The 144179-nt window shown below is 47.3% G+C and overlaps 1 protein-coding gene across 5 annotated transcripts; it reads left to right on the top strand.

The window, feature by feature from the left end:
* The first annotated feature begins 34221 nt into the window (after positions 1-34221).
* On the top strand, positions 34222-121360 carry LOC141270514 (uncharacterized). Of its 5 annotated transcripts, XM_073680532.1 has the most exons (9): positions 34222-34393; positions 89004-89274; positions 99970-100133; positions 107068-107202; positions 107332-107511; positions 107595-107718; positions 107802-107899; positions 110966-111056; positions 118513-121360. In XM_073680532.1, the coding sequence occupies exons 3-9, from the start codon at positions 99993-99995 to the stop codon at positions 119769-119771; spliced, it is 2028 nt and encodes a 675-aa protein (XP_073536633.1). In that variant the 5' UTR covers positions 34222-34393; positions 89004-89274; positions 99970-99992; the 3' UTR covers positions 119772-121360. The 5 variants fall into 5 exon arrangements, with proteins under 5 accessions (XP_073536633.1, XP_073536634.1, XP_073536635.1 ...); XM_073680533.1 differs by lacking the exons at positions 34222-34393; positions 89004-89274 and adding an exon at positions 106831-106965 and having other exon boundaries at positions 100005-100133; positions 118513-121358; XM_073680534.1 differs by lacking the exons at positions 34222-34393; positions 89004-89274; positions 99970-100133 and adding exons at positions 103031-103112; positions 106831-106965 and having other exon boundaries at positions 118513-121358.
* The last annotated feature ends 22819 nt before the right edge of the window (positions 121361-144179 follow it).

Below are 144179 nucleotides of genomic sequence, written 5' to 3'. Positions count from 1 at the left end.
ATGGCTCTCCTTCCATTCCGAACCCTGCCGTGTGCCCAAACAGTGGTTTTCTCCCAGATATGGGGTATCGGCTTACTCAGGAGAAATTGCACAACAAATTGCATGGTGCAATATCTCCTGTTACCCTTATGAAAATGCAAAATTGGGGGCTGAAAAACATTTTTGTGGGAAAAATGTGAAAATGTTATTTTTAAGGCTCAATGTTATAAACTTCTGTGAAGCACCTGGGGGTTCAAGGTGCTCACCACACATCTAGATAAGTTCCCTGGGAGGTCTAGTTTCCAAAATGGTGTCACTTGTGGGGGGTTTTCACTGTTTAGGCACATCAGGGGCTCCCCAACCGCAACATGGTGTCCGCTAATTATTCAAGCAAATTTTACATTCAAAAAGTCAAATGGCGCTCCTTCCCTTCCGAGCCCGGCCGTGCGCCCAAACAGTGTTTTTTCCTCACATATGGGGTATCTGCGTGCTCAGGGCAAATTGCACAACAAATTTTGGGGTCCATTTTTCCTGTTACCCCTGTGAAATTAAAAAAAATTAGATCTAAAGTAACATTTTTGTGAAAAAAGTTACATGTTGATTTTATTCTTCCACATTCCAAAAATTCCTGTGAAGCACCTGAAGGGTTAATAAACTTGTTGAATGTGGTTTTGAGCACCTTGAGGGGTGCAGTTTTTAGAATGGTGTCACTTTTTGGTATTTTCTGTCATAAAGGCCCCTCAAAGTCACGCAAATGTGATGTGGTCTCTAAAAAATGGTTTTGTAAATTTTGTTGTAAAAATGAGAAATCACTGGTCAACTTTTAACCCTTATAACTCCCTACTAAAAAAAAATTTTGGTTCCAAAATTGTGCTGATGTAAAGTAGACATGTGGGAAATGGTATTTATTAATTAATTTGTGTAACATATCTCTCTGATTTAAGGGCATAAAAATTAAAATTTTGAAAATTGCAAAATTTTCGCCAAATTTCTGATTTTTTCACAAATAAACGCAAGTGATATCGAAGAAATTTTACCACTATCATGAAGTACAATATGTCACGAAAAAATAGTCTCAGAATCAGCGGAATCCGTTGAAGCGTTCCAGAGTAATTACCTCATAAGGTGACAGTGGTCAGAATTGTAAAAATTGGCCTGGTCATTAACGTGCAAACCACCCTCGAGGGTAAAGGGGTTAAAGAGCCCCTGTTATACCAACTATGTAAATTTATTAGCTCAAACAATGAGACCTGAGTGAGCCCTGCACCTTTACCTCTGACTAATGACCCTTGACCTGTGGAGGTGTGTACTTAAAAAGGACATATGGTTCTTTAGCAGGGAGATTGGCAACAGAGGATTGATAGAGACTTTACAATGAGAATAAAAGATCAGAGACTCTCTCAGACCATCAGCTTGGAAGGATGGCTTTACCCAAAGAGACACAGATTTGGATTCTACATGATTCTAGCGTAAGGGTATATAGCCCTGACTAGAAAGATCTGCTCCATTGACCATCAGAGAGCCCATGGATACATTTTTGGGGAGATCAGGTTGGGACGATGAAGTCACCTGGCTCCATGGATATGTTGTTTGGGGTTTCTAGGTTGGACCAACCGGTTACCTGGAACCCATGGAGACATTCGGAGAAGCCACATTGGAACCAGACGGTCATCTGGCCCCATGGAAACTCTCGGAGAGGCCCGGGTGGGACTCTGGGGTCTCCTGGCCTCGATGAACTGCTAGCTTTCTAAGCTTACCGCTACCTTCTCTCTGTGGGGGCCCACCAGAAGCGGAGGGCCAGTGGTTGAAGTAGTTGGCCCTGAAAGTCCCAAAGTCGCAGTTGTTCTATCCCAGGCGGGCGGAGCGGAAGGGTGAGACTGTGTAATGTTGTACTATCTTGGGTATTTGCTGGGACTGTTCTATGTGTTTATTGCCCTTTTTGTGGTTCAATAAATATTGCCACACTGTTTTACCCTCACCCTGTGTTGTCTGAGTCTTCACAGCCATATTTTCTTTTATTTCTGCCAAACAAGTCATGTGAGTGCTTGTTTTTGCAGGATGAATTGAGCTTAGGGTATGTGCACACGATGCAGAAATGAAGCAGAAAATTTCTGCATCATTTCTGCATCTCCCTGGCAGAAAAAAACGCATGCAGATTGTGCATGCGTTTTTCCTGCGGAATACATGCGGATTCACATGCGTTTCCGCATGTGGATTGACAAGCGCTTTCCAGGCGATTTTAGTATCATCTGGAAAGTGCTTGACAACTAGGTCACACTATATAAATCCATGCAAACAGCATGGATTTATATAGTGTGACCCGAGAGAGTGTATATACTTACCTACGGTAAGAGCAGTGAGAATATGGAATTCACTGAGTGAGGAGACGGTAATGTCAGATTTACTACACCAGTTCAAGCGGGGACTGGATGCATTTCTAGATACCAGGCAGATTTCAGCATATACTTAAAAATAAAATAAAATAGTAGGTTGATACAGGGATTTATTCTGACTGCTGGTTTCAGAGTCGGGAGGGAATTTTTCCTCAGGTGAAGATTGGCTAAATCATTTGGGGTTTTTGCCCTCCTCTGGATCAACTTTAGCAATTACAGAACTAACAGGTCGAACTTGATGGACGCAAGTCTTTATTCGGCTTTGCAAACTATGTTACTATGTTACCTCCGATGGCCCGCGCTGTCCTGCTCAATCCGTTCTCCCTCGCCGGCAACTTTGAATTGAAAGACCTGCCGACGTCAGCGTGACGTGACCCGTCACATGACTCTGACGTCAGCGCAGGTCCTTCAACTCACTGCAAAGTGCTGGGAACCAAGCAGGAGCGCTGCGCGGGCCGACAGAAGGTAAGTATACATTTATTTTTTATTTTATTCTTGTTTTACAGCTTTTTTAATGGTACCTGGGTGTGGAGGAGACTCTCCTCTCCTCTACACCCGGGTACCATCCGCACATTAGAACGCGCCAATAGCACAAGTACAAATGCAGTCTTGCGGAATTGGCGCGTTCTAATGCAAGTCAATGGCGGCGAAAACGCCGTGTTTGCGCAAAATTAATTGACATGCTGCGGATTTTTGAGCGCAGCGTTTACGCTGCGGAAAAATCCGCATCATGGGCACAGCACATGCGGATTTCAATTGGGGAACATTGCTGCCCTTCTACCATGCGTTTTTAATGCGTTTCCGCGGCGTTTACGCAACTGCAAAAACGCCGCGGAAACGCATTAAATACGCATCGTGTGAACTCAGCCTTAGTCTTCTGGTCAGCTTTTTGTTCTACTGTATGATGAAAAAGCACATTTTTTGGCTAGTATTTTAATTATTTTTTTTTACAGTGTTCACTGAAGGGGTTAACTAGTGGGACAGTTTTATAGGTCAAGTCGTTCTGGACACAGCAATACCAAATATGTGTACTGTACTGTTTTGTACTCACTCAGACGCGTTAGAAGTAAGTACATGAGACTGTCTCTTTAAATTGTCCAAGGCAAGTTTATTCAGGCTTCATAAATCGCACTTTCAAAGTAAACAAAACACAGCCTTGTCCGGCACAAAGTAACAAAATAGGAAAATAAACAGTCCATATAGTACTGCTGGTTCGCCTGCTCACAGTCAGTGTCTTTTAGCACAGACGCTGGAGGTCTGAACACCTCCAACCACAGACACTGAATGAGACACTCAGTCTCCATTTTATTTACAGGCCCTGGGGTGAGGATATGTGAGCAGCCAATCCCTCCCAACTCTTATGACTGCTCGTAAAACCAGCCCTGATACGCCCTATTAACTCTCTCAGCACCATGTGTGCTGGAGCATGCTTCCCGGTTTTATATCACCGAAGCTACTAACCTCGATGACACATATCTCCCCTCAAGAACCTGTCCGGCGGCCATCTTACGTATCCCCCCTCTGCCCAAAGCTGAAGGACTTGACACCCTTGACAATGCATCAGCATTGCCATGCAGCTTCCCAGGCCTATGCTCTACATGGAAACTAAAATACTGAAGGGCTAGGAACCACCTGGTCACTCGAGCATTGTTCCCCTTCTTCTCGCTCATGCTGCTTAGTGGGGTATTGTCTGATACCAGCCTGAACTTCCTGCTTAAGAGGTAGTATTTTAGAGTGTTCAACGCCCACTTGATGGCCAAACATTCCTTCTCCACTATGGAGCAATTTTTCTCACAGGATGTCCGCTTCCGGCTTAAATACATTATAGGGTGCTTTTCCCCATTCACCTATTATGATAGTACAGTACCCAGTCCAACGTCTGATGCGTCTGTCTGGACCACAAACTCCTTTGAGAAATCCAGTGCCACTAGCACTTGCTCTTTACACAGAGCCTGCTTTAGTTCCTGGAAAGCCGTCTTCTGGAGACCACTTAGCCATAGCCGACTTTGTCCCTTTAAGGAGGTCTGTCAAAGGGGTGGCTATCATGGCGAAGTTAGGGATGAACCGGCGGTAGTAGCCCACGATGCAGAGGAACGCGCTGATGTGCTTTTTTGAGAGAGGTTGTGGCTAACTCTGGATCGCGTCACTTTTATTTATTTGGGGCTTTATCACGCTTCTGCCTACGACATAGCTCAAAAATCTGGCTTCCTCCATGCCCATGACACATTTCTTCGGGTTGATGGAAAACACCGCCTTCGGTAGAGCATCGAATATCGCCTGGACTTTGCTCAGATGACTTCCCCAATCCTGGCTGTAGATCACAATATCATCCAGGTAGGCCTCTGTATACTTCTTGTGGGGAGCTAGGATCCGGTCCATGGCTCTCTGGAAGGTAGCTGGAGCTCCATGCAACCCAAACGGCATCCTTGTGTACTGGAAACACCCATCTGGCATTGCAAAGGCCGTCTTCTCCTTGGCATCTTGGGACAAAGGAATTTGCCAATACCCTTTTGTAAGGTCAAGGTTGGTAATGTACCTGGCCGGCCCTAGCCTTTCAATTAGTTCATCTACCCTGGGCATTGGGTACAAATCAAACTTAGAGACCTCATTTAGTTTCCTATAGTCATTGCAGAACCGCCATTCTTCATCTGGTTTCGGCAGCAATACTATGGAACTGGACCAGCCACTCCTGGACTCTTCAATGACCCTTAGACTCAGCGTGCGCTTCACCTCCTTCGAGATTACCTCTCGGCGGGCTTCAGGGATCCGATATGGCTTCATGTTCACATGGACATGAGGCTCCGTAAGTGCCTCATGTTCTATGATCTGATTACACCCCGGTAGATCCGAGAACAGGTCCTTGTTCCGCTGCAGCAACTCTCGGCATTGTTGCTTCTGGGCACGTGACAGCGATTCTGCCACCTTGACCTCTCCCACGTCGGCTAGCGACTTCGTCACCAAACACGGAGCTTCCACGGGCTCCCTATTTCGCCATGGCTTTATCAGGTTGACGTGGTACACCTGGAAGGACTTACTTTTCCCTGGTTGGTGGATTTTATAGTTGACCTGACACTTAGCCAGGAATTTGCTCTCCACCATAGGTACCAGCACCAGTACCCGATCCCCAGGGTTGAAGTGTCTCACCCTCGCCGACCTATTGCACACCCTCGACTGCGCCTCTTGTGCTTTGAGGAGGTGTTCTTTCACAATAGGCATCACCTCTGCAATCCTCTGTTGCATCTGGGCCACATGTTTCATTACACTCCTGTAGGGTGTAGATTCTGTCTCCCAGGTCTCCTTTGCCACATCCAGGAGTCCACCGGGGTGTCGGCCATACAACAGCTCAAAAGGGGAGTAAAGGGCTGTGGGACTTCTCTAATGGAGAATAGAAGGTATGGCAGTAGACAGTCCCAGTTCCGGCCGTCTTTCTCTACGACCTTCTTCAACATGGCCTTCAGGGTTTTAATAAACCTCTCCACCAAGCCATCTGTCTGTGGGTGGTAGACTGAGGCCCTGAGTTCTGTGATCTGCGGGATCCTGCACAACTCCCTCATTACCTTTGACATAAACTAAGTCCCTTGGTCAGTTAGGATCTCTTTAGGTAACCCCGTCCTGGAAAAGATATGGACCAACTCCCAGGCTATACACTTGGAGGATGAGTTTCGTATTGGTACGGCCTCTAGATACAGTGTAGCATAGTCCATTACCACCAAGATGTACTGATGTCTTCTGGCGGACTTGACCTGGGGTCCCACTAGATCCATGGCGATGTGATCGAACGGAACCTCAATGATAGGTAGAGGCACTAAAGGGCTACAGAAGTAAGCTACCGGGGAGGTCAGCTGACAGGTGGGACAGGACCTACAATAATTCACTATCTCTCAGTGACACCCGGTCCAGTACAACCTCTGGAGGATCCTTTCTTGGGTTTTTTCTACCCCCAGATGACCACCTAAGACATGTGCATGGACCATATCTAACACCCTGCATCTGTATGGCCCTGGTACTAGTAACTACTCGATTACCTCCCCTCTGAGCTTGGTGACCCGATATAATAACTCCCCATTTATGGCAAAGTGCGGATATAGGGTGTCAGCCCCTGGCTCTTGAGCAACACATATTAAGAACAGTTACATTATCAAATGCCCCTTTTAGAGTGAAGTCCCTGAGCTGGGCGGTTCCAAAGTTTCCCCTGGACACTTCCAGGTCAGGGATGTTGGTTTCGGGATGCCGCCTCATCCTCATCTCTAAAAAGCACACAAAAAGGAAACTCGGCGGCGGCCTGCGATGAGGTTTCTTTAGAAGCGACCTGGCTGTTGTGCAGACAACTTTGCTTCCTTCCTTTCTCCCATAAGTCTCAAAACAAGGCAGCGCCCCGCCCTATTATAACCGGGTGCAACAGGTCCTTGACTACGCTCACCTCATGGGATTCGGCGCCACAGTTTGTGTCTATGACCACTTGGGAAACAGGGTAGTCCTTAGGGTCTCAAATGGATACAACGGACGCAGACCTTTTTCCTCTTATGGAACCAGCCAATGAGGAATTGTGGCCCTCACTAGGGCCACCAATCTCCCAGAGTCTAATAGAGCAGTCACTTACACTCCATTCACTGACACGACGCACGCCTGCGGTCCTGGTTAAGGAACAGCACTGCAGGCAGAATATGTAAAATACGAGCAGCGCCGTCCTGTGCTGTAGTCCATTGGCTCGTTGGTCATAGAATCATAGAATCATAGAATGGTAGAGTTGGAAGGGACCTCCTGGGTCATCTGGTCCAACCCCCTGCTCAAAGCAGGATTCACTAGATCATCTCAGACAGATGTCTGTCCAGCCTCTGTTTGAAGACGTCCATTGAAGGGGAACTCACCACCTCTCGTGGCAGCCTGTTCCACTCATTAATCACCCTAACTGTCAAAAAGTTTTTTCTAATATCTAATCTGTGTCTCCTCCCATTTAGTTTCATCCCATTGCTTCTAGTCTTTCCTTGTGCAAATGAGAATAAAGATGATCCTTCTACAATGTGACAGCCCTTGACATATTTGTAGACAGCTATTAAGTCTCCTCTCAGTCTTCTTTTTTGCAAGCTAAACATTCCCAAATCCTGCAACCGTTCCTCATAGGACATGGTTTGCAGACCAGTCACCATTCTGGTCGCTCTTCTCTGAACTTGCTCCAGTTTGTCTATGTCTTTTTTAAAATGTGGTGCCCAAAACTGTACACAGTATTCCAGATGAGGTCTGACCAAAGAGGAGTAAAGACCGATAATGACTTCACGTGATCTAGACTGTATGCTTCTGTTAATCCCAGAATTGTATTTGCCTTTTTTGCTGCTGCATCACACTGTTGACTCATGTTCAGTCTATGATCTATTAGTATACCTAAGTCTTTTTCACATGTACTGTTGCTTAGCTCTATTCCTCCCATTCTGTATATGCTTTTTTCATTTTTATTGCCCAGATGTAGTACTTTGCATTTTTCCCTGTTAAAAACCATTCTGTTGGTTGCTGCCCACTGCTCCAGTTTATTTAGGTCTTTTTGAATCCTCTCTCTCTCTTCTCTAGTATTAGCTATCCCTCCTAGCTTTGTGTCATCAGCAAATTTAATCAGTTTACCCTCAATTCCTTCATCTAAATCATTGATAAAGATGTTGAACAATACAGGTCCCAGGACGGAGCCCTGTGGTACCCCACTTGAGACATTCATCCAGCTGGATGTGAAGCCATTTACAACCACCCTTTGAGTCCGATCACTAAGCCAGTTATGAATCCACCTAACAGTTGCCTGGTCCATTGCATACTTGGTCATTTTTTCAATAAGGATGGTGTGAGATACTTTGTCAAATGCTTTGCTGAAGTCATGGGGCAACAGGCGGCTATGTGACCTGGGGTGTGACACCTCCAACAAATTACGTTATTGGGCAGGACTTTTGGCAGCAACTTGGACCCCACCTAGGCTCTAGGATGTCCCCCAGACGTGGCTCTAGTGCCCCTCTTTTGGGTCTCCGTCCCCCTTTGGCAACCCCAGTATGGAGATGCTACACCTTGCTTTCCCAAGGAATTCTCTACCGCTTGGTACCTTTCCACCAAACCTACCAGGTCATATGCATTACGGGGATCTCCCTGGGCAACCCAGATTGCACCGACCTCGGAAAGGAGTGTATGAACCTGTCCATGACAACTTTCTCAACCATTTGTGCTGGGGAGGAAGATTCAGGTTGCAACCACTTTTGGACCAGGTGTAGGAGGTCGAAGATTTCGGACCGATGAAGTTTGTCACTGCAATAGGCCAAGTGGTGCACCCGTTGCGCCCTGACAGTCGGAGTCACTCCCAAGTGCACCAAGATCTCTGTTTTTAATTTGGTGTACTCTTTTGCGTCCTGCAAGGCCAGGTCAGAATAGGCCTCCTGTGGCTCCCCTGTTAAATATGGCGCCAGCACCTCCGCCCACTGCTCTGGGTGCAATTTCTTCCGTTCCGCCACCCTTTCGATTACAGTCAGGAACGTCTCAACATCATCACCCGAGGTCATCTTTTGTAACGCTCGTCTTACCATTTTCCTGCCGTGTGAGTCATCACCTGGACTTGGGGGAGGAGATGCCGGCCTCCAACGAATCGCCTCTGTGAGCAACTCAATCTGTTGCTGCTGCTGTTGGTACTGGTCCTGTTGGTGCTGCAGGTGCTGCTGCTGTTGTTGGTTTTGTTGCATCAATAATTTACTCATCTTCTGATGTGCCAGTTGTTGCTGCTGTTGGGCCTTCACAAGGTGCTTAAACAGGTCCTCCATGCTGTCTGACTCCGCCTCGTGGCTCACTACAGCCTTCACCCAGGACATATACGGTTTCCTGTAACAGTCACACTGCCCCTTGGGATTTGTGCCTGTGCTTCTAGCACCAATTGTAGTATTTTGAACTCACTCAGTCGCGTTAGGGGTAGGCACAGGATACTGTCTCTTTAAAATGTCCAAGGCAGGTTTAGTCAGGCTTAATAAACCACACTTTCAAAGTAAACAAAACACAGCCTTGTCCAGCACAAAGTAACAAAACAAGAAAATAAACAGTCCATAAAATACTGCTCGTTTACCTGCTTACAGTGTCTTTTAGCACAGACACGCTGGAAGTCTCCACACCTCCAACCACAGACACTGAATGAGACACTCAGTCTCCATTTTATTTACAGGCCCTGAGGTGGGGATATGTGAGCAGCCAATCCTTCCCAACTCTTATGACTGCTCGTAAAACCAGCCCTGATACGCCCTATTAACCCTCTCAGCACCATGTGTGCTAGAGCATGCTTCCTGGTTTTACGTCACCGAAGCTACTAATCTCGACGACACATATCTCCCCTCAAGGACCTGTCCAGCGGCCATCTTACAGTACTTTTTGTTTCATTTTCTTTAATAAAAATATTTATTCATTTAGGAGCATTGCTATGCTTTATAATTGTCAGTGCTGCACTAACACAAGTTAGTTAGTGTAGCGTCGGCGTCCCTGCCTCCTGCTAGGCAGGGACGCTGTTCCCCTCACCTCTCCACTCCGTGCCCGGCGTCCTCCTCCCGCTCTGCTGGCAGCGCGCGCTGCTTCCCGGCCACTGTACATAGGGCGCGCGCGCTCCCCCTCTCTTAAAGGGGCCGCGCGCGCCGTCCTAAGGAGTCCCCGGCCAATGGCCGGAGGACCTCACCATATATAAGGCACCTCCTCCAAAATGGAGGTGCCCGAGCAATGTTGTTGCAAAGCCTTCACTCTGCTTCAGCCCTCAGGTCCCGTTACCAGTTACCTGCCAGTCACCTGTCAGATTCCTGCTTGACCACCTGCCTGTCCAGAGACTCTTGCCTGCTCACCTGGGAGCGCTCACCTGCTACCTGCCTGCTAGCCTACCTGGAGGCTCCGCCGTCACTTGCCGTGACCACCTGCCTGTCCTGAGACTCTTGCCTGCTCACCTGGGAGCGCTCACCTGCTACCTGCCTGCTAGCCTACCTGGAGGCTCCGCCGTCACTTGCCGTGACCACCTGCCTGTCCAGAGACTCTTGCCTGCTCACCTGGGAGTACTCACCTGCTACCTGCCTGCTAGCCTACCTGGAGGCTCTGCCGTCACTTGCCGTGACCACCTGCCAGTCCAAAGACTCTCGCCCGCTCACCTGGGAGCGCTCACCAGCCACCTGCCTGCTGTCCTTCTACACAGAGACTGTCCCTGTCACTTGCCGTGAGTACCCGTCCTTCTACCCAGAGACTGTCCCTGTCACTTGCCGTGACTACCTGCCCTTCTACCCAGAGACTGTCCCTGTCACTTGCCGTGACTACCTGCCCTTCTACCCAGAGACTGTCCCTGTCACTTGCCGTGACTACCTGCCCGTCTTCCCTGGGAGCCACCCGCTTCCTTACAAGGACCGCCCCCTTGTATAGTTGCTCAGAGGTTCCGCCTCCCAGACCCGTTACAGTTAGTTAGGTCATGCACAGTGAATTATCTAACTTGCTAGCTCCGGTGAGCCAGATGTCGTCATGACGACATCGAGTTACCATGGCAACGATAGGCCTCTTACAGGACCACCGATCGGGGCAGAGAGATCAATATCGATCACAGCCTTTAGATGTTTTAACTGCCGGGAGCGGTGTGGTCACTGACCCTGGCAGTGAGAACCAGGGTTCAGCTGAGCACCTAGTGGTGAATGCGCGCACACAGCTTCTGTGTGCGCAAAATTGCCAGGACTTATCCATACCAAGGCTGTGGAGTCAGAAAGCCAAACCTCCTACTCTGACTCCTCAATTGCCCTGACTCCACGACTACGACTCTACAGCACTGCCTTAATACTGAGCATGTACTTAAAGAGAAGCACAGATTCATCACAACTAAAAGCCGACATCCTTAGATCAGGAATAGAACAGATATTTATAGGACATTTCATAACTTTTCCAAATTCTTATGAAAATATTTACAGCATAAACTGCATTGAACCCAATTTATTATATATTGTAGGAGTCTGAGTCGGTCCATTTTATACCGACTCCACCAAAATAGACTCCACAGCCCTTACAAATGTCCAAAGTTCAGAAGTCCTTCCCAACCTAGACATATGGATAAGGCTAAGGTCGTGAAGGGGTGAACGAGGGAAAAGCCTATGCATCCAATGAAAGAGCTTATGAGATAATTGTCTAATTACTTTTGGTCCCTTGAAATGAGGCAGCTCCATATTAAAGAGCTGTAATTCCTAAAAACCTTACTTCAATTAGGATGTGAATACCCTCAAATTAAAGCCGAGAGTCGGCACTTTTAACAGCTAAAATGCCAAAACTTGTGTTAATGTCCAAATATTTTCTGGACCTAACTATCTAAAGGTGCTATTGACATGAAATTCTTATCAGATGTTGGTAACAACCCATCGAATCCACGCAGGCAAAGAGATCAAACCACAGATGGCCATAAATTAATGCCACAAGGAAAAAGTATTGAACATACAAATACTTAAAAGGAAGCCAGCTCACCTGTTGCGATTCAGAGTGCCGGAGCATGGAGGATTCGTCTTGACCATATGTAAAGTAACCAGGAAATAGGTGGGTATCAAGCTCCAGTTAAAAAAATTGTTTATATGGTAACTTGGATTAAAATATTTTTTCCATGACAGAGAGGATCATGTATATGACAGACATGAAGTGACGCGTTTCAGATGCACTCCGGCGTCCTTTGTCAGAACTGCTAAGATAAAACTAGCACCGGTCTAACTACACAGTTGTAATAAATGCAAGTGACAGTAAGAATCACGTGACGTATAACAAGTGCAGAATAATTGTGTCATGGAGGTTAGAATAATTCACGCATTTCCTTCAACAAAGACAGCGATGAACAGTCGCACACATATATATGGGTTATAAACATCAGAAAAAAAGATCACAAATGACAAATAGTAATTAGAACAAGCAAAAAAAGTCCTGTCATGAGTTAATAATGGAACATAATTTCCCAACGCACGATGAGACCATCTAGGACACGTGCACCTAAATTATAGATCCAGAAGGCTTCCCTGGTAAGTAATCGTCTCCTCCCCTATTAGATCTCCTGACTCTCTCAATTCCATACACTTGCAGAGATGAGATTTGCCTTTGATGCTGGACAATAAAATGATTTGATGCATGTGATACTGTGCGATTGGCACTGATTGGACTCACGCAAACTTTAAGTTTGCGTGAAGTGCAACCCACATACATCTTGTGACAAAGAGAGCAACAAATGACATCAATAACATCCTGAGTGTTGAAGTTGATGTAATCTTCGATATTATAATTACGGTATATGTATTATCATGGTTGTGAAATGTTTTGGCGACAAATGCATGGGAACTAGTTCTGCAGCGATTTCTACCGCATTTGTAAGATCCCTTGCATGATAACCATGTTTCAGATTTTTTAAAAGATGAAAAGTAACTTGGAGACACAATATTTCCAATTGTAGTCACTCTCTTTGCCACAATAGAGCATCCATATTCCAAAATGGGATCTTCATACAATATGGGAAATGAATTTCAAATGACACTTTTTATATGGGTAAATTGAGAGCTATATTGAATAGATAAACCTGGCTTTGTGGTTGTGTTCATATTTTTGACTTTCCTCCCTATCAGTCCATGTATATTTTTAGTTTGGATAATATTAATTGGCCTATTCATAATCCATGGAGGATAACCTCTTTGAATCTGAGGCGAGTTTCTCCAATCTCTTTGGCCAAACTCTCAACAGGTGAGCTGGCTTCCTTCTAAATACTTGTATCTCCAAAGAACTGACTTTTTGCCATGCTTACCTTTATGAATTGGAAATTGTTTTGGTGGATTTTGCTAATCCCCTCCTAATTTACTTGCAGTGTGCTATTCATGGTTCCCTATCCACAATTTTTATAATATCATGTCGGACATTAATAAAGACAGAGCACGCAAAGCTCAGATCTTCTCTAAACCGTCTGAATCGCATCAGACCCCAAATTCCATGTTTGACAACTTAAGGAAACTTCATAAAAACTTCATAAATCATGATTTATGAAATGAAAACATGGTGGGACAAAACAACATTACAGAATTATATTGATAAGATATGGTCCCAAGAGGACTACGCATCAAAAAACTTCGACAACTATTCCCAGCAATTTGTGGAGAAATGGAATCATATACTTACTACATGTTCTCTAAATCTCATGTGTCTTATTGTTAAGAATGAGGAGCAAAAATTACTATTCAATCAGAAATGAATAATATTAAACTAATATTGAAACCATATAAATCTAATACAGAATATGGAGCATTTATTAGTAAAAGGCAACAAACGATCACCAAATTAGAAGACAGAATTATGTCTATGAAGAAAAATGAATTCCAACGTGATAATAATGACTATACACTTAACCAGGTGTATGAATGGGGTAGATGGAGTGGAACACTATGCACCCCCAAATCGATATTAATACACCAACATTCATATCGCAAATCTACCTCCAGATCCCCTGTTAGTTCCAGCTCCTCCGAATTTGATTCCTCTGACAATACTTTCCAGGACTCTGACTCCAATAACTCCTATCATAACCCTTTTTAGGCCGGAGTCACACTTGTGTTTTTAAAATTGGTCCGATTTTAATACAGGAGAGTCGGACAAGTGTCATGCTATTCTGATTCCTCTGCGAGTGTAGTGTGATTATGCTTTTTTTTCCACATATGAGCATATGTGATGCGAATACCATGCCATTTTCATTATGTGTTTTCACTAAAATGCCTAAGAAATCCTTGTGTAGAACCCTATAAAAAGCCTTGTTTTCCATGTCCCACACTGTCACTACACTGGTTGAGATATTCCCCCATAATACCCCTGTAAGCTGGTTTTGGTGGGTTTTTTTTGCAACAACATGACATTCAATCTGACCTTTAAAACTACAGAGAGTATCCTTTTCCACTGGGTCTTATCTCAACGCTGTGGCGAGCCCCAACCCATTGTTGCTGATCCATCCACTACTGACAAAAAGGGCCACAAAAGGTCACTTTAATAGACTGTACAATGAGCTATGTTTGCATCCTCCAAAGTTTTATGACTACTGTCGGATGAGCGTGTCTACATTTGACCATCCTTTGGAGGTGCTGAGGCCGGGAATATTATATCAGAATACCACCATGTGGAGAAGTATTTCTTATGCCACTAAGGTATTTTTGTTGTAATTGTTTTTTAAATATTAATTTGACCTTCAGGCCTATTACATGTCCACTGCTAATTTTTTTAACCCCATTGTGATGCAGGGCATAATAATACGTACCTGCTCCCTAGGCAATAATGACCAGGTACCGATTATTACACCGTGGCGATCGCGCCAGCACAGAAGCAATCACAGCATTTCCAGGGCAGGCTGAGGTAAGAACGCCCCTCTTACCTTGGATCGGAGACCCTGCATTGTGTGCGCGGGGACCCAATCGTTGCCATAGTGACCCGATGTCGTCCGACATCCAGGTCACCTGGCATCAGGAAGTTAGATAGATCGTGCGCAGTGCACAATCTATCTAACTTGTGTCTGCAGGGCTGACAGCCAGCATAGCATAGGGGATGCTGCTGCATCTCTATGCTATACAAGCCATCAGCCTGCAAAAAATGAAAGTCCCATAGTGGGACAAAGTGTAAAAGTGAAAAACAGTGTCAGAAAATGAAAAAAAAAAAGATAAAAATATAAAAAAATGAATAAATAATCCAAATAAAAATATTCTGTACTCATAAATAAATATTCTGAAAAAAAAATAAATAAATAATAAAAGTACACATAGCTGCTTGACCTTTAAAACTGTCCCACTAGTTAACCTCTGTAGGGTACATGGTAAAAAATAAAAAAACGAAGCAAAAACGATGCTTTATCATCATACCGCCAAACAAAAAATGGAATAAAACGCGATCAAAAAGACTAACTCAAATAAAAATGGTACCGCTGAAAACGTCACCTTGTCCAACAAAAAAGAAGCCACCATACAGCTTCATCAGCCGAAAAATAAAAAAGTTATAGCTCTCAAAATAAAGCAATGCAAAAAAAAATTTTTGTTTCTATAAAATAGTTTTTATTGTGTAAAAGCGCCAAAACATAAAAAAAATATGAATGTAATTTTTCTGTAAACATACTGACCTGAAGAATAAAGCTGCCTTATCAATTTTACCACACGGCATAAAAAAAAAAGCCCTTACATGACTCTGTCGGCCGAAATATGGAAAAATGATTGCAAAAACTAGTCTTTGCAAAAGAAAGCATCTTTTAGTGTGTTACAGCTGCCAAACATAAAAACCCAATATGAATCTGGTATCGCTGTAATCAAAGGCGGATTATAATGAGGGCAATCTGGGCTACTGCCCGGGGCCTCGGGCCTCCAGGGGGCCCGGGGCTCCGGGGTGTCTATGGCCAGATTGCCCTCATTATATGTGCAGCGAGGCGGCACATACTGGCCGACAGTGGTGGGGGGGCCCCCGGACCGCTCCCCCAGCAGTGGCGCATGGACGTTGCCTCTTCTCCGGCCGGGCCAGCACTGCAGCTCTTAACTTCCCTGTGCTGGCCCGGCCGCGTCACTGCTAGGAGACATGGCCCTGTGCGCGGCCGTGTCTCCTAACTGTGACGTCACTCAGTGCGCGCCAGGCCTGCAGTGCTGCACCGGAAAGGAGCAGGAGGACTGGAGCTGAGCCGGGGGATGGTGAGTATGTGTGTGTCTGTGTGTGTCTGTGTGAGAGAGTGTGTATGTGAGCGAGTGTGTATGTGAGAGAGTGTGTATGTGAGAGTGAGTGTGTGTGTGTGTGCAGGCAGATATCATTGTGTGATGTCTGTTAATATGTATTTTTGTGTTTCCAATGTGTTTATGCGTGTATGTACAGTACAGACCAAAAGTTTGGACACACCTTCTCATTTAAAGATTTTTCTGTATTTTCATGACTATGAAAATTGTACATTCACATTGAAGGCATCAAAACTATGAATTAACACATGTGGAATTATATACTTAACAAAAAAGTGTGAAACAACTGAAAATATGTCTTATATTCTAGGTTCTTCAAAGTAGCCACTTTTTGCTTTGATGACTGCTTTGCACACTTTTGGCATTCTCTTGATGAGCTTCAAGAGGTAGTCACCGGAAATGGTTTTCACTTCACAGGTGTGCCCTGTCAAGTTTAATAAGTGGGATTTCTTGCCTTATAAATGGGGTTGGGACCATCAGTTGTGTTGTGCAGAAGTCTGGTGGATACACAGCTGATAGTCCTACCGAATAGACTGTTAGAATTTGTATTATGGCAAGAAAAAAGCAGCTAAGTAAAGAAAAACGAGTGGCCATCATTACTTAAAGAAATGAAGGTCAGTCAGTGCGAAAAATTGGGAAAACTTTGAAAGTGTCCCCAAGTGCAGTTGCAAAAACCATCAAGCGCTACAAAGAAACTGGCTCACATGAGGACCGCCCCAGGAAAGGAAGACCAAGAGTCACCTCTGCTTCTGAGGATAAGTTTATCTGAGTCACCAGCCTCAGAAATCGCAGGTTAACAGCAGATCAGATTAGAGACCAGGTCAATGCCACACAGAGTTCTAGCAGCAGACACATCTCTACAACAACTGTTAAGAGGAGACTTTGGGCAGCTGGCCTTCATGGTAAAATAGCTGCTAGGAAACCACTGCTAAGGACAGGCAACAAGCAGAGGAGGCTTGTTTGGGCTAAAGAACACAAGGAATGGACATTAGACCAGTGGAAATCTGGGCTTTGGTCTGATGAGTCCAAATTTGAGATCTTTGGTTCCAACCACCGTGTCTTTGTGCGACGCAGAAAAGGTGAACGGATGGACTCTACATGCCTGGTTCCCACCGTGAAGCATGGAGGAGGAGGTGTGATGGTGTGGGGGTGCTTTGCTGGTGACACTGTTGGGGATTTATTCAAAATTGAAGGCATAGTGAACCAGCATGGCTATCACAGCATCTTGCAGCGGCATGCTATTCCATCCGGATTGCGTTTAGTTGGACCATCATTTATTTTTCAACAGGACAATGACCCCAAACACACCTCCAGGCTGTGTAAGGGCTATTTGACCAAGAAGGAGAGTGATGGGGTGCTACGTCAGATGACCTGGCCTCCACAGTCACCAGACCTGAACCCAATCGAGATGGTTTTGGGTGAGCTGAACCGCAGAGTGAAGGCAAAAGGGCCAACAAGTGCTAAGCATCTCTGGGAACTCCTTCAAGATTGTTGGAAGACCATTTCCGGTGACTAACTCTTGAAGCCCATCAAGAGAATGCCAAGAGTGTGCAAAGCAGTCATCAAAGCAAAAGGTGGCTACTTTGAAGGACCTAGAATATAAGACATATTTTCAGTTTTTTTCACACTTTTTTTTAAGTATATAATTCCACATGTGTTAATTCATAGTTTTGATGCCTTCAGTGTGAATGTACAATTTTCATAGTCATGAAAATACAGAAAAATCTTTAAATGAGAAGGTGTGTCCAAACTTTTGGTCTGTACTGTATATGTCTGTATATGTTTGTGTGTGCGTGACTGTGTGCGCTGTGTATAGATGGCACCGTGCGGCCTCCTGCTGTGTATAGCTGGCTATGTGCGCCCTCCTGCTGTGTATAGATGGCTATGTGCGGCCTCCCGCTGTGTACAGATGGCTACGTGCAGCCTCCCGCTGTGTATAGATGGCTACGTGCGGCCTCCCGCCTTGTATAGATGGCACCGTGCAGCCTCCTGCTGTGTATAGCTGGCTACGTGCGGCCCCCTGCTGTGTATAGATGGCTACGTGCGGCCTTCTGCTGTGTATAGATGGCTACGTGCGGCCTCCCGCTGTGTATAGATGGCTATGTGCGGCCTCCTGCTGTGTATAGATGGCTATGTGCGGCCTCCCGCTGTGTATAGATGGCTACATGCGGCCTCCCGCTGTGTATAGATGGCTACGTGCGGCCTCACGCTGTGTATAGATGGCTACGTGCGGCCTCCCGCTGCGTATAGATGGCTACGTGCGGCCTCCCACTGTGTATAGATGGCGCCGTGCGGCCTCCCGCTGTGTATAGATGGCTACGTGCGGCCTCCTGCTGTGTATAGCTGGCTATGTGCGCCCTCCTGCTGTGTATAGATGGCTATGTGCGGCCTCCTGCTGTGTACAGATGGCTACGTGCGGCCTCCCGCTGTGTATAGATGGCTACGTGCGGCCTCCCACTGTGTATAGATGGCACCGTGCAGCCTCCTGCTGTGTATAGCTGGCTACGTGCGGCCCCCTGCTGTGTATAGATGGCTACGTGCGGCCTTCTGCTGTGTATAGATGGCTACGTGCAGCCTCCTGCTGTGTATAGATGGCTACGTGCGGCCTCCCGCTGTGTATAGATGACTATGTGCGGCCTCCTGCTGTGTATAGATGGCTATGTGCGGCCTCCCGCTGTGTATAGATGGCTACGTGCGGCCTCCCGCTGTGTATAGACGGCTACGTGCGGCCTCCCGCTGTGTATAGATGGCTACGTGCGGCCTCCCACTGTGTATAGATGGCGCTGTGCGGCCTCCCGCTGTGTATAGATGGCTACGTGCGGCCTCCTGCTGTGTATAGATGGCTACGTGTGCTCCATATTGAGTTATACAATTAATGTAAGGCTATGTGCCCACGATGCAGAAATGCTCCGGATATTTTTTGAGCGTTTCTGCATCTCCCTGGCAGAAAAAACGCATGCGGATTGTACATGAGTTTTTCCTGCCAGGGACATGCGGATGTGAAGCGTTCTTCACATGCATTTCTGCATGCGGGTTGACAAGCGCTTTCCAAGCGATTTTAGCATCACTTGGAAAGTGCTTGACAACTTGGTCACACTATATAAATCCATGCAACCAGCATGGATTTATATAGTGTGACCGTAAAAGAATGGTAAAAAATAAAAAATATATACTTACCTTCTGATGGCCTGCCGACGTCAACTGTCGCGTGACCTGTCACATGACTAAATGACGTCATGGCAGGTCCTTTTCAGACAATCGCGAGCTGCCGGCAAGCCAGGACGCATCGGATAAAGACACCGGGGGCCATCAGAAGGTAAGTATAATATTTATTTTTTATTTTATTCTTTTTTTACAGGTTCTATGGTACCCGGGTCCAGAGGAGAGTCTCCTGTCCTCCACAACCGGGTACCATCCGCACATTGAGATGCATGGATTCTGCATGTACAGATGCAGTGATGCGTAATCCATGCATTCCAATGCAAGTCAATGGCGGCCAAAAAATAATTGGTAATGCAGCGGATTTTTCCGCAATGATAATCCGGAGCGGAAATTTCCGCAGCATGTGCACAGCACATGCGGATTATCATTGGGGAACATGGCAGACCTTCTACCAAGCATTTTTTAAGTGTCTCTGCAGCGGAATTGCCGCTTCGGAAACGCTTAAAAAATGCATAGTGGGCACACAGCCTAAAAAAAAATATTATAATTAATATTGTGCCAAATTAATTTCACGTGAACGATCACATGATCTATCACAGGGGATCATGTGACATGTGATACATCAGGTGTGTGTGTGTGTGGGGGGGGCGTGCCTTCTAAACTGCTCGGGGCCCTTGCTACTCTTAATCCACCCCTGGCTGTAATCTCACCGAAGCATAAAGTCATCTAATCACTTATACCACACGAGGAATGGCTTAAAAAATAAACTCTAGGATTAGGGTTGTGCTAGGGTTAGGTTTGGGCTAGGGTTAGGGTTGTGCTAGGGTTGGGTTAGGGTTGTGCTAGGGTTAGGGTTGAACTAGGGTTAGGGTTGAGCTAGGGTTAGGGTTGTGCTAGGGTTAGGGTTGGGTTACGGTTGTGCTGTGATTTTTTTTAAAAGTTAAGAAAAAAAATGATGATATGGTGAATAGTGTTAAGCGCAAGTGCTCGCTACTTCAGTTTGCATTCGGTGCTCGGGTATGCACCGAGCATCGTGGGTGCTCAAGTGACATTCTCGAGTCTCTGCCCCTTATGTTTTACAGCCAATATAACCTTGCAGGGATTGCCTGCCATGCACGAGCGATCCCCGCATGTTTTTTTTTGGGTGTCTAACAACCGTAAAACATGTGGGGCTGAGACTCGAGCATGTCACTCGAGCACCCGCGATACATGGTGCATATCCGAGTACCTGATGCAAATTCAAGTAGTGAGTTGTGCTCAAGATTAATGACAACTTATTCAATATGATGACCTAATGTTATCAAATTCTGTGTCGTACCTCTGGGTTCAAAATGTTCACTAAACCCCTTGATAAAATAATTGAGAGGTCTAGTTTCCAAAATGGGGTCACTTGTGGGAGGTTTCCACTGTTTAGGTGCATCAGGGGCTCTCAAATCGCAACATGGCGTCCGCTCATGATTCCAGCCAATTTTGCGTTCAAAAAGTCACACAGTGCTCCTTCCTTTCTGAACCCTACCGTGCACCCAAACAGTGTATTTTCCCCAGATATGAGGGATCGGCGTACTCAGGAGAAATTGCACAACAGTTTATGGGGTCCATTTTCTCCACTTAACCCTTGTGAAAATAAAAAAATTGGGGCTAAAAGATAATTTTTGTGGAAAAAGTTTATTTTTTTTTATTTTCATGGCTCTACATTATAAACTCCTGTGAAGCACTTACAGCTTCCGGGTGCTCACCACTCATCTAGAGAAGTTCCTTGAGGGGTCTAGTTTCCAAAATTTGGGTGAGGTCAGTAGTGGGCGGTTTCCACTGTTTAGGCACAGCAGGGGCTCTCTAAACGCGACATGGCGTCCGCTAATTATTCAAGCAAATTTTACATTCAAAAAGTCAAATGGCTCTCCTTCCATTCCGAACCCTGCCGTGTGCCCAAACAGTGGTTTTCTCCCAGATATGGGGTATCGGTTTACTCAGAAGAAATTGCACAACAAATTGCATGGTGCAATATCTCCTGTTACCCTTATGAAAATGCAAAATTGGGGGCTGAAAAACATTTTTGTGGGAAAAATGTGAAAATGTTATTTTTAAGGCTCAATGTTATAAACTTCTGTGAAGCACCTGGGGGTTCAAGGTAATCACCACACATCTAAATAAATTCCCTGAGTGGTATAGTTTCCAAAATGGTGTCACTTGTGGGGGGTTTCCACTGTTTAGGCACATCAGGGGCTCCCCAAACGCGACATTTCGTCCACTAATTATTCAAGAAAATTTTACATTCAAAAAGTCAAATGGCGCTCCTTCCCTTCCGAACCCTGCAGTGTGCCCAAACAGTGGTTTTCTCCAACATATGGGGTATCGGTGTGCTCAGAACAAATTGCACAACAAATTTTGGGGTCCCTTTTTTCCTGTTACCCTTGCAAATATAAAAAAATTTGGGCTTAAAGTTACATGTTTGTGAAAAAATGTTAAATGTTCAATGTTTTCTTCCACATTCCAAAAATTCCTGTGAAGCACCTGAAGGGTTAATAAACTTGTTGAATGTGGTTTTGAGCAACTTAAGGGGTAAAGTTTTTAGAATGGTGTCACTTTTGGGTATATTCTGTCATAAAGGCCCCTCAAATTCACTTCACATTTTGTTGGAAAAATGAGAAATTGGTACTCAACTTTTAACACTTTTAACTTCCTAACCAAAAAAAAATGTTGGTTCCAAAATTGTGCTGATTTAAAGTAGACATATGGGAAATGTTATTTATTAACTATTTTGTGTGACATACCGTATCTCTCTGATTTAAGGGCGTGAAAATAAAAATTTTGAAAATTGCTAAATTTTCTAAATTTCTGCCAAATTATCAAGTCATATCGAAGAAATTTTATTACTATTATGAAGTACAATATGTCACGAAAAAACAATCTTAGAATCAGGGGGATCCGTTAAAGCGTTCCAGAGTTATTTCCTCATAAAGTGACAGTGGTCAAAATTGTAAAAATTGGCCTGGTCAATAACGTGCAAACCACCTTCGGGGGTAAAAGAGTTAATAAGAAGACAAGGGAAAGGTGACAGCTCTGAGCTGGTGTTAATATTCTGAGAAGGGGCCAATATCCATGGCCGTTACTAACCTATTAATATCATCCCCCATCTGTTTGCTATGCTTTTGTTGGTTATTAAAAATGTAGGGACCCTAAAAAAATTATGTGGGGTCCCTCCTATTTTTAGTAACCAGCTAAGGCAAACCAGACAGCTAGGAGCTGATATTAATAGGCCGAGAAGGGACATGGATATTGGCCCTTCCCAGACTAATAAGACCAGCCCTCAGTTGCCCCAGAAATGGCGCATCCATTAGATGAAGTTGGGCACCTCCTAGCAGAAATTGTAGCAGTAAAAGACAAACACACAACAAAGAACATAAAGGTCCGAAGACCAAGCTAAACAGACTGAGAAAGGTAACTAAGCACCAGGCTAACTTAAGAGTAGAAATTACAATGAAGTCCAGCAAGGCCAGGAGGGCGGAGCAGGATTAAATAGGCAAACAAGGTCATGTGACCAGCAAGATAGAAAAAACCTAACAGGAGAGTTCTAACAGTACCCCCTCTTCTATGAGGATCCTCCGGATCCCCTAGGCCCAGGCTTATCAGGAAACCTCTTGTGAAACGCTCTGACAAGTCTGGAAGCAGAAACATCATCCGCCCTCACCCATGAGTTATCCTCGGGTCCGAAACCTTTCCAAGCGACGAGATACTGCAAACTCCCTCTATACCGTCTAGAATTTAGGATGCGGGAAATTTCGTATTCCCCGTCCTCCACCACCGGAGGAACAGTGGCAGAGACGTCTCCATCCGACACACAAGCTCTTTTCAACAGAGAAACATGAAACACCGGATTAATCTTCCAGGAGGTAGGAACCTCCAACCTAACAGCAGATTGGTTAACTACCTGAAGCACCTTAAAGGGCCCTACAAACTTGGGACACAACTTTTTAGAAGGAATCCTCAACCGCAGATTCTTAGAGGACAACCAAACCATGTCACCAATAGCAAACAAAACCTCTTGCCGTTTCCTATCAAAGTACCTCTTAGATTTTTTGTTAGCCTCCTGAAGATTACCACGCACATCCGTCCAAACTCTCTCCAAGTCACCGGAAAAACTTTCCTCCTCAGGCACAGCCGATACCAATTTGGAGAATGACCCAAAAGACGGATGTCTCCCAGAACAACAAAAAAAAGGCGAACAACCAGCAGAAGAGGATGTATGGTTGTTAAGAGCAAACTCAGCAAGTGGCAGAAACTCAGACCACCCCTCCTGATTGTCTGCCACAAAACAACGCAAGAACTGCTCAACATCCTGATTCTTCCTTTCTGTCTGGCCATTAGACTCAGGATGATATCCGGATGAAAACGACAAATGAACTCCCAACCAGTAGGCAGAGTAGTACCCATCAGATGGGAGGTCACCTTGCAGCGGTTGATGAGCACACATGAATTGGCCAATTTATGGGCTAAGAACCTCCATTTTTTGTAAGTAAACCTTACAGAGTAATAACAGTTTATATCAAATGTTTTTATTGTCTTTATGTATCTTGGCCATAATGGAGTGCTGCTGCGCTTTCTTTTTACATATATTGTGCAGTTTCTGCAGCTAGCACCTGTTCACACCAGGATGTGCTGGTCAGTTTTCTTATTACACTATTACATATATATATATATATCTACTATATAATTGTCTTATCCCGTCTGTCTGTCTTTCTGTCTGTCTGTCCTGGAAATCCCGGGTCGCTGATTGGTCCGGCCGCGGCCAATCAGCAATGCAGCATTTCTGAAAAACATGGCGGCCGTTAGCAGCTCATGTGTGGCATGGAGGTCAGTGGCGATGCAGCCGGGAGATGCAGCCGGCTACTCGCAGCATAAGTCCCCCGACCGCAGGCGCCGCTGACCTACATGCGGCTATCGTCGGTAGATCAGCGGCTACGGCCGCTTATCTCCCGAGGACAAGTGTGACGCCCCTCCCCTCCCCTCCTCTCCTCTCCCCTCCCCTCTCCTCCCGTCCCTCCCCCCGCTCGATCAGGACCCCGGCACCCGGCGTCATACTTACCCCTCCTCTCCCCTCGCCTCTCCTCTCCTCCCGTCCCTCCCATCTCCCGTCCCTCACCCCCCCTCGATCAGGACCCCGGCACCGGCGTCATACTTACCCCTCCCCGTGCCTCCGCAGCAGCTCCTGTGTCTTCCGCTGATGCTCTGTGACGTCTTAGGTCAGAGGGCGCGGTGACGTCTTTACACCGCGCTCTCTCCTGACTGGTCACAGCGCACAGCGTCAACATGCGAGCTACGCTGGAGTCCAGAGAAGCAGCTGAGAAGGGAGGTGAGTATTGGATTTTTTTTTTTGTATGGGGCCATAGGGGACCTGCATGGGGATGGATATACAGGGGATATGACTTCCTGCATGGGGCATTATATGGGGGGGAGAGGTGACATCCTACATGGGGCATTATATGGGGGAGAGGTGACATCCTGCATGGGGCATTATATGGGGGGAGAGGTCACATCCTGCATGGGGCATTATATGGGGGGAGAGGTCACATCCTGCATGGGGCATTATATGGGGGGAGAGGTCACATCCTGCATGGGGCATTATATGGGGGGAAAGGTCACATCCTACATGGGGCATTATATGGGGGGAGAGGTCACATCCTACATGGGGCATTATATGGGGGGAGAGGTCACATCCTGCATGGGGCATTATATGGGGGGAGAGGTGACATCCTGCATGGGGCATTATATGGGGGGGAGAGGTGACATCCTACATGGGGCATTATATGGGGGGGAGAGGTGACATCCTACATGGAGCATTATATGGGGGAGAGGTAACATCCTGCATGGGGCATTATATGGGGGGAGAGGTCACATCCTGCATGGGGCATTATATGGGGGGAGAGGTCACATCCTACATGGGGCATTATATGGGGGAGAGGTCACATCCTGCATGGGGCATTATATACGGGGGATGTGACTTCCTGCATGGGGTATTATATATGGGGGATGTGACTTCCTGCATTGGGCATTATATGCGGGGGATGTGACATCCCGCATGGGGTATTATATACGGGGGATGTGACTTCCTGCATGGGGCATTATAAAGGAGGGTCGGGAGACATATGCTAGAATACCCGATGCGTTAGAATCGGGCCACCATCTAGTATATACATATATATATATATATATATATATATATATATATATATATATATATATATATATATATAAAACAACCAACATCTTAACATAGTTTAAGTCTGCTTACAATAAAACATGATTGACAAGTTTTTTTTTAAAAAAGAAACATTATAAATAGAACAAAATATAAATGTGCTTAAAATGTATTTAAAAAATATATGCACACTCTCTCATTAACCTGGATTCAAACTGACTACCACAGCAAGAACGTCTTAATGATATATAGTGTCAACTCTCTGAAGTGCCACTCTAGATTTTGATCTCCTGCCAGGAAAAAATTGGCACTGAGTGTAAAGGAAGGCAGGGGCGATGATATAATGAAATACAGCTATTAAATTTGAAGTATCGGGAAATTACATCCCAATACTACTTGCTTCTAAAATGATCAGAAAAAATGTGGGCTGAAATGAGCAAGGAAAAAAGGACATTGACAGGTGTCACATTCATCCATGAGGCCGTGAAATAGGTTCCAAGATACACATCCATTTGTATCATTATGCCAATTACTAGCTCCTACTTTCAAGCCAATAGAATGAGCCACAAAACACAGAAAAACAGAGCAGACATCGGGATGGAGACGGAAAAAATGCCCCACATTCAAGATGGAAAAGATGATGAAAAAAAAAAGGGAGGGGGGGGTGATGCAGGAAAAAAACAAGTTCAAAGGTGTACATTTTCTGGATTTGATTTATCAGAATATTCTCCAACCATATATTATAGATACCACTGTCAAAATGGATGCAGCTATTAACATCCACCTTTTTAAAAAAAGGTTTTAGTGGTTATTGATAACAAAAATAGATAAATCCAAAAACTGGATTTTCTCACTATTATAATTGGGAGTGAAAAAAATACCCCAATTATTAGAATTCAGGTCGGACACAAAAGTTTCTCTATTTTCCCTTGAACTATCCCAAATAATGAAAATCTCATTGATAAAACATTTGTATAAAATTATGTTATTTTTGTAGGACCCTCTGTAGATAAATAATTCTTCAAAAATTCCGATGAATAAATTAGCATACATTGGTGCGACTTTTGAGCCTATCGCAGTCCCTTTGATCTGCTGGTATCTCCCGAGAAAGTGAAATAATTATTCATTTATATGAAAGACCCTTATAGATGAAATCTTTTTGAGTAGTAGATAACCTATCATCTATTGTTAGATGCTCCTTGAAACATAAAAGACCTATTGCATGAGCAATTTTTGAATATGAGGATGTGACATCAAGTGTTAAAAAAGAACAAGAGCAGTTCCAGGTCACATATTGAAGAAGACTGATTGAATGTCACGCAAGGTGTGGGAAAGACTTAGTGCAACACAAAGGGAAGAGGGAAAGGGAGCCCAGACTCTAGGGAAAGGGGGAAAGTGGAGATCTCTTAGTTTGATCTAGCGTCACCCTGTCTCCCCTAATGTCCCTGTATTGGCTCTTCACCAATCACCGCACGCGTGCCTCGCCCTGTCTTTCCGTGGCGTCTGACTAAGACTAGGGAAGGGAGGAGATGAGCGCTAGTCGATCTCCACTAAACACTATAGACAACAGGGGTGTACAAACAGGGGGAAATTGCTTAGCGTTAGATGAACTCTAGACAAATGCGCACACTTGTCTGTAATGCCAAACATAGAGATCTCCTGCAACCAACTGTAGGGCGACTGTCTGTCACGTCTGACACACCCGTGACATTAAAAGGGTGGAAACTCTGATATAACTGGGCAAGTTCAATACATGAAGTTGCATGATTTTATCGATGTACCCTGCAAGATTACTCATAAGTGATCCAATGCCGGATATAATAGGCCTGCCGGTTGGATTATTTACATATTTATGAATTTTAGGCAAATGGTACATAAAAGGAATAGCAAGACATTTTACTAGAAGATACTTTTTTTTCTTATGCATTTAAAACACCATCTTCAATTGCTTATTTGACACCGAGATTATATATTGGGGTGATATCTGGGATGGGATTAACTTCCAACTTTTCATAATACACTGTATCAAACAAAATCCGCAAGGCTTCATTATAATAATCCGTAAAATTCTGTATAACAATTCAACCTCACTTATCTGCAGATTTAATAACTATATCCAGGGGCGGACATGCCGCCCGTGCAGCCGATGCAGCTGCACCGGGGTCTGGAGGTGGAGGGGGGCCGTTGCAGGGCGGCTAATACTGAGGGCAATCTGGCTGTTTCTCATAGCCCGAGGCTCCAGCGGGCCCATGGCCAGATTGCCCTCTTCATATGCATCAGGCAGGAAGCTATCCCGCCAGCTCCGCTGCTGACAGGCAGCGGAGCTCAGAAATCCGTCCTCTGCTTCCTGCCCGGCGCTTTCTCCCTGACACAGGCTCGCGTGGCTTGATTATGTCAGCATGCAGCGCAGGCCTGTGTCAGGGAGAAAGTTGCCGGGATGCTGCGGGGGAATGGGCAGAGAGATAAGTGTTTTTTTTTGTTTTTTTTTTACTACTACACTGGGGAGAGGTCCAGGACAATGAGGGATGGTGGGGGAGAGCAATGATGGTGATGGGGAGAGCAATAATGGAGGTTGGGGAGAGCAATGATCAGGGTGGGGGAGAGCAATGATGGAAGTGGGGGAGAGCAATGATGAGGGTGGGGGAGAGCAATGATGGAAGTGGGGGAGATGACAATGATGGAAGTGGGGGCGATGACAATAATGGAGGTGAGGGAGATGACTATGATGGGTGTGGAAGAAAGGACAATGATGGAGGTGGGGGAGATGACAATGATGAAGGTGGGGAAGATGACTATGATGGAGAAGAAGGATATGACTATGATGGAGAAGGGGGAGATGACTATGATGGAGAAGGGGGAGATGACTATGATGGAGGTGAGGGAGATGACAATGATCAGTGTGGAAGAAAGGACAATGATGGAGGTGGGGGAGATGACTATGATGAAGGTGGAGGATATGGCAATGATGGAGGTGGGGGATATGGCAATGATGGAGGTGGGGAGATGACAATGATGGATGTGAGAGAAAGGACAATGATTGAGATGGGGAGATGGCAATGATGGAGGTGGGGGAGATGACAATGATGGATGTGGGAGAAAGGACAATGATGGATGTGGGAGAAAGGACAATGATGGAGGTGGGGGATATATTTTGATTGGTGTGTGGCTAATAGTATATTAATGGTGGGGTACAGATCTGTAATCAGGGCCGCAGTGCGGGAGAGACACGTGTGTAAACAATTTATGTGACCTTGTTATTTTAAGGGCTGCGGCGATCATCGTGACAAGATGAGTCGTGGCTGGGAGATGTCGACATGAAGGTCTGAGAAGAACCAGCAGAAACCGAGTCTGATCAGATGAGACATCAGCGGTAAGTGCCTGGATGTAAATATTATTCTGTATCTGCACTGTGTGACTTGGATTGATAATGTTATCTGTAAAATCTCTTAGGCTGCATTCTCACATTTGCGTGAAATGTCCGTGTGCTGCCTGATTTTTTTATGGGATGGCACACGGACTCGTACAGTTTTCTAGGTGCATTCATGCATCCGTGAAAATCATAAGAAAAGCTAAAAAACTGCATAAGGATTCATGAAGATTACAATATCAAAGACAATGTTAATATTTCTTTGCCTGTTGATAAAACACAAATAAAGTAATCTAGTGCGAGCACAGTGTCACCATCCAGGTTTAATAAAAAGTTTTTCAACAATACTAATAAGAAATATAAAAGTAATACTTGGATTCCTATCAGTAGCGTAGCTACCGGGGGGGGCAGAGGGGGCGGTCGCCCCGGGCCCAGGGCTCTGAGGGGCTCACCCGGAGCTACTGCCACTGTTAAGTATATCTCTGTGGTAGTGCAGGGAGACACGATCTCCCTGCACTACCACTGTCTGTTCTGTAGATCATAGAGCAGATGAGCATATGACTCCCTCCCCCTCCTCCGGGAAGCTGATTGCAGCCACTGTACCTGAGTGGGCATGCAGGCAGGAGAGACTTCAGGACAACGCACCATGCTGCTTCTTCCTGCCAATGCCAGAGAGGATAGTGATGGGCAGTCCAGCTCTTTTTGGTGATCTGGCTCTTCTAGCTCCGCTCACCAAAAAGAGCCGGCTCTTTTGGATCCTGAATGGATCCCTATTAAATATGTGTTCACTATGGGTGAACACATTTTTAAGATGGCTATCATGCAGCCAAAACTCCGCCCACTCGCAATTAGCCAATTAAATTGGATAGTGGGTGGAGTTTGGTTTGGATGGGCGAAGTTACGTCCGATAAACCCCGGAATTTTACGCCCAGTGAGAGCCATTAAGAGAAGTTATGGGTCTCACTGGGGTGCTGGCTCCCATCAGTCACCAGCGATGTCGCTATGTGTGACACTTTGCAGCGATCAGGCCCCTGCTGTGAGGTCGCTGATCACTGCAAAGTGTCCTGGACCATTTTTTGGTCGTTGCCCTCCCGCTGGTCAGCACACATCGCTGTGTGTGACCAGCGGGAGCAGCGATCAGGCTGGTAACCATGATAAACATCGGGTTACTAGGGGCACACGCGCACCTAGTAACCCGTTGTTTATCATGGTTATGAGCCTGCTAAAGTGAGCGGTAACCTCCCGCTCACTGTAGCAGAGTGGTAACCATGATAAACAACGGGTTACTAGGTGCGTGTGTGCCCCTAGTAACCCGATGTTTACCATGGTTACCAGCCTGCTCCTGCTTCAGCAGGCTAGCAACCAGGAGCAGGACATCGTGGAAAGATTCTTTCCACGATGTCGCTGCTCCCCTGAACGTTGGTGAGCCTGCCCGTTTGACAGCTCACCAGCGACCACATAGCTACGCAGCAACGATCCCTGACAGGTCATATCGTTGTCGGGATCGTTGCAGCATTGCTAAGTGTGACGGGGCCTTAAGAGAGGAGCAGGAGACTAGAGGAGACAGGACAGTGCTGTAACAGCTCAGACTGCCGCCTGCACCCCAGCAGGAGGTGTCTGTGCATTGAAGGGGTGGCAGGATGCTGGCAAGTGCTGGCTGCTGGATTCTTATCTCATTTTCGTGGTTTTGCTATCTGAGGCACAGTAAATTTAAGTGGGCTGCTTGAACTTTTACACAGATCGGTGACTCTGTCAGTGCAGATCGCCCGAGCATCACCCGATCTGTAAAAGACTTCAAACAGCTGCCATAAATTTAATGGTGTCTCAGATAGAGGGACAGACATGAGTTTCAGTATCGTGCACTGCACTGATAGACGTGACCCCGGCTGCAGGACACCAGAGATTGGAATATGTCCCCTTCCCTCTTCCTATATACATATATACCATGGGATGTAGTCCTACAGCCAGGGTCAGGGTCCTATCAGTGTAGTGTTTATATCATCTCATATTGTAAATCCAGGATGACAAACATACAAAACCCCATTATAAAACCTTTTATTAAAAAAAAAAAGAAACCTCCACAAAGTCGGGGATGAATATATATGTTAAAGAGCCAAAGAGAAAAAAATAGAAACAGCCAATAGGTGCGTATAGACAATCACATATAAGTGCAGGCCCCTGAACGTATACTCAATCTGGAGAACAAGACCCCCAAAGGGAGAGAAGGGATAAAGAGAGGAGAAGACATATCAGGGGGGTGCACGTAATTCTATACATGTGTAATATTCTACCTCCCACTCTTTTGAATCCCTCTTTCTTTCCATTCACCTCTTGTCCAGACAAGAGTATTCCTTTTAGGGTCACCTAGATACCATTCAGGGGCCTGCACCCATATGGTGGCCTCTATACGCACCTGCTAGCTGTTTCTATTATCTTCTATTTAGTTCTTTGTCATATATCAGAGCTGTTTAAGTTGCAGGCCACAGACAGGGACATACAGAGACCAGAACGCGTGGGAGCTTATGTGGGGGCCACTATACTGCATGGGACCTAATGTGTGGGCCATTATACAGTGTGGGAGCCCCTATACAGCATGGGACCTAATGTGTGGGCCATTATACAGTGTGGGAGCCCCTATACAGCATGGGAGCTAATGAGGAGGCCATTATACAGCGTGGGACCTAATGCAGGGGCCATTATACGGCATGGGGCCTAATGCGGGAACCATTATACACTGTGGGAGCTAATGCAGGGGCCATTATACTGTGTTGGAGCTAATGCGGGGGCCATTATACAGTTTGAAAGCTACTGTGGGGACAATTATACAGTGTGGGAGCTACTGTGGGGGATGTCATAAACTGTGGGGGCTTATATACAGTGTGGGGGACTATATACAGTGTGGGAGCTACTGTGGGGACCATTAAAGAGTGTGGGGGCTACTATGAGGGCAGAAAAGAGACATTATACTATGTAAGGGGCACAGTGGTGGCATTATTATGTGGGGCAGTAAGCAGATCCCTGCTTTTGTACCACACAGCAGGGGCAGTAATAGGGACACATATGGCAACAATTGGGGTATCATCAGAATGAAGAATTTATGCAGGTTGGGGATAGATAGGGACAGGGCTGAAATGTGTGGAAGTCAAATGTGTCTTTTTTGTAATCTCTGCAGATGAGTCCTTCCTAGAGAAGTTGTCATGTAGGTCTGGGCCAGATGGAAAAGACGGGAAAAGTGAATGACTCCATCAGAAAGAACGTCACCTGTAAGTCATTATCTGTAATTGTACTGTAATCTCTTTAGTGTTCTGCAGGACTGGTATCTACCACTATATGTCACCGTATGGCGGTAATATCAGTGTTGGTCTTTGTGGAGATTTTTTTTCAGTTACAGCAGGGTCATTTGCTGAGGTTCCTCATTACCCACTATTAGGGTGCGCCACCTTATTTGTAATCAGAGGTTAGGGGCCCACTCAGATATTTTGCCCCCGATATAAGGCAGCAAAGGCTAAATCTAATAAATATTTGACTATTGCTGATGGTTTTATACCAAAAGATGGGACAGTGGTGAGACGCTCATGCATTCCACTTATACCTACAGTGGTTGACCATTCACACATGAACGCATCTCCATCTCTAATTGAATTTACAGACCCACTGGTATTGCTTACTGGTATCCACCCACGATAGTACAATGCCAGATAGTATTTCACAATTGATAGATACAAACAAAGATATTATAACTGTGGACAACACTAATGCAGGTGTGTCAGCATCTGTTCCTTTTTTGTCCCGGGTTTTTTCTCCCAGAAAAAAACTGATAAACCAATATTTTTCCCCCAAACCTATTAAAAGGAAAAATCCTATAGAGGGACAAGAGCAGGTAGGAAACAACAAAAAAGGAAAGATAGGTCATCTCATAATTTAACCACACTAGAACCTAAAAACATTTTCAATTTATGCAATCGTTGTCTCACTGAAGTAGAAAAAATACTTCTTAGTAAGAGCGTCTCTTTTTGTTCCACTCATAAGCCGAAAGATTTTGACCTGTTCCTTGATCTTCAGATTTTCGTAAGAAAAATTACTTTAACTCCTTTACCCCCGAAGGTGGTTTGCACGTTAATGACTAGGCCAATTTTTACAATTCTGACCACTGTCACTTTATGAGGTAATTACCCTGGAACGCTTCAATGGATCCCAGTGACTCTGAGATCGTTTATTTATGACATATTGTACTTCATGATAATGGCAAAATATATTTGATATGACTTGTGTTTATTTGTGAAAAAATTGGAAATTTGGCAAAAAATGTTGAAAATTTCGCAATTTTCAAAATTTTAATTTTAATGCCCTTTAATCACCCAGCACACTGTGTACCCCTCCACTTTGGAAACTTTGCTTGCATCATGTGTTTATATGTATAACGCAAGCAAAATTTCCAAGGTGGATGGACCCACAGCGTGCTGGGGCATTTGATATTATGCAAGTAAAATTTCCAAGGCACATAGTGTGCAGGGGCACTTGCCCCATGTAGTTTCAGTCTACTCCCATCCCCCACATTTTATACACAACAATAAAAGGCCACTTGCCCTTAGATACAGAGCACCACCGCAAATTCTGCTTCTACTCAAATATACTACTGTCACTATTTCATGGTCTGCAGTTACATAGAATGACTACAGACTAATGTTAGGAAACAAGAGAAGCCCTTTAAAAGGAAACTGTCTAGTAAAATATACGTTATTAGCCTGCAGATACAGGGTTAATCTGCAGGCTAATAGCGTTCTGAAGACGTGCGGCCACAACACTTAGGCCACAGATAAATTAACGTATGGCATCCAAGATGGGATATGCTAATGATGCTCGGCTCCTGCTCTACTGCGAGTGTCTGTGCTCTGTGCTCCGATCTTCTCGCATGAGAGAATTGGAGCATAGGTGAGGAGGAGGTAATTTCTCCATTTCATCCATTGCCGGTGCCCGGAGGAATTTCACAGCACTCGGTTGCAATCGCAGCATGGTGCGTTATTTTTCAGTCCGATATTGATCTGATTGGAGTTGAAAAAAAACCACACATATGAGAACAGCATCATAGATTAACATTGGACTGAATGCAATCCGATTTTTTTTTTTTATCGGCTTGCATTTATCCGATTTTAATTGCAAGTGAGAGCGAGCCCTCAGAGTTCCGCTGCCAGGAGGAAATTAAACTTCATCATCCTGGCTGACTCAGGCTTTCAGTCACAGAGGTGCTGCTGGGCGGCTTCAGTAACCGCTGTAATGCAGCGGCTTGTTACATTGCTAAAATGTCCAGGGGGTGTGTTCTGGCTGACCATGTACCTCCCCTCAGGTGACTGAACACATGACTGTGACATCATCACAGGTCCTGTGTGCACAGAAAGATATATAAATCTGGGTGGTTTTGAAACAGTTGAAGAGGCCTGGTGAGGCAAGAGGCTAGATCCCTGTGTTTGGGACGCCAGTAGCCCTGGAAGGCACGTGGCTTGGAGACCACGTCTGGGGAGCCTTAAAGCCACAGCTGTGGCAGAACAGAGCTGAAAGAAGCAGCTAAGACCCGGCAAAGGTAAAAATGGTTCTTTATATGGACATTGATGCTGTACCTTGCTGAAGTCTGTATCTGAAGCCAAGCGGGCATAGCTGCCACTGAAAGGCTCTAGGACATTACATGTGTAACATTCCTGCGAGCCACTGAGATGGACTATATTATAAGCAGTTTATGACGTGTAATAAACTGCTGGACTTTAGTTTACTGGAAAACGTTGCATGTGTGCTTTAATTGACCCGGTGAAGTGAGTGCCCCCCAACATGATCAATACCCCTACCTTACAATTGGTTAGAGAACTGCAGCCTGGTTGCTAGGGGTAACGGCACAGGATGACGAACGTGGATGCAAGCATCTTGCTGTGGCTCGGTGGGGTCACGAAGATTAAAGCATCTGGCTGTAACTTGGCGGGGTTAAGAAAATTGTCGTCGGACTCAAACCTGGTTTGCTGTGGCTCGGCGGGGCCACGAAGATTAAAGCATCTGGCTGTAACTTGGCGGGGTTACGAAAATTGTTGTCGCACTCAAACCTGGTTTGCTGTGGCTTGGTGGGGCCACGAAAATTTTTCCTGGGAGAGCGGTGTGAGCAGTACCCCCAGACGGAATGGAGAAGGGGTTAGATGACCGGCTGGAAATGCTCTTCAACAAAATAGAGTATCCTGAAGAAATGCAGAAGTTGATAAAGATGGCTGTGAAAGGAGCAGCAAATGAGACTGAAGCTGTTGAGCGATTAAAGTGCCTGCAGCAGGTATTTGAAAAACAACAGCAGGTATTTGAGAAACGACAACAGGACTTGCAGCAGGTATTTGAGAAACAACAGCAGGTATTTGAGAAACGACAACAGGACTTGGTGCAGGAACGGTAGGAGCTGTTGGCACCTTACAGAATGGTGGCAGTGGACCATTCCTTGAGTTCTCCTGTGGCGCCGGTACTATCCCAGAGTGCCCAGGGAGGTAGTAATAGATGTTGTGAACTGGGTCCTAAGACTATTGCAGGTTTCTTTGTTAAAGTACCCCCTACAGATGTGGCTGTCCAAAAGGGGGTGGAGTCTCAAAAGGGGGTGGAGCATAGAATACCAAAGTTGGTTACTGGTCGTGTGTTGGTGCCGCCTAAAAATGACAATTCGACCGTTGATAACTGGGTAGCTCCAGTAGAAGGGGTTGACGTCAAAGTGGGAGGTGACTTGTTAGTCCACAACACCAGGGGGAGTGACACAGACCACACAGCTGATGGTGACGCTACGAAAGTAGAAAGAGAGTTCAGTCAGGAGGAGTTAAACGAGGTGAGAAAGTCCCCCTCTCGTCGTCGAAGGTGCAAGGGCCACAAAAAGTTGCTCCTGTAGCCTTTGCTGAAAGGGCAGATAAAGAAAATGCAATGCTGTGCGCCTTTATTCCGAGTGTGGATCCTCCTTTAGAAGCAGAGGAGATCAGGAGGGAAGAGGAGGTGAAGTTGCCAGTAGCAACCTCCGGTGCAGTATCAGACAACAATGAAGATAAGGTGGAAGAGTTGGATGCAGTTTTGCAGATTCGTTACAAGAAGGATAATCTACTGAGACAAAAGGATCAGGATCCGACAGCCCTGAAAGAGGAAGTAGCCAATCATGACCAAGAACTGGAGGAAAGCAGTGAGGAAATCAACCAATGGAAGGAAATGTTCCAGGAAAATAAGGAGGACCTCCGCAAAACCAAGGAGGAGGTTTTGCAGTTGAAGCTTGAGAAGCAGGCGCTGAAGGATGAAGTTTCTGGACGTGATCAAGACCTAAAACAACTGCAGGAAAAATTCAATAGAGAACAAAAACAAACTAAGAGAGACTATGAGGATCTCCTCAAGGTTAAGGAAAAACTAGAGGATGATAAGGCGGATGCAGAGCACAGGCGCCAAGTGATTGAGAAGACTCTACAGGACACCCGTGATGAGAATGATGATCTCCGTAGAAAGATCTCGGGTCTGGAAGCTCAGGTGAAGGAACTGCAGACGTTCTGTGATGATCTCCAGAGGGCAGAGACGTGCCTTAAGGATAGAATCGGCAGGATGGAAGCTGAGCGGGAAAAGATGGAGGAGTCTATCGAAGAAGGGAGGTATGAAGCAAATGCCTCCTTGAATAATGCGAGCTTGGATGATTCGGTGGATGTAAGAGCCGAGATCAAGGAGCTCAAGGAGGCATTACAAGCCCATTTGAAGCAAGAGGAGCTTAAGAGACTGGCTGTCGAGAGCCGAGTGGGCGCATTGGAGACAGAGGGATCTGAGAGATTTCTGCTGATAAAAGAGCAGTTGAAGCAGGAAGAGCTTCAGAGATGGGTTGCTGAGAGGCGAGTAGCTGAGTTAGAGGAAGAAGTTGTTGAGCTCAAAGGTTTCCTGGCAAAGTACCAATCAGTGAACAAGGCCCACTTGGAGAAGGAAAAGGGCAAACAAATTACGCTTAGTCCTTTAAACCATGAGAAGGTGGACCTGAGGAGGGCTGAGAGAGTGTTAAAAGAAGATAACTGTAACGGGTCTGGGAGGCGGAACCTCTGAGCTACTATACAAGGGGGCGGTCCTTGTAAGGGAGCGGGTGGCGACCAGGCAGGCAGTCACAGCAGGTGACCGGGACAGTCTCTGGAAGAACGGGCAGGAGATCACGACAAGTGACTGGGGCAGTCTCTGGGTGAACGGGCAGATGGTCACGGCAAGTGACCGGGACAGTCTCTGGAAGAACGGGCAGGAGATCACGGCAAGTGACTGGGGCAGTCTCTGGGTGAACGGGCAGATGGTCACGGCAAGTGACCGGGACAGTCTCTGGAAGAACGGGCAGATGGTCACGGCAAGTGACCGGGGCAGTCTCAGGGTAAAGGGTTGGTACGACCTGTGGCGGCTGATGGTAGACTTGAGCTCCCAGGTGAGCAGGCGAGAGTCTCTGGATAAACGGGTGGTCACGGCATGTGACGGCGGAGCCTCCAGGAAGACCAACAGACAGGCGGCAGATGAGCGCTCCCAGGTGAGCGGGCAGAAGTCTCTGGACAGGCGGGTGGTCACAACACGTGACGGCAGAGCCTCCAGGTAGGCTAGCAGACAGGCAGCAGATGAGCGCTCCCAGGTGAGCGAGCAGGAGTCACTGGACAGGCAGGTGGTCACAGCATGTGACGGCGGAGCCTCCAGGTAGACTAGCAGGCAGGTAGCAGGTGTGTGCTCCCAGGTGAGCGGGCAAGCTGGTCCATAGACAGACTGACGGGAGTAGGAAGGCAGACCGTCGGACCTCAGGCACGCAGGCAGGTGGCTGGTGTGCGCTCCCAGGTGAGCGGGCAGGCTGGTCCTTAGACAGACTGACAGGAGTAGTAAGGCAGACCGTCGGACCTCAGACTAGCAGGCAGGTAGCGGATAATCAGGCAGGAATCTGGCAGGTAACTGGCAGGTAACTGGCAGGTAACTGGCAACGGGACCTGAGGGCTGAAGCAGAGTAGTGAACAGTGCAACAACATTGCTCGGGCACCTCCATTTTGGAGGAGGTGCCTTATATATGGTGAAGTCCTCCGGCCATTGGCCGGGGACTCCTTAGGACGGCGCGCGCGGCCCCTTTAAGAGGGAGGGAGAGCGCGCGCGCGCGCCCTAAGCACAGTGGCCGGGAAGGAGCGCGCGCTGCCAGCAGAGCGGGAGGAGGACGCCGGGCACGGAGCAGGGAGGTGAGGGGAACAGCGTCCCTGCCTAGCAGAGGGCAGGGACGCCGGCGCTACAGTACCCCCCCCTTTAGGCCCCCCCTTTTTTTAGGCCAGACAGAAATTTAGCAAGGATAAGAGGGGCATGGATGTTCTCCCGGGGCTCCCACGTTCTCTCCTCAGGACCAAACCCCTTCCAATCTACTAGAAAAAAGGTCTTTCCTCTTACCCTTTTGGTGGCAAGAATGTTCTCTACCTCAAACTCGTCCTCAGCAGAAACCGGAGCAGGAGGCGTACCTGTAGACTTGGAAAAAGAGTTAAGTACCACAGGTTTGAGGAGAGATACATGGAAGGAGTTAGGGATCCGTAAGTTGGCCGGGAGTTTCAATTTATAGGCCACCGGGTTGATCTGACTGATGACCTCCAGAGGACCGATGAACCGAGGCCCTAACTTGTAAGAAGGTATCTTGAGCCGGACATATTTAGATGAGAGCCAGACTTTATCTCCGGGACGAAATTGTGGAGGATCCAGGCGTTTTTTGTCAGCGTGTCTTTTCATCCGTTCGGACGACTGAAGGAGTGCGGATCGGGTACTCTCCCAAATGGAGGAAAATTTGCTAACTAGAGATTCCGCAGCCGGGTTGTCCACAGAGGTGGAGACAGGAAAAGGAATCCGAGGATGCTGACCGAAGACTACAAAAAACGGGGATTTGGAGGAGGATTCGCTCTCGTGATTGTTATAAGAGAACTCGGCCCATGGTAGGAGATCCACCCAGTCAGAATGATGGGCATTAACGAAGTGCCGGAGGTAACTGGTCAGGTTCTGATTGATCCGCTCCACTTGACCATTGGACTGTGGGTGGTAAGCGGAAGAGAAGTCCAGGGTGACATCTAGCAGTTTACAAGTGGCTCTCCAGAAGCGTGAGGTGAACTGTACCCCACGATCCGACACGATGTGGAGGGGCAGGCCATGAAGACGAAAGATGTGATGAATAAAGTCTTTAGCTAGCTCGGGTGCAGACGGGAGGCCTGGCAGGGGAACGAAATGAGCCATCTTGGAGAAGCGGTCAGCGACCACCCAAATGACCGTACAACCGGCAGAGACTGGGAGGTCTGTTATAAAGTCCATTGCTATATGCTGCCAGGGGGCAGCAGGTACTGGGAGCGGAAGGAGGCGACCGGCTGGCAGATGTCTCGGAACCTTGTTGCGGGCGCAGGACACACAGGCAGAAACAAAGTCTATTACGTCCTTGTGCAGGGTAGGCCACCAGTAGTGCCGGGTAATAAGCTGGAGGGTCTTTTCTGACCGGCATGGCCAGCTAGTTTAGACGAGTGACCCCAGTGAAGGATCTTCTCCCGATCAGGTACTGATACGAACGTCTTTCCGGGAGGGAGACGATTTAGACTCACGGGAGCCACCTGCATTACTCTGGCGGGATCGATGATGTGTTTCGGATCTTCCTCGAGATCAGACACCAGAAAGGATCGAGACAAGGCGTCCGCCTTGACGTTTTTGTCAGCCGGGCGAAAATGAAGAACAAAATCAAAGCGAGCAAAAAACAAGGACCACCGGGCTTGGCGCGGGTTAAGTCTCTGGGCATGCTGGAGGTAAGCCAAGTTCTTGTGGTCAGTGTAAATTATTACCGGGTGAAGAGCCCCCTCGAGCAGGTAACGCCACTCCTCCAATGCCAGCTTGATGGCCAATAACTCTCGGTCTCCTATGGAATAATTGCGCTCAGAGGAGGAGAAGAGTTTAGAGAAGAAGCCGCAAGTTACCATCCTCCCGGAAGATGATTTTTGAGTAAGTACCGCTCCGGCTCCAGAGGAGGAGGCGTCAACTTCCAGGAAGAACTGCTTGTTGCCGTCCGGGCGATGCAGCACCGGGGCGGAAGAGAAGGCCTGTTTTAAGGAAAGAAAGGCCTCCTCTGCTTCGGGCGGCCACTCTTTGGGATTAGTACCCTTACGGGTGAGCGCGGAAATTGGGGCAGTCCGGGAAGAGAAGTGTGGTATGAAGAGGCGGTAGTAGTTGGCGAAGCCCAGGAACCGCTGAATGGCCTTCAACCCCTCCGGTCGGGGCCATTTCTCGATGGCAGACAGTTTCTCTGGATCCATTCGTAGGCCGGTCTGAGAAATAATGTAGCCCAAAAACGGAAGCGAGGTCTGCTCAAAGAGGCACTTCTCGTATTTAGCGAAGAGGTGATTCTGCCTGAGCCTGAGCAGGACCTGACGAACGTCCCTCCGGTGAGTCTGGAGATCCGGAGAGAAGACCAAGATGTCGTCCAGATACACCACTACGCAGGAGTAGAGAAGGTCCCGGAAGATGTCATTGACCAACTCTTGAAAGACGGCAGGAGCGTTACAGAGACCAAAGGGCATTACCAGATATTCATAGTGGCCGTCCCGGGTGTTGAATGCCGTCTTCCATTCATCCCCCTGACGGATACGAACCAGGTTGTAAGCCCCACGGAGGTCCAGTTTGGTGAAGATTCTAGCCCCTCTCAGACGATCAAATAACTCCGGAATGAGCGGAAGGGGGTACTTATTTTTCACCGTGATCTGGTTAAGGCCTCTATAGTCTATACAGGGACGGAGAGAGCCGTCCTTCTTTTTTACGAAGAAGAAGCCTGCTCCCGCCGGGGAGGTAGACTTCCGGATGAATCCCCTGGCCAGATTCTCCTCAATATATTCGGACATCGACCGGGTCTCAGCAGCGGATAATGGATAAATACGCCCACGGGGAGGAGTAGTACCGGGTAACAAGTCGATAGGGCAGTCGTATGGTCTATGAGGGGGTAGTGTCTCTGCTTCCTTTTTATTAAAGACATCAGCATAAGACCAATAAGGAATCAGAAGTCCAGGTAGATTAGCTGGGGTAGGAGAAGGACGGACGGGATGGACGGGAACCAGACAGGTCTTATGGCAGTCCTGTCCCCAGCGAAGGACTTCTCCGGTCTGCCAGTCAAGCACGGGTGCATGTCTCTGGAGCCAAGGTAGACCTAGCAGGAGGGCATGAGAGAGTCCAGGCAGAACATGAAAGGAGATACTCTCAGAATGCAGCATTCCCACCTGCAGAGTAATGGATTCGGTGATGAGTTGGATGGGGCGTGGTAAGAGACCCCCATCCACGGCAGCAACAGACAAGGGTACAGCCAGAGGTTTGGTGGGGATGCGGTACTTCTCTACCAGGGACTGTGAAATAAGATTCCCGGCTGCTCCAGAGTCCAGTTGGGCTAGTTCGAAATAACGGTTCTCCCCGCAGACGATTGAAACTGACAGCAGCAGAGATGGAGAGGATTTATTCTTGTCTAGGTCGACCTCTCTGAGCGAACCTAGACACAGGCGTTTCCCGACCTCTCTGGGCAGGCACGGATCCGGTGCTCCTTACTGCCACAGTAGAAGCAGCTCCCCTCGGCACGGCGTAAGTCCTGACGGGTTTTGACCATCTTGGTCTGGTCGACCTGCATAGGCTCAGGAGAGTGTACCTGGGGAGAGACGGAGGGAGTGACGGGTTTCTGAAAAGTAGGAGCTAGACGTGGAAACCTCCTCTCACGGGTGACCTCTTGGGCACGCTCCTGGAACCGTAGGTCAATCCGGGTGGCAAGAGTTATTAGGTCATCGAGAGTGGTAGGAACGTCCCGACCGGCAAGTTCATCTTTAATACGGCCGGACAGACCCTCCCAGAAGACGGATACCAAAGCGTCGTTATCCCAGGCCAGCTCCGAGGCAAGGGTACGGAACCGTATGGCATATTGGCCCACGGTGAGACTTCCCTGACGGAGGCGTAGCAGAGACGATGCGGATGAGGTCTTCCGTCCGGGTTCGTCGAAGACTTTCCGGAAAGCCGTGAGGAAGGCAGGCAAGTCGGACACCAGGGGGTCTCCTCTCTCCCATAGAGGATTTAGCCAGGCCAGGGCCTCCCCGGTGAGATGGGACATGATGAAGGCAATTTTGGCCCGGTCGGAGTTAAACTGGTGGGACAATAGTTCAAAGTGCAGGGTGCACTGATTAATGAAGCCCCGAGCCTGGGCGGAGTCGCCTCCGAAGCGAGGAGGTGCAGAAAGCCGGGGTCCGGGGTAGGATACCATGGTATTGGTGGGCAGCGGAGCTGCCGGGTTGTGAGTCATGGCACTGGCGGAGGTTGCTGGCGGAGCAGTCAGAGTGTCCAGGCGAGAATTGACATTCCGCAGGTGACCCAGGATGGACTCCTGTTGGGACCTCTGACGGGACAGTTCATGACAGAGGTCCGAGACCGAGGGAGCTTGGGTGCCACCGGGTTCCATGGCCCGAGCAAACTGTAACGGGTCTGGGAGGCGGAACCTCTGAGCTACTATACAAGGGGGCGGTCCTTGTAAGGGAGCGGGTGGCGACCAGGCAGGCAGTCACAGCAGGTGACCGGGACAGTCTCTGGAAGAACGGGCAGGAGATCACGACAAGTGACTGGGGCAGTCTCTGGGTGAACGGGCAGATGGTCACGGCAAGTGACCGGGACAGTCTCTGGAAGAACGGGCAGGAGATCACGGCAAGTGACTGGGGCAGTCTCTGGGTGAACGGGCAGATGGTCACGGCAAGTGACCGGGACAGTCTCTGGAAGAACGGGCAGATGGTCACGGCAAGTGACCGGGGCAATCTCAGGGTAAAGGGTTGGTACGACCTGTGGCGGCTGATGGTAGACTTGAGCTCCCAGGTGAGCAGGCGAGAGTCTCTGGATAAACGGGTGGTCACGGCATGTGACGGCGGAGCCTCCAGGAAGACCAACAGACAGGCGGCAGATGAGCGCTCCCAGGTGAGCGGGCAGAAGTCTCTGGATAGGCGGGTGGTCACAACACGTGACGGCAGAGCCTCCAGGTAGGCTAGCAGACAGGCAGCAGATGAGCGCTCCCAGGTGAGCGAGCAGGAGTCACTGGACAGGCAGGTGGTCACAGCATGTGACGGCGGAGCCTCCAGGTAGACTAGCAGGCAGGTAGCAGGTGTGTGCTCCCAGGTGAGCGGGCAAGCTGGTCCATAGACAGACTGACGGGAGTAGGAAGGCAGACCGTCGGACCTCAGGCACGCAGGCAGGTGGCTGGTGTGCGCTCCCAGGTGAGCGGGCAGGCTGGTCCTTAGACAGACTGACAGGAGTAGTAAGGCAGACCGTCGGACCTCAGACTAGCAGGCAGGTAGCGGATAATCAGGCAGGAATCTGGCAGGTAACTGGCAGGTAACTGGCAACGGGACCTGAGGGCTGAAGCAGAGTAGTGAACAGTGCAACAACATTGCTCGGGCACCTCCATTTTGGAGGAGGTGCCTTATATATGGTGAAGTCCTCCGGCCATTGGCCGGGGACTCCTTAGGACGGCGCGCGCGGCCCCTTTAAGAGGGAGGGAGAGCGCGCGCGCGCCCTAAGCACAGTGGCCGGGAAGGAGCGCGCGCTGCCAGCAGAGCGGGAGGAGGACGCCGGGCACGGAGCAGGGAGGTGAGGGGAACAGCGTCCCTGCCTAGCAGAGGGCAGGGACGCCGGCGCTACAATAACTATGGAATGGAAGTTGTCAAGATGAGAATTTTTGAGTTCATAGCTGTGAGGCAGCTCAGAGGAAGCATACAGGGTGAAGAAGCTGAAAGTCAGTTGTCCCTGAAACCTGAGCCGGATAATTGTCTGGAAACCACTGGTGAGACAGAAACGTCTCGGTACAAGTGCCTCATAGATGTACCCGAAGATTTGAGAGAAGACTGCACCAGAGAGTCAATGCATGAAGAGTTTAAGAAGGCCGTGGGAGCCTATAAGGTGTACTCGACCTCAGAAGCTAAACAGCTGGTGGTCCTGTCCACAAACTAAGTCACAGTGAAGAGGGTGGCTATCCTAAGTGACATGAACTGGCGATGTGTTCGCACGAAGTGGTTTGTCCGGTTGAAGACGGAACAAGCCATTAGACAACTGGAACTCATGAGAAAAGCTCAAAGACCGCTGGAAGAGTTATCCGGGTGCCTCATGCTCTGGTAAGAAAGCTCATTGGGAGAAATGGTCGAACCATGCAAATGATGGTAAAGAAGTCTGGTGTGATGAAAGTAAGCAGTCCACGTGATCGTCAGGACTGGATACCAGATGAAGACGGCATGGTGTCATTCTCCGCTGTAGGAACGGAAGAAAATCTTGCATATATACGCATGCTGATGGAGTACCGAGTGACCTACCTGCGGGAGTTAGAACAGTTGAATCTCGCCAGACTGCGAGTGGAAAGACAGCATCGCCTGAGCAGCAGAAGATGGCAGCCATCTAGAAATTGTGAGACCAGAAAGAGAAAGGGCCCTTCAAATAATAGAACGGCTACAGTAGAAGTTAGAGACCTTCCAAGATGTCCTGAAGATAGTGGGCGTGGATTTAGAGGTAGTGAGAGGTAACTCAGGTCTGAGAGGCCCATACAAACGACCCAATAGAGTACGGGACAGTACGGAGTCGGACCGGACCTTAGATACAAGGGCATGTGAGTCACACTGCTGTATTGACCGCTGGGAGCGGAGGAGGTCTGACAAGGTTACGACTGACCGCTGGGAGCGGGGGAGGTCTGACAGGGTTACGACCCGGAAATGTGACTTGACGAAGTCAGTGACAATGACTGATGGTAGGTCCCTAAGGAATGGGCTACTGTTGATGACTAATGTTCCAGGGGCTGAGCAGTGCAATTGTCAAGTACATGGTCTCTGTGTGAACTGTAGGTTATAATGTGATTGTGTATATTATGTGTTCAACCCCACAAGTTTGAACAAGGGGGGGGGGATATGTAATGCAGCAGCTTGTTACATTGCTAAAATGTCCAGGGGGTGTGTTCTGGCTGACCGTGCACCTCCCCTCAGGTGACTGATCACATGACTGTGACATCAGCACAGGTCCCGTGTGCACAGAAGGATATATAAATCCGGGTGGTTTTGAAACAGTTGGAGAGGCCTGGTGAGGCAAAAGGCTGGATCCCTGTGTTTGGGACGCCAGTAGCCCTGGAAGGCACGTGGCTTGGAGACCACGGCTGGGGAGCCTTAAAGCCACAGCTGTGGCAGAACAGAGCTGAGAGAAGCAGCTAAGACCCGGCAAAGGTAAAAATGGTTCTTTATATGGACATTGATGCTGTACCTTGCTGAAGTCTGTATCTGAAGCCAAGCGGGCATAGCTGCCACTGAAAGGCTCTAGGACATTACATGTGTAACATTCCTGCGAGCCACTGAGATGGACTATGTTATAAGCAGTTTATGACGTGTAATAAATTGCTAGACTTTAGTTTACTGGAAAACGTTGCATGTGTGCTTTAATTGACCCGGTGAAGTGAGTGCCCCCCAACATGATCAATACTGCTACCTTACACCGCTCAGTGCATAGTGAGCGGCAGCTGTAATTGCGCCCCTGCACAGACTGACAGCCGGCTCTAATGCTGAGCGGGCTGTCAGTACCGGGGCACGGCTACATCCAGGATTTGTCTCTCGCAGCCATGCTGCTGTTAACTAGACAACCCCATCTCAATCCGTATGTTTTCCCCTTGTAAAATAGCAACACTTATACTCACCACCGATGGCATACCAATGTACAACATCGGCAGGGATTATAAGTGTTTTTATTTTACAGGAGGGAAACCTAAAGACTGAGGTGTGGTTGTCTGCGTAGTGGAAACCCCTTTAAAGGGAACCTGTCATGTCGAATAATACTACTAACCTGCAGATGTAGGGTTAATCTGCAGAGTAATAGTGTTAGAAAGGTGCTCGACCGCTGTACTGACAGTGCAGCTCATGGAAAAAAAATTGACTTTATTCATCCCAGGAATGTTTGGCTTTCATTCATACAGCTGGCTGTGCAATGATGCACTGCATCGGGAACTATCAGTCAAAGTGCCAGGGCATGCTTACAGGCTGTAAGCTATGTGGGGGCTCATACTGTATCAAGGGAGTTGTGTGGGGGGCTCATACTATATATAGGGGCTATATGGGGGATAGTGCCTGGTCCTGTGAGCTGTTCTCCTCATTGCAGTCCGACTTATGGTCTCCAATTCTTGTCCTGATTGAAGGATTTCCCTGATCAATCCCTGAATGACCAAAAGAGGGAAGAAGGGATGTATGTATGTATGTATATACATACAGATAAAGTGAGGGGTCGCTTCACTGTCAAAATATTAGGGTGCTCTGAAGCAATGTGTTACTAAAATATCAAAAGAACTCCGGCACTCCAATGTAGATGCAAAAGAATTTATTCTTTATTTGAAAAAAAACCCATAGGAGATGCATAGGCCAACGTTTCGACCTTACATGGTCTTTTTCAGGGCCTTTTCTTAAACATAAACAAAATGATAAACATTAGAAATACAGTTATAAATCCAAAACATAAGCAAATAGACGATCATGGTCCATATATGTCAAGAGAGTAAATAAACGTATTAGCTTTATAATTAAGCATAAAATATAATTAATTGGTGTGGTATCCAAGGGTAAAAATAACATACATGATGTATATATAGGGTTTTATTCAATAGTATTTAGGAACTAGCATGAGAAATTGATATACATAATATATTAACCGGTTCAGGACCGCCCACTGTACATAAACGTCGGCGCTGCCTGGGCTCTGTGCCGCGCCGACGTTTAAAAACGGTGGGTGGTCCCGCAGCGCTCAGGACCCCCAGGGTCCTGCTAGCGCTGCGGTACCAGTTCAGAGCGATAGCTCTGACATGTGGCATCATGGGGACCTGATTGGATCAGGTCCCCATGATGTTAACCTGTTCCTATCTTCTAGATGCCGCGATCCATAGCGATCGCGGCATTTAAAAGATAGGGACAGCCGGTGGTCGGCGATCGGGACCCCCCACATACCTGTCAGCGGCGGGGATCCCGGTGCTGTGACCTCTGACATCATCGAGACCTGATTGGCTCAGGTCTCGATGATGTCAGCGTCACAACAGCCAATCAGAGAGATCACCAGGGAAGTTTGTTTTAGCAACAAACTTTCCCGGGCGATCTGCCTGATAAATGCAGTTTCTCCTCCGATCTCAGTGAGAGAGCAGAGGAGAAACAGTGTGACAAGAGCTGTCAGCCTTGCCACTGTGAAAGTAAAAAAAAAAAAATAAATAAAAAAGAAAGTAAGAGTTAGGGTTAGTGAGTCTGTCAGATCAGTCAGTCCTGTCAGATCAGTCCAGTCAGATCTGTCAGTCAGTCAGTCCTGTCAGATCAGTCCTGTCAGATCTGTCAGTCAGATCTGTCAGATCTGTCAGTCAGTCAGTCCTGTCAGATCTGTCAGTCAGTCCTGTCAGTCCTGTCAGATCTGTCAGTCAGTCAGTCCTGTCAGATCTGTCAGTCAGTCCTGTCAGATCTGTCAGTCCTGTCAGATCTGTCAGTCAGTCAGTCCTGTCAGATCTGTCAGTCAGTCAGTCCTGTCAGATCTGTCAGTCAGTCAGTCCTGTCAGATCTGTCAGTCCTGTCAGATCTGTCAGTCAGTCAGATCTGTCAGTCAGTCAGTCCCGTCAGATCTGTCAGTCCTGTCAGATCTGTCAGTCAGTCAGTCCTGTCAGATCTGTCAGTCAGTCAGATCTGTCAGTCAGTCAGTCCTGTCAGATCTGTCAGTAAGTCAGTCCTGTCAGATCAGTCAGTCAGTCCTGTCACATCAGTCAGTCAGTCCTGTCAGATCAGTCCGGTCAGTCCAGTCCGGTCCCGTCCTTTCAGTCCGGTCCGTTCAGTCCAGTCAAAAAATATAAAAATAAAATGGCCCGTCAGACTTATACCGCAGAGGAGGTGTATGCCCTGCTGTGTTCTGACACTGATGACAGCGCAATCTCAGATGGAGATATGGATTTTGAGGGCTTTAGTAGCGGCGACACTGAGAGCCCAGAAATGAGCAGTGATTCTGTTCCATCCTCAAGCCCAAGGACCAGTACAGCAATAGGGGCAAATAGCGCTACTGGAGAAACGTCTCCAAATCAGGGAACACTGCCCAGTACAAGCGCTGTCCCTGCTACTAGTGAATTGGCGCACGCCAGTGTACAAGGGGCGTTGCCACATGATCTAGCATTTCCCAGATGGGAGGCTTCAGATTCGGCTGCTCCATTCAGCCCTGATTTCAACGCCATTCCTGGTATAAATGTGGAGGTGGAAGATTTTGGACCAATTCATTTTTTTAATTTGTTTTTTACAGACAGCTTGCTAGAGCATATTGTCGTGCAAACAAATTTATACGCGTCCCAATTCATAAGCCAGAATCCCCGATCTTACTATGCTAGGGCAAATTTATGGACACCAACTAATGTCCCGGAAATAAAAAAAATTTTAGGACTTACATTTGCCATGGGGCTTGTTAAAAAACCGAGCATTCGATCCTACTGGTCCAACCACCCTGTTCAAGCCACCCCTATGTTTTCAGTCATTCTGCCTAGGACCCGTTATGAAATGCTCATGCGGTTTTGGCATTTTAACGACAATAGTCAATGCCTGCCCAGAAATGCCCCAGAACATGACAGGTTATATAAAATTAGACCCATCATTGAAAATTTGTCAGAAAAATTCTTAAGCCTCTACACCCCAACACAAAATATTTCTATAGACGAGTCCCTTGTAAAATTCAAAGGAAGACTGCACCTCAAGCAATTTATCCCATCTAAAAGGGCAAGGTTTGGAATAAAGCTCTATAAAATGTGCGAAAGTTCAACCGGATACACATCCGCTTTTCGCATATATGAGGTGAAAGATAGCCAACTAAACCCACCAGGATGCCCTACTTATCTGGGGACATCTGGAAAAATTGTTTGGGAGCTGATAAGTCAATTTTTTCAAAAAGGCTACAATCTATATGTGGACAATTATTACACCAGCATACCCCTATTTAAAAGTCTGGTTGAACACAACATCGGGGCTTGTGGGACCATCCGTAAAAACCGTCAGGGGTTTCCACAACCATTGGTCAACCAAAAGTTTCAAAAGGGGCAGTCAGGGGCTGTACGCAACGGAGAGCTGCTTGCCCTGAAATATAGGGATAAGAGGGATATTTTTGTCCTCAGCTGGATCCACACAGATGCCACAAGGGCCACTGTAGAACTAGGATCCACCACTCCGAAGCAAAAACCTGTGTCAGTCATTGACTACAACAAACACATGGGGGGTGTGGACCTTGCAGACCAGGTTCTACAGCCATACCAGGTATCAAGAAAGTCCTATACCTGGTATAAAAAGTTGGTTATTTATTTGTTTCAGGTGGCCACATACAATTCTTTTGTGTTGTACAAAAAAGCAGGAAATTCAGATCCTTTTCTTGATTATCAAGAAAAGGTAATTGAAAATCTTGTCTTTCAAAGTGTTAGCCCCGCTCATCCATTAGAATCTGAGGATGTGAAAAGACTCACTGAGCGACATTTTATTGCACTTATTCCAGCAACGGAAACAAGAAGGAACCCCCAGAAAAGATGTCGTGTATGTACTAAGAGAGGAATGAGGCGTGATACCCGCTACTATTGCCCACAATGCCCATCATTGCCAGCCTTATGCGTCACTGACTGCTTTAAAATCTTCCACACAGAACCACGTTTTTAAACTGTAAAAATGTATCCCAATTTGTCATTCAAACATTTGGTTCATTTAGTGAATGACACATTCGAGTAGAGCTCACTTAATTTCCAGGGGGGGTTCTCCGGAATCTAAACCTTCCATTGCGTGCTTGTTTCTGGAAATCATCCATTGAGTTAAAATGGTCACTAAACCCATAGATGAATTCCCAGAGGGGTTTCATTTCCAAAATGGGGTCACTTCAGGGGGGATTCTTTAGCTCTGGTACTCTGAAAAGTGCCAGAACAGCATAATCCCCCCTGAAGTGACCCCATTATAGAAATGACACCTCTGTGGGAATTCATCTATGGGTTTAGTGACCATTTACCTATCTACTTATTTTCCCACCACTAGATTAATTTATACAGAGGAGTAGATTGTAAAATTCGGTCACTTGTTGTGGGTTTCCTCTGTTTAGGCACCTCAGGGGCTCTCCAAATGCAACATGGCGTCCGCTATCCATTCCAGTCAAATTTCCATTCCAAAAGTCAAATGGCGCTCCTTACCTTCCAAGCCATGCCGTGCGCCCAAACAGTGGCTTTGCACCACATATGGGGTATCAGCGTGCTCAGGAGAAATTGCACAACACATTTTGGGGTCCATTTTTTCTGGCTGCCCTTGTGAAAATTAAAAATTTGAGGCTAAATTAGCAGTTTTGTGTTAAAAATGTGTTTTTTTATTTTCACACTTCAACATTATAAAATTCTGTGAAGCCCCTGGGGGTTCAAGGTGCTCACCACACATCTAGATAAGTTCCTTGAGGGGTCTAGTTTCCAAAATGGGGTCACTTGTTGGGGGTTTCCTCTGTTTAGCCACCTCAGGGGCTCTCCAAATGCAACATGGCGTCCGCTATCCATTCCAGTCAAATTTCCATTCCAAAAGTCAAATGGCGCTCCTTACCTTCCAAGCCATGCCGTGCGCCCAAACAGTGGCTTTGCACCACATATGGGGTATCAGTGTGCTCAGGAGAAATTGCACAACACATTTTGGGGTCCATTTTTTCTGGCTGCCCTTGTGAAAATTAAAAATTTGAGGTTAAAGTAGCAGTTTTGTGAAAAAAAGTTAAATGTTCATTGTTTTCTTCCACATTCCAAAAATTCCTGTGAAGCACCTGAAGGGTTAATAAACTTCTTGAATGTGGTTTTGAGCACCTTGAGGGGTGCAGTTTTTAGAATGGTATCACTTTTGGGTATTTTCTGTCATAAATGCTCCTCAAAGTCACTTCAAATAAGATGTGGTCCCTAAAAAAAATGTTTTTGTAAATTTTGTTGTAAAAATGAGAAATCGCTGGTCAACTTTTAACCCTTATAGCTTCCTAACAAAAAAAATTTTGGTTCCAAAATTGTGCTGATGTAAAGTAGACATGTGGGAAATGTTATTCATTAACTATTTTGTGTGACATATCTCTCTGATTAAAGGGCATGAAAATTCAAAGTTGAAAATTGCAAAATTTTCAAAATTTTCGCCAAATTTCCGATTTTTTCACAATCAAACGCAAGTGATATCAAAGAAATTTTACCACTATCATGAAGTACAATATGTCACAAAAAAACAATCTCAGAATCAGGGGGATCCGTTGAAGCGTTCCAGAGTAATTACCTCATAAAGTGACAGTGGTCAGAATTGAAAAAATTGGCCCGGTCACGAAGGCAAAAACAGGCTCTGGTGCGAAGTGGTTAAGGGCTTTGCTCAGTAATATTTAGGGACTGATATGAAGTCACTGGTAGCCCAGTATTTTCATGCTGCGTTTTTGAAAAAAAAGGAGGGGGGGGGGTTCCAAGTAGGGAGAGAGGAGAGAAGGAGTCTTAATTGTACACAAAGGAGGCCTTATAAATGACAGGCACATGTGAAAACAGAATTGGACAAAGGCAAACATACATAGGCAATGAAAAAAACAGTGAGAACACACTATTTATAAACATACCTGGTAGATGGGGATAAATGCTTGGCATGTGTAGCGGTGGGATGCCGTGCGGTGTAGCAGGAGTGAAACCCCATCCTTCTTATACCCGGTGCAATGATTAATGTCGTGTGCGCGGTGATACCGCTAATGCATATCCGGTCATGCGCAGTGCGAACATGTGGACTTCCGGTGCGCGTGCTGGAACGCAGAAGAGAGCAGTAAGACGCAAGGAAGTTCCTGATATGCGCAGTAAATGCGCTGCGCTGAGAAACGCTAGTGGACATTATTATACAGTATTACAGAAAAGAATCCAAATAATGTACTAGAGGTATTGCAGTCCAAATGTGCCACATCTAAAGGGAAATAAATGATTTGGAGGATATAGATATTGTGTCCACTGTAGAGGAAAGGACGTTAGCAAAGAGGTTTTCCTATATGCGGATTAGGGAATCCTGAAAAATTGTATATTGTAATTCAATTCTGAGGTAACAGAGTACTTTAGTTAGAGACCTAAAAAAACAAAAAGGAGACAATCAGTGGCATCCAATTTCACTGTCATATTAAACCACCTTGCAACGTTGTAGAGGATCGATTTAGTTATTCAAATTGTACTTCATATTCCCTATTGAGTCCTTTTGGAGTAAGGGTCTGCAAGGTATGTATCCAATATAGCTCACGTTTCTTGAGTTGTTGGATCCGATGTATATACATACATATATATATATATATATATATATATATATATATATATATATATTATAGGGTAGTCCATAGTAATGTGACTGAGGTATATGGATATTTTGTGGTATTATTTGCACTGTCATTGACCATCCATTTATGATCTAGAGCAGTGGTCCCCAACCTTTTTTGCACCAGGGACCGGCTTGAAGCAAGATCATTTTTCCATGGCCCAGCAAGGAGGGGGTGGGGTGGGCGGGGCTTTGGTCATATGGGGGCGGGGTAATGGAGGGATTTGGAGTTTAGTGCATACTTATCATATAGTGTAGACCAGGTCCCCGCCAGGAGCTATGCCAGGAGCCCCACATAATGTGCTGTGCCAGGAGCCGCATCACTGAGGCCCCATCACGCCCTGCAGCAGGACAGGGCAGCTGCATTTACTTCATCCCAGGGGCGGACACAGACTGTAGTGGGCCCCTGTGCAAGAAATTTTTTGGGGCCCCCCCCGCCCTTCATAAGGCAACAAAGTTATGTAAACATAACCCCCCCCATGTGCATCTCTCACCCCCCCATGTGCAGCTCACCCCCCGTGCATCTCTCATCCCCCTCTGTGCATCTCTCACCCCCCCGTGCATCTCTCATCCACCCCCCGTGCATCTCTCATCCCCCTCCGTGCATCTCTCATCCCCCTCCGTGCATCTCTCATCCCCCTCCGTGCATCTCTCACCCCCCCCGTGCATCTCTCATCCACCCCCCGTGCATCTCTCACCCCCCCGTGCATCTCTCATCCCCCCCGTGCATCTCTCATCCCCCCGTGCATCTCTCATCTCTCCCCTCCCCCCCATGTGCATTTCTCATCTCTCCCCTCCCCCCATGTGCATCTCTCATCTCTCCCCTCCCCCCATGTGCATCTCTCATATCTCCCCTCCCCCCATGTGCATCTCTCCCCTGCCCCCCATGTGCATCTCTCATCTCTCCCCCCCCCCCCATGTGGATCTCTCATCTCTCCCCTCCCCCATGTGCATCTCTCATCTCTCCCCTCCCCCCATGTGCATCTCCCATTCCCCCCACTCCTAGTTAATTGTATTTAAAAAAAAATAAAACTTGTTATACTTACCCCCATGCGATCCCTGCAGAATCCTGGCGCTCGTCCAAATCGCTGACACCAGGTTCTCCTGCCTTCCGGTCATGTGACGGCGCCGTCACATGACCGGAAGTCAGAGGAATTATGAGATATCCTGGACCCGGCGCTTTGCATGGGGCCGGGGGCCCCATGAGGAGAGAGACGCACAAGAGGGGGGCTCCGAGGGGGCTCCTACCGGCCGGGCCCCATACTGGAGTCAGACAAGTCATGCCCTGATGGCGGCCCTGCTGGAGGCTGGAGGGGCCCCCTCTCCCTCGGGGCCCCCGTTCAATGAACCGGCTGCACGGGCGGTAGTTCCGCCCCTGCTTCATCCTGCTTCAGGACCTGTGGTGACATCACAGTTATGTACCTTGATGTCATCACAGGTCCTCTACAGGTCTACCCTGCGGGAGTCTAGAACAGCGGGCAGCATCCACCCCACACAGTGTGCTCTGAGCCACCGCAGACCAGAGCACACTGTCAATGTTTAGTGATTGTCTGTGGCGGTGCCGCGGACCGGCTGAAAAACCCCAACGGCCCGGTCCTGGTCCGCGGACCGGCGGTTGGGGACCTCTGATCTAGAGGGTTAGTCTTTGTTTGATTGTTAGACAAGCTCATCATATATGCTTCTTTTAGACTTTGTTAGGCTTTTTTTTTCTGGTCAGATTGTTGAATAATATTGATGATATACTGTATATACCCCTCAGCCAACTAGTATCTATATTGTATATAGTACAGACCAAAAGTTTGGACACACCTTCTCATTTAAAGATTTTTCTGTATTTTCTTGACTATGAAAATTATACATTCACACTGAAGGCATCAAAACTATGAATTAACACATGTGGAATTATATACTTAACAAAAAAGTGTGAAACAACTGAAAATATGTCTTATATTCTAGGTTCTTCAAAGTAGCCACCTTTTGCTTTGATGACTGCTTTGTACACACTGTGTAAACTCCGCTGTTAGGAAGGGAATTGTAAAGGGCAAAACTCATCCCCATCTCCCCTAATTTCTGCTCTTATTTTTTAAATCACTGTTTTCCTGTGCAAATTTGGGTGCATTTATGTCTTTATATATTGGGTTTTCAAACTAAATAACGATAATTTTTTAAGATTTTTTTTGTTATGGTTCACATGTATAAGGGCCCCATAGGTTGATTGCCTAGGTTGTTGATTGTGGGCGCTATGAGGGAGCTCATCTATAACATAATCGGCTAAGCGTCCCTCTGTCTGAAGCCTTTATAGTCTGCGCATGCGCGACGCACAGTCTGGCTCCAGACAGAAGAACGCTTGAAGCCGTTACAGGTAAAAGGAGTGTATGGCGCCAGAGATAGCGGTATGCATAGACACTGAACGCATACCACGATCTCCGGTGCCATAATTACATACTTACCTGACCGGGAGGAGCGTTGCCGCGGCGCCTCTCTTCGCCAGAGACCGGGGCAGGAGTGAGGTGTCGGATCGGTGCATGCGCATAGCGCTATCCAGCACCATTTTACTGAAGACACATTTGCAGTGTGTCTTCAGCAAAATGGCGCCGGACAACACGGTGCTCCGGCGCCGCACTCCTCCCCCGGCCTCCAGCAGAACAAGACACAGCAGCGCTGGAGCACAGGGAAGAAAGGTGAGTATAACTGTTTATTTTTTTGCATGTGTGTACAGCGTGAAAGGGATGAGGGGGCAACACATACCAGGATTGTGGGGTGAGGGGACCATGCATACCAGGATTGGGGGGTGAGGGGTGCCATGCATACCAGAATAGGGATGAAGGGTACCATACATACCAGGATAGGAATGCGGGGTACCATGCATACCAGGATGAGGGATTGGGTGCCATGCATTCCAGGATGAGGGGTACCATACATACTAGAATAGGGATGAGAGGTACCATACATACCAGGATAGGGATGAAGGGTACCATGTATTCCAGGATTAGGGTTGAGGGGTACCATGTATACCAGGATTGGGGATGAGGAGCCCATGCATACCAGGATAGGAATGAGAAGTGCCATGCATACCAGGATAGGAATGCGGGGTACCATGCATACCAGGATGAGGGATTGGGTGCCATGCATTCCAGGATGAGGGGTACCATACATACTAGAATAGGGATGAGGGGTACCATACATACCAGGATAGGGATGAAGGGTACCATGTATTCCAGGATTAGGGATGAGGGGTACCATGTATTCCAGGATTAGGGATGAGGGGTACCATGTATTCCAGGATTAGGGATGAGGGGCTCATGCATACCAGGATAGGGATGAGAAGTGCCATGCATACCAGGATAGGAATGCGGCGTACAATGCATACCAGGATGAGGGATTGGGTGCCATGCATTCCAGGATGAGGGGTACCATACATACTAGAATAGGGATGAGGGGTACCATAAATACCAGGATAGGGATGAAGGGTACCATGTATTCCAGGATTAGGGATGAGGGGTACCATGTATTCCAGGATTAGGGATGAGGGGTACCATGTATACCAGGATTGGGATGAGGGGCCCATGCATACCAGGATAGGGATGAGAAGTGCCATGCATACCAGGATGGGGGTGAGGGAGCCATGCATATCAGGATTGGGGATGAGAGGTACCATGTTTACCAGGATTGGGGATGAGGGGTACCATGTATAACAGGATTGGGGATGAGGGGCCCATGCATACCAGGATAGGAATGAGGAGTGCCATGCATACCAGGACGGGGGTGAGAGAGCCATGCATATCAGGATTGGGGATGAGGGAGCTATGCATACCAGTATAGGGATGAGGAGTGCCATGCATACCAGGATGGGGATGAGGGGTGCCATGCATATCAGAATTTGGGATGAGGGAGCCATGCATACCAGGATTGGGGATGAGGGGTGCCATGCATATCAGGATTGAGGATGAGGGAGCCATGCATACCAGGATTGGGGATGAGGGAGCCATGCATACCAGGATTGGGGATGAGGGGTGCCATGCATATCAGGATTGGGGATGAGGGGTGCCATGCATACCGGGATTGGGGATGAGGGGTGCCATGCATACCAGGATTGGGGATGAGGGGTGTCATGCATACCAGGATTGGGGATGAGGAGTGCCATGCATACCGGGATTGGGGATGAGGGGTGCCATGCATACCGGGATTGGGGATGAGGGGTGCCATGCATACCGGGATTGGGGATGAGGGATGCCATGCATATCAGGATTGGGGATGAGGGGTGCAATGCATACCGGGATTGGGGATGAGGGGTGACATGCATACCAGGATTGGGGATGAGGGGTGCCATGCACACCGGGATTGGGGATGAGGGGTGCCATGCATACCAAGATTGGGGATGAGGGGTACCATGCAAACCGGGATTGGGGATGAGGGGTGCCATGCATCCTGGGATTGGGGATGAGCGGTGCCATGCATACCGGGATTGGGGATGAGTGGTGCCATGCATACCAGGATTCGGATGAGGGGCCATGCATACCAGAATAGGGATGAGGGGTACCATGCATACCAGGATTGGGGATGAGGGAGCCATGCATACCAGGATTGGGGATGAGGGAGCCATGCATACCAGGATTGGGGATGAGGGGTGCCATGCATACCAGGATTGGGGATGAGGGAGCCATGCATACCAGTACAGGGATGAGAAGTGCCATGCATACCAGGATGGGGATGAGGGGTGCCATGCATATCAGGATTTGGGTTGAGGGAGCCATGCATACCAGGATTGGGGATGAGGGGTGCAATGTATATCAGGATTGGTCATGAGGGAGCCATGCATACCAGGATTGGGGATGAGGAAGCCATGCATACCAGGATTGGGGATGAGGGGTGCCATGCATATCAGGATTGGGGATGAGGGGTGCTATGCATACTAGGATTGGGGATGAGGGGTGCCATGCATACCAAAATTGCGGATGAGGGGTGCCATGCATACCGGAATTGGGGATGAGGGGTGCCATGCATACCGGGATTGGGGATGAGGGGTGCCATGCATACCGGGATTGGGGATGAGGGGTGCCATGCATCCCGGGATTGGGGATGAGGGGTGCCATGCATACCAGGATTCGGATGAGGGGCCATGCATACCAGAATAGGGATGAGGGGTACCATACATACCAAGATAGGAATGCGGGGTACCATGCATACCAGGATGAGGGATGGGGTGCCATGCATACCAGGATGAGGGATTGGGTGCCATGCATTCGAGGATGAAGGGTATCATACATACTAGAATAGGGATGAGGGGTACCATACATATCAGGATAGGGATGAGGGGTACCATGCATGCCAGGATAGGGATGAGGGGTACCATGGGTACCAGGATTGGGGATAAGGGATACCATGTATACCAGGATTGGGGATGAGGGGCCCATGCATACCAGGATAGGGATGAGGAGTGCCATGCATACCAGGATGGGGGTTAGGGAGCCATGCATACCAGGATTGGGGATGAGGGGTACCATGTATACCTGGATTGGGGATGAGGGGCCCATGCATACCAGGATAGGGATGAGGAGTGCCATGCATACTAGGATGGGGGTGAGGGAGCCATGCATATCAGGATTGGGGATGACGGAGCCATGCACACCAGGATTGGGTATGAGGGGTACCATGCATACCAGGATTGGGGATGAGGGAGCCATGCATGCCATGATTGGGAATGAGGGAACCATGCATACCAGGATTGGGGATGAGGGGTGTCATGCATACCAGGATTGTGGATGAGGGGCCCATGCATACCAGTATAGGGATGAGGAGTGCCACGCATACCAGAATGGGGATGAGGGGTGCCAATCATATCAGGATTGGGGATGAGGGAGCCATGCATACCAGGATTGGAGATGAGGAGTGCCATGCATATCAGGATTGGGGATGAGGGAGCCATGCATACTAGGATTGGGGATGTGGGCGCCATGCATACCTGGATTGGGGATGAGGAGTGCCATGCATACCGGGATTGGGGATGAGGGGTGCCATGCATACCGGGATTGGGGATGAGGAGTGCCATGCATACCGGGATTGGGGATGAGGGGTGCCATGCATACCAGGATTCGGATGAGGGGCCATGCATACCAGGATATGGATGAGAAGTGCCATGCATACCAAGATAGGGATGAGGAGTGCCATGCATACCAGGATAGGGGTGAGGGGTGCCATGCATACCAGGATGTGGGTGAGGGGCCCATGCATACAAGGATGAGGGATACCATGCATACCAGGATTGGGGATGAGTGGTGCCACGCATACTAGGATTGGGGGTGAGGGGTGCCATGCATACCAGGATTGGGGATGAGGGGTGCCATGCCTTCCAGGATTGGGGTTGAGGGTTGCCATGCATACCAGGATTGGGGGTGAGGGGTGCCATGAATATCAGGATTGGGGGTGAGGGGTGCCATGCATACAAGGATTGGGGGTGAGGGGTGCCATGCATACCAGGATTGGGGATGAGGGGTGCCATGCATACTAGGATTGGGGTGAGGGGTACCATGCATACCAGGATTGGGGGTGAGAGGTGCCATGCATACCAGGATAGGGGATGAGGGGAGCCATGCATACCGGGATTGCGGATGAAGGGTGCCATGCATACCGGGATTGCGGATGAGGAGTGCCATGCATACCAGGATTGGGGGTGAGGGGTGCTATGCATACCAGGATTGGGGATGAGGGGTGCCATACCTTCCAGGATTGGGGTTGAGGGGTGCCATGCATACCAGCATTGGGGGTGAGAGGTGCCATGCATACCAGGATTGGGGGTGAGGGGTGCTATGCATACTAGGATTGGGGGTGAGGGGTACCATGCATACCAGGATTGGGGGTGAGAGGTGCCATGCATACCAGGATAGGGATGAGGGGTGCCATGCATACCAGGATGAGGATGAGGAGTGCCATGCATACCAGGACGGAGGTGAGAGAGCCATGCATATCAGGATTGGGGATGACGGAGCCATGCATACCAGGATTGGGGATGAGGGGTATCATGCATACCAGGATTGGGGATGAGGGAGCCATGCATACCAGGATTGGGGATGAGGGAGCCATGCAAACCAGGATTGGGGATGAGGGGTGCCATGCATACCAGGATTGGGGATGAGGGAGCCATGCATACCAGTATAGGGATGAGGAGTGCCATGCATACCAGGATGGGGATGAGGGGTGCCATGTGTTAGAACTCTCCTGTTAGGTTTTTTCTAGTTTGCTGGTCACTTGACCATTTTTGCCTATTTAATCCGGCTCCGCCCTCCTGGCCTTGCTGGACTTCATTGTATTTACTACTCTTGAGCTAGCTTGGTGCTCTGTTACCGTTCTCTGTTAGTTGTGCTAGGTCTTCGGACCTCTATGTTCTTTGTTGTGTGTTTGTCTTTGACTGCTACAATTTCTGCTAGGAGGTGTCTAACGTTATCCCAGTCCCTAGTTCTTGTAGGGATTCCTCCCTTGCATCTATAGGTCTTCGTACAGACTAGCCGAGGACTTTAGCGGGTCTGATCGCAGGATCAGGTTCCCCGTTACTTCGTAGGGATCCAGTTTAGTTCTATTGTAGGGACAGATCTCCTGTCTTTCCTTAGTGCTTGTAGCAGATCATAACAGTAAGTCCAGCCCAAAAAATTTCTCTAAGGAAAGACCTCCAGTTTCCATCATGGTCTCGGTTCAAGATTTGGCTCAACGCTTGCAGGGACTCTCTCTGGAGGTGGCCGAGCTCCAACTACACGTGAGTAGCTGTTCTGGAGCACATTTGGTAGAGCCAAAGGTACGTCTGCCTGATCTATTTTTTGGTGAACAACAAGATTTTTTTTCTTTTAAAAATGCTTGTTTATTGTATTTTCGTTTAAGACCCGGATCCTCTGGTGATGAATCACAGCGCATAGGGTTCATAATGTCACTTTTGCGCAAGGATCCTCAGGGATGGGCTTTTTCTCTCCAACCTAGTGATCCGTGCTTTAGATCAGTGGATAGTTTTTTTTCTGCTTTGGGTTTGTTGTACGATGATCCTGATCGTGTCTCATCTGCTGAGTCTGAATTGAGACGTTTGAGGCAGGGATCAGGTAATGTGAAAAAGTATTGTACTCACTTCCGTCGGTGGTCTGCCCAGGTGGGGTGGAACGATTCAGCTTTGAAAAGTTTTTTTCTTGCGGGGCTAGGTGAAAGGGTTAAAGATTTGCTGATTGCTTATCCCACACCTGGAAACTTGCAGGAGGCTATGCAATTAGCTATACGGGTGGACAGGAGACTGCGTGCAAGGGTTAATGAGAGCAAATCCTCTGCTATGTCAGCTCCGAGTCTTGAGAGGGTCTGTGCTGACAAAGTAGAGCCGATGGAGATTGGGGCGATGACACCCCGCTCTCAGGAAAAAGACCGCAGGCTTTCTGAAGGTTTGTGCTTCTATTGCGGAAATTCTGGTCATTTTATTAAGAACTGTGTGCTTCGTATGAACAAAGAAAAAAAAATGGTCAGTTATGCACGTATTGCCTGTTTAAATACAAAGGGAGTATTCCTATCTGCTACTACCGCTGCTCAGGAAGAATTAATTGAATTTCGGGTATTTGTGGATTGTGGTTCTACTCTGAATGTGATTGATGGGGGATTCTTGGAAAAACTTACATTAAAACCTAAACCTTTGTCATCCCCTATTGCTGTGGTTTCTGTTGATGGCTCTCCCTTGAAGAGTGTTACTCACAAGGTCTGTGAGTTTCCCCTCACTATTAATGGTGTTCATCAAGAGAATTTGGATTTGGTAGTATTAAATAATTTGCCTTCTCCAGTAATATTGGCGTTGCCCTGGTTAAAATTGCATAATCCTGTACTGGATTGGTCTACCAATGAAATTAAGTCCTGGAGCCCTAAATGTTATGACAAGTGTTGTAACGGACGTATTGCTGCGGTGGAAAAAGGGGAATTACCTGTACCTATTCAGGATTTTTGGAGAGTTTTTTCTGAGGAGGAGTCACAAGTTTTGCCTCCCCATAGAGACTATGATTGTACCATTGAATTTGTCCCTGAAGCGACTCTTCCTAAAAGTCGTTTATTTAATCTTACTATTCCTGAGAGAAAGGCTTTGGAGGAATACATACAGACAAGCTTGGCCACCGGTCACATTAGGCCTTCCAAGTCTCCTGTGGCTGTTGGATTTTTTTTTGTTAAAAAAAAAGATGGCGGTTTACGTCCTTGTCTGGACTTTCGTGAGATTAATAAAATTACTGTACGCAATCCTTACCCACTGCCATTGATTCCTGATTTGTTTAACCAGTTAGTGGGGGCCAAGTGGTTCTCTAAAATTGATCTCCGGGGGGCATACAATTTGTTGCGCATGAAGGAGGGTGATGAATGGAAGACTGCTTTTAACACTCCTGTGGGTCATTTTGAGAATCTGGTTATGCCTTTTGGTCTTACCAATGCTCCAGCATTTTTTCAGAATCTTATTAATGACATCCTTAGACCTTTGATCGGCAAAAATGTGGTTGTGTATTTGGATGACATTCTGATTTATTCGCCTGATCTGGAGTCTCATTGGCGGAGCGTACGTGAGGTTTTACAGTTATTAATGGACAATTCGCTTTTTGCTAAGCTAGAGAAATGTGAGTTCGCTGTACAGAGAATTCGTTTTTTGGGTTACATTATCTCCAGCGAAGGCTTTGAGATGGACCCGGTTAAAGTTCAAGCTGTGCAGGAATGGCCTAGGCCTATTGGTTTGAAATCGATACAGAGGTTTTTGGGTTTCGCCAATTATTACAAAAAATTCATAAAAAATTTTTCTAGTATTGTCAAACCGCTGACCGATCTCACTAGGAAAGGTGCTAATGCGGTTCAGTGGACTTCTGAGGCCATTGAAGCTTTTGTGTTTCTAAAGGAGAGGTTCACCTCTGCTCCCATCCTTATGCAGCCTGATGTGACTAAGCCGTTTTTGGTTGAGGTTGATGCTTCTTCTGTGGGGGTTGGTGCGGTGTTGTCTCAGGAAAGCAAGGATGGCGTACATCCCTGTGCCTTTTTTTCAAAAAATTTTTCTGAGACTGAACTTAATTACGATATTGGTAATCGGGAATTGCTGGCTATTAAACTCGCATTTGAACACTGGCGTCATCTCTTGGAAGGTGCTGAATTTCCCATTCAGGTTTTCACTGATCATAAAAATCTGATCTATCTTGATGCTGCCAAGCGCTTGAATGCCCGTCAGGCTAGATGGGCACTTTTTTTCTCGTGGTTTAATTTTTCCGTTACTTACATCCCGGGTACCAAGAATGTTAAAGCGGATGCTTTGTCTCGCAGCTTTTCTCCCATGGTCAGTGCTGAGGAGAAGGAGGAGGAGAGCATTTTACAAGAAGGTGTTGTGATTGCTGCATTGGACTCCGTTTTGGAGGACGAGATTCTTAAAGCTCAGGAGAATGCCCCATCTAACACTCCCCATGGGAGGTTGTTTATGCCTAGGACCTTTGGAGAGATTTATTTGTTGAGTGTCATGAGTCTCGGTTGGCAGGTCATCCAGGAATTTCTGAGACCAAGAGACTTGTGGGTCGCAGTTTTTGGTGGCCTGGATGGCAGAAGGAAGTCATTAAGTGGGTGCGTCAATGTACTGTGTGTGCTAGATCTAAGTTTTCGCATGCTCCTGCTGCGGGGTTGCTTTGCCCTCTGGAGGTTCCTAGTGCACCTTGGACACATCTGGCTATGGACTTTATTACTGACCTTCCCACCTCTGAAGGTTTCACGGTCATCTGTGTGTTCGTGGACCGTTTTAGCAAGATGTGTCACTTGGTTCCCTTCATCAAACTGCCTTGCGCTAAGACACTCGCTAAGGCCTTTGTCAAGGAAATTGTCAGACTACATGGCGTTCCTACTGACATTGTTTCTGATAGGGGACCTCAGTTCGTGGCTCGTTTTTGGCGTGCCTTTTGCGACAGGTTGGGAGTTCATTTGTCGTTTTCATCCGGATATCATCCTGAGTCTAATGGCCAGACAGAAAGAAAAAACCAGGATGTTGAGCAGTTCTTGCGTAGCTTTGTGGCAGACAATCAAGAGGGGTGGTCTGAGTTTCTGCCACTTGCTGAATTTGCTCTTAACAACCATACATCCTCTTCTGCTGGGTGTTCGCCTTTTTTTTGCTGTACTGGGAGACATCCGTCTTTTGGGTCTTTCTCCAAATTGGTATCGGCTGTGCCTGAGGAGGAGAGTTTTTCCGGTGATTTGGAGAGAGTTTGGACGGATGTGCGTGATAATCTTCAGGAGGCTAACAAAAAATCTAAGAAGTACTTTGACAGGAAACGGCAAGAGGTTTCGTTTGCTATTGGTGACATGGTTTGGTTGTCCTCTAAGAATCTGCGATTGAGGATTCCTTCGAAAAAATTGGGTCCCAAGTTTGTAGGGCCCTTTAAGGTGCTTCAGATAGTTAACCAATCTGCTGTTAGGTTGGAGGTTCTTACCTCCTGGAAGATTAATCCGGTGTTTCATGTTTCTCTGTTGAAAAAAGCTGATGTGTCGGTTGGTGACGCCTCTGCCACTGTTCCTCCGGTGGTGGAGGACGGGGAATATGAAATTTCCCGCATCCTAAATTCTAGACGGTATAGAGGGAGTTTGCAGTATCTCGTCGCTTGGAAGAGTTTCGGACCCGAGGATAACTCATGGGTGAGGGCGGATGATGTTTCTGCTTCCAGACTTGTCAGAGCGTTTCACAGGAGGTTTCCTGATAAGCCCGGTCCCAGGGGATCCGGAGGATCCTCTTAGAAGAGGGGGTACTGTTAGAACTCTCCTGTTAGGTTTTTTCTAGTTTGCTGGTCACTTGACCATTTTTGCCTATTTAATCCGGCTCCGCCCTCCTGGCCTTGCTGGACTTCATTGTATTTACTACTCTTGAGCTAGCTTGGTGCTCTGTTACCGTTCTCTGTTAGTTGTGCTAGGTCTTCGGACCTCTATGTTCTTTGTTGTGTGTTTGTCTTTGACTGCTACAATTTCTGCTAGGAGGTGTCTAACGTTATCCCAGTCCCTAGTTCTTGTAGGGATCCCTCCCTTGCATCTATAGGTCTTCGTACAGACTAGCCGAGGACTTTAGCGGGTCTGATCGCAGGATCAGGTTCCCCGTTACTTCGTAGGGATCCAGTTTAGTTCTATTGTAGGGACAGATCTCCTGTCTTTCCTTAGTGCTTGTAGCAGATCATAACACCATGCATGTCAGGATTTGGGATGAGGGAGCCATGCATACCAGGATTGGGGATGAGGGGTGCCATGCATTTCAGGATTGGGGATGAGGGGGCCATGCATACCAGGATTGGGGATGAGGTAGCCATGCATACCAGGATTGGGGATGAGGGGTGCCATGCATATCAGGATTGGGGATGAGGGGTGCCATGCATACCAGGATTGGAGATGAGGAGTGCCATGCATATCAGGATTGGGGATGAGGGAGCCATGCATACCAGGATTGGGGATGTGGGACGCCATGCATACCGGAATTGGGGATGAGGAGTGCCATGCATACCGGGATTGGGGATGAGGGGTGCCATGCATCCCGGGATTGGGGATGAGGAGTGCCAAGCATACCGGGATTGGGGATGAGGGGTGCCATGCATACCAGGATTCGGATGAGGGGCCATGCATACCAGGATATGGATGAGGAGTGCCATGCATACCAAGATAGGGATGAGGAGTGCCATGCATACCAGGATAGGGGTGAGGGGTGCCATGCATACCAGGATGTGGGTGAGGGGCCCATGCATACCAGGATGAGGGATACCATGCATACCAGGATTGGGGATGAGTGGTGCCACGCATACCAGGATTGGGGGTGAGGGGTGCCATGCATACCAGGATTGGGGATGAGGGGTGCCATGCCTTCCAGGATTGGGGTTGAGGGTTGCCATGCATACCAGGATTGGGGGTGAGGGGTGCCATGCATATCAGGATTGGGGGTGAGGGGTGCCATGCATACAAGGATTGGGGGTGAGGGGTGCCATGCATACCAGGATTGGGGATGAGGAGTGCCATGCATACTAGGATTGGGGTGAGGGGTACCATGCATACCAGGATTGGGGGTGAGAGGTGCCATGCATACCAGGATAGGGGATGAGGGGAGCCATGCATACTGGGATTGCGGATGAGGGGTGCCATGCATACCAGGATGAGGATGAGGAGTGCCATGCATACCAGGACGGAGGTGAGAGAGCCATGCATATCAGGATTGGGGATGACGGAGCCATGCATACCAGGATTGGGGATGAGGGGTACCATGCATACCAGGATTGGGGATGAGGGAGCCATGCATACCAGGATTGGGGATGAGGGAGCCATGCATACCAGGATTGGGAATGAGGGGTGCCATGCATACCAGGATTGGGGATGAGGGAGCCATGCATACCAGTATAGGGATGAGGAGTGCCATGCATACCAGGATGGGGATGAGGGGTGCCATGCATGTCAGGATTTGGGATGAGGGAGCCATGCATACCAGGATTGGGGATGAGGGGTGCCATGCATTTCAGGATTGGGGATGAGGGAGCCATGCATACCAGGATTGGGGATGAGGGAGCCATGCATACCAGGATTGGGGATGAGGGGTGCCATGCATATCAGGATTGGGGGTGAGCGGTGCTATGCATACCAGGATTGGGGATGAGGGGTGCCATGCCTTCCAGGATTGGGGTTGTGGGGTGCCATGCATACCAGCATTGGGGGTGAGAGGTGCCATGCATACCAGGATTGGGGGTGAGGGGTGCTATGCATACTAGGATTGGGGGTGAGGGTACCATGCATACCAGGATTGGGGGTGAGAGGTGCCATGCATACCAGGATAGGGAAGAGGGGTGCCATGCATACCAGGATGAGGATGAGGAGTGCCATGCATACCAGGACAGAGGTGAGAGAGCCATGCATACCAGGATTGGGGATGAGGGAGCCATGCATACCAGGATTGGGGATGAGGGAGCTATGCATACCAGGATTGGGGATGAGGGGTGCCATGCATACCAGGATTGGGGATGAGGGAGCCATGCATACCAGTATAGGGATGAGGAGTGCCATGCATACCAGGATGGGGATGAGGGGTGCCATGCATATCTGGATTTGGGATGAGGGAGCCATGCATACCAGGATTGGGGATGAGGGGTGCCATGCATATCAGGATTGGTCATGAGGGAGCCATGCATACCAGGATTGGGGATGAGGGAGCCATGCAAACCAGGATTGGGGATGAGAGGTGCCATGCATATCAGGATTGGGGATGAGGGGTGCTATGCATACTGGGATTGGGGATGAGGGGTGCCATGCATACCGGAATTGGGGATGAGGGGTGCCATGCATACCGGGATTGGGAATGAGGGGTGCCATGCATATCGGGATTGGGGATGAGGGGTGCCATGCATACCGGGATTGGGGATGAGGGGTGCCATGCATCCCGGGATTGGGGATGAGGAGTGCCATGCATACCGGGATTGGGGATGAGGGGTGCCATGCATACCAGGATTCGGATGAGGGGCCATGCATACCAGAATAGGTATTCGCACATTTCACGACTGCTTGCGTTGGAAATGCTGCCTTTTAGACTGGTGGAGACGGAATCCTTCCGCAACCTTATGGCAGTGGCCGTCCCTCGATACTCGGTCCCCAGCTGACACTATTTTGCCCGGTGTGCCATCCCCGCACTACACAAGCACATGTCCCAAAGCATCTGCCGTACCCTCAACAACGCAGTTACTGGGAGAGTCCACCTGACAACGGACACGTGGACAAGTGCTTGTGGCCAGGGACGGTACATCTCCCTGACGGCACACCGGGTAAACATAGTGGAAGCCGGGACCCAGTCGGACCTTGGGACGGAACACATCCTCCCCACACCGAGGATTGCGGGCCCTATGTCAGTCAGAGTTGCCCCCACAGTGTACAGCTCCTGCACATCATCCTCCTCCTGCTCCTCATGTTCAGCCTCCATCTCAGATATCACCACATCAGTTACAAGCTGGAAGCACTGCAGTACTGCCTCCGCCAAGCGGCAACAGGCTGTGCTGAAACTCATAAGCTTAGGTGAGAAGCCTCACACTGCTTGTGAGTTGTGGACAGCTGTGAAAGAGCAGGCAGATCTGTGGATGAGACCGCTGAACCTACATCCAGGCATGGTCGTGTGTGACAATGGCCGTAACCTGGTGGCGGCTCTGAGGCGAGGCGAGATCACACACGTACCATGCCTGGCTCATGTGCTTAACCTCGTGGTTCAGCGGTTTCTTAAATCGTACCCCGAGTTGCCAGATCTGCTCATCAAAGTACGCCGCCTCATTTTTGCAAGTCGGCTACAGCTTCCGCCGCCCTTGCTGTGTTGCAGCAGCGTTTGCAGCTTCAGTCACACCGACTGGTGTGTGATGTCCCCACACGTTGGAACTCTACCCTCCACATATCGCAAAGGATTTGTGAGCAGAAGACAGCAGTTGTGGAGTACCAGCTGCAACAAGGCCATCGATATTCAGGTCAGACTCCACACATAAGACCTCAGGAGTGGACCTGGATGTCTGACATATGTACCATCTTGACAAACTTTGAGGAGTCCACCGAGATGGTGAGTGGCGATGACGCCATCATTAGCGTCAGCATTCCACTTGTCTGTCTTTTGCAACGCTCTCTGCAGAGAATTAAAGAGGAGGCATTGCAGCCAGAGTATGATGAGATGGATCAAGAAGCCGTAGCGGTTGATTACACACAGCCCAGCCTCATCTTATCCCAACGTGCATTGGGGGACAATGAGGGAGAGGAGGAGGAGGAAGAACAGGAGCTTGTATCATGCGCTTTAGACGGTAGTACCTGTACAACTGTCATACCCTCGGTTCAGCGTGGGTGGCCTGAGGACAGGAGGGAGGAGGAGGAGGAGAGCATGGTCAGTCGTCATCTTGGTGAGGACACGGAAGTCTTGCCCGTTACCATTCTGGCACGCATGGCTGGCTTTATGTTACGCTGCCTTAACCGTGACCCTCGCGTTGTCAAAATGTTGGGTGACAGTCATTACTGGTTGGTGACACTTTTAGACCCCCGCTACAAGGAGAACTTTCACTCTCTTATTCCTGAGGTGGAGAGGTCTACAAAAATGGGGCAGTACCAGAAGGCCCTTGCTGCAGAACTGTTAAAAACATTCCCATCTGAACACGCTAGCGGCAGAGGTCACAGTTCGTTGCCCAACCACGGCGTATATGCGAGAGAGACACAACTCCAATCCAGCAGAGGCAGGGGAACACTGTCAACGTTCTGGGACAGTTTTCTCAGACCCTCCCTTCGGACAGACCCTCAGGCGCGGAGTAATCTCACAAGGAGTGGAAAGTTTCAAAAGATGGTGAGGGAGTACCTTGCCGACCGTACCAGCATCCTCCGTGATTCCTCTGTGCCTTTTAATTATTGGGCATCCAAGCTGGACACTTGGAATGAACTCGCTCTGTACGCCTTGGAGGTCCTGGCCTGCCCTGCCGCTAGCGTGTTATCGGAGCATGTTTTTAGTGCCACTGAGGGAATTATAACTGATAAGCGCATGTCAACTGACAATGCTGACAAGCTGACCCTTATAAAAATGAACAAGGGCAGCATTGGGCCAGACTTCTCATCACCACCAAAAGACAGCAGAGTAACATAAAGTCAAATCCACTGTGTTATTTCGGGAGGTGTATTCACATGCACCGCTTCACACACACACATGGGTATACGCGTCCTCATTTCGGCTGTTTTATGTTCTTCTCCTTATCCTCAGCCTCCACCACCACTATACCACCAGGGTGACCGTGGTCCATGTTGCCATTATTGAAAGTTCCTCCGTCCTTATTTTTGTCAATAATGGGAATAATATTTTTAAGATGCTGTACTGTATGGCTCTTGTAAGGGGCATTAAAACCGTCTTGTTAAGCTACTGTGACCTCCACCACTTTTCCATGGGGCATTTAAACCGTCTTGTTAAGCTACGGGGACCTCCACGTCTCTTCTAAGGGGCATTCAAACCGTCTTGTTAAGCTACTGAGACCTCCACGTCTCTTCCAAAGGGCATTCAAAACGTCTTGTTAAGCTACTGCGACCTCCACCACTTTTCCAAGGGGCATTCAAACCGTCTTGTTAAGCTATTGTGACCTCCACCACTTTTCCAAGGGGCATTCAAACCATCTTGTTAATCTACTGGGACCTCCACGTCTCTTCTGAGGGGCATTAAAAGCGTCTTGTTAAGCTATTGCGACCTCCACGTTTCTTCTGAGAGGCATTAAAAGCGTCTTGTTAAGCTACTGCGACCTCCACCACTTTTCCGAGGGGCATTAAAACCATCTTGTTAAGCTACTGTGACCTCCACGTCTCTTCTGAGGGGCATTAAAAGCGTCTTGTTAAGCTACTGCGACCTCCACCACTTTTCCAAGGGGCATTCAAACCGTCTTGTTAAGTTACTGGGACCTCCACCACTTTTCCAAAGGGCATTCAAACCGTCTTGTTAAACTACTGTGACCTCCACCACTTTTCCAAGGTGCATTCAAACCGTCTTGTTAAGCTACTGGGACCTCCACGTCTCTTCCAAGGGGCATTAAAAGCGTCTTGTTAAGCGATTGCGACCTCCACGTCTCTACTGAGGGGCATTAAAAGCGTCTTGTTAAGCTACTGCGACCTCCACCACTTTTCCGAGGGGCATTAAAAACGTCATGTTAAGCTACTGGGACCTCCACGTCTCTTCTGAGGGGCATTAAAAGCGTCTTGTTAAGCTACTGCGACCTCCACCACTTTTCCAAGGGGCGTTCAAACCGTCTTGTTAAGCTATTGTGACCTCCACCACTTTTCCAAGGGGCATTAAAACCGTCTTGTTAAGCTAATGGGACCTCCACGTCTCTTCCGAAGGGCATTAAAAGCGTCTTGTTAAGCTACTGCGACCTCCATGTCTCTTCTGAGGGGCATTAAAAGCGTCTTGTTAAGCTACTGCGACCTCCACCACTTTTCCGAGGGGCATTAAAACCGTCTTGTTAAGCTACTGGGACCTCTGCGTCTCTTCTGATGGGAATTAAAAGCGGCTTGTTAAGCTACTGCGACCTCCACCACTTTTCCGAGGGGCATTAAAACCGTCTTGTTAAGCTACTGGGACCTCCACGTCTCTTGTGAGGTGCATTAAAAGCGTCTTGTTAAGCTACTGCGACCTCCACGTCTCTTCAGAGGGCATTAAAAGCGTCTTGTTAAGCTACTGCGACCTCCACCACTTTTCCGAGGGGCATTAAAACCGTCTTGTTAAGCTACTGGGGCCTCCACGTCTCTTCTGAGGGGCATTAAAAGCGTCTTGTTAAGCTACTGCGACCTCCACCACTCTTCCGAGGGGCATTAAAACCGTCTTGTTAAGCTGCTGGGACCTCCACGTCTCTTGTGAGGTGCATTAAAAGCATCTTGTTAAGCTACTGCGACCTCCACGTCTCTTCTGAGGGCATTAAAAGCGTCTTGTTAAGCTACTGCAACCTCCACCACTTTTCCGAGGGGCATTAAAACCGTCTTGTTAAGCTACTGGGGCCTCCACGTCTCTTCTGAGGGGCATTAAAAGCGTCTTGTTAAGCTACTGCGACCTCCACCACTCTTCCGAGGGGCATTAAAACCGTCTTGTTAAGCTGCTGGGACCTCCACGTCTCTTCTGAGGGGCATTAAAAGCGTCTTGTTAAGCTACTGCGACCTCCACGTCTTTTCTGAGGGGCATTAAAAGCGTCTTGTTAAGCTACTGCGACCTCCACCACTTTTCCGAGGGGCATTAAAACCGTCTTGTTAAGCTACTGGGATCTCCATGTCTCTTCTGAGGGGCATTCAAAAGCGTCTTGTTAAGCTACTGGGACCTCCACGTCTCTTGTGAGGTGCATTAAAAGCGTCTTGTTAAGCTACTGGGACCTCCACGTCTCTTCTGAGGGGCATTAAAAGCGTCTTGTTAAGCTACTGCGACTTTCACGTCTCTTCTGAGGGGCATTAAAAGCGTCTTGTTAAGCTACTGCGACCTCCACGTCTCTTCTTAGGGGCATTAAAACCGTCTTGTTAAGCTACTGGGACCTCCACGTCTCTTCTGAGGGGCATTAAAAGCGTCTTGTTAAGCTACTGCGACCTCCACGTCTCTTCTTAGGGGCATTAAAACCGTCTTGTTAAGCTACTGGGACCTCCACGTCTCTTCTGAGGGGCATTAAAAGCGTCTTGTTAAGCTACTGCGACCTCCACCACTTTTCCGAGGGGGCATTAAAACCATCTTGTTAAGGTACTGGGACCTCCACGTCTCTTCTGAGGGGCATTAAAAGCATCTTGTTAAGCTACTGTGACCTCCACCACTTTTCCAAGAGGCATTGAACTGTTGTTTTTAATTAACTCTAACCTCCACGACTCTTTGAACGGGCATTGCATTTCCTCCTAATTTTTTTCAGCTTTTGCTTGGAAGGCATAAGCAAAGACTATGGGAGACCCACTCCCCAATAATGGGAATAATGTTTGTAATATGCTGTACTGCTGTAATGCACACGCCCGGGCTGAGCGGCGTGTGCGTGTGATTCCACTGGACCGTGCCGGAGAGTGAATGCCTGGAGGGGCGTAACTAGGTATTCACCCGATCCGACCAGGGTCGCACGACGGCATATGACGCCAGTGCACCAAGGAGGAACCGAGCAGAGGGACCAGGTGCTACTCCAGGACAGACCCCGGACACGGCTGTTGACCCACACAGGGGAATACAGGAACAGACAGGTTAGGCTGGCACACAGACTGGTGGGTATAGGCAGGCACGACTGGTATGCAGGCAGGTGGGTATGCAGGCAGGGGGGTACAGGCAAGCACGGCTAGAGTGCAGACAGGGAGGCACTAGCAGGTTGGAACACAGGCGGGATAGGACCCAGTACACACTGGGACTCAGGAACAGAACCACAGATGTGGCGGACAAACACAGCAGAGTGAGGCCGCCCAGAGAGGTGAGCAAGAGCAGGGCAAGACGAGACCGCCTAGAACGTTGAGCGAGAGTAGAGCAGGACGAGGCCGTCTGGAGCGGTGAGCAAGAGTAGAGCAGGACGAGGCCGCCTGGAGCGGTGAGCAAGAGTAGAGCAGGACAAGGCCGCCTGGAGCGGTGAGCAAAGGGTCAGAGCTGAGCGAGACTGCCGGAGCAGTGAGCAAGGAGTCAGAGCAGAGCGAGACTGCCGGGGCAGTGAGCAAAGGAGTCAGAGCAGAGCGAGACTGCCAGAGCAGTGAGCAAAGGGTCAGAGCAGAGCGAGACTGCCAGAGCAGTGAGCAAAGGGTCAGAGCGGAGCGAGACTGCCGGAGCAGTGAGCAAAGGGTCAGAGCGGAGCAAGACTGCCGGAGCAGTGAGCAAAGGGTCAGAGCGGAGCGAGACTGCCGGAGCAGTGAGCAAAGGGTCAGAGCGGAGCGAGACTGCCGGAGCAGTGAGCAAAGGGTCAGAGCGGAGCGAGACTGCCGGAGCAGTGAGCAAAGGGTCAGAGCGGAGCGAGACTGCCGGAGCAGTGAGCAAAGGGTCAGAGCGGAGCGAGACTGCCGGAGCAGTGAGCAAAGGGTCAGAGCGGAGCAAGACTGCCGGAGCAGTGAGCAAAGGGTCAGAGCAGGCCAGAACCGCCGGAGCGGTGAGCAAAGGCAGAGCAGGCTAGAACCGCCGGAGCGGTGAGCAAGGCAAAGCAGGCTAGAACCTCTGGAGCGGTGAGCAAGGCAGAGCAGGCTAGAACCGCCGGAGCGGTGAGCAAGGCAGAGCAGGCTAGAACCGCCGGAGCAGTGAGCAAGGCAGAGCAGGGGGGACAGGGCTCTGTACACACGGAACAGGCAGGAAGGGAAGGCAGAACCAGATACCCACAGGGTACTTGCAGTGAAGTAGCGAGTGGACCACAAACTCACAAACGGAAGTACAGTGACAACGAGCAGGAGCTAGGTACGAGTTCAGACTCTGCAGAAAAAGGAAAGGTACGGACATAGAGAAACACAGGAAACAGGCTAGAAGAGTATACAGACAAGAACAGACACAGTAGCAAGATACAGGAGCGGGTCTAGGTATGCAGCCCCTAGAAGGCGGGAGGAACAGGCTAGGAGCGTGTTCAGACAGGACAGACAAGATACAGGAGCGGGTCTAGGTATGCGGCTCCTAGAAGGCGGAACGAACAGGCTAGGAGCGTGTTCAGACAGGCCTGGAAATACAGCCTCCAGGAAAGGCAGACAAGCAAACACAGAAAGGGACCTGGCACATTCAGAGTGAAAGAGCACACTGAATGAAACACAATGCTCAGGCAGGGATTCATTTGAGCAGCTGGGTTAAATACCAGGTGACAGACAGCAATAGGCTGAGGACGCACAAAGGGTGTGCCCGCAGCAGGTACAAGAAACAGGAAGTGATCGGGCGCCGCCCTTAAGCAGCAGAAGCAGAGGCAAGCAGACAGCATGGAGGGAAGCCAGGCTAGCAGACTGGACTGGAGATCAAGTGTGCGCTCTTGCACAGTGGGAGATGGACCACTATGCAAGGATGCCGCCAAGTATGTTACAACTGCATGGCTCTTGTAAGGGGCATTGCAAGTTCCTCCGTCCTATTGCTTATGGAACTCATAAGCAAAGACTATGGGAGACCCACTCCCCAATAATGGGAATAATGTTTGTAATATGCCGTACTGCATGGCTCTTGTAAAGGGCATTGCAAGTTGCTCCGTCCTAATTTTTGGCAGCTTTTGCTTGGAAGGCATAAGCAAAGACTATGGGAGACCCACTCCCCAATAATGGGAATAATATTTTTAAGATGCTGTACTGTATGGCTCTTGTAAGGGGCATTTAAACCATCTTGTTGTAGCATCGGCGTCTCTGCCCCCTGCCAGGCAGAGACGCCGTCCCTCTCACCTCCCTGCTCCCCGCGCGGCGTCCTCCTGCGCTCCTCTTCCTGCTGCTGCCGGCGCGCGCAGCTTCCCGGGCACTGTGCTTAGGGCGCGCGCGCGCTCCCTCTCTCTTAAAGGGGCCGCGCGCATCGTCCTAAGGAGTCCCCGGGCAATAGTCGAGGGTCCTCCCATATATAAGGCACCTCCTCCAAAATGGAGGTGCCCGAGCAAAAGTTGATGCACAGCATACTTACATCTGCTTCAGCCCTCAGGTTCAGTTGCCAGCCTGACTACTCTCCAGCCCGACAGTCTGCCTTCCGTTCTACCCGCCAGTCTGTCTATGGGCAAGTCCGCCTGCTTACCAGGAAGCACCTTCCAGTTACCCGCCTGCTACCTGCCGTGCCTGCTAGCCCGCTCACCTGGGAGCACTCGCCTGTTACCTGCCTGTTACCTGATAGCCTACCTGGAGGCTCCTGCTGTCACTTGCCGTGACCACCTCTCTGTTACATAGAGACTTCTTCCTGCTCTGTCGTCACGTGCCGTGACCACCTGTCAACTATCCAGAGACTTCTGCCTGCCTGTTGTGTCCATCCGCTATACCGGTCAGTCCCAGTCTGCTGACCCGTGGGAGCCACGTGCTCTCTTACAAGGTCGTCCCCAGAGTAGCACCTGGTCCCTCTGCTCAGTCCCTCCTTGGTCACGGAGTCATTAGCCGCCGTACGACCAGGGTCGGTCTGAGTTACATAGTTACATAGTTTATAAGGCCGAAAAAAGACAAGCGTCCATCCAGTTCAGCCTATTTCTTGTGCACTGCAGCTATTCCGCAGCGTTGATCCAGGGGAAGGCAACAAAAAAACATGCGGTATAGGCCAATTTACATCATTGAGGAAAAATTCACTTCCCGACTCCAATCTGGCAGTCAGATTAAATCCCTGGATTAATTAACTAAGCATAAAATGTAATTTTATTGTTCTCAAGAAAGGCGTCCAGGCCTCTCTTGAACTCTTTAAGTGAGTTGGACATCACCACTTCCTCTCCCAGAGAGTTCCAGAGTCTCACGGCTCTGACCGTAAAGAATCCCCTTCTATGCTGGTGCAGGAACCTCCTTTCCTCCAGACGCATAGTGTGCCCCCTCGTCTTTGTCACCATCCTTGGTATAAACAGGTCATGGGAGAGATCTCTGTACTGCCCCCTGATGTATTTATACATGTTTATGAGGTCTCCCCTAAGCCTTCTCTTTTCCAATGTAAATAGGCCTAATTTTGACAACCTCTCTGGGTATTCTAGTCCCTCCATTCCCTTTATTACCTTAGTCGCCCTCCTTTGTACCCTCTCTAGCTCCAATATGTCTTTCCTGAGCACCGGAGCCCAGAACTGTGCACAATATTCTAAGTGCGGCCTTACCAGCGCTTTATACAGAGGAAGAACAATGTTCTCATCATATGCCCCTATTCCTCTTCTGATGCATGCCATGACTCTATTTGCCTTCGCAGCTGCTGCCTGACACTGGGCACTCCAATTTAATTTGCTATTAACCAAGACACCCAGGTCCTTCTCCATGTCAGATTTCCCCAACGGTTTCCCATTTAATTTGTATAGGTGACTGCTGTTTTTCTTTCCCATGTGCATGACCTTACATTTATCGGCATTGAACCCCATTTGCCATTTTTTGGCCCAACTCCCCAATTTATCTAAATCCTCCTGTAGCTGTGCCCTATCCTCATCTGTATTAACTACTTTACAAAGTTTAGTATCATCTGCAAATATTGCTATTTTACTATGCAACCCTTCCACTAGATCATTAATAAATATATTAAATAATATAGGGCCCAAGACAGACCCTTGAGGCACCCCGCTAGTAACCCTGACACCCCCTGAGCTTACTCCATTGATAACCACCCTCTGCTTTCTATCACTCAGCCAGCTATTTACCCACTTGCACACATTATCCCCCAGACAAAGCATTCTCATTTTATATACCAACCTTTTGTGTGGCACGGTATCAAACGCTTTGGAGAAGTCAAGGTATACAACATCCACTGACTCTCCCCGGTCCAGCTGTGAGCTCACCTCCTCGTAGAAGGCGATCAGGTTTGTTTGGCAGGAGCGATCCCTCATGAATCCATGTTGATATGGAGTTAGACAGTTATTATCATTAAGATATTCTACAATAGCATCTCTAAGAAATCCTTCAAACAATTTACCCACAACAGACATTAAGCTGACTGGTCTATAGTTCCTAGGGTCACTTTTAGACCCCTTTTTGAGTTGATACTTAGTCACGCCCCTCTGGGTCCCTCCTTGCACCGCGGCACAGAGGTTCCACCACACGGATCCGTAACAGTTTGCTCGGGGCCATGGAACCCGGTGGCACCCAAGCTCCCTCACTCTCTGACCTATACCAGGAGGTGTCCCATCAGAGATCCAAACAGGAAACCATCCTGAACTTCCTGCGGAGTGTCAACTCCCGCCTGGACACACTGCCTGTTCCTCCTGCGTCCACCTTGAGTCGTACGACTCCGGCTCTGGCAGCGCCGCTGCCCACCAATACCATGGCATCCAGCCCCGGTCCCCGGCTTTCTGCACCTCCTCGTTTTGGTGGCGACCGCGCCTTAGCTCGAGGTTTCATTAACCAGTGCACCCTGCACTTTGAACTTTTGGCACATCAGTTCATCTCCGACCGGGCCAAAGTGGCATTCATCATGTCCCATCTCACTGGGGAAGCACTGGCATGGCTAAATCCCCTGTGGGAGAGAGGGGATCCCCTGGTGTCCGACCTGTCATCTTTCCTCGCTGCTTTCCGGAAAGTCTTCGATGAACCAGGGCAAAAATCGTCTTCTGCCTCCTCTCTGCTACGTCTCCGCCAAGGGAGTCTTACCGTGGGCCAATATGCCATACGGTTCCGTAGCCTCACTTCTGAGCTTGCCTGGGATAACGAGGCTCTGGTGTCCGTCTTCTGGGAGGGTCTTTCCGGTCGGATTAAGGATGAGCTAGCCGGTCGGGACATTCCTACCACCCTGGATGACCTGGTGTCACTCGCTACCCGGATTGACATCCGGTTCCAAGAACGCACCAAAGAGACCACTTGGGAGAGAGAGTTCCCCCGCCTTGCTCACACTTTCCAGAGACCTGCCTCTCAACCAGTCACTCCCCGGGCGCACTCGCCCGAACCCATGCAAATCTCGCCAAGAGGCACGTCGATCCGAGGGGAGCTGTTTCTATTGTGGCAGTAAAGAGCGCCTGATCCGTTCCTGCCCAGAGAGGCCGGGAAACTTCAGTGTCTAGGACCGCTCGGAGAGGTCGTCCTAGGCAAAAGTAAGCCCTCTCCATCCCTGACTTTGTCTGTCTCTATCTCCTGGGGAGAGAACCGTCTCCTTGAAATTGCTCATCTGGATTCTGGAGCAGCTGCAAACTTCATTTCCCAGTCCCTGGTAGAGAGATACCGTATTCCCACCAAACCTCTGGCTGAACCATTGTCCGTCGCCTCCGTGGATGGAAGACTCCTTCCGGTGACCATCCTGCTCGTCACTGAGCCCCTAACCATGCAGGTGGGAATGCTGCAGTCAGAGAAAATCTCCTTCCATGTGCTGTCTGGACTCTCTCACTCCCTATTGCTAGGTCTACCCTGGCTCCAGACACATGAACCCGTGCTGAACTGGCAATCCGGTGAAGTACTCCGGTGGGGGCAGGACTGCCATAGGACCTGCCTGATTCCAGTTCACCCTACTCGTCCACCACCTACCCCAGCTAATTTACCCAGTCTACCGGCTCCTTACTGGTCCTACGTGGATGTCTTCGGTAAAAAGGAAGCAGAGACACTGCCACCTCATAGGCCATATGATTGCCTGATCGACCTGATACCTGGCGCCACTCCACCCCGTGGGCGTATTTACCCGTTGTCGGCGGCCGAAACCCGAGCCATGTCTGAGTACATTGAGGAGAATCTGGCTAGGGGATTCATCCGGAAATCTACCTCCCCGGCTGGAGCCGGGTTCTTCTTTGTCAAGAAGAAGGATGGTTCGCTATGCCCCTGTATTGATTATAGAGGACTCAATCAGATCACGGTAAAAAACAAATATCCCCTGCCGCTCATCTCCGAGTTGTTTGATCGCCTTACGGGCACCAGGATCTTTTCCAAGCTGGATCTTCGTGGAGCGTATAACCTGGACCGAATCCGTCAAGGAGATGAGTGGAAGACAGCATTCAATACCCGGGATGGTCACTATGAGTACCGTGTGATGCCCTTCGGTATCTGCAATGCTCCCGCTGTCTTCCAAGAATTGGTCAACGACATCTTCCGTGATCTTCTTAACTCCTGCGTGGTGGTATACCTGGACGATATATTGGTCTTCTCTCCGGATCTTCCCACACACCGGAGGGATGTTCGTCAGGTCCTGCTTAGGCTCAGGCAGAACCACCTCTATGCAAAATACGAGAAGTGCCTCTTCGAGCAGACCTCTCTTCCATTCCTGGGCTATGTTATCTCCCAGACAGGCCTACGAATGGATCCTGAGAAGCTCTCTGCTGTCCTAAAGTGGCCCCATCCTGAGGGGTTGAAGGCGATTCAGCGATTCCTGGGCTTCGCCAACTACTATCGTCTGTTCATCCCGCACTTCCCTTCTCGGACTGCTCCCATATCTGCGCTCACCCGTAAGGGAGCAAATCCCAAGGAATGGTCGTCCGAAGTTGAGGAGGCCTTCCTTTCCTTAAAGCAAGCCCTCTCCTCTGCCCCAGTGCTGCACCGTCCGGATAGCAACAAACAGTTCTACCTGGAGGTTGATGCTTCCTCCTCCGGAGCCGGAGCGGTGCTCACCCAAAAGTCTTCTTCCGGGAGAATGGTAACCTGCGGCTTCTTCTCCAAACTCTTCTCCTCCTCTGAGCGCAAATACTCTATAGGAGACCGAGAAGTGTTAGTCGTTAAATTGGCGCTGGAGGAGTGGCGTTACCTGCTTGAAGGGGCTCTATACCCGGTGATCATCTATACGGATCACAAAAACCTGGCATATCTCCAGAATGCCCAAAGACTCAACCCGCGCCAGGCCCAGTGGTCTTTGTTCTTCACCCTCTTCGACTTCGTCCTACACTTCCGCCCGGCGGACAAGAATGTCAAAGCCGACGCCTTGTCCCGATCCTTCCTGGCCTCCGATCAAGAGAAGGAGCCTATGGACATCATCGACCCCTCCAAAGTGATGAATGTGGCCCCCTTGGATCTGACTCGTCTTCCACCCGGTAAGACGTTTGTAGCAGTACCGGATCGTGAGAAGGTTCTTCGCTGGGGTCATTCATCTAAACTAGCCGGCCATGCTGGCCAAAAGAAGACCTTCCTGCTCATTGCCCGGCATTACTGGTGTCCTACCCTGCGCAAGGATGTGGTAGTCTTCGTCTCAGCCTGTTCGTCCTGTGCTCGCAACAAAGTTCCCAGACATCTACCAGCTGGTCATCTCCTGCCTCTTCCCATACCTGATGCTCCGTGGCAACACATTGCTATGGACTTTATTACAGATCTTCCTGTCTCTGCTGGTTGTACAGTCATTTGGGTAGTCGCTGACGGCTTTTCTAAAATGGCCCACTTCATCCCTCTGCCATGTCTCCCGTCTGCAACAGTGCTAGCTAAGGACTTCTTCCTCCACATCTTCCGTCTCCATGGCCTACCCCTCCACATCATGTCGGATCGAGGGGTTCAGTTCACCTCACGTTTCTGGCGAGCTACGTGTAAGCTGCTGGATGTCACCCTGGATTTCTCCTCCGCTTATCATCCACAGTCCAATGGTCAAGTGGAGCGGATCAACCAGATCCTTACCAGCTACCTCCGGCACTTTGTTAACGCTCACCATACTGATTGGGTGGATCTCCTGCCATGGGCCGAATTCTCCTACAACAACCATGAGAGTGAATCATCTTCCAAGTCTCCGTTCTGTATAGTCTATGGTCAACATCCCCGGATTCCGTTTCCCGTCTCCATTTCTGTGGACAACCCTGCCGTGGAGTCTCTGGTCAGCGAATTTTCCACCAATTGGGAGAATACTATGTCCGCACTTCTTCAGTCTTCCGAGCGGATGAAGAGACATGCTGACAAGAGACGTCTGGATCCGCCTCAATTCCGTCCCGGAGACAAGGTTTGGCTCTCCTCCAAACATGTTCGGCTCAAAATACCCTCCTACATGTTGGGTCCTCGGTTCATCGGTCCATTTGAAGTCCTTAAACAAATCAATCCTGTGGCCTACAAGTTAAAACGCCCAGCCACCATACGGATTCCCAACTCCTTCCGTGCATCTCTCCTCAAACCAGTTGTCTTTAATTATTTCTCCAACAATCCAGGATCTTCCCCTGCTCCGGTTTCTGCTGAGGACGTTTTTGAGGTAGAGAATATTCTGGCTACCAAAAGGGTAAGAAGAAAAACCTTTTTTCTGGTGGATTGGAAGGGGTTTGGCCCAGAGGAGAGAACTTGGGAACCCAGGGAGAACATCCATGCCTCACTTCTCCTTGAAAAATTTCTTTCTGGCCTAAAAAAGAGGGGGCGTAAAGGGGGGGAGTACTGTAGCATCGGCGTTTCTGCCCCCTGCCAGGCAGAGACGCCGTCCCTCTCACCTCCCCACGCGGCGTCCTCCGGCGCTCCTCTTCCTGCTGCTGCCGACGCGCGCAGCTTCCCGGGCACTGTGCTTAGGGCGCGCGCTGCCTCTCTCTTAAAGGGGCCGCGCTTCGTCCTAAGGAGTCCCCGGCCAATAGCCGAGGGTCCTCCCATATATAAGGCACCTCCTCCAAAATGGAGGTGCACAAGCAAAAGTTGATGCACAGCATACTTACCTCTGCTTCAGCCCTCATGTCCAGTTGCCAGCCTGACTACTGTTCCAGTCCGCCAGCCTGACTACTCTCCAGCCCGACAGTCTGCCTTCCGTTCTACCCGCCAGTCTGTCTATGGGCAAGCACCTTCCAGTTACCCGCTTGCTACCTGCCGTGCCTGCTAGCCCGCTCACCTGGGAGCACTCGCCTGTTACCTGCCTGTTACCTGATAGCCTACCTGGAGGCTCCTGCTGTCACTTGCCGTGACCACCTCTCTGTTACCTAGAGACTTCTACCTGTTCTGCCGTCACGTGCCGTGACCATCTGTCAACTATCCAGAGACTTCTGCCTGCCTGTTGTGTCCATCCGTTATACCGGTCAGTCCCAGTCTGCTGACCCGTGGGAGCCACCAGCTCTCTTACAAGGTCGTCCCCAGAGTAGCACCTGGTCCCTCTGCTCGGTCCCTCCCTGGTCACGAAGTCGTTAGCCGCCATACGACCAGGGTCGGTCTGAGTTGATACTTAGTCACGACCCTCTGGGTCCCTCCTTGCACCGCGGCACAGAGGTTCCACCACCCGGATCCGTAACACTTGTTAAGCTACTGTGACCTCCAACACTTTTCCAAGGGGCATTCAAACCGTCTTGTTAAGCTACTGGGACCTCCACGTCTCTTCTGAGGGGCATTAAAAGCGTCTTGTTAAGCTACTGCAACCTCCATGTCTTTTCTGAGGGGCATTAAAAGCATCTTGTTAAGCTACTGCGACCTCCACCAGTTTTCCGAGGGGCATTAAAACCGGCTTGTTAAGCTACTGGGACCTCCACGTCTCTTCTGAGGGGCATTAAAATGGTCTTGTTAAGCTACTGCGACCTCCACCACTTTTCCGAGGGGCATTAAAACCGTCTTGTTAAGCTACTGGGACCTCCACATCTCTTCTGAGGGGCATTAAAAGCATCTTGTTAAGCTACTGCGACCTCCACCACTTTTCCGAGGGGCATTAAAACCATCTTGTTAAGCTACTGGAACCTCCACGTCTCTTCTGAGGGGCATTAAAAGCATCTTGTTAAGCTACTGGGACCTCCACGTCTCTTCTGAGGGGCATTAAAAGCGTCTTGTTAAACTACTGCGACCTCCACCACTTTTCCGAGGGGCATTAAAACCGTCTTGTTAAGCTACTGGGACCTCCACGTCTCTTCTGAGGGGCATTAAAAGTGTCTTGTTAAGCTACTGCGACCTCCACCACTTTTCCGAGGGACATTAAAAGCGTCTTGTTAAGCTACTGCGACCTCCACGTCTCTTCTGAGGGGCATTAAAAGCGTCTTGTTAAGCTACTGCGACCTCCACCACTTTTCCAAGGGGCATTAAAACCGTCTTGTTAAGCTACTGGGATCTCCACGTCTCTTCTGAGGGGCATTAAACTCGTCTTGTTAAGCTACTGCGACCTCCACCACTTTTCCGAGGGGCATTAAAACCGTCTTGTTAAGCTACTGGGACCTCCATGTCTCTTCTGAGGGGCATTAAAAGCATCTTGTTAAGCTATTGCGACCTCCACGTCTTTTCTGAGGGGCATTAAAAGCGTCTTGTTAAGCTACTGCGACCTCCACCACTTTTCCGAGGGGCATTAAAACCGTCTTGTTAAGCTACTGGGACCTCCACGTCTCTTCTGAGGGGCATTAAAAGCGTCTTGTTAAGCTACTGCGACCTCCACCACTTTTCCGAGGGGCATTAAAACCGTCTTGTTAAGCTACTGGGACCTCCACGTCTCTTCTGAGGGGCATTAAAAGCGTCTTGTTAAGCTACTGCGACCTCCACGTCTCTTCTGAGGGGCATTAAAAGCGTCTTGTTAAGCTACTGCGACCTCCACCACTTTTCCGAGGGGCATTAAAACCGTCTTGTTAAGCTACTGGGACCTCCACGTCTCTTCTGAGGGGCATTAAAAGCGTCTTGTTAAGCTACTGCGACCTCCACCACTTTTCTGAGGAGAATTAAAAGCGTCTTGTTAAGCTACTGGGACCTCCACGTCTCTTCTGAGGGGCATTAAAAGCGTCTTGTTAAGCTACTGCGACCTCCACGTCTTTTCTGAGGGGCATTAAAAGCGTCTTGTTAAGCTACTGCGACCGCCACCACTTTTCCGAGGAGCATTAAAACCGTCTTGTTAAGCTACTGGGACCTCCACGTCTCTTCTGAGGGGCTTTAAAAGTGTCTTGTTAAGCTACTGCGACCTCCACCACTTTTCCGAGGGGCATTAAAAGCGTCTTGTTAAGCTACTGCGACCTCCACGTCTCTTCTGAGGGGCATTAAAAGCGTCTTGTTAAGCTACTGCGACCTCCACCACTTTTCCGAGGGGCATTAAAATCGTCTTGTTAAGCTACTGGGACCTCCACGTCTCTTCTGAGGGGCATTAAAAGCGTCTTGTTAAGCTACTGCGACCTCCACCACTTTTCCGAGGGGCATTAAAACCGTCTTGTTAAGCTACTGGGACCTCCACATCTCTTCCAAGGGGCATTAAAAGCGTCTTTTTAAGCTACTGCGACCTCCACGTCTCTTCTGAGGGGCATTAAAACCGTCTTGTTAAGCTACTGCGACCTCCACCACTTTTCCGAGGGGCATTAAAATCGTCTTGTTAAGCTACTGGGACCTCCACGTCTCTTCTGAGGGGCATTAAAAGCGCCTTGTTAAGCTACTGTGACCTCCACCACTTTTCCAAGGGGCATTGAAATGTTGTTTTTAATTAACTCTAACCTCCATGACTCTTCGAACGGGCATTGCATTTCCTCCTAATTTTTGTCAGCTTTTCCTTGGAAGGCATAAGCAAAGACTATGGGAGACCCACTCCCCAATAATGGGAATAATGCTTGTAATATGCTGTACTTCATGGCTCTTGTAAGGGGCATTGCAAGTTCCTCTGTCCTAATTTTTGTCAGCTTTTGCTTGGAAGGCATAAGCAAAGACTATGGGAGACCCACTCCCCAACAATGGGAATAATGTTTGTAATATGCTGTACTGTATGGCTCTTGTAAGGGGCATTGTAAGTTCCTCCGTTCTAATTTTTGGCAGCTTTTGCTTGGAAGGCATAAGCAAAGACTATGGGAGACCCACTCCCCAATAATGGGAATAATGTTTGTAATATGCTGTACTGCATGGCTCTTGTAAGGGGCATTGCAAGTTCCTCCGTCCTAATTTTTGGCAGCTTTTGCTTGGAAGGCGTAAGCAAAAACTGTGGGAGACCCACTCCCCAATAATGGGAATAATATTTTTAAGATGCTGTACTGTATGGCTCTTGTAAGGGGCATTAAAACCGTCTTGTGAAGCTACTGTGACCTCCACGTCTCTTCCAAGGGGCATTCAAACCATCTTGTTAAGCTACTGCGACCTCCACCACTTTGCCAAGGGGCATTAAAACCGTCTTGTTAAGCTACTGGGACCTCCACGTCTCTTCTGAGGGGCATTAAAAGCGTCTTGTTAAGCTACTGTGACCTCCACGTCTCTTCCGAGGGGCATTAAAACCGTCTTGTTAAGCTACAGAGGAGTCTGGTTCTTTGGTGGGCTCGTCCAATGCTGCCCCAAAGCAGGCCGGGCTAAGAAAAGTGTGTGGGGGGAAGTTGACAGGAGAAATAGGGGCGGCTGGGGACTGTTTATGGACACCCGGCCGCCCCTTGGCGGCTGGGGACCGAGTGTGGACACCCGGCCGCTGGGCGGCTGGGGACTGAGTATGGATACCAGGCCGCCAACGCAGTCATGACGTGGTGGCCAGATTCCGCCTCCATATGCCTAAAAGGCCCAATTTCAAGTGCAAGCAAGCAGTATGGTATTGCAGCCTGGGGGTGGGTGGTTGGCAGGCTGCATACTTGCTCTTGCATTGCAAGGAATAGGGGGGGTACATTTGAACACTGCTCTGGGAGAAGGACTTGCACGGGGATAGTTGCAAGTCAACATCTTCTGATGGACACAATTTTAGGCAGTGACCTGGGTGTCAGAGATGCTTCCAGGGGTCTTCCCCATGCTGTTCCCATGTCTTTTCAGCACTGTGTGCATGTGTCACACAGCACATGGCCAGATAAGGTTGTAAAATGTTAAAATGACATTTCCCGGTGAATGCATTTGTCACGGTTGAAAGCAATACAAAAGTGTAAAAGTGTAAAAATGCATAAAAAATGCTACTTGTGAACATAGCCCAAGGTGTGGAGGAGTATTTTTTTTTTGTTATTTATTTTACCTTATACACAAGTCTTTACCCTGGAAAGGAACTTCCTTAACATATTTCACAGGAAAGCAGTTTCAGTTTCGTTTTTAAACGTTTTATTGTGAGCCCTTAAAAGTGGCTTAATACCTCTGACCACGTTGTTGACAGCAGTGACCCGGGGGTCAGAAATGCTTCCTGGGGTGATCCCCATGCTGTCCCCATGTTATTTGTGCACTGTCACTATCGTTTTGGGCACTTGTTAGGCTTTTAAAAGACAGCCAGGGGTGCCGCCGCAAAAATGCTCGTGTCTCCCATAGACTAACATTGGGCTCGTTGCTCGGGTCGAGCACCCGAATATCACGGCAAGCTCGGCCCGAGATTCGAGCACCCGAGCATTTTAGTGCTCGCTCAACACTAACAATGAACCGACCCCACCCTCAGTTTTACATTTTGTACAATCTGAGTAAATGCTTTCTGTGCAAGTGGCGTCGAAGCAATGGCGAAGATGGAAATAGGTTTAGCTAAAGTACAGCAAGCAAGACCATGAGTTTTCACAAACTCAGCATCAACCATGTTGACTCCGGCTCCACTGTCAACAAACACAGAAATTTTCTCGGTTTTACTCTCTAGCACCACCTCTGCTGTTAGGACAAAGCGGGAACTGCAGGTTGGCAACAAATGCACCCCTTACTTATTCAACTCCAGACTACCAAGAGTTAATCGAGTTTCCTTTTGTTTAGGAATTGAAGGACAGGTCCCAACAAAATGTCCCTTTTTCCCACAAAAAAACATACCCCTTTATTTTGGTGAATCTTTGAGAAAATGTATGATGTAAAGGCCCCCCTAATTGCATGGGTTCCTCCACTCCCCCCTGTACTGGTTCACAGCCAGACCGCTCCCCCAGCAGGGGTACATAACCCCGACAAGAAGGCCCGGAGAAGGTGGTCTCACCCGTCTATCCCAAAGGCGTCTATCAAGACATATGGCCAATGACATGGCAGCCTCCAAGGACTGAGGGGTTTCATAAACTGCCAAGGCATCTTTCAACCTTTCCGTAAGACCCTCACAAAATTGGCTTCTAATGGCTGAGTCATTTCATTTAGAATCCGTTGCCCATCTACGGAATTCAGAACTGTACGTCTCCACTGACTGATTCCCCTGCTGAAGGCGATGTAGCCTAGACTTAGCCAAGGCGACTCAGTCAGGGTCATCATAGATGAGGGCCAGAGCCCCGAAAACCCCTCCACAGACTGAAGACAAACCGAATCCTGCGGTAAAGGAAACGCCTACGACTGAGGATCTCCCTGCAGTAGAGCGATCACAATTCCAACCCGTTGGGTCTCATTTCCGGAGGAGTAAAGACGAAGTTTAAAATACAATTTGCACGCCTCCTTGAATACAAAAAACTTGTCCCTACCTCCTGAAAACCTGTCCAGGAGGGCAACCTTGGGTTCAGGCTGGACAGGCCTACCTGCAGAGACCCCCACATTAGCGACCTGTAACCGCTGATACTGTTGCAGAACCTCACAGCGGAGGTCATTCACCTCCAGAGACAGACTGCGCAGCCGCTCAGCGAGCACTGCAACTGAAACCATACCAAGGGAGAAAAGAAAAAAAGATCCAAGCCCAAACTACACACACACAAAAAAAATAACCAAAGTGTCAGGTTTTTTTTTTTTGCTTTTCAAAATGTGCACGGCCGGCGATAATGTCACGCAAGGTGTAGGAAAGTCTAAGTGCAACACGAATGGGAGAAAAGGGGGCCCAGACTCTTGAGAGACCTCCTAAGCAGACCTATATCACCCTGTCTCCCCTAACATCCCTATATTGGTTCCGCACCAATCGTCACATAGGAACCTCACCCTATCTTTCCCTTGCGTTTGGCCCTGGCTAGGGAAGGGAGGGGATACGTGCTAGTCAATCTCCACTGACATCTAAAGGGGAACAAACAAGGGAAGATAGCTTAGCTTTAGTCTATTTCAGAGACGAACACATGTCCTCTAAGCACCAGAGAGGAAGAAGTACTGCACCCAGGCCAGGGTGTTAATTAGCAAGAGGAAGGTAGCCGCCGGGTCCTAGAGCGACAGCTTCTAAGAAGGTGTCTGTAATGCCAAAAGAAGAGATCTCATGCAACCAACTGTAGGACGACTGTCTGTCATTTCTGACACACCTGTGACAATGATATGATTATAAATGTAATATATTCAGAACATTTATAATATTTTTAGAACATTTAGATACTTTTTCAACATGATATAATGACATGTATTCCTATAATTTCATTTGCACTTTATCAAGATAGATATATTCTTAAAATGTTATGGATAATATTTAATATGATATAATGAATTTTATAGCCTTTTGTACTGATTCATTCTTTGCAAAAAAAAAAATAGCAATTGGAAATGTTTTCTCCTACCTTTTGGTAGTTTTTCCTGCAATATATTCTTTGATGTACAAATGCGGGCTGTTTCATCTTGATCCCACCGGCGTAGGGTTTCTCTGTGTGTTGTCGCTCAATCTTTTTTCTCGCAAATATGAGCTAGTAATTATCGAGATTTTAAAAGGGATGTACACCTTTAAACTTTTTCCTGCATCACCCTCCCTTTTCCTGCATCCTTTCCATCTTGAATGTGGGGCATTTTTTCCATCTCGATCCTGCTGTTTGCGGGGCTTTTCTGTGTTTTGTGGCTCATTCTATTGGCTTGAAAGTAGGAGCTAGTAATTGGCATAATGATACAAATGGATGTGTATCTTGGAACCTATTTCACGGCCTCGTGGATGAATGTGACACCTGTCAATGTCCTTTTTTCCTTGCTCATTTCAGCCCACATGTTTTCTGCTCATTTTAGAACCAAGTAGTATTGGGATGTAATTTCCCGATACTGCAAATTTAATAGCTGTATTTCATTAAATCATCGCCCCTGCCTTCCTTTACACTCAGCGTCAATTTTTTCCTGGCAGGAGATCGAAATCTAGAGTGGCACTTCAGAGATTTGACACTATATATCATTAAGACGTTCTTGCTGTGGTAGTCAGTTTGAATCCAGGTTAATGAGAGAGTGTGCATATATTTTTTAAATACATTTTAAACACATTTATATTTTGTTCTATTTATGTTTTTTTTTTTAACTTGGTAATCATGTTGTAAACAGACTTAAAATATGTTGGTTGCTTTATATATATATATATATATATATATATATATATATATATTTTTTTTTTTTTCTTTGATTTGTCTTATATGCCGACGCGCTTTCTTTGTGAACTTTAACACTTTGTCATGTGTTTCCATTTTCTGCATTTTTTTACATTTGTGAGGTATAAAACCGATGGCTTGTAATATTTCTCCAGTTTGGTTATGTCTTGTCCTGATGAAGAAGTTAGATGAACTTCAAAACGTGTTGACTTGTAACCTTTGATAAAATCCTTTATTGGAATCTCCACATCTCAAGCACGTTTCTTCACGTGGACTTACCAGCAATGCAAAAAGAAAAACCACTCTGTATCCACATATTCTTCAGCTGTGTAATGTCGGCTAACATCAAGCCCAGGCGTCATTAATGGGGAGGCGTCTAGGACACCACCATTACTAACCCCGTAGTCAAAAGTGAAAAAGACACACAGAGAAAAGTCCTTTAAGGCTATTGTGACGACACAGCTTTTCATCTTAATTATGCCAGTCAAATTCAGTAAGCCAGGAGCTATATGATTTTATCTTCATGTTGACTTTTGCATGGGTGTTCTACTTTGGTTGATTAACACAGACTATTTTTTGAATAATCCTGAATGTTGACACTTGAGTTGAGATGTATTGTAACATATTATCTGAAAATTTTGCAAGATAGAGAAATGGAGCAATACTGTGATAATATGCTGATTACATATTATACCAAACCATGCAAGTTGATTAAATGCTCAAACAATGAGTAATGAGCCCCTTACACCTTGAGCCCTGACCCTTGACCTGTGAATGATAGCTGCAAGGACAGCTGTGATCTATAAATCTGTGATCTCTGCCTCTATTATGTGTCATTCTACAGCATGTCAGCTTAGGTGACTTCGGCCCCAGCTGGAGGAATACAGATCGGATCCATTGACCCTTGCTGAACCCTCAGAGACGTCTTGAAGAATCCAGGTTGGGACAATCAGGTCACCTGGCCCCAGACTTCATTGCTTTTGGCTAGTTTCCTAAGCTTGTCGTTACCTTCTCTCTTTGGGGGCCCTCCAAAAGCGGGGTGCCACTAGTGGGGGTAGTTGGCCCTGGAAACCCCGAAATCGCAGCTACTCTATTCTCGGCGGGCCAGCGGAAGGGTAAGGACTGTCTAATGTTGTACCATCTTGGGTATTTGCTGGGACTGTTCTATGTGTTTATTGTCCGCTTTGTGGTTCCATAAAGTATTGCCGCACTGTTTTACCTGCACCCTGTGTGCTCTGAGTAGTGTTATGCCCATGGAAGACCCCGTATCTTCATAGCAATGTTCACACATCATGTTTTTTTCGGCGTTCATTTTCCACAGCAAAACCTGATCTCTTGCCAGAAGGTTGTTCAGGATTTTTGTTGCTGTTTTCATGCTTTTTTACTTTTTTTGGTGCGTCTTTGGTACGTTTTTTCAGAGTTTTTTTCACTGTTCTTTTGTCACTTATATGCATGTACATAAAGTTCAGTGAAAAAAAAATCATTCTGATTAATGCCCCAAAAAATGCTGAAGAAACGCTGAAAACTTGACACCTGCTTTTTTTTAGCATTTTTTTCACCACCCATTACTTCCAATGGGTGAAAAAAAGCTGAGAAAACGCTGAAAGAAGTGACATGCTCTATCTTTCAAAAAACCATGCAAAGAACAAAATTCTGAACTACAAAAAAAACACGATGTGTGTATGAGATTTCTGGAATCTCATAGACTTTGCTGGTACTGCAAAATGCAGCTGAAAATTTGCATAAAAAACACTGAAAAACCATGATGTGTGAACAGAGCCTAAGGCTGTGTGCCCACTACGCATTTTTTAAGCGTTTCCGCAGCGGCAATTCCGTTGCAGAAACGCTTAAAAAACGCTTGGTAGAAGGTCTGCCATGTTCCCCAATGATAATCCGCATGTGCTGTGCACATGCTGCGGAAATTTCCGCTGCGGATTATCATTGCGGAAAAATACGCAGCATTACCAATTATTTTGCGGAAGCGCATCGTTTTCGGCGCCATTGAATTGCATTGGAACGCATGGAATCTGCATCAATGCATCTGAACATGCGGATTCCATGCGTTTCAATGTGCGGATGGTACCTGGGTCTGGAGAAGAGGAGACTCTCCTCCGGACCCGGGTACCATAGCACCTGTAAAAAAAGAATAATAAAATAAAAAATAAATATTATACTTACCTTCTGATGGCCCCCGGTGTCTTTATCCGATGCGTCCTGGCTTACCAGCAGCTCGCGGTGGACTCAAGGACCTGCCGTGATGTCATTTAGTCATGTGATGGGTCACGCGACCGCTGACGTCGGCAGGTCCTTTAGTCTACCACGAGCTGCCGGCAATCCAGGACGCATCGGATAAAAAACACCGGGGGCCATCAGAAGGTAAGTATAATATTTATTCTTTTATTTTTTACCATTCTTTCGGTCACACTATATAAATCCATGCTGGTTGCATGGATTTATATAGTGTGACCAAGTAGTCAAGCACTTTCCAAGTGACGCTAAAATCGCTTGGAAAGCGCTTGTCAACCCGCATGCAGAATTGCATGTGAAGAACGCTTCACTTCCGCTTGTCCCTGGCAGGAAAAACGTATGTAAAATCCGCATGTACAATCTGCATGCGTTTTTTCTGCCAGGGAGATACAGAAACACTCAGGAAAAAATCCGGAGCATTTCTGCATCATGGGCACATAGCCTAACTGAACAAAACACGCCCTGACAAATCCCCTCATTTACCCATTTCTTAACACCAAAATAAAAGTATAAAATCAAAGTAATCCTCATCCATAATGATGATGCCCCATGACGAACACCAACTCTGCTACTTCTGGTTGCATTGCTGATCGGTGACATGAGTAATGTGACCGCACAGCAAGAAAGCCAGATGACACTGAGCTGAGCAAGAGAACGAGGCTTAAAGACATCACCGCTGGTCACACAGAGCCGCATTCTCATCCTCAGCTCAGTGTGATCTGGCTGCTGGGCTGAGCGGTAACAATACTGATGTCACTGCTCAGCAGTGCAACCAGATGTAGCAGAGTTGGGGATCGTCGTGGGACATTAGCATTATGGATTATCGGCCCCTTCCTAGCCTATTAAAGGGAATCTGTTAACCCCCCTGGGCGATATCAGCCCTCTACTATGGGCATGCAGGTTATAGAAAAGTAAATCTATACTTACCTGTATGGCCCATAGCAGAGGTCTGATTGCAGAGAAATCTGGTTTTATAAATTCTGTTTTCCAGAGGCTTGGTGTCCGGGGGACTCCAAGCAAACCCCTCCTATCTGCTTACTATTCACCTAAATCGCAGCCTCTGTGCAAAATTACCATATTCCCCCACTCCCCTGCACGTCACAGGGCCCTGTGACAGGCCCTGTGACGTGCCCTGCTCTGCCCCCCCCCCCCGTGCATGGGCAAAGGGCCGCTCCCATGGAGCACGCTTTGTTTCTCTCTGGCCCCTTTTGGCTGCATACTGCCAGCAGAACAGAAGTCTCAGTGACTTACTGTCGCTTGCCCAATACAAGGCTGCGGCGCAGTACGCAGCCAAATGGGGCCGGAGGGAAACAAAGCACGCTCCATGGGAGCGTTGCTTTGCGTATGCGTGGGAGGGGAGGCAGAGCAGGGCACGTCACAGGGCCCGTCATAGGGCCCTGTGACGTGCAGGGGAGTGGGGGAATATGGTAATTTCGCACAGAGGCGGCGATTTAGGTGAATAGTAAGCAGATAGGAGGGGTTTGCTTGGAGTCCCCGGGATGCCAAGCCTCTGAAAAACAAACTTAATAAAACCAGATTTCTCTGCAATCAGACCTCTGCTATGGGCCATACAGGTAAGTATAGATTTACTTTTCTATCACCTGTATGGCCATAGTAGAGGTCTGATATCGCCCAGGGGGGTGACACATTCCCTTTAATATCAGTCGCCCTGTCTGCTTAGCTTTTATTGGTCATTAAAATAAGGGGGAAACCCACATCATTTTATCCATGTTTATTGCACCCTTCCCAGAATAATAACACCAGCCCCCAGCTGTCTGCTTTCTCTTAGCTGAGTAAGTATTAAAAATAAGAGGTACCCCAAGTAATTTTTTTCTTTTATTAGCTAAATACATGTACAGTAAACTACAGATGCACTGCACTAATTATATATCACACATTGACATCTTTATTACTGTGCACAGGATCCAGATGATGAATACTTTCATCAGCGTCGCCTGCTCTCTCTGCTATCAGCAAGACCAGGTGTACCTGATGAGAGTAGTACTCATCAGCCGACGCCTGACCGGTGGTTACCTTTTCATTGCAGGTCACAGCTGCTGGCTCACACGCTTTTCTCTGTTTGACAGAGTATGAATTGCAGTGCTGTGATCGGCGGTAACGTTTGTAATGTTACTGCCGATCAGATCCGGTGTTTCCCGCGCTGTCCCACAGATAGCAGAGTTGGAAAAGTCGGACGTTTGGGACCCCCATTCAACCGAACCTGACGGACTTGAACATGCACGGGTCTGCCCATCCCTATCCACAAGCCATAACTTTTTTATTTTTCCGTTAATATAGCCATATGAGGGCTTATTTTTTTATGGGACGAGTTCTACTTTAGAATGACAGCATTAATTTTACCATATCGTGTACTAGAAAATGGGGCAAAAATTCCAAGTGTGGTGAAATTGCAAAAAATGCAATTCTACAATTTTGTTTTTTTATTTACAATGCTCACTATATGGTAAAACTGACATGGCAATCTGATTCCCCAGGTCAGTATGAGTTTGCCGATACCAAACATGTATAAGTTCTTTTTTATTTTTTAAGTGGTGAAAATAAATTCTGAAAGTTATATGAACAAAAGTTTTTGCATTTGTCACCATTTTTGGAAACCCATAATGTTTCCATTTTTTGGCTTCTGAGGCAGGGAGATGGCTTATTTTTAGCGCATTGAGCTGATGTTTTTATTGATACCATTATGGGGTAGATACGATATTTCGATCGTGTTTTATTGCATTTTATTGCAATGTTGCAGCTACCAAAAAAACTTAAGTCGGGTTCTTTGATTTTTTTTCTTGCTACGCCGTTTACCGATCAGATTAATTTATTTTATAATTTGATACATCAAACGCGGTGATACCAAATATGTGGTTTTTTTTTGTTTTTTTTAATGGGGCAAAAGGTTTTTTTTTTTAAACATTTTTTTTTTTTTTTTACTTTTTACTTTATTTAAAAGCCTAAAAAGGCACTATAAGTTAAATGGGAGTTTAAATAAATGTAATAAATAATAAATGTAGAAAAATTCAAAAGATAAACTTTATTGAAAATTTTTCAAATGATCAAACATAATCATAAAAGCAAGATTAAAAAGAGAATCCACTGCAAAGTTATGTCACTGATAAGTAATTTATGTTTTAAGAAGCGCTCACTAGATGTCACCTCAGATACGTTAAATAAAGTGATTCATTAACTGAAGTAGATAAATAAATATAAAGTGCAGAATGCATAGGATCAAATCCTCATTAAGAATAAAGACACCATCAGTTATTGAAAAGTAAGAGGGTACCATAGACGCTTCAAAAGATAAATGTAGAAATTATAATTACCAGGACTTGAACCCCCTAACGCAAGTTTCGCTTTGTTGATTCTTCAGAAAGTAAAAAAATACAGATTACTTACGTACTTACCAGTGATATAACTTTGCAGTAGACTCTCTTTTTAGTCTTGCTTTTATGATTGTGTTTGATCATGTGTAAATTTTCAACAAAGTTTATCTTTTGAATTTTTCTACATGGGTTTTTACTATATTTAATAGTTCCCTTTGGAGACTTGAAGCTGCGATCGTCAGATCTCCTGTGCTAAACATAGCAGTGCTATACATAGCGAGGGCTTCAGCACTCCTATGTGTAGCAAACATTACGATCTCCATAGGCCGGTGTTCATAGGAGAATCGTGAAGACAGGCTCGGAGGTCTTCAGCAGACCCCCGGCTGTCATGACAACCCGTCGATGTCCCGCAATCACGTGACAGGGGTGCCGATGGGCGGGATCAATAATGCGCTACCTGTCTGCGTGTGTTAAATGCCACTGTCAGTGATTAACAGCCACGGGTGTATTTCTGATCCACTTGAGGCTTTTAGCGCCACTTGATGGCTGATTAAATCAGCTATCAAATGTGGGCAAACCCTTCCCTTCCCTTCTGCCGTTAGAGAAATTTAATTTGGACAGGAATATGAACGACGATAATAAAAAAGAGGACAAAAAGAAACGGAGGTGGCGATTAATCCCACAAACCTTCTCGAATTGGTTGCAGGCTTTCTCCATCCTAGCAAGTGTCATAGGCGAGAGAGCACCGGAAAACTGCTCGGCTCTGTTTTGCTACCAAGACGCTATTGGGGAGGTGTATAGAGTGTATGGGGGCCAAACATGGCTGAGATACGACGAACAATTTCGTCAAAGAAAAGCAGTTCGACCAGCAATAAGCTGCGACCAAAATGATATAGGGTTGTGGTTGAGGGTAATGGCCCCAGCGAGGTTCGGGCACCCTTTTCCAGGCGGGGGCGGGTCATCCGACCACCACGGAAGCAGGGGAAGAGATAAGGGACAGGGGGGACATGCTAGCAGACAGAGGTCAGGATTATGCTGGCAGTTCAATGAGAGCCAGTGCAAAAACGCAGCGGACTGTAAATACAGGCATGCCTGCTCCTTCGGTAACGGGTCGTCACACTGGGCAGATAAATGTTTTAAAAAAGGAAGAGGGGGGCCGCTCCTGGCAATTCCCAAAGGAGCGATGCTGGTGAAACTAGCAAAAAATGCTTCTCTTCCTAAATAGGTTCCCAGACAAGGAAACAACAGAGCTGCTGGCGGCAGGCTTTGATATGGGCTTCCAGATTCCTTCCGTCGCAGTCGAGGTTCCCGTTACCAATAGAAACCTAAAATCAGCCTACCAGTACCCAGCAGTAGTTACGAAAAAGTTTAAAAAGGAGGTGGCGTTAGGCAGAATGGCAGGACCATTCAAGGAATTACCATTAAAAAATGTAGCGGTGTCCCCACTCGGGGTTGTTCCTAAAAAAGAACACAATAAATTTAGATTGATCCACCATCTTTCGTATCCAAGAGGTAATTCAGTGAACGACGGTGTGAAGACCCAGGGTCTTCCGTGGGCGTAACGCTACTCAGACAATGCAGGGTGAGGGTAAAATAGCATGGCAATACTTTATTGAACCACAAAGCGGACAATAAATACACAGAACAGTCCCAGCACATACCCAAGGTGGTACAACATTACACAGTCTCACCCTTCCTTCTCCGCCTGCCTGGGATACAACAGTTGCGACTTTGGAAACTTCCAGGGCCGACTACCTCAACCAATGGCCCCCCGCTTATGGCGGGTCCCTACAGAGAGGAGGTAGCGGCAATCTTAGGAAGCTAGCAGTCCATTGAGGTACAAGACCAGGAGACCCGAGGGTCCAAATCTGGCCTCTCCTAGAGTTTCTTTGGGGCCAGGCTAACGGTGGGTCCCTCCTGGCAACTCCAAATGTCTCCATAGGTTCTAGGCGACCGGTGGGTCCCTCCTAGCAACCCCAAAACAACATATCCATGGGGCCAGGTGACTTCTTTGTCCTCTCCTGGACTCCCCAAAATGTATCCATGTCTCTCTGATGGTTACTGGAGCAGATCGAATCTTTCCAGTCAGGGCCGGTACCCTTAGACTAGAATCATGTAGAATACAAATCTGTGTCTCTTTAGATGCCATGCAATCCATCTACTTTCCTGGAGAATGTCTCCCATTCTTCTTCTAAAGTCCTTCTGACTCTGCTTGACTCTATCTCAAGTCTGTCTCGTACAGAAGAACATCTCCTTTTTAAATACACATACACAGGTCAAGGGATTTTTGGAGGGCAGCCTCAAATGGCTCAGCTATCATTGTTTTAGATAATCTATTTACATAGTTGGTATCACAGGGGAAATTGCAAATAGACCTCCAGCTGACTTAGTACAATTTGTCATTAGCATAGTAAACATGATTGTTTCCAAACTAATAGAATTCAGCATTCAGGGTTACACAAATACTGGTCTGACCTTTAGAAATACGCAAACATATACAAGTCAACTTAAATACAATAGTGTATTTCTCTTGGATTGACAAATCTAATCGTCTGGCTAATTAATATTTTACGCTGTATGGTCACATTGCTCCACCAATCTTAATTAGCCAGACATGATTGGATCCCAATCATCCTTCTCCACTTATTTGAGACAGTCCATCAGCATGTCCTTAAGCACAGACACGAATGTAAGAGGTCTCACCTCTACCAGAACAAAACTTTGCATCATCCAGTTTCCTCAGAGCATATTCCATGTCTTCCTTGCAAATAAACTACAAACATAATTGAAGAAAACAGACTGGTATCCATTGTGTCCACACATGCCTTCCTCAGCATCCTGTGGTTCCTGAATTAAATCCAATGAGTGTCGGTGGCCCGGCATTCAATCCGTTGAAGCTGGCATAGCTCCTGTAATTGCCGTTTCTTGCTGCTGCTGTATATCCTCTCCGGTCTTCCTCTCAAGGCCGGGCTGGTGGGGTAGGACAAGGTAGCATCCGAAACCCGCTGTGTATGCTTCACCTATGGTCTTCCGGTCTGTCTACATGCCTCCCTGGTTGTGGAGCCCTTTGGACGGTGTGTGCTAACACCAGTCCCCTGCAGTTCCCCCTAGCAGAGGGCTGAGTAGAATCCCACCGCTGCCACCAAAATGTGAAGACCTGGGTTCTTCCGTGGGCGTAACGGTACTCGGACAATTCAGGGTGAGGGTAAAACAGCGTGGCAATACTTTATTGAACTACAAAGCGGACAATAAACACACAGAACAGTCCCAACAAATGCCCAAGATGGTACAACATTACACAGTCTCACGCTTCCTTCTCTGCCCGCCTGGGATTGAACAGCTGTGACTCTGAAGACTTTCAGGGCCAAGTACCTCAACCAGTGGCCCCCGGCTTCTGGCGGGCCCCCACAGAGGTGGTAGCGGCAAGCCTAGGAAGCTAGCAGTCAATCGAGGTACAAGACCAGGAGACCCGAGGGTCCTCACTTGGCATCTCCGAGAGTTTCCATGGGGCCATGCAACCGGTGGGTCTCTCCTGGCAACTTCAAATGTCTCCATGGGTTCTAGGCGACCGGTGGGTCCCTCCTAGCAACCCCAAAACAATATATCTATGGGGCCAGGTGACTTTTTCGTCTTCTCCTGGTCTCCCCAAAAGTATCTATGTCTCTCTGATGATCAATGGAGCAGATCTGAATCTTTCCAGTCAGGGCCGGTACCCTTAGACTAGAATCATGTAGAATACAAATCTGTGTCTCTTTAGATGCCATGCAATCAATCTACTTTCCTGAAGAATGTCTCCCATTTTCCTTCCAAAGTCCTTCTGACTCTGCATGACTCTGTCTCACATCTGCCACCTCCAGAAGCACATCGCCTTTTTAAATACACATACACAGGTCAAGGAGTTTTTGGAGGGCAGCCTCACATGGCTCAGCTATCATTGTTTTAGATAATCTATTTACATAGTTGGTATCAAAGGAGCTATTGCAAATAGACCTTCAGCTGACTTAGTACAATTTGTCATTAGCATAGTAAACATGATTGTTTCCAAACAAATAGAATTCAGCATTCAGGGTTACACAAATACTGAATTTAGTGTATTTCTCTTGGATTAACAAATCTAATCGTCTGGCTAATTAAGATTTTATGCTGTATCATCACAGACGGCATCTCCACTGAACTAAGTTCGGTGGTCTATACCTCCTTTGACGAAGCGGTCAGGTGAGTCAAAAAATTAGGGAGGGGTACGCTGATGGCCAAGACAGATATTGAAGGGGCGTTCAGATTTCTGCCGTTACACCCGGATAGTGTTCGACTGCTGGGTTGTTTTTGGGAAGGAGCATACTAAGTAGATCGCTACTTGCCCATGGGTTGTTCCATTTCCTGCTCCCTATTCGAAGCGTTCAGCTGCTTCCTTGAATGGGTCGTAAAAAAACGTGTCTGGGGGGGCACCACTTATTCATTACCTCGACGATTTTTTGTGCTTTGGACCTAAAGACTCACCACGATGTAAATCCACATTAAACACCATGGAGTGGGTAGAGGAGTTATTCGGGGTCCCCTTAGCACCCAGAAAAACTGAAGGACCGACCGCGCAAATGTGCTTCCTGGGGATCGTCATCGACTCCGAGAAGTGGGAACTTCGGTTACCAGAGGAAAAGGAGGTGGCACTAAGGGCTGAAGTGGCAAGGGCTAGGCATCTTAAAAAGTTGACGTTGAGGGAGACACAATCGTTATTAGGCAAGGGCGATCGCAGGGGTGAGGGCTCCGCATCACTACATCAGACTGACAAAAGAACATAAAGAGGACTTGACAGTGTGGGCCACATTCCTAGAAGGGCATAACGGGTGTTCATTGATAATGGAGGAGATGACAATGTCGATTTGGAACTGTTCAAGGGCGCGGCAGGTAGCACAGGGTACGGCGCGTATTTCAGGGGCCAATGGTGTTCAGGGGGGTGTCCCGACGATTGGAAGGAGACAGGGCTAGTAAAAAACATAGTGTTGCTCTAAATTTTCCCTATCATGGTAGCGGTAACATAGTGGGGCCGGCAGCTGCGCAACAAACATATTCCTTTCTGCTGCTATAACATGGGGGTAATAATTTGTCAACCTCTTCCCCGCCAGTAATAAGGGTTTTAAGGCAACTAGTATTGGAGTGTTTATTGATAAACGCCTGTGTAACGGCCACACACATACAAGGAGAGAAAAATTTGATTGCTGAAGCCCTTTCTCAGTTTCAGTGGGGTCGCTTTTGGTCGATGGCACCGGAAGCGGAGAAGGTGCTCGAATGCCCGCAACACTCATGGAAATTGGCATTCGTGCAGCCCAACCTTTAATTAAATCGTCCTCATCCCTTAACACGTGGAAGGCATATCAGACAGCCTGGGGGCTGTGGGAGGGTCAAAAAAAGGGTATCGGTAATGCTTTGTCTGAAGACGCTCAGGTAGGCTTGTCGCCAAGGTAAATCGGGTAATCGCAGGCATGGGATTTGGTTTTAGGTCCAGGGGACTTAGAGACTTGACGAAGAATACCTTAGTAAAACAAGCGGTAAAAGGGTTTCATCGGGGGGGGGCGGGCGCAAAGGGATGGTCGGCGCCCGGTGTCGTTCAAACTTCTGGAAAGTTTGGGGAAAGAACTGCTAGAAATCTGCAGCTCAAAGTATGACTTAACGCTCTTCTGTCTAGCTTTCTCCTGGGCCTTTTTCGGGGCTCTACAAGTTAGCGAGCTTGTAGCCCCATCTAGGAAGGAAGGTGTGTGTGTGTGTGGGGGGGGTACTAGCAAGGGACGTGTTGACAACAAAGGAAGGAGTGGAATTTTGGTTAAGGCAATCTAAAACGGACCAGCTGGGAAGAGGGAAGAAAGTATGTTTGAGAGCAGTGTGAGGGTCAGAAATGTGTCCTTTAAAAGCCTTTGAGCATTTCAAGAAGCTTGGAGGGAATTCAAGCGGTTTCCTGCTATGTCACGAGGATAGGACTTTTCTATCAAGGTACCAATTCACCAGCATTTCTAGGAAATGTCTGAGGAAGGTGGGACTGGATCCGCTCAGTTTTGCTCCCCACTCCTTCAGGATAGGGGATGCTACAGAGGCGGCAGTGTGCGGTCTAAGCGCGGAAACTGTCAAACGCAGAGGAAGGTGGGAATCAAAATGTTTTTTATCATACGAGAGACCAGAGGCAGTAGTTAACTTGCAATAAATCTGTATGCTTGTGTTCTAATATCAATATTGTCTTCCGCTTAGGTTCCCCTTTACTGGTCTGGGTAATGGACCACTCCTACATCCACTGGGGCGCGTTACGAGCGGACGTGAGGCGAGACAGAAGGCAATTCGGCATCCCAAGGGACACGGCCACTTTACACTGGTTGGGGTTTAGAGGGATGAGTTGGAGCAGGGTACTGCAGAAGGTAAATAAATTTGTGCGTTTATTTCGCCCCCCGGATATACTGCTGCAGCACATGAGGTGTAAGGACTTGGGAATTCGGCCCTGTAGGGAACTAGTTAGAGACATCAGGCACAATTTTTCATGGCTTTGGGTATCTTTTCCGGGGATGGTAACAGTCTGGTCAGATATTGTTCACCGTAAGAATTGGCGACACGCCAGGTCAATAGAAAGTTTGAACAAGGCACGGAAGAAAGTGAATAGGGCAATTTCAAAATTTGTCTCTGGGAGTTTCAGTCAGGCATTTCGGCTTGGAAAACGGCTTGGATGATTTTTGGCGGAGCGACCGAGTTTATTTGAACAATGACGGGATTGACATATGGTCATCAGCATTGCGAAGAGGCATTGAGCAGGCGATTTTTATAAAAGGAAAGTGGTGGTGTGCTTAGGGTCCTTGAAGTTGGTTATAAATTGGTATGGCAGTGTCCACAGGACATGGATCCCTCGGTTATATGTGCAGTATTGGGGTCTGGTGATTTGTGGGACTTACGACAAATGAATATCGAGTCCCAGGTGTGGCGGTTTCAAACCATTTGGACCCCCCGGTTTGAGGGGTTCGTGGTGCTCCTGATCTGGTAGTGCGCAGATGGGAGCAAGTAGAGTTGTGTCATTGGGATCACCAGACCCTTCTTAGCTTCAAGGACCTTAACACGTCTTAACACGGCGTTAATAAAAGGCCACTGCGGCCAATTGCGTCCAAGCCATGGTGTCTGTCGTTTTTGGGGGGTAGGGGTGAGAAGACCAACACACCTTAAATTGACGATGCCAACATCATGACTTTGTTATCACCTTTTGTAGGAGGATTCATCTGACTCCATCTTATGTTATCAATATATGTGCGAGAAACAAGAAACATCAGAGCGCAGTTTTACCGAGTGTCCAGTGTCAGTTCTTCTACAGTCTGAAAAAGAGCCGTGGTGTCTCCGACCAAACCTGGGGAGTATACAGCTGTATACAGCGTACACACATGACACTGTACACACACGGCTCTGCTCCAGACACACACGGCTCCGCACACACACGGCTCCGCTCCGTACACCTCGTACGCACATGGCTCCGCTCCTTATACCCCGTACACACAAGGCGCGGCTCCGTATGCCTCGTGTACACGCGGCTCCGCTCCGTACACCTCGTGCACACACGGCTCCGCTCCGTACACCTCGTGCACACACAGCTCCGCTCCGTACACCTCGTGCACACACGCGGCTCCGCTCCGTACACCTCGTCCACACGCGGCTGGCCAGCTCAGTACTCCTCATCTCCTCATACACACGCGGATGAGCTCCGTACGCCTCGTACACGCGTGGCTCCACTCCGTACGCCACGTACACACGCGGCTCCGCTCCGTACGCCACGTACACACGCGGCTCCGTACGTCTCGTACACGGGAGGTTCCGCTCCATACGCCTCGTACACGCGCGGCTCCGCTCCGTAAGCCTCGTACACGCGCGCCTCCGCTCCGTACGCCTCGTACACACGTGCGGCTCCGCTCCGTACACCTCGTACACATGCGCGACTCCGCTCCGTACACCTCGTACACACACAGCTCCGCTCCGTACACACGCTGCTCCGCACGCCTTGTACACACGCGGCTCCGCTCCGTGCGCCTCGTACACGCGCGGCTCCGCTCCGTGCGCCGCGTACACGCGCGGCTCCGCTCCGTGCGCCTCGTACACGCGCGGCTCCGCTCAGTACGCCTCGTACACGCGCGGCTCCGCTCAGTACGCCTCGTACACGCGCGGCTCCGCTCAGTACGCCTCGTACACGCGCGGCTCCGCTCAGTACGCCTCGTACACGCGCGGCTCCGCTCAGTACGCCTCGTACACGCGCGGCTCCGCTCAGTACGCCTCGTACACGCGCGGCTCCGTACCCCTCGTACACGCGCGGCTCCGCTCCGTACGCCTCGTACACGCGCGGCTTCGCTCCGTACGCCTCGTACACGCGCGGCTTCGCTCCGTACGCCTCGTACACGCGCGGCTCCGCTCCGTACGCCTCGTACACGCGCGGCTCCGCTCCGTACGCCTCGTACACACAAGGCTCTGCTCCGTACGCCTCGTACATGCGCGGCTCTGCTCCGTACGCCTCGTACACGCGCGGCTCTGCTCCGTACGCCTCGTACACGCGCGGCTCTGCTCCGTACGCCTCGTACACGCGCGGCTCTGCTCCGTACGCCTCGTACACGCGCGGCTCTGCTCCGTACACGCGCGGCTCTGCTCCGTACACGCGCGGCTCTGCTCCGTACACCTCGTACACGCGCGGCTCCGCTCCGTACGCCTCGTACACGCGCGGCTCCGCTCCGTACGCCTCGTACACGCGCGGCTCCGCTCCGTACGCCTCGTACACGCGCGGCTCCGCTCCGTACGCCTCGTACACGCGCGGCTCCGCTCCGTACGCCTCGTACACGCGCGGCTCCGCTCCGTACGCCTCGTACACGCGCGGCTCCGCTCCGTACGCCTCGTACACGCGCGGCTCCGCTCCGTACGCCTCGTACACGCGCGGCTCCGCTCCGTACGCCTCGTACACGCGCGGCTCCGCTCCGTACACCTCGTACACGCGCGGCTCCGCTCCGTACACCTCATACACACGCGGCTCTGCTCCGTACACCTCATACACACGCGGCTCCGCTCCGTACACCTCGTACACACGCGGCTCTGCTCCGTACACCTCGTACACACGAGGCTCCGCTCCGTACACCTCGTACACGCGCGGCTCTGCTCCGTACACCTCGTACACACACGGCTCTGCTACATCCACACTGTAAACCCCTCCTGACCCCACACATAAACTTCACCTCATCCAGCACCATGACAACCAGCACAGCAGAGTCCTGCATCCACTGAGGCCCCTGATCATGTGACCCCTGACTCCTCCCCTCCTGTGACCTCATCACAGGTCCTGTGCGCACAGAACAGCCATATATGTGGTGGCGGCTCTGCAGGTGGAGGTATGTGGAGATCCCCCATTACTGGGCGCAGGGGGCATTAACCCCTTCAGCACGGAGACTCTTTTGGGGTCTCTGTGTGGTGTGAACAGTGAGGTAACAGCTGTGGGCAGAATGCAGCTTAGCTGGTTCCCGTCCACATTAGATCCATTCAGACGACTGCAGGATGAAGGACAGAAGCCCAGAGAGTCCTCACACAGCGCCATTATTCATCTCCTAGTTCCAGCACAGTAATGTAGATACTAGTGATGAGCTCTCCACTACTCACAGGTGCTCGAGTCCGTGGCCTGCATGTTTTGCCGCTGTTAGCCAATAAACTGCAGGGATAGCCCACCATACACAGTAATGTCATAGACCTGTTGACTACTGGCATTACTGTGATTGGCCGGCTGCATTGCGTTATCTGGTCTTATAGAAAACCCGGTGATGTGATGCTCGGCACACTGTCCTCTGGAAGCAGTTCAGGGAGAGTTGTTATAGGAGGGAGAGTTTAGAATAATGTCCGCCCCCTCCCCCTAAATATTATAAAGTTGCACCCTTTGGTGCCTTCCATGTGACACTAAAGGGTGTATTTCACCATTTTTAAACCTATTAAATAAATAATGAATTAAAAAAAATTATGTGCGGTCCCACCCCATTTTGATAACCAGCCAAGGTAAAGCAGACAGCTGGCGACTGATATTATCAAGTTGGGAAGTTCCATGGATATTTTCCCCTTCCCAGCCTAAAAATACCAGTTGGCAGATGATAATACATGCGCCAATTCTGGTACTTTGCCTGGCTCTTCCTGATTGCCCTTGTGCACTGGCAATCGGGGTAATATTCTTTGGGGGGTTGATGCCAGCTGTATATTGTCAGCTGGCATCAATCTCAAGGGTTAGTCATGAAGAGGCATCTATCAGATACACCCATTACTAAACCAGTAAGTTAAAAGAAAAAAAAATACACAAAGATATTTTATTTAAAACATCGACTTTATATGCATTGGACATGAAGAGAAAGTCAGAGGTCAGCTGCAGGCCGGATTTCCTCTTCATGTTCAATTCGACAGAAGACAGGGCCAGTGACGCCGGCTCTGATTGGTCGCCTGGCTCACGTGTCATACAACCTCACAAAGCGCGGAGCCATGACTGCCGACATCACTGGAATTGCGTCAGCACTGGAGGCGTGTATAAGATTTTTAATTTTATCGGGGCCTAACATTTGGATCAAAAACGCGTTGTCCTAGTAGTGGAGAACCCCTATAATAATATCATCTCTAATCAAATGTTTAGATAGCGATTTACCCTTAATACACACAAATTTTGAGGCTGCTTTAAAAATGTTATATTTAGAGTGTTTGTGTTGCCACCATATAAGAATCATATTGGTTTTGTTCCTTTTCTGCTGATAAATACAATCGACCCAATTATGAAAGACAGGAACCAAAGAAATGTATTGCCCTTGTCGTCGCCACATAATGTGAGACGTTGTGCCTGTTCCAAATTAAATTGTAAAATTCAAATACGTGCACGGAAGAACTACAACTGATACATTTGAGCATTTGGCTAGATCTACTTTATTACATGCTCTGGTCCAGGTTTATATAGGTTATTAGTCTTCATACTTTAAAACAATATAATTGGCTCAGCTTATCTCTAAATATGTGCTGGCATTGGAATACATACATCTAGTTGGCTAAGTTAAAGGGAACCTGTCACGTCCTATCTACTATTTACACTGCCTCCATTGCTTTGTTATTGATGCAATGTGCATCACTAACAAGCTTTTTTTCATTAAAATCGGTGGTAGTATAATGATTTTATAACTTTATATACATTTTGTCCTACCTGCTGTATTCAGTCATAGGGGTGTGATTCTGCTATTCAGTCATGGGCAGCACAGCATTCATTCACTGCTGGCGCCACCCATGTATTTGAATACTGCTCCCGGCAAGGTTGTGTCTAGATTGGAGTTGATTTTTTGAGGCCCTCACTCCAGCAACTATGATCTAGTATCCTCAGCAGTGAAGCATCTAGATCGGAGTGGCTAAAGTGAGGACTTCTGAGGAGACTGCCGGGAGCAGTATTCAAATTCATGGGCAGCAGTGACTGAACCCTGTGCTGCCCATGACTGAATAGCAGGATCACACCCCTATGACTGAATACAGCAGGTAGGACAAAGTGCATATAAAGTTAATAAATCATTATACTACCACCGATTTTAATGAAAAAAGCTTGTAAGTGATGTACATTGACAGGTTCCCTTTAACACTACTGACACCCAGCTTTTCTGTCTGTAGTGGTATACTCCCCCCTAAGTTTTGTTTTCTCCGTTATCCCTATTCTCTAGAAAAAGACATTCCAAAAGACTCGTTATCTTACACACATACCAGCTCAAACTCCATTCTGGTAAGCAGAAGATGCACATACAAAAATCTAAATGGAGTCAGGATAAATAAAGTATAACTCCTGCTCTCACACCTGCATAATGCAGTTCCCCTTTCTTGGCCCCCACACACAGTATAATATTCCCCCAGTACCGTTATTCTTCACAAACAGTATAATGTTGCCACAGTACCACCATCCTCCACACATTATGATAATACAAGATGCCCCACACAATATGCTACCACCCAAACCAATAATTAATAAAGCCTCACTTATCCCCATTCTTGATGCAGTATGGTGCCCCTTTCTTGGTTCTTACACACAATATGTTATCACAGTACTTCTATCCCCCCCTAAACTGTGTAATATTCTCACAGCATTGCCATCACACTCGCATACAATATAATGTTCTCACATGACAGCCATCCCCCCACAAAGTATAATGTTCCCATAGTACCGCCATCACCCCCACACACAATATAATAATCTCACAGTACATCCATTACCTACACACACAGTATAATGTTCCCACAGTACCACTATCCCCCCACATACAGCGTAATATTCCCACAGTAGCGCCATCACTTCACACACAGTACAGTGTTCTTCCAGTACCGCTATCCACCCGCACACAGTATAATATTCACACCATACCGCCATCCCCCCACACACTACATAATGTTCCCACAGTACCTCCATTCTCAATTTTATTTTGCAGCATTTTAAAATCTGGGTTTTTTTCTGGTGTTTTTCATGTAATATATGGAAGCCTATGGGAAAATGCCCGAAAAGAACATCATACCACAAGAAAAAAAACACTGTATATGGAGACATTGGCATCAAATAATTCCTGTCTTGGTTTTCTTACAAACAAGCTTTTATAAATGCCTCAAACTTCTGTGTGTGAATCAGACATGAGTTCTAACGTGATAGAAGATTACAGTCCGGGGAAGACGGTAAACATTCATTTAGACGGCTGGTGGTGATGTAGTCAGTGATGGACTCTGGTCAAATATATTTCTAGAGCCGTAGTAGAAAATGAAGATGTCGTCCTCATCATGAAGTAGTTATTTTTCATGTCACGTGTAATGAATATCTCCTGCAGTATTGTAATGCTGATTTCCTTGTCAGTAAATGAGACGAGAATTAGCATTATGGAAGATGAGTCTATGAGAAGAGTATTCAGCTGCAGACTCCGAGGAAGAAACTGCTTGTTGTGTGAGTGGCCTAAAATATATAGGTTTTATTAATAGATGTCAGGGTAAAAAATAGAATGCTTTAAAATAATAATAATAACCCCCGCCAGTATTTGTATTTCCTGTTCAGTTCCAACGAATTTGTGTTTCCTACAGCCAATCAGTTGCCGAAGCAGTGAGTAACATAGCCAGTGATTGGAAGCACAGAGGCGATGTCTTAGACAGCAATTCAACTTATGGTCCAGTCCATACAAGACTAGAAAATACAAAGTCTAAACATTCTATCTCCTCGTATGTTTCCCTTATTGTATCCAGTAATTGTATTATTACAGTGAATTCTTTATTATGTTCCATCGGCTCATCTTTTTCTCATTCATGTCTCTACAATATCAGATCCTCGCAGTGGAGATCTTCTATATTAAGAAAATTTTTCTGATAAACTCATCAAGGATAGATATGGACACAGACAAGATGATAGAGGGGATAATACACCTCACCCTAGAGATCCTTTTCCGGCTTACTGGAGAGGTGAGAGATTCTGATGACGTCACATTACATCATTCTTATCTATGGGAATAACAGATGGACAGAAATGGAGAGGTGAGGACTCTGGAAATGTCTGTAGTGGGATTTATTAATGTGTCTCTCCATAACCAGGATTACACAGTAGTGAAGAAGACCTCTAGTGAGCACTGTCAGGACCCTGTGTCTGAGGGATGGGGAAGACCCCTGAGCCCAATCACGGGGCCTCCACCTCACCCCCTGATACATGAGGACATCAATGACCAGAAGATCCTAGAACTCGTCTACAAGATGATTGAGCTGCTGACTAGAGAGGTGACACTGCTGGGAATGCTGGAACATTATACAGTAACGCTATAAATGGATCGGGGGGATGACGGTATCATTGTATGTGTCAGGTTCCTATAAGGTGTCAGGATGTCTCAGTCTATTTCTCCATGGAGGAGTGGGAGTATATAGAAGGACACAAATATCTGTACAAGGATGTCATGATGGAGGTTCCTCAGCCCCTAAGTTCACCAGGTAATAGACAGGACTAAATACACACTGCCTATAATTATCTGTATGTAAAGAATAAATTAAGTCCCTGTTTGTGTTTCCTCCAGTTATATCCAGTAAGAGGACAACACCAGAGAGATGTCCCCGTCCTCTTCTTCCACAGGACTGTAAACAAAAGAATCCCAATGTTCTTCAGGATCATCAGGTAGATGGAGAGAAGGTGTCATAAGCTCTCCTCTATGATGTGTAGACGACTGTGAAGGTCTTGTGTTCAGTCTTGTTTTATACTTGTGTATTGAGAACGGTGGAGATTATTATTATTATTTATTTATATAGCACCATTAATTTCATGGTGCTGTACATGAGAAGGGGTTACATACAAAATAAAGATATCACTTACAGTAACAAATGAACAATGATAGACTGGTACAGAGGGAAGCGGACCCTGCTCTTGTGGGCTTACATTCTACAGGATGATGGGGAAGGAGACAGTAGGTGGGGGGTTGCAGCCGCTCCGGTGTTGGTGAGGAGCAGGTCCGTTGTTGGTAAGGCAGCAGCTCCAGTGGTGTTGAGGAGGCAGGGGGATCATGGCAGGCTGTAAGCTTTCTTGAAGAGATGGCTTTTCATGTTCTGTCTGAAGGATCAGAGTGTGGTGGATAGTCGGACTTGTTGGGACACGGAATTCCAGAGGATGGGGGATATTCGGGAGAAGTCTTGGAGGCGATTTGGTGAGGAACGAATAAGTATGCAGGACAGAAGGGAGGTCTTGGGAGGACCGGAGATTACTTGAGGGAATATATCGGGAGATTAGTTCAGAGATGTACGGAAGATAAAGGTTATGGATGGCTTTGTAGGTCAGTGTTAGTAGTTTGAATTGGATACGCTGGGGAAATGGGAGCCAGTGAAGGGATATGCAGAGGGGAGAAGTGGATAAGTAACAAAGAGAGAGATGAATTAGTCGGGCAGCAGAGTTAAGAACGGATTGGAGAGGTGCAAGAGTGTTAGCAGGTAGACCAGAGAGAAGGATGTTGCAGTAATACAGGCGGGACATGATGAGGGCATGCACAAGCAATTTAGTAGATTGAGGGTTGAGGAAGGGACGGATTCTGGAAATATTTTTGAGCTGGAGGCGACAAGAGGTGGAAAGAGCTTGGGTGTGAGGTTTGAAGGACAGGGCAGAGTCAAGGGTTACTCCAAGGCAATGGATGTCTGGTACAGGGGAAAGCGTGATGTCGTTTTTTGTGATAGATGGGTCAGGTAGGGAAGATACGTGAGATGGAGGAAAGATGATGAGTTCAGTTTTGTCCACATTGAGCTTGAGGAAGCGAGAGGAGAAGAAGGAGGACATGGCTGATAGACACTCTGGGACTCTAGACAGCAGAGAGGTGACGTCTGGGCCAGAGAGGGAGATCTGAGTGTCATCAGCATATAGGTGATACTGGAAGCCATGGGAATTTATGAGTTGTCCCAGGTCAAGGGTATAGATTGAGAAGAGTAGGGGTCCTAGGACAGAGCCTTGAGGGACTCCCAACAGAGAGATGGCGGGATGAGGAGGTAGTGTGGGAGTGGAAGACGCTAAATGTGCGGTTGGAAAGGTATGAGGAGATCCAGGATAGAGCGAGGTATTTGACGCCAAAGGAAGAGAGAATCTGTAGTAGGAGACAGTGGTCAACTGTGTCAAAGGCAGAGGACAGGTATAGAAGGAGGAGTATAGAAATTGTCTGTTAGCTTTGGCTGTAAGTATATCATTAGTAATTTTGGTCAGGTCAGTTTCAGTGGAATGATGGGGACGGAAACCAGATTGTAGGTTGTCGAAGAGCAAGTTAGATGAGAGATGGGAGGAAAGCTTAGCGTGAATATATTGCTCAAGGAGTTTGGAAGCAAATGGGAGCAGCGATATGGGGCGATAGCTTGACATAGCGGGCTTGTCGAGGGATGGCTTTTTGAGGATAGGCGTGATTGTGGCATGTTTGAAAGCTGAAGGGAAGGTACCAGAGGTTATTGATAGGTTTAAGAGGTGGGTTAGGGCTGGGATAAGTGTGGTAGTGAGGTTGGGGAGCAGGTGGGATGGGGTCGAGTGCACAAGTGGTGAGGTGTGATTTAGAGAGGAAGCGAGTAAGCTCTCCTTCAGTGATGTTGGAGAGGGAGATTATAGGGGAAGAGCATTGGTCTGGTATACAAAGGGGTTGTGGTGGTTGAACAATAAAGACTTGCCTTGTTTGGTCAATCTTATTTTTGAAGTGAGTGGCAAAGTCCTTTTCTGGCTTACTGGAGAGGTGAGAGATTCTGATGATGTCACATTACATCATTCTTCTCTATGGGAATAACAGATGGACGGAACTGGAGAGGTGAGGACTCTGGAAATATCTGTAGTGGGATTTATTAATGTGTCCTCAGCAGAGGGGGCAGTGGAGGGCGGAGGAGGGAGTTAAAAGTGTTCAATAACTGTTTGGGATTTTTAGGATAAGGAAGGTACAAGAGTTGTGAAGTTGGCTTGTTTAGCAGAGATGAGGGCTGATTTGAATGCAAGTGTTGCTTGTTTGAATGCAGTGAAGTTATCATGTTAATGTGTTTTCTTCCAATGCGGCTCCGCAAACCTGGACACTTGCCGAAGCTTTTTAGTGAGGTTATTATGCCAGGGTTGTCTATTGATTTGTCGCACTCTGCCGTGTACGAGAGGAGCGACTGCATCAATAGCTGATGCGAGAGTGGCATTGTAGAAAGCAGTGGAGCTGTCTGTGTCATGGAGTGAAGATATGGATGTCAGTGGTAGAATAGAGTCAGATAGTGTATGAGTGTCTAGATGTGCGAGATTTCTGCGGGGGTGTGCTAGTTGCTGGACATGGGTGACAGGAGAGGAGGACAGGGATGAGAAAGTGAGTAGATGGTGGTCAGATAGGGGGAGAGGGGAGGTTGTGAAGTTAGATAGGGAGCAGAGACGGGTGAAGATAAGGTCTAATGTATGTCCGACTGTGTGGGTGGCTGATGAGGACCACTGAGAAAGACCAAAAGATGAAGTAATTGCCAGGAGTTGGAGGTTGCTGACTGGTGGGTGTCAATGGGGATGTTGAAGTCGCCATGATGATGGTGGGAATGTAATCAGAGAGAAAGTGAAGAAGGTAGGTGGAGAATTGGTCCATAAATGCAGTGACTGAGCCCACAGGTCCGTATATGACAGCCACTTGGAGGTTGGAGAGGAGATGGCAAGATTACAGCTGATCATAGATGTGACTTCTCCATCTGGCTGTGACTTTTACAATATTTGTTTCAGGGTGAAGATCTGCCCCAAATTAATACTACAGAGACATATGTGAGGGGTGATGAGCGGTGTAAAGTGGAGATTCCTACTTACGACTACCCAGGTGAGTACTAACCACTAAATACAGAGAAGTCACAGATTTTTCTCAGTTACCGGCTGTGGCTGCTTTATCGGTGGTGTGGTCCCACTGTATCGCAATCTTTTGAACACCATTTTGCCTCTAGACCACAATATTCTCCTCCACCCAAAACTGTTCAAATGACTTCAAAGCCCTTTTCTATAGAATTTACAACCAGGAAGATCCACCTACACCCTGGGATTAGGAGATGCTGACCGTTACCTGCCCAGGTCTGTAAACTACAATATAAAATGACAGCGTATGTAGAATGTGCTGACAAGTTGGAAAATCACTTGAAGAAAAACTTCATGATGGGCCTGTAAGAGAAAGCGGAGGGTAATGATGCTGTTGGCTTCCTAGAACCCTGATATCTTATTGGATGAATCTACCTTCTCTTCCTTCTGTGCTGCTGAATGTCCTCATATGGTCCCTACAAGGCCAGGTCCAGTCTATCTGGCCAAACTTCACTTTTATTATCAACAACATTTAATGTGCAGTGAGGGCCAAGTGTGAATTTCTGTACAATAACAGAGTTTCCTTTTATACTGATTTGTCATATTCTTTTAAAACCGACTAACTTGAAGAAGGATTATGATAAACTATACAAAAAACATTACACCTGTGCCATGTTAGAGTTGAAACCAGAAATTTACATACACTTGTATTGCCAAGTTTTTAGCAATAAGGTTCGGATACGGCTTTAAAGAAGGCAACCAATTGTAATATAATGCAATTTTATTCATAATAGTTAATTTGAAAGATAAAATACAGAATCAAAGGAATAGTATGATATTATGATATTGCGTACACTTTTGTAGATTATTAAGGTTACTAAGGCTAAATACTTATAAAGGTTACATACTTACTATTAGATAGAAGAAGAAAAAGATTTCCCTAGTAGCATGTACACCATGTACACTGTTGTGTCTGTGTTTTATCTCTGGGAATGGCAAAATCAAGAATCTTTTGCCTCGCCTGTGGGGTCATTTCCCTGTGTCCCTTGTTCCATTGGATACCAAGGAACTTCACTGTTTGTGCAGGTCCCTGCACCTTTTTAGGATTAATCTCCCATCCCTTACTCCTCATGTGTTCCAACAGAGCAATTAACTGCTGGGCCACTTCCTCTTCTGTCTCTCCCCGCACCATAATGTCATCAATGTAATGAGATATCTGCATGTGTGATGGAAGGATAAACTCATCCAAGTGTTCTCCCACTACCCTGTGACAAATGGTTGGACTGTGTATCCACCCTTGGGGAAGACGTGTAAATGTATATTGTCTTCCCTTCCATGTGAAAGCAAACTGATTCCAGTATTTTTCATCAATTGGTATGGTGAAGATTTGGCTAATGCTTTCTATCACCCCATACCAAGTCCCTTTGTGTCTCTGTATTTGTTCAATTAAAGTGATAGTGTCAGGTACTGCGGCTGCGAGGGGAGGGGTGTGTTTGTTTAACTCCCAATAATCCACAGTCATTCTCCATGAACCATCACTCTTTTTCACTGGCCAGACAGGATTGTTCCATTCAGTGGTCACAGGCACAAGCACCCCCACATCCAACAAATCCTGAACTGTCCCGCTGATCTCCTTTCCCCCCCCTGGGATTCTGTACTGTTTCATACTAATAACCTTTGAGCTGGGAGGGATTTCCACTGGAGGCATTTTGACTTTCATTAAAGTGGCCCCAGTGATGGTTGGGAAAGGCCTCACTGATAACTGAGAAGGTCTAGCTGTCACTGAGGGGGGCACCCCAAATTGATACTTACCATCCGGTAATTGCAATGTTATTCCTTTCAGTATATCAATGCCAATTATATATTCTGGAATAGGAACAACCATCACACTGTACATTGCTGTAGGCAGGTTCCCTATTTTCAATGACACTTTAGTTTGCACTGCCTCTATTTGTTTGCCCCCTAATCCTGTGATTATTACTTTTCTTCCTTTGAATTGTTTAGGATTGCCATAAATCAAGCTGGCCTCTGCCCCCGTATCCACTAAAGCTTTTACACCTTGTCTATTTTTATTTTTCCAATTAATGACCAAATTTACATAAGGGCGCTTATCAAGATGGAGGGCTCGGCCAGAGAGTCAATCACTCGTGTCTCCTTTTGACTGAGAAACCCCTGGGGAAGGAGAAGTTGACTTCCTTCGCCAGGTTTTAAGCTTCTGTCGTAATGCTGACTTTACCTCAGCAAAAAGATCCTCAAACCCCGGCGCGGTGGGTTTCACTGGCGACGAAGAGGGAGTGGGCCCTCTCTCCCTTCGTGTCCTACTACGCCCACGCTGTGGAGATTCAGAATCTTTTACTGTCACCTTTTTATTTTGTGAACTTCCTGATTTTTTATGAAGCCCTCGCTTTTGGTATAATTTCCACATTTCATCTGTACCGATCCCGTCAATTTTCTCCTTAGGAACCCCATCTTTCAGTAAGGCAGTAAACATATCCTTACGTGAGGTTCAGAAACCACTATTATTGTCTTTGGACTCTCTATGCCGCTCCCCAGACGTAGAGTTACCACTGTGCTTGGGGCCCCAATCTCCCAAATCTCCTCTAACTGTCGGATTGCCTCTAAGGTGTTAGAGATAGTTTTCCCAGTCTGATTCACCATCAGGGTCATCATTATATGTTTATAAGCTGGAGGAGCAGCCCTAATTATACGATTTCTGACAGACACACTGACAAGGACATCCATGTAAGTGTCATATGTATCTGCAGAAATGGCATTTTTCATAGCTTCTTCCTTTAGCATCTGAGAACAATCTTTTAAAGTAAACCATGGCTTCTCATTAGGGGGCCAATCTGCTTCAGATGGATATTTATGCTGCAATGCCACAGCCACAACATCCAGCATACTGCAGACTACATGGGGCTGCCGAATCTGCAGTGTGCGGAATGCTTCCTTCACTACAGGTTCATGACTCAGCTGCACAAACTTTGGACCATCTACCATATCCAGCTGAACCCCATGGGCTCCTGTCTCCCATAACCTAACTGCCCAGGTAATTAAGGATTCATTAGATTTTTGGGAAAAATGATCATGAAGGTCATTGAGTTCTTCTTGACTGAAATCCTCCATCACATCTCTCTGCTGTCTACCTGCAGGGGTGTCTATGATCCGTCTGCGATGTATAGGATGCACGTTCACTGAGTCAGCAGGAGGATCAATCTCCCTCTGCTCATTGAAGTACTCATCTTGTTCAAAATCAGAGTCAGTGGAATCCCACACATCACCATCCCATTGATCGGGATCCCACTGAACCCCAGCCTTGGCTATGGCCAAAGCCACCTTTTTCTTATTCACTTTACCCCGTCTCTTTTTATATTTGTACTGAGCTACACGTACTGCTGCCTTTTCTGCGACATGTTGATACCCATCACATTTATCCATTAGCAGCCTATTCTGATATTGCACCATTGTCAAAGCGCTCTGCATTTCACACCTTTGTTGTTCTAACACTTGCATTCTTTGCAGCAATTGAAGCCGTTCCTCATGCTGTCTCTTATAAGCATGTAACAAAATCCATCCTCTCCTGCTCACAGCACCCAATTCCTGTTTTTTTTTTACTCTCACTTTTTGCAAGCTTGCAACCACATCATCAGGTTCAGCATCATTCAAACATTTGCCCCATGATTCACTTAATCCAACACATTGCGACCACTCTTTGGCCAAAATATGGTAAGGAGCCCGCTCCCACCCTGGAATTTCTACAGAAACACTTACAACTTCTTTTTTGTTAAAGAGAGGCATGTTTTACGCAATATCACACTATAACACAGAGTCCTTTCTACTTTCCAATAAAAGGAACTTCTGAGCCTTCTGCGTATCCTGCTGACTACGCCAAATTATGTATTGCCAAGTTTTTAGCAATAAGGTTCGGATACGGCTTTAAAGAAGGCAACCACTTGTAATATAACGCAATTTTATATACAACAGTTAATTTGAAAGATAAAATGCAGAATCAAAGGAATAGTATGATATTATGATATTGCGTACACTTTTGTAGATTACTAAGGTAACTAAGGTTAAATACTTATAAAGGTTACATACTTACTATTAGATAGAAGAAGAAAAAGATTTCCCTAGTAGCATGTACATCATCTGTCTGGAAACTTCAGCTGGAGAAGCGTTCAGCAATGGGCAGAGAATGCGTACTAGGTCCTACACTGTGAAGAGCGTCCTCTTCACAGGTCCACAATGCTTCTGCCATAACTGAATTCTTCATCAGCTTTATACATTTTACAAAAAGGCTTACCCAGTCTAATATTATGTAAGCATGAAAATTCATAGGTTGTTGTCCAGCATTCCAATCCTGTGACAGTGGCTAGCTATCACAGATAAGCAATGCCGGACAAGACCTTTTCACGGACCATTCTTCTGTCATAATGTTTACATATGATAAGAGTAAATCCTATACCGGGTTATAAATCAGAACAAGGTTTTCTTCCCAGACAGTATATTGTGTTAAAAAGCTATGTATGAGTGAGATACATTCACAGATAAATTATACCTTAACACAGAATATATAATCAGAATATTGATTAAAGGTTGGATACATCATAATGCGTTTCAGATAGCCATTTACATTTTTGGTACTACAATAAGCGTCTCCATCTTAAGTCATATGCCTGTAGTCTTATTTACAATTTTGTGCAATAGTCTGTCTCTGGTTCTAGCAAACACAGCGTATACAAAAGGCTAATTGCCTTCAGTAATAAAGATTAAACCTCAGACTGTTAGCAAATTTAAACTAATGCTATGTTTTAGTATGTCTGGACTAATGACCCCTAGTCTGCTGAGGTAAGATACCTACAAATGCTGACATGTCTAATTAGTATTTATTTCAATATGGATTTGAAATATAAAATAGCCATTTTTCATGTTCATACTACAACACTATATAAAAAAACACATATGCATGTTTTTCTCAATACCTGACATGAAATCGGAATCAACCTTTCCCTTTTTAGGTCAATTAGGATTACCATAATTTTTAATATTTGCCAAATGCCAGAATAATGAGAGAGAGAATGTTTTAAGGCATTTTTATTACTTACTGCAAAGTCAAAAGTTTACATACATTTCATTAGTATTTGGTACCATTGCTGTTAAACTGAATGACTTGGGTCAAACGTTTGGGATATCCTTCCACAAGCTTCTCACAATAGTTGGTCAGAATTTGGGCCCATTCTTCCTGATATAACTGGTGTAACTGATCCAGGTTTGTAGGTCGCCTTGCTCGCACCTGCCTTTTTAGCATTGCCTATAAATTTTCAATAGGATTGAGATCAGGGCTTTGTGATGGCCACTCCAAAACATTGACTTTGTTATCCTTAAGCCACTTTGTTACCATTTTGGCAGTATGCTTCGAGTCATTGTCCATTTGGAAGACCCATTTCCGCCCAAGCTTTAATTTCCTGGCTGATGTCTTGAGATGTTGCTTCAGTGTTGCCACATAATCTTCTTTTCTCATGATGCCATCTATTTTGTGAAGTGCACCAGTCCCTTCTGCAGCAAAACAACCCCACAACATGATGCTGCCACCCCTGTGTTTCACAGTTGGGATGGTGTTCTTAGGCTTCCAAGCTTCTCCCTTTTTCCTCCAAACGTAACGATGGTCATTATGCCCAAAAAGTAAAATTTTAGTTTCATCAGACCACAGGACATGTCTCCAAAAATTAAGGTCTTTGTTCCTTCGTGCATTTGCAAACATTAATCTGGCTTTTTATGTTTCTTTTGGAGTAATGGCTTCTTCCTGGTAGAGCGGCCTTTCAGCCCATTTGATACAGTACTCGTTTCACTGTGGATATTGATACAATCTTACCAGCTTCCGCCATCATCTTCACAAGGTCTTTTTCTTTTGTCCTTGGGTTGATATGCACATGTCGGACCAAAGCACGTTCATCTCTGGGACACTGAACTTGTCTCCTTCCTGAGCGGTATGATGACTAGACATTCCCATCTTGTTTGTACTTGCGTATAATTGTTTGTACAGATGAACGAGGCACCTTCAGGTCCATTGCCGGCTTCAGGTTTCTGTGGGCTCCGTGCGAAAGAGTCTCAGTGGGCCCCTTTAACACATACTACAGTTCATTATGCACAGATACAGCGGAGAAATATAGGTATACAACACAGGGCCCAGGCTGTCCCCTCATCCTTCACATATGCAGACATGCACACATGTACAGTAAGCAGACATGCTCACGCACACACACACAGTACGCAGACATTCAAGCACACACATTACTCAGACATGCACACGCATACAGTACACAGACATGCACACGTACGCAGACATGCACAGTAGGCAGACATGCACAAGTACACAGTACGCAAACATGCACAAGCAGACATGTACACAGTACGCAGACATGCACACACACATTACGTAGACATGCACGCACATACAGTATGCAGACATGCACACACGGTACGCAGGCATGCACACACACGCATATGGTACACAGATATGCGCACATACAATATAGACCAAACGTTTGGACACACCTTCTCATTTAAAGGTTTTTCTGCATTTTCATGACTATGAAAATTGTACATTCACACTGAAGGCATCAAAACTATGAATTAACACATGTGGAATTATATACTTAACAAAAAAGTGTGAAACAACTGAAAATATGTCTTATATTCTAGGTTCTTCAAAGTAGCCACCTTTTGCTTTGATGACTGCTTTGCACACTTTTGGCATTCTCTTGATGAGGTTCAAGAGGTAGTGACTCCATTTTTGAAATGATAACCCTCAGTGAATTAATCTATAAGAGTAATGACTATTTTGACTCCACAGCCACTTTCTGGAAATTAGCACGCAGTGGATGTTGGAGAGTGAAAATTGCGAATATGACATTTTATTAGCCAACACATAGTGCCCAGATTGTGCTCCAGGAGACACACTGTAAATTAAGTGGGTTCTACTCACTATAGTAATGTCAAATACAAGGATACTAAATGTGGTTTGGGTACACTGAAAGGCTCAGAAGAAAGGGGGAGATTTGACTTTGGAAGAGCGGAGATTGCTGCATTGGTTTATGGAAGCCATGTTGCTTTTCAAAAACCTTTTGAGCTACTTATAATATGGAAACCTCTGTTTTTCCACTGACATGATAAACCTGAGTGGGGTCTTGTTTTTGTGAGATGAATAGAAGTTTTTATTGGTATTATTTTCACCTACAGAACATTGTTTAGTGGCTTTTTATTACATGGGAGGCAAAATGAACAAATAGTTGAACACCACGCCCTACTGGTTCATACTATGAGGTTTTCTATTAGACTGTGAACTGTCATGGTCTTGGTGAATGATTCAATATTTTTACAGAACTTCCTATTTTTATGGACAGTTTAAGTAGAAATGTTCAAGTTCAAAAAGATAAAAATTCAATGTTATTTTATTCAAAAATGATAATTGGTTTTATCCTTGGCAGATGACTGTACCAGGAGATCTGAGGGACAGCTGACATCTGCAACTTTTAATGATCTTGGGATCCCGCAGGATACAATTGAAGTGAATGCCATTACTCCAGATATAATATCATCCCTTCACAGCAACACTCTATTGTCTGATCCTATGAAACAAGTCTTGTCTTCTGATTCAATAACAACTACTAAGGAAAATCAAAGTTACAAAATAAGCTTTAAAAAACAAACTGATCCTAAAGCAAAGAAGCCATTTTCACGTTCAGAATATGGAAATAGTTTTACCCTCGAAAAGTCTTTTCTTAAACATCAAAAAATTCACACAGCAAAGAATAGATTGTTTTGTTCAATGTGTGGGAAATGTTTTAACCAGAAATCAGATCTTGTTAGGCATGAGAGAATTCACATAGGGGACAAGCCATTTTCATGTTCAAAATGTGGGAAATGTTTTAACCAGAAAGCAAATCTTGCTAGTCACCAAAAAACCCACACAGGGGAGAAGCCGTTTTCATGTTCAGAATGTGGAAAATGTTATCGAGATAAATCGCATCTTGCTAGTCACCAGAGAACCCACACAGGGGAGAAACCATTTTCATGTTCAGAATGTGGGAAATGTTTTGTACATAAATCAACTCTTGTTACACATCAGAGAATTCACACAGGGGAGAAGCCATTTTCATGTTCGGAATGTGGACAATGTTTTACAGAGAAATCAAGTCTTATCAAACATCAGAGAACTCACACAGGGGAGAAGCCTTTTTTATGTTCAGAATGTGGGAAATGTTTTAACCAAAAATGGAGTCTTGTTATACACCAAAGAACTCACACAGGGGAGAAGCCTTTTTCCTGTTCAGAATGTGGGAAACGTTTTCTCCAGAAATCAGATTTTCTTAAGCACCATAGAACTCACACAGGGGAGAAGCCTTTTTCCTGTTCAGAATGTGGGAAATGTTTTATACAGAAATCAGATTTTCTTAAGCACCAGAGAACTCACACAGGGGAGAAGTCTTTTTCCTGTTCAGCGTGTGGGAAATGTTTTCTGCAAAAATCTGATTTTCTTAAGCACCAGAGAACTCACACAGGGAAGAAGTCTTTTTCGTGTTCAGAATGTTTGAAATGTTTTAACCAGAAATCAGATCTTGTTAGGCACCAGAGAACTCACACAGGGGAGAAGCCTTTTTCATGTTCAGAATGTGAAAAATCTTTTGTGAAGAAATCATCTCTTCTTGGTCATCAAAGCAGTCATACAGGGGAGAAGCCTTTTTAATGTTCTTTATGTGGGAAATATTTTACACGGAAATCAACTTTTAACAAACATCAGAGAAGTCACACAGGGGAGAAGCCTTTTTCATGTTCACAATGTTTTAACTGAAATTTGTATCTTCTTTAAAGGGGTTGTCTACTACTATGTTCTGAGATGCGTTTCCGTAATTTTCTTGTTGTACAACCAACATATTGCATGTTGCACTTAGTGCATGTAATGGCATATACTACATAGGTGCTGTCACAATTGATAAAAGAATCAATTTTATACTCTTTACCATCAGCAGAGGATATGCTAGTTTTGGTATTAAACATATATATTCCTAATCCGCAAGATTTTTGTCCACATTTATAGGACCCAGTGGTGGATAACCAATTTCTCCCATTTGCATCATTTTTTTTACCTTTATCTGTGTGGTCACTAGGGGAAACATAAATTACCAATGGTTGTACCATGTTTATAGACAAATTTACACCCTTTCTGCAAAATATTTTTGAGTGCTTCATCCATGTATTCAATAGGTACATTTCTCATTATAATGTTCACAATCTATTAATAATTAGTACTATATCGGGTAGAAAAAAATACTGGTTTGTTATTCATGTAGGTTATATTATTATTATATTGCTTACATTTTTGAGATGGATAATCTTCTCTGGTTTCTTGATTAGCATTTTTTTAGCTCTGTTTTAAAATATGATCAGAATAACCATAATCAGTATTGCCATCAGTGGATTCATACTCAGTAGATGAAAAGCTTACACGTCGATTATTGATGTTGCGTCTGAATCCCGTTTTTTTATTGTTTGTTTTTAGTAGAGATTTTGATTTCCCGTCCCACGATTATATTGGTGCCAATTGTAAACCATGTTGTTTTCATAATCTTGTATATCTCATTTAAATTTTGTCTTTTTCATAGCAGTAATAGTATCCTCCAGTTTACTTAGATTATCATTGATTCTTTTTTTTTTGTAGCTGTATAGTAATCCGTCTGTATATGTTCCAGTCAAGCTGTTTTCTATTTCTTTAATGGTGATTTCTACCACATCCATTTTAGTTTTTTGAAATGTAATAATAAGTTGTGTTAATTTGATAGAGCAATCTGAAAGAATACCACCCAATGCTGTGAGAAATTCATCATTGTATATAAATGTTGGATGTTTTTTTATTCGCAACCACGTGGAATCATGCTTTTATCTAGATAAGTCTGTAATGTAGTTGAAATCCACCACATTTTTATTCTGATGGTCATTTGTTTCTCCAAATTTTTCACATGATCCTTTAAGTTATATTGATCAGTGGGAATCCTGTGCGGAAAAAAATGTGACGGCTTTTTCATATCTTTCTTGATTATTAATCTTAAAAAAGTCTTAATCAGCCAGCGTGGAAGGATCCATTTCCACAAAAATTCAATAAATTTTCTAAATATATATAGGTGCAAGAGAAAAAGTCATTTTGCCAACAATTTTTGCTATGACCTGGTTGCATATCGCAGATGTGAAGACTCTGACACTGTTCCTTGAGCCTCTTGATGAACTACATAACAGAGGAGAAACGCGTTGAGGCTGCTTTTTATTCCAGTGGAGGCGGCACATAGGTTACATTTTTTTCTCTTTTCGCCCTGCTGCTTTCTGTGTTCGTTACATATATAAGAACCTGCACCTTTCCGGGGACATGACAGCTGATCTGAGGAGCTGTCATGTGCCTCTAACAACCGCGGGTGGATCGCTGTTAAATAGTTAAATGTCGCTGTCAATCTCTTAACAGCGGCATTTAAAATGGCCGTGGCGTAAGGGCGTCATTAGTCCTGCACATCGCCGCCCGTGTCACATGACCTCGGGTCGCCGATGGATTGACATGACAACTCAGCGTCTGCAGGAGACCCCTGCGGTTGTCATTGCCAGGATGCTATGAGCGCCTCCCAGTGGTCAGTGCTCAAAGCAAGTGAGTATTTCCGCTACACACAGGAGATCTGATGATCGCAGCTTCTAGTCTCTGATGGACACTATTGAAGCAAGTAAAAGGTAAAAAAAAAAATTAAAAAAAAAGTTTTTAAAAATATAAAATTAAAAAATTCTGAAAGTTTAAATCACCCCCCTTTCACCCCATTCAAAATGAAATCAATAAAAAAGATCACAAATACTACACATGTTTGGTATCGCCGCATTTAGAATTGCCCGATCTATCAATACAAAAAAAAGAATTAATCCGATCGGTAAACGGCGTTACGAGAAAAGAAAATCAAAACGCCAGAATTAATTTTTTTTGGTCGACCCAACATTGCAATGAAATGCAATAAATGGCGATTAAAACATCAAATCGCCCTCAAAATGGTATCAAGACGTCAGCTTGACGTGCAAAAAAAAAGGCTCTCACCCGCCCCCAGATCCCAAATAATGGAGACGCTATGGGTCTCAGAAAATAGCAACTTTTTTTTTTTTTTTTAACAAACTTTGGATTTTTTTTTCACAACTTAAATAAAAAATAACATATATGTTTAATATCTACAAACTCATAATTACCTGGAGAATAATAATGGCAGGTCAGTTTTAGCATTTAGTGAACGTGGTAAAAAAAAAACCAAAACAACTGTGGCTTTGCTCTTTTTTTGCAATTTCACCGCACTTGGAATTTTTTTCCCGGTTTCCAGTACAATATATGGTAAAACGAATGGTGTCGTTCAAACGTACATCTTATCCCACAAAAATAAGTCCTCACACGGCCATATTGACTGAAAAATGAAAAAGTTATGGCTTTGGGAAGAAGAGGAGCAAAAAACTTAAGCGCAAAAATGGAAAATGTCCCAGGGTGAAGGGGTTAAGATCGGAGATTTATAAGGGTCTCCTAGGGCCCGCCATTGTTGAGCAACTTTGTGTACAAGCTAGGGTGCCAACCTCCACGGCGAGGCAGGGACACTGTGCCGGACCAAGCTAGGGTGAGACAGGCCCTGACTTCATTTTGTATCGAGTGTGAAACTCGCTTTCCCCTTTGAGTTATATGTATATGATCTAATGCAGAGAACTTTTATTGTTCTCTTGTGTATGGCATTTTCTCACACTGGGTGACAGGCATCTGACTCCAGCCAAACCATATCTCACACTTTGCACTGATGAGGGTCAGTACCCCGAAACACAGTGTCTGCAAATTGAGATTTTGGTTTTGGCTATTTATCCTGTCATGTGACAAGGCTCATTGGAGAGTCAATATTGACTTTTAGGATTGCGACTTCCTATAGGTGGCACTAGAGTTCTAGTACTCTTCCTCTCTGAAGAGACAATTTGCAGACAGAGGAGTGAAAAAAATTATCCAAAAAATTGTCCAAGAGCCAAGGATTACCTGAGGAGAGCTACAGATAGACCTACCGTAGAATCAGCAGATACAATTGTTTCAAAGAAAACTATAAGTAATGCACTCAACCTCCATGGCCTGTATGCACTCTTTCCACGCAAGTCTTCATCCTGAACAAAAAGCATGTTCAAGTGCATTTAAAGTTTGCTGAGCAACATTTAGACAAGAATGTGAAAATAGTCTTGTCAGATGAGACTAAAATTTAACTCTTTGGATGCTATAATTTATACCGTTTGGAGACCAAAAGGTATTGCATATCAGCCCAAAAACACAATATCAACAGTGAAGTTTGGAGGTGGGAATATCATGGTGTGGGGCTATTTTTCAGCATACGGCACTGGCAAACTTCATATAATTGAAGGAAGGTTGACAAATATGCCGAGACATTATTGATAAAAATCTGCTGCCTTCTACCAGCAGGATGATGTAACAAGGGTTTACATTTCATCAAGACAATGATTCCAAACACACAGCCAAGGAAATTCTCAAGTGATTTCAGAGAAAGAAAATAAATCTGCTGGAATGGCCCAGGCAATCACCTGACCTGAACCCAACAGGACATTTATGGAAGGAACTAAAGCTCAGAGTTCATAGAAAGAGCTTATGGGACCTTCAGGATTTGAAGAGTGTGGAAAAATGAGCCAAAGTTACACATGAGTAATGCATGCAACTAGTTTCTCCATACAGGAGATGTTTTGAAGCTTCATCAACAACAAAGGTTTTTGTATGAAGAATTAAATACATTTCAGTAAGCGAGTTCAATACTTTTTCCATGTGTCACCTCTCAGTATGACACATAACTTATGGCCATCTATGATTTGATTTCTTTGCCTGTGTGGATTGGATGGGTTGTTAACGACATTTGGTGAGAATTTCATATCAATAGCATCTTTAGGTACAGTGGTGTGAAAAAGTGTTTGCCTTCTTCCTGATTTCTTATGCTTTTGCATGTCTGTCACACTTAAATGTTTCAGATCACAAAACAAATTTAAATGTTAGACAAAGATAACACAAGTAAGCACAAAATGAAGTTTTTAAATGAAGGTCTTTATTATTAAGGGAAAAAGAAATCCAAACCTACAGGGCCCTGTGTGAAAAAGTGATTGCCTCCCCTTAATTTATGTTTTAACTGTAGTTTATCACAACTTTGGGAAGCCGAGTTCAATTTCCCTAGCCACACACAGGCCTGATTAATGCCACACCTGTTCTCAATAAAGAAATCACTTAACTAGGACCTGCCTGACAAAGCATAGTAGACCAAAAGATCCTCAAAAGCTAGACATGCTGTGATCCAAAGAAATTCAGGAACAAATGATAAAGTAATTGAGATCTCTGTCTGGAAAAAAGGTCATAAAGCTATTTCTAAAGCTTTGGGACTCCAGCAAACCACAGTGAGGGCCATTATCCACAAATGGCGAAAATATGGAACATTGGTGAACCCTCCCAGGAGTGGGCGGACGACCAAAATTACCCCAAGAGCGCAGTGACAACTCATCCAAGAGGTCACAAAAGACCCCACAACATCCAAAGAACTGCAGGCCTCACTTCACCTCAGCTAAGTGTCACGGGTGTGTTGCCACGAAGATCGTCACGAGTACACAGCCTGACTTCTCGCAGCTGACTTGTTGGTGCTTTGTGTTTCTCGGCAGTGAGGGAGTTAATTCTCTCTCTCTCTCTGGGCTAGATGAGGTCCAGCCTCGCCCAGCTGCAATCAATACTTCTGTAGTGAGACTCCTTCATATACCTGCTGGTCTGTTTGGGAGGTGTCGGTGAAAGCATTTCATTCAGACTGACAGAGCGGATCGTGGTGTTTGGAGTTGCTGAGATAAGTGTATTTGGAAGTGTTTTTTCCCTTTCCTCGCTTTATCATTTATCTCCTTTCCCGTTGGTTTTCCCTCTGTTGTAGTTGAGAAGTTGTTTGTATGCAAGGTGGTTTTGGTTTTTCCCTTGTACTGTCTCGTTCGTCTAAATACTGTGTTTGGGCATATTATTTCTTGTTCCCTTTGGTTGTGATCGGGGTCCTTCTCAGGACTAGATTACTGAGGTGCAGGGATCTTCAGGAGGTAGGGGTTACGCTGGCGGCCTGGACCTCTGTACCTTTAACAGTACCTCCAGGTTGAGGGATTAGTCAGGGCCCCAGCTTAGGGTCAGCTTAGGCCCCCTACCTCCAGTATACAGAGACAGCGTGACACTAAGAGAAAATAGAAGGACAAGCGCACCTTGCGCGGATCATACTAAACAGGCACAGATCTCAAGATTCTCACCTGAGTGTGTTGTACAAGGCAGGCAAGAGAAAAGTGTGAAATCAGTCTGATGGCTGCTTCTCCACCCGCTGGACTCGGCAGAAGATCCAGAAGGAAATTCCAGGGATAAACATGATGGGTGATTTGATTCAGCGCTGCCACAGAGGAATAGGTAAAAATTAGTGTTGAGCGAGTATGTTCTGTTAACTCTTTCGGCCAGTATGCTCGGGCCAAGCTCCGAGTAATTACAGCTGCTCGGTGATATGGTTGAATCGCTCCCGCGTGCATGATTTGCGACTGTTTGACAGCTTTATTACATGTGAGGAATGCAAAAGAAACAATCATTCCTCACATGTAATAAAGCTGTCAAACAGTCGCAAATCATGCACGCGGGTGTGATTTAAACATAACACCGAGCAGCTGTAACTACTCTGTGCTCGCCCGAGCATACTCGGCGAAAGGGTTAACAGAACATACTCGCTCAACACTAGTAAAATACCACTTGGGTACTATTAAAAGGCTTTTATTTAGTGCCACGCATTTCGGAGCTGGTCTAGCTCCTTCATCACGCAGATATACTTTTACAATGACTCCAGATGGTTTTATACATTCATGCAAAACATCGTCAGTTGGAAACAATTTGTAATTGGCTGATTTAGTTCACTTCCACCAGTCCTATACTCCACCTTGGTAGCAGGGAATAGGAGCAAAACATTATAGATCGTCTAATACAAAAACAATTAAACACACAAATCATCTAATGTAAAAAATTATCAGTAACAAGCAATATACCGTATTTTTCGGACTATAAGACGCACTGGACCATAAGACGCACCTTGGTTTTAAAGGAGGAAAATAGGAAAAAAAAATGTGGTCATGATGCCCTGTTATGGGGGAGGGGGTCTGATGCTGACACTGGTATTGGGGTAATGTCCCCCAATTCTGTTAATATCCTTCATCCTGGTATGTATGGCCCCTCCTTCCTGGTATAAGTGGCTCCCATCCCATCCTGGTATACCTGGCCCTCATCCCCATCCTGGTATGCATGGGACCCCTTGATCCCCCATCCTGGTATGCATGGCACCCCTTTATACCCCATCTTGGTATTCATGGCACCCCTTGATTCCCCATTCTGGTATGCATGGCACCCCTTGAGCCCCCATCCTGGTATGCATGGCACCCCTTGAGCTCCCATCCTTGTATGCTTGGCACGCCTTGAGCCCCCATCCTGGTATGCATGGCACCCTCTGAGCCCCCATCCTGGTATGCACGGCACCCCTTTAGCCCCCATCCTGGTATTCATGGCACCCCTTGAGCCGCCATCCTTGTATGCTTGGCACGCCTTGAGCCCCCATCCTGGTATGAATGGCACCCTCTGAGCCCCCATCCTGGTATGCATGGCACCCCTTGAGCCCCCATCCTGGTATGCATGGCACCCCTTGAGCCCCCATCCTTGTATGCTTGGCACGCCTTGAGCCCCCATCCTGGTATGCATGGCACCCTCTGAGCCCCCATCCTGGTATGCATGGCACCCTCTGAGCCCCGATCCTCTTATGCATGGCACCCTCTGAGTCCCCATCACGCTGCCTACAAAAAAATAAACAATCATACTCACCTCCTCTCTCCTCCAGCGCTGTCCCGCTCTGCTGCCGACATTCTCACTGCCATGCGCCCTCACACAGTGTGAGACGCTGTGCTGGAATAGTCACTGCTCCCCACGCCGGGACTCTGTGTGTGGGGAGCAGTGACCATTCAGTCTGTTCAATAGCCGGCACACTGTACTGCAGCGCGGCTCCTGCTGCGCTCTGCGGTCTATATGCCCGCTATTAAAGACCATGGATATTCACTACAACCCATGGGAGTGGGTTGTAGAGAATATTCATGAGCTTTAATAGCGGGCACACAGACCGCAGAGCGACAGCAGGAGCTGCGCTGTGGCTCCAGTGTGCCGGCTATTAAGAGAAATGAATATTCATTGCTCTCCACGCCCATGGGCGTGGGGAGCAGGGAATATTCATTTTCTTTAGTAGCGGGCACAGGGTAGGCTGCAGCAGGCGGCTGCTGCCTCCTGTTGCTCGCTGATCCCACGCAGTCGCTCCCCACCAGCTTACCCACCACAGCCATACAGTATATAGGTATATAGTATTCGGACTATAAGACGCACCCCCCATTTTCCTCCAAAATTTTGGAGGAAAAAAGGGTGTGTTATAGTCCGAAAAATGTGGTAACCCTTTGGCTGCAATATAAAATTATTATTTTTGTAAAAGTGCATAAAGGCTTAAGGGATCGTTTTGTTGTTGAGTATTTTCAGTAACAACAAAAAAAAAAAATTGGAGGTTTTCACCTCACTTAAGGTCAGTGTATCCTGTAGATAACACAGATCCATAATATTGGTGTTATCCATGTTATAGTGGTGTTGCATGCAAGCTAGAAGAGAGTGAGTCAGGACATCATCCAGAGGTCAATCAGGGCATCAACATACCTAGAGAGGTAGTACACAGGCTCAACACAATTCCTCGCCACTTTAAAATCTAGTCGAGGCTTTGTACAGTAATATACCGCATGAGGATGGTATCAGAGGAGTAAGATATTTCTTGAAATCGAGATCAATAGAGTGTAGTAGACATAATGACTTCATGGAGGATCTTCTAAAATTCACACTTACTCATAATTTCTTTCTTTTTGACAGGAAGTACTCCCACCAACTTAGGGGTACTGCAATGGGGAGCCCCTGTGCACCCTCGCATGTTAACCTATTCCTGGGCTGGTGGGAGGAAACCACAATATTCAGGGATGATCATAAGTGGTGGCATCCATATATTTGGGTATGGTATAGATATAGTGACAACATTTTTATCATCTGGTCAGGGAAGAGTGAACAATTTCTTGAGAATTTGTCAGGGATTGACATCGGAGGGTAATTATAATCAGTTGCCTTTCTCGATGTACTAATCAAGAAAGAAAGGGATGGGACCCTAGCGACGCTCATCTACCATAAACCTACATGCACTAACAAACTACTGAAGTGGGATAGCCACCACCCCATCCCCCTAAATAAGGAATACCCAAGGGCCAATTTTTACGGTTGAGAAGGAACTGTTCTAATGTCACAGATTTTAATATACATGCAATAGACATGAGCACCAGATTCAGGGAAGAAGGTACCCACAGTACATTTTGGATTCTGCACGATCGTTTGTAGAAAAACGAGAGAGACAGACACTTCTCCATACCTAACCAAGAGACCAAGAAAAAGATGGGATAACACGTGTGATTGGAACTTACGACAATCAGAGTGACAGTATCTTTAATATCCTCAGAAAACACTGGAATGTACTTGTGGCCAACCCAGACCTGAGGGTGCTGAGGCATCTACTCCCACCATAACTTTCAGAAAGAATTGGTCAATAAGGGACCATTTAGTGCACAGTTTTCAGAAAAAAAATCCTGCACCCAAGGGGACATGGCTAGATAGAAGAATCTGCTTTTTCTTTAGATGTGGAGAATGTTGTACATGTAATTGGATGAGACCATGTAGACCTTTCTTGAGTTCCTCCATGGGTAAAACCTTTTTCCAGAGGGATTATTCCAACTGTAAAACCTCAGGACTTGTATATACAGTGCCTACAAGTAGTATTCAACCCCCTGCAGATTTAGCTGGTTTGATAAGATGCAAATAAGTTAGAGCCTTCAAACTGCAAACGAGAGTAGGTTTTATGAACAGAAGCATAAATCTTACAAACCAAAAAGTTATGTTGCTCAGTTGAATTTTATTAAATTTTAAACATAAAAGTGTGGGTCAATTATTATTCAACCCCTATGTTTAATATTTTGTGGAATAACCCCTGTTTGCAATTACAGCTAATAATCGTCTTTTATAAGACCTGATCAGGCCGGCACAGGTCTGTGGAGTTATCTTGGCCCACTCCTCCATGCAGATCTTCTCCAAGTTATCTAGGTTCTTTGGGTGTCTCATGTGGACTTTATTCTTGAGCTCCTTCCACAAGTTTTCAATTGGGTTAAGGTCAGGAGACTGACTAGGCCACTCCAACACCTTGACTTTTTCCCTATTGAACCAGGCCTTGGTTTTCTTGGCTGTGTGCTTTGGGTCGTTGTCTTGTTGGAAGATGAAATTACGACCCATCTTAAGATCCTTGATGGAGGAGCGGAGGTTCTTGGCCAAAATCTCCAGGTAGGCTGTGCTATCCATCTTCCCATGGATGCGGACCAGATGGTCAGGCCCCTTGGCAGAGAAACAGCCCCACAGCATGATCCTGCCACCACCATGCTTGACTGTAGGGATGGTATTCTTGGGGTCGTATGCAGTGCCATCCAGTCTCCAAACGTCACGTGTGTGGTTGGCACCAAAGATCTCGATCTTGATCTCATCAGACCATAGAACCTTGAACCAGTCTGTCTCAGAGTCCTCCAAGTGATCATGAGCAAACTGTAGACGAGCCTTGACATGACGCTTTGAAAGAAAAGGTACCTTACGGGCTCGTCTGGAACGGAGACCATTGCGGTGGAGTACGTTACTTATGGTATTGACTGAAACCAATGTCCCCACTGCCATGAGATCTTCCCGGAGCTCCTTCCTTGTTGTCCTTTGGTTAGCCTTGACTCTTCGGACAAGCCTGGCCTCGGCACGGGAGGACACTTTCAAAGGCTGTCCTGGCCGTGGAAGGCTAACAGTAGTTCCATAAGTCTTCCACTTACGGATGATGCTCCTAACAGTGGAGACAGGTAGGCCCAACTCCTTGTAAAGGGTTTTGTACCCCTTGCCAGCCTTGTGACCCTCCACGATCTTGTCTCTGATGGCCTTGGAATGCTCCTTTGTCTTTCCCATGTTGACCATGTCTGAGTGCTGTTCACAAGTTTGGGGAGTGTCTTAAATAGTCAGAAAAGGCTGGCAAAAGAGATCTTTAATCCACACATGTGAAGCTCATTATTCTTGGTGCCTGAACTACTTCTTAATACTTTAGGGGGACCAAACAGAATTCTTGTGGTTTGAGGGGTTGAATAATAAATGACACTCTGAATTAACTTTTAACGTTTAAAAAAAAAAACAAAAAAAAAAGCAAAAACAAAATTTGCTGCAGTGCATTTCCCACTTCCAGGCTGATCTACAGTACAAATGTCACAATGCCAAGTTAATTCCGCATGTGTCAACCAGCTAAATCTGCAGGGGGTTGAATACTACTTGTAGGCACTGTATGACCACCTGCACCTGCCCCCTACATTATGTAGGCAAGAACAAGAGGGAGTCTAGCAGGAGCGTGGAGTAGCATTTGGGCAATATACGCCATGGTCTAGACACCCCATTAGCGAGACATGAACAGTGCACATTGAGGTGAAACCAGAGACATCTCCTTTTGTATCATTGATGTGGTTAAGCCCACTGTGAGAAGAGGTGATCACTAGTGATGTGCGAACGTGCTCGGTACTCGCCCGAGCATCTCACTGCTCGAGATGCTCGGCGCTCTGCAAGTATTTCCTGGTTGCTCGGGCGGGAGTTTGGATCCACTCCCTGCATGTTTGGCGCTCTTTAGAGAGCTAATGAACATGCAGGGATTGCCTGCAACACACTGTAATGCCGTAGCCATGTTGGTTGTGGCATTACAGTGATTGGCTGGCCGCACAGCATCATCAGATTTATATAAGACCGGGCACTGCCATGCTCGTCACAGTCTACCCCGGAAACAGGCAGAGTAGGGAGAGATGCTGCTGAGCTAGGGAGAGATTTGCTTGTTTAGAGTTAGTATAGGTATTCCACAACATATATCTATATATCCATCTGAACTAACAGTCCTTCTGAGGACTAATCCAGCTGCATATAATCAGTGGTGATAGCAGGAATTAGGCAGGTAGGCAGGGTATGTGGCAAACTGCAGTGCAAATAGCAAGAGGATCCATCAAACGTCCTGTTAATATAGGTATTCCACAACATATATATACAGTATATCAGAGCTAGGCAGGCAGGCAGTGTATGTGGCAGACTGCAGTGTATAATACATCACAAGAGGCTCCATTTCAGTTCTGTCTGCTGCTGCTGTTACAGATATTTCTACAAATAGCTCCAGTTATCAGGGGCCAGGGATAATTACACTGTGTTCCAAATTATTATGCAAATAATATTTTCTCAGATTTTCCCAAATTACCTATATGAATTGTAGTCATTGTAATTTTCCAGTCAAATAACTATTAGAGTACAATTGAAAGGTTTTTGTACAAACTGCCTATGATAACAGTATATTTTTAAAAAAATAAAAAACTCAAACTGCACTCAAAATGCATGTTCCAAATTATTATGCACAGCAGAGTTTTCAACCTTTTCATTTTAATAAAGAACAAAAAAATGGTCATTTTTGAAATTATAAGCATTAGCAGGTTATTACAAACTGAAATCAAACAGTTTTCAACTCAAAACTTTATTCTAGGTGATGTTACATTTGCACATAGGACCGCTTGTTCGAAAGGAGCTTCTGAACTCTCTCGTCCATTGAATTTGTGAGGTTTTGGATGGTTTCTGCTTCAATTGTTTTGCATGAGGGCAGAATACCCTCCCAGAGCTGTTGCTTAGATGTGAACTGCCTCCCGCCATCATAGACACTCCTTTTGATGATGCTCTAGAGGTTCTCAATGGGGTTGAGGTCAGGGGAGCATGGGTGCCACACCATAAGTTTGTCCCCTTTTATGCCCATAGCAGCCAGAGATGCAGATGTGTTATGTGCAGCATGAGACGGGGCATTATCATGCAAGAAAATGATCTTGCTGCGGAATGCACGGTTCTTCTTCTTGAACCATGGAAGGAACTGCTGTTTGAGAAACTCAGCATACATTATGGAGTTCATTTTTAGCCCTTCAGGGATCCTAAAAGGGCTGACAATCTCTCTCCCCGTGATTCAAGCCCAAAACATTACTCCACCTCCTCCTTGTTAGCGCCGTAGCCGTGTTTGCATGGGGTGTCCATAAACCAGCCATCCTCCACTCCATCCATCTGGACCATCGAGATAGGCTGGCTGGTGGGCACGGCAGGTAACAGGCAGGTACTTCTAGGTAAGCGAGCTGGCAGGCACGGCAGGTAACAGGCAGGAGCCTTCAGGTAGGCTGGCTGGTAGGCACGGCAGGTAACGGCAGGTGCTTCCAGGTAAGCAGGCGGACAGAGCCCATAGACAGACTGGCGGACTGGACTGTAGACAGACTGTCGGGCTGGAGAGTAGACAAGCAGACGGACTGGACTTGTAGTCTGGCTGGCGGGCTGGACTTGTAGTCTGGCTGGCGGGCTGGACTAGTAGACAGGCGAGCAGCGGGACCTGAGGGCTGAAGCAGAGTATCACACACAAAGCTACAACCTTGCACGGGCACCTCCATATTGGAGGAGGTGCCTTTTATAGGGGAAGTCCTCCGACCATTGGCCGGGGACTTTTTAGGACGGCGCGTGTGGCCCCTTTAAGAGGGAGGGAGCGCGCGCGCCCTAAGCACAGAGCCGGGGAGGCTGCGTGCACCAGCAGCAGCTGCAGGGAGGCCAGAAGACGCCGGAGCAGGACCGCGGCGGTAAGGGGGACGGCGTCTCTGCCGGGCAGGAGGCAGAGACGTCGATGCTACAGTACCCCTCCCCCCTTTACGCCCCCTCTTTTTCAGGCCAGCAAGAAATTTTTTAAGGAGAAGCGGGGCATGGATGTTCTCCCTGGGTTCCCAAGTTCTCTCCTCTGGGCCAAACCCCTTCCAATCCACCAGAAAAAAAGGTTTTTCCTCTTACCCTTTTGGTGGCCAGAATGTTCTCTACCTCATAGACGTCCTCAGCGGAGACCGGAGCTGGGGAGGTACCTGGATTGTCGGAAAAAGAATTAAGCACAACTGGTTTGAGGAGAGATACGTGGAAGGAGTTGGGAATCCGTAAGGTGGCCGGGAGTTTTAACTTGTAGGCCACTGGATTAATTTGCTTGAGGACTTCAAACGGACCGATGAACCGTGGACCCAACTTATAGGAGGGTATTTTGAAACAAACATGTTTGGAGGAGAGCCAAACCTTGTCTCCCAGACGGAATTGAGGTGGATCCAGACGTCTCTTATCAGCATGCTTCTTCATCCGCTTTGGAGGATTGAAGAAGTGCGGATCTAGTGTCCTCCCAAATAGTGGAAAATTCGCTGACCAGAGACTCCGCGGCCGGGTTGTCCACTGAAGCGGAGATGGGAAACGGAATTCGGGGATGTTGGCCGTAGACCACGAAGAACGGGGACTTGGAAGAAGATTCGCTCTCATGGTTGTTGTAGGAGAACTCAGCCCATGGTAGGAGCTCCACCCAATCGGTATGGTGAGCGTTGACAAAGTGCCGGAGGTAGCTGGTAAGGATCTGGTTGATACGCTACACTTGGCCATTGGACTGTGGATGGTAAGCGGAGAAGAAATCCAGGGTGACATCCAGCAGCTTACACGTAGCTCTCCAGAAGCGCGAAGTGAACTGGACCCCTCGATCAGACACAATGTGGAGGGGTAGGCCGTGGAGACGAAAGATGTGATGAATGAAGTCCTTAGCCAGCACAGATGCGGACGGGAGACCAGGCAGAGGGATGAAGTGGGCCATTTTAGAAAAGTGGTCAGCGACCACCCAAATGATCGTACAACCAGCAGAAACAGGGAGATCCGTAATAAAGTCCATATCAATGTGTTGCCACGGGGCAGCAGGTACGGGAAGAGGAAGGAGACGGCCGGCAGGAAGATGTCTGGTAACCTTGTTGCGGGCACAGGACGAACAGGCCGTGACGAAGTCTACCATATCCTGGCGCAGGGTAGGCCACCAGTAATGCCGGGTAATGAGCAGGAAGGTCTTCTTCTGGCCAGCATGGCCGGCTAATTTGGATGAATGACCCCAGTGAAGAACCATCTTACGATCCGGAACCGCTACAAACTTCTTACCGGGTGGGAGACGAGACAGATCCAAGGGGGCCACATTCATCACTTTGGAGGGATCGATGATATGCATAGGCTCCTCCTCTTGATTGGAAGACAGAAAGGATCGGAACAAGGCGTCTGCTTTAACGTTCTTGTCCGCCGGGCGGTAATGTAGGGTAAAGTTAAAGCGGGCGAAGAACAAAGACCACCGGGCCTGACGCGGATTGAGTCTTTGGGCGTTCTGAAGCTAAGCCAAGTTTTTGTGGTCAGTATAGATGACCACCGGGTGCAGAGTCCCCTCGAGCAGGTAACGACACTCCTCCAGTGCCAATTTGATGGGTAGCAGTACTCGGTCTCCTATGGAGTAGTTGCGCTCAGACGAGGAGAAGAGCTTGGAGAAGAAGCCACAGGTTACCATTCTCCCGGATGGAGACTTCTGGGTGAGCACCGCTCTGGCTCCGGAAGAGGAAGCATCAACCTCCAGAAAGAACTGTTTGTTGCTATCTGGACGGTGCAGCACAGGGGCGGAAGAGAAGGCTTGTTTTAAAGAGAGGAAGGCCTCCTCAGTTTCGGACAGCCATTCCTTAGGATTAGCTCCCTTTCAGGTGAGCGCAGAGATGGAAGCAGTCCAGGAAGAGAAATGTGGGATGAAGAGACGGTAATAGTTGGCGAATCCCAGGAATCGCTGAATCGCCTTCAACCCCTCCGGATGGGGCCACTTTAAGATGGCGGAGACCTTCTCAGGGTCCATCCGTAGACCTGTCTTAGAGATAATATAGCCCAGGAACGCAAGAGAGAACTGCTCGAAGAGGCATTTCTCAAATTTTGCATATAGGTGATTCTGCCTGCGCCTAAGCAGAACCTGACGAACATCCCTCCGATGTGAGGGAAGACCCGGAGAGAAGACCAAGATGTCGTCCAGGTACACCACCACGCAAGAATATAAGAGGTCACGGAAGATGTCATTAACTAATTCTTGAAAGATGGCGGGAGCATTACAGAGACCGAAGGGCATCACACGGTATTCATAGTGACCGTCCCGCGTATTGAATGCCGTCTTCCACTCTTTTCCTTGGCGGATCCGGACCAGGTTATACGCCCCACGAAGATCGAACTTGGTGAAGATCTTCGCGCCTTTAAGGCGGTCAAACAGCTCAGAGATGAGCGGCAGGGGGTATTTGTTTTTGACAGTGATTTGGTTGAGTCCTCTATAATCGATACATGGACGTAGTGAACCGTATTTCTTTTTAACGAAGAAGAATCCGGCTCCAGCCGGGGAGGAAGATTTCCAGATGAATCCCCTAGCCAGATTTTCTTCAATGTACTCCGACATGGCCCGGGTTTCGGCCAACGACAGCGGGTAGATACGCCCACGGGGTGGAGTGGCACTGGGTATCAGGTCGATAGGGCAATCATATGGCCTATGGGGTGGCAGAGTCTCTGCCTCCTTCTTGTCGAAGACATCAGCATAGGACCAGTAGGGTGCCTTTAGACTGGGTAAATTAGTCGGAGTAGATGGGGGTCGAGCCGGGCGTACCGGAATCAGACAGGTCTCATGGCAATCCTGCCCCCAACGGAGCACCTCACCGGATTGCCAATTCAGAAAGGGTTCATGTTTCTGTAGCCAGGGTAGACCTAGCAAAAGGGGATGAGAGAGTCCGGAAAGCACATGGAAGGAAATCCTCTCTGAGTGCAGCATTCCCACCTGCAGGGTTACGGCCTCTGTGACGAGCAAGATGGTCACCAGAAGGAGTCTTCCATCCACGGAAGCGACTGCCAATGGTTCGGCCAGAGGTTTGGTAGGAATCTGATACTTCTCTACAAGGGACTGGGATATGAGATTCCCAGCGGCTCCAGAATCCAGATGTGCGGTTTCAAAGAAGCAGTTCTCTCCACAGGAAATAGAGACAAATAAAGTCAAGAACGGAGAGGATTTACTTTTGCCTAGGACGACCTCTCCGAGCGGTCCTAGACACTGGAGTTTCCCGGCTTCACCGGGTAAGAACGAATCAGGGGCCCCTTACTACCACAGTAGAAACAGCTCCCCTCGGCTCGGCGTGTCTCTCGGCGAGATTTGACCATCTTGGTCTGGTCGATCTGTATAGGTTCGGGCGAGCGTGCCCGGGGAGTTGCTGATTGGGAAGCCGGTTTCTGGAAAACAGGAGCAAGACGAGGAAATCTTCTCTCCCAGGTAGTCTCTTTAGCATGCTCTAGGAAACGGATGTCAATCCGGGTTGCTTGTGACACCAGGTCATCCAGGGTGGTAGGAATGTCCCGGCCGGCTAACTCGTCCTTAATCCGACCGGAAAGGCCCTCCCAGAAGGTGGACAACAGGGGCTCGTTGTCCCAGGCAAGCTCAGAAGCGAGGGTATGGAACCGTATGGCATACTGGGCCACGGTGAGACTCCCTTGGGGAAACGGAGCAATGAGGAGGCAGTAGAGATCCTTCGTCCAGGTTCATCGAAGACCTTCCGGAAGGCAGTGAGGAAAGCCGGAAGTTGGGACACCAGGGAATCCTCTCTCTCCCATAGAGGGTTTAACCATGCCAATGCTTATCCGGTGAGGTGAGACATGATGAACGCCACCTTGGCCCAGTCGGAGGGAAACTGATGTGGCAGAAGTTCAAAGTGCAGTGTGCACAGTTTGAGAAAGCTCCGACATTGGACGGGGTCACCTCCAAAACGAGGAGGCGCTGAAAACCGGGGACCTAGGCTGGATGCCATGGTATTGGTAGGAAGCGGCGCTGCCGGAGAGGGTGTCGCTCGACTTGAGGCGGACACCGGTGGGACAGACAGCATGTCCAGGCAAGAGTTGACAGACCGCAGGTAGGTCAGGATGGTTTCCTGTTGGTATCTCTGACGAGAAACCTCCTGGTACAGGTCAGCAAGCAAAGGGGCCTGGGAGCCACCGGGTTCCATGGCCCGTGCAAACTGTTACGGATCCGGGTGGTGGAACCTCTGTGCTGCAGTGCAAGGAGGGACCAGAGGGGCGTAACTAGGTATCAACTCTTACCGACCAAGACCGTACGGCGGCTCAATCGACTCCGTGACCAGGGAAGGACCGAGCAGAGGGACCAGGTGCTACTCTGGGGACCGACCTTGTATGAGAACAGGTGACTCCCACGGGTCAGAAGGCACAGACTGACTGTTATGATCTGCTACAAGCACTAAGGAAAGACAGAAGATCTGTCCCTACAATAGAACTAAGCTAGATCCCTACGATGTAACGGGGAACCTGATCCTGCGATCAGACCCGCTAAAGTCCTCAGCTAGTCTGAACGAAGACCTATAGATGTGAGGGAGGGATCCCTACAAGAACTAGGGACTGGGAGAAAGATGGACACCTCCTAGCAGAAATTGTAGCAGTAAAAAGACAAACAAACAACATAGAACATAGAGGTCAAAAGACCTAGCTAAACTGACTGAGAAAGGTAACAAAGCACCTGGCTAGCTTAAGAGTAGAAATTACAATGAAGTCCAGCAAGGCCAGAAGGGCGGAGCAGGATTAAATAGGCAAAAACGGTCATGTGACCAGCCTAATGAAAAAACCTAACAGGAGAGTTCTAACACTGACCGCTACAGCAGATGAGCACGGCAGGCAGGCTGACGGGTGATCCGGGCAGACGGACTAGCAGGCACGGTGGGTAACAAGCAGGAGCCTCCAGGTAGGCGGGCTAGTAGGCACGGCTGGTAACAGGCAGGTGCTTCTAGGTAAGCGGGCTGGCAGGCATGGCAGGTAACAGGCAGGAGCCTCCGGGTAGGCTGGCTGGTGGGCATGGCAGGTAACAGGCAGGTACTTCTAGGTAAGTGAACTGGCAGGCACGGCAGGTAACAGGCAGGAGCCTCCAGGTAGGCTGGCTGGTAGGCACGGCAGGTAATCGGCAGGTGCTTCCAGGTAAGCAGGCGGACAGAGCCCATAGACAGACTGGCGGACTGGACTGTAGACAGACTGTCGGGCTGGAGAGTAGACAAGCAGACGGACTGGACTTGTAGCTTGGCTGGCGGGCTGGACTTGTAGTCTGGCTGGCGGGCTGGACTTGTAGTCTGGCTGGCGGGCTGGACTAGTAGAAAGGCGAGCAGCGGGACCTGAGGGCTGAAGCAGAGCATCACACACAAAGCTACAACCTTGCACGGGCACCTCCATATTGGAGGAGGTGCCTTTTATAGGGGAAGTCCTCTGACAATTGGCCGGAGACTTTTTAGGACGGCGTGCACGGCCCCTTTAAGAGGGAGGGAGCACGCGCGCCCTACGCACAGACCCGGGGACGGCGTGCACCAGCTGCAGCTGCAGGGAGGCCAGAAGACGCCGGAGCAGGACCGCGGCGGCAAGGGGGACTGCGTCTCTGCCGGGCAGGAGGCAGAGACGCCGATGCTGCACAGCTCCTGCACCTCCTCCTCTTCAGAATCCATCTCTGAAATGATCACATCAGTGGCAAGCTGGAAGCACTGCAGCACTGGATGGTGATTGTTGCCAGTCTGCAATGACAGGTGCATGGCGGGAGGCATCTTCGCATGCGCCAAGGATCACTTATGATGGGCACACTTAGGCAGTGACCTGGGAGTCAGAGATGCTTCCAGGGGTCTTCCCCATGTTGTTACCATGTCTTTTCAGCACTGTATGCATCTGTCTGATGATGTGTCACACACCACATGGCCAGATAAGGTTGTAAAACGTTAAAATGACATTTCCCGGTGAATGCATTTGTTTGGTTGAAAGCAATGCAAAAGTGCAAAAACAAATCAAAAACGATACGTGTGAACATAGCCCAAAGTGTGGAGGAGCATTTTGGTTTTTGGTTATTTATTTTGTGTTATATACAAGTCATTACCCTGGAAAGGATTTCTTTAACATTTTTCCCAGGAAAATCCATTTTGGTTTTGTTTTTGCATGTTTTATTGTGAGTCCATAAAAGTGGTGTAATACCTCTGACAACATTGTTGATAGCTGTGACCTGGGAGTCAGAAATGCTTCCAGGGGTCTTCCCCATGCTGATCCCATGTCATTTGAGCACTGTTCCCTTCAATTTGGGCAATTTTTAGGCCCTCTGCAGACTGCCGCGGGCAGCCGCCGGAAAAATGCTTGAGTTTCCCAGACTTACATTGGGCTCGTTGCTCGGGTCGAGCACTTGAGCATTCCAGTTTGCTTGACCTGAGCAACGAGTACCCGAGCATTTTAGTGCTCGCTCATCACTAGTGATCACAATAGATGTATCCTCAAAAAGGAAAGTGAGCGGATTTTTAGACTGGATTCACAAGCCCCTAACGGACTCAGTGAGAACATTTCCTATGTCTATTTTGTATGAATACAGCCCCATTCTGGATTACATTTTTGGATTTTATACCCTACCCATTGCTACTCAGTTCCCTGTGAATGAGGTTCACATATTGTTGTACTTCATCAAGATATCTGAGCTTCTATATCAGAATTATTTCTTATCAGTTATATCCCACATATACTATTTACCAGTTAACAAGCGTGGTGATATTTGTATATGTCTCTAATTATGCAATATGGGTCAAATTTGACTATTTAGGAATATACTGTGAGCTAGCATCCCATTTTTTTGTAGTGATAAAGTACACACATGGTCAAAATTGTTGATACTCCTCGTTTAATGAAAGAAAAACACACAATTGTCACAGAAATAACTTGAATCTAACAAAAGTAATAATAAATTAAAAATCTATGAAAATGAACAAATGAAAGTCAGTCATTGCTTTTCAACCCTGCTTCCACAGAATTAGGCCTGGACAGAAGTGATGGTACCCCTGAAAATAATGTGACAAAAGGGACATGTTAGATCAAGTTGTGTCCACTAATTAGCATCACAGGTGTCTACAATCTTGTAATCAGTCAGTGGGCCTGTATATAGGGCTACAGATACTCACTGTGAGGTTTGGTGACATGGTGTGTACCATACTCAACATGGACCAGAGAAAGCAAAGGAAAGAGTTGTCTCAGGAGTTTAGAAAGAAAATTATAGACAAGCATGTTAAAGGTAAAGGTTATAAGACCATCTCCAAGCAGCTTGATGTTCCTGTGTGTAGTATCGGCGTCTCTGCCCCCTGACAGGCAGAGATGCCGTCCCCATTACCACCGCGCTCCCGGCCCGGCGTCTTCCGGCTCTCCTGCTGCTGCCGGTGCGCCCAGCTTCCCGGGCACTGTGCTTAGGGCGCACGCTCCCTCCCTCTTAAAGGGGCCACGCGCGCCGTCCTAACGAGTGCCCGGCCAATGGCCGGAGGACCTCTCATATAAAAGGCACCTCTTCCAAAATGGAGGTGCCTGTGCAAGGTTGTAGCTTTGTGTCCTAAACTCTGCTTCAGCTCTCAGGTCACGCTGTTAGCCTGACTCACAAGTCTAGTCCGCCAGCCTGACTACCAGTCCAGTCTGCCAGCCTAACTACCAGTCCAGTCCGCCAGCCTGACTACCAGTCCAGTCCGCCAGCCTGACTACCAGTCCTGTCTGCCAGCTTGACCACCTGTCTCCGCCAGACAAGTGTACTCTCCAGCCCGACGGTCTGCCTACGATCCAAACCCGCCAGTCTGTCTATTGGCCAGGCGTGCCTGCCTACCCAGAGAACGTAACAGTTACCTGCCGTGCCTATCAGCTAGCCTACCTGTAGGCTCCTACCAGTTATCTGTCATGCCTACCCGGAGGCTCCTGCCAGTTACCCGTGGGAGTCACCTGCTCTCATACAAGGACAGGCCCAGAGTAGCACCTGGTCCCTCTGCTCAGTCCTTCCCTGGTTCACGGAGTCGATTGAGCTGCCGTGCGACCTTGGTCAGTCCGAGTTGATACCTAGTCATGCCCCTCTGGTCCCTCCTTGCACCGCAGCACAGAGGTTCCACCACCCGGATCCGTAACACTGTGACTACAGTTGCACATATTATTCAGAAATTTAAGATCCATGGGACTGTAGCCAACCTCCCTGGACGTGGCCGCAGGAGGAAAATTGATGACAAATCAAAGAGACGGATAATACGAATAGTAACAAAAGAGCCTAGGATAACTTCTAAAGAGATTAAAAGTGAACTTCAAGCTCAAGGAACATCAGTGTCAGATTGATTGCAGTGATTGCCTCAAAAAGTTGTTCACCAAATATTAAGTTAAGAGTACCAACATTTCTGTTCAGGCCTATGTCATGAATTTAATTTTTTTAAAAATTCTGTGGAAGCAGGGTTGAAAAGCAATGACTGACTTTCATTGTTTCATTTTTAATTTATTATTACTTTTGTCAGATTCAAGTTATTTCTGTGACCATTGTGGGTTTTTCTTTCATTAAACGAGGGGTACCAACAATTTTAATCATGTGTGTAGATCTACACGCCCGTTGCAGGATTGGAGGATGTGCAATACTTGTTTTTAGTCTCCCATGACACTGATCACAGAGACTGGACTTTTCTGTATTGGTGGAATGCAATCGAAATTTCTTATGGGCTCTGGTGTGAACCGCATGTTTCCGGAAATACACAGTTGCAGATAGGAGACCAGGATGTTCTCTGGGGTGGAACGCACATGTCCGGGGTAAGCACCCTTTTGAGCTAGTGCAGCCATGAGTCTTCTTCACACCTGGATTTGGGGATCCTCTGCCATTCTTCCTTGCAGATCCTCTCCAGTTCCGACAGATTGGATGGTGAACGTTGGTGGACAGCCATTTTCAGGTCTCTCCAGAGATGCTCAATTGGGTTTAGTTCAGGGCTCTGGCTGGACCAGTCAAGAATGGTCACAGCGTTGTTCTGAAGCCACTCCTTTGTTATTTTAGCTGTGTGCTTAGGGTCATTGTCTTGTTGGAAGGTGAGCGTTCGGCCAAGTCTGAGGACCATAGCACTCTGGAAGAGGTTTTCATCCAGGATATCTCTGTACTTGGCCGCATTCATGTTTTCTTCAATTGCAACCAGTCTTCTTGTCCCTGCAGCTGAAAACCACCCCATAGCATGATGTTGCCACCACCATGTTTCACTGTTGGGATTGTATTGGGCAAGTGATGAGCAGTGCCTTGTTTTCTCCACACATACCGCTTAGAATTGTCACCAAAATGTTCTATCTTTGTCTCATCAGACCAGAAAATCTTATTTCTCATAGTCTGGGAGTCCTTCATGTGTTTTTGAGCAAACTCTATGCGGGCTTTCATATGTCTTGTGTAGCATCGGCGTCTCTGCCTCCTGCCGGTCAGAGACGCCGTTCCCCTCACCGCCATGGTCCCGGTCCGGCGTCTTCCTGTTCCCCTGATGCTAAGACGCGCACTGCGCACAGCTTCCCGGGCACTGTGCTGAGGGCGCGCGCTCCCTCCCTCTTGAAGGGGCCGCGCGCGCCGTCCTAAAGAGTCCCTGGCCAATGGCCGGAGGACTGCTCCTATATTTAGCACCTCCTCCAGAATGGAGGAGCCTGTGCAAGGTTGTTGTTTGTGTGCTAACACTCTCCTCAGCCCTCAGGTTCCTTGCCTGCCAGTCTGTCTAACAGTCCTGCCCGCCAGTCTGCCTAACAGTCCTGCCTGCCAGCCTGTCTAACAGTCCTGCCCGCCAGTCTGTCTAACAGTCCTGCCCGCCAGTCTGTCTATCAGCCGTGCCCGCCAGCCTGCCTACACGGAGCACCTTCCAGTTACCTGCCGTGCCCGCCAGCCTGTCTACCCGAATCACTTGCCAGTTACCCGCTGTGCCCGCCAGCCAGCCTACGCGGAGCACCTGCCAGTTACCTGCCGTACCCGCCTGCTTGTTTACCCTGATCACCCGCCAGCCTACCTGCCGTGCTCATCCGCTGTACCGGTCAGCTCCTGTCATCTGACCCGTGGGAGTCACCTGCTCTCGCACAAGGTCAGTCCCAGAGTGGCACCCGGTTCACCTGCCCAGTCCCTCCTTGGTCCACAGAGTCAACTAAGCCACCGTGTGACCTGGGTCGGTCCGAGTAGGCACTTAGTTACGCCCCTCTGGTCCCTCCTTGCATCAAAGCACAGAGCTTCCACCTCCCGGACCCGTAACATCTTGCACTGAGGAGAGGCTTCCGTCGGGCCACTCTGCCATATAGGCCCGACTTGTGGCGGGCTGCAGTGATAGTTACTTTGTGGAACTTTCTCCCATCTCCCTACTGCATCTCTGGAGCTCAACCACAGTGATCTTGGGGTTCTTCTTTACATCTCTCACCAAGGCTCTTCTCCCACGATTGCTCGGTTTGGCTGGACGGCCAGGTTTAGGAAGACTTCTGGTGGTCTCAAACTTCTCCCATTTAAGGATTATGAAGGCCACTGTGCTCTTAGGAACCTTGAGTAATGCAGAAATTCTTTTGTAACCTTGGCCAGATCTGTGCTTTGCCACAATTCTGTCTCTGAGCTCCTTGGGCAGTTCCTTTTGAGCTCATGATTCTCATTTGGTCTGACATGCACTGTGAGCTGTGAGGTCTTATAAAGACAGGTGTGTGCCTTTCCAAATCAAGTCCTATCAGTTTAATTAAACAAGGCTGGACTTCAATGAAAGAGTAGAACCATCTCAAGGAGGATCACAAGGAAATGGACAGCATGTGACTTAAATATGTGTCTGAGCAAAGGGTCTGAATAATTATGACCATGTGATATTTCAGTTTCTCTTTTTTAATAAATTTGCAAAAATTTCTACATTTCTTTTTTTTTTTCAGTCAAGATGGGATGCAGAGTGTACTTTAACCCCTTGTAATGCAGCGGCTTTCTTGGTATTACTGTATGGTCCAGGATGTGTTTTGGGCTGACCATGTACCTTCCCCCTCAGGTGACTGGTCACATGACTGTGACATCACACAGGTCCTTTGCACACAGAAGGTCTGAACACATGACTGTGACATCAGCTCAGGTCCTGTAGGTGTGTACTACAGGATATATAAACCCTGGTAGTCTTGAATGGGGGGTGCGTGGGAAAGGCATGAGGCCTGTACCCATGTGGGACACCATTAGAGTGAAGCCTG

The sequence above is a fragment of the Phyllobates terribilis genome, unplaced genomic scaffold, assembly GCF_046119375.1.
Source record: "Phyllobates terribilis strain yellow unplaced genomic scaffold, ASM4611937v1 Scaffold_5__5_contigs__length_657084704, whole genome shotgun sequence".
Lineage (NCBI taxonomy): Eukaryota > Metazoa > Chordata > Amphibia > Anura > Dendrobatidae > Phyllobates > Phyllobates terribilis.
This window is presented reverse-complemented; position numbering and strand designations above follow the sequence as displayed.

Bases quoted from the DNA above. Each gene is read 5' to 3' on its own strand.
- LOC141270514 (XM_073680532.1), top strand. From the start codon at position 99,993: ATGGACCACTCCTACATCCACTGGGGCGCGTTACGAGCGGACGTGAGG. The intron at 107,203-107,331 runs GTGAGAGATTCT...CTCCATAACCAG, and splicing joins TTTTCCGGCTTACTGGAGAG to GATTACACAGTAGTGAAGAA. The intron at 107,719-107,801 runs GTAATAGACAGG...TGTTTCCTCCAG, and splicing joins TCAGCCCCTAAGTTCACCAG to TTATATCCAGTAAGAGGACA.